Source organism: Nothobranchius furzeri, chromosome 9, assembly GCF_043380555.1.
Source record: "Nothobranchius furzeri strain GRZ-AD chromosome 9, NfurGRZ-RIMD1, whole genome shotgun sequence".
Classification (NCBI taxonomy): domain Eukaryota; kingdom Metazoa; phylum Chordata; class Actinopteri; order Cyprinodontiformes; family Nothobranchiidae; genus Nothobranchius; species Nothobranchius furzeri.
In genome coordinates, this window is record NC_091749.1 from 66941458 (window position 1) to 67058734 (window position 117277).

At 43.8% G+C, this 117277-nt stretch overlaps 3 protein-coding genes, 2 long non-coding RNA genes and 1 other non-coding gene across 9 annotated transcripts in view; 4 read left to right on the forward strand and 2 right to left on the reverse strand.

Annotated features, from left to right (window-relative positions):
* Window positions 1-1307, forward strand: part of LOC139071843 (uncharacterized) — an 8885-nt gene extending 7578 nt beyond the window's left edge. Inside the window, exon 3 of the long non-coding RNA XR_011521655.1 lies at window positions 1-1307. This exon is cut by the window's left edge and continues 924 nt beyond it. This is a non-coding gene — a long non-coding RNA (uncharacterized lncRNA).
* Window positions 1308-5666: 4359 nt separating this feature from the next.
* LOC107381543 (FERM domain-containing protein 5) lies at window positions 5667-98685 on the reverse strand. Of its 2 annotated transcripts, XM_070555108.1 has the most exons (15): window positions 61337-61406; window positions 60589-60728; window positions 35217-35321; window positions 33722-33764; window positions 32626-32704; window positions 23813-23910; window positions 18464-18587; window positions 16724-16811; window positions 16531-16619; window positions 15236-15299; window positions 14892-14983; window positions 14721-14795; window positions 14563-14631; window positions 14356-14462; window positions 5667-8072 (listed from the first exon to the last, which is right to left on the reverse strand). In XM_070555108.1, exons 4-15 carry the CDS (start codon window positions 33726-33728, stop codon window positions 7492-7494), a joined length of 1473 nt encoding a protein of 490 aa, XP_070411209.1. In that variant the 5' UTR covers window positions 33729-33764; window positions 35217-35321; window positions 60589-60728; window positions 61337-61406; the 3' UTR covers window positions 5667-7491. The 2 variants fall into 2 exon arrangements, with proteins under 2 accessions (XP_070411209.1, XP_015808758.2); XM_015953272.3 differs by lacking the exons at window positions 60589-60728; window positions 61337-61406 and adding an exon at window positions 98197-98685.
* LOC129153098 (uncharacterized) lies at window positions 12943-40713 on the forward strand. Its single transcript, XR_008559295.2, has 5 exons — window positions 12943-14481; window positions 26502-26610; window positions 26714-26904; window positions 37443-37589; window positions 38467-40713. It is a non-coding gene; the product is annotated as an uncharacterized lncRNA (long non-coding RNA).
* A 740-nt stretch (window positions 98686-99425) lies between the features above and the next one.
* On the reverse strand, window positions 99426-99497 carry trnah-gug (transfer RNA histidin (anticodon GUG)). Its single transcript has one exon. It is a non-coding gene; the product is annotated as a tRNA-His (tRNA).
* Window positions 99498-99724: 227 nt separating this feature from the next.
* On the forward strand, window positions 99725-108684 carry cry5 (cryptochrome circadian regulator 5). 2 transcript variants are annotated; one of them, XM_054731963.2, is made up of 12 exons: window positions 99725-99852; window positions 100172-100385; window positions 100494-100688; window positions 100765-100883; window positions 101357-101511; window positions 101590-101730; window positions 106646-106813; window positions 106900-107040; window positions 107119-107270; window positions 107345-107565; window positions 107652-107723; window positions 108504-108684. In XM_054731963.2, the coding sequence occupies exons 2-11, from the start codon at window positions 100174-100176 to the stop codon at window positions 107711-107713; spliced, it is 1566 nt and encodes a 521-aa protein (XP_054587938.1). In that variant the 5' UTR covers window positions 99725-99852; window positions 100172-100173; the 3' UTR covers window positions 107714-107723; window positions 108504-108684. The 2 variants fall into 2 exon arrangements, with proteins under 2 accessions (XP_054587938.1, XP_015808759.1); XM_015953273.3 differs by lacking the exon at window positions 108504-108684 and having other exon boundaries at window positions 107652-108180.
* Window positions 108685-112889: 4205 nt separating this feature from the next.
* LOC107381545 (alpha-protein kinase 3) overlaps window positions 112890-117277 on the forward strand; it is a 24221-nt gene continuing 19833 nt past the window's right edge. Inside the window, exons 1-5 of one of the 2 annotated variants that reach the window (XM_015953274.3) lie at window positions 112890-113075; window positions 113269-113288; window positions 113357-113462; window positions 116138-116259; window positions 116541-116658. In XM_015953274.3, coding sequence (XP_015808760.1) covers window positions 113270-113288; window positions 113357-113462; window positions 116138-116259; window positions 116541-116658 — 365 coding nt within the window. In that variant the 5' untranslated portion in view covers window positions 112890-113075; window position 113269. Of the gene's footprint in view, window positions 113076-113268; window positions 113289-113356; window positions 113463-116137; window positions 116260-116540; window positions 116659-117277 lie in introns of those variants that run through there. The other variant, XM_054731962.2, reaches the window with a different exon arrangement.

Here is a 117277-nt window from a genome sequence, read left to right on the forward strand (position 1 = left end):
TGGACATGAACAAAAACAGGAAATATATAAATTGAGATTTATTTAATTAATATAACAAATAAGGGGGAAAGAGTCATTGAAAGGCACATTCTTCTGGAAGCTCCTGATCCTGACGACACCAGCAGAGGAGACCACCTGCAGACACCAGAGACCAGCTGCAGACACCAGAGGACCTAGAACCAAGAGAGCAGCTGTTATCAGTAAATAAATAAACCAGGGCAGTTTTAGTGAGCTGAACACATTACAGAATAATTTTCTCATGGGGCATTTTCATAATTTTATGCAGCAGACTGTAACTTGAGCCCAGAGCTACCGGAGAGCTGCTATCCAGCATGTTTCAGTGGATTTTCCTGCTTTAACAAGTTAGATTAACTGTTAAGCAGCTCAGCTATTTGTTGCTGATTAAAACCAGGTGTGCTGAAGCAGATAAACCTCTAAAACATGCTGAATACTAGCTCTAGAGCCGTGGAGACAAACCCTGCAGCTAATCCAATGCTATGGCTAACGGCTACTTACGTTCAGAGGTGGTTCTGTTGGGTCGGTTCTGGGAGTTACAGGCAACTCACAAGCTCACAACAATAAGGCTCAGGTCCGCTTGTCTCCTCCAAATAGACTTGGTCCCTTTCTTCTCGAGTGTCTGGGTAAGGAGGGGGAGAAACGTCCTCCACTTCTAATAACTGCATAGAGTGAAGGGAGCTAGCATCGTCTAGTTAGCCGTCGTCTTCGTCACTGCCGCGGCTCCGCCCTCTCGGTCCTCCAGGCAACGCCTACTAATGTTGCATTTTTTAAAATTGATACGTGGGTGGAGAAGGACTCTGAGGCTCAATTGACCCGCTCTTTAACTTGCTCCAAACACTGATAGAGTGAGTCTAGGGGACCACAGTCTCTAGGTGATGGAGCCAGTTAGATCTGCTACCTCGTACTCCCACAGATCCTCCTAAGGGACGCAGTTGAACACCTTCTCCGAATCCACAAAACACGTGATTAGTTAGGCGAACTCCCACGCACCCTCCAGGACCCCCCTAAGGGTATAGAGCTGGTGTTCCACGGCCAGGTCAAAAACCACATTGCTCCTCCTGAATCTGAGGTTCGATTATCTGATGGACCCTCCTCCCCAGAACCCCTGAATAGACCTTAGCAGGGAGGCTCAGCTGAAGTTATTTGAAAACCTTTAGGTGCAAGAAAGCAAAGGTAGACGAAACATTTTGATGGTGCAGATACTATTTAGCAGCTGTGTATGTGTAACAGGTTTCTCCATTTCTGCAGGTGTATAACATCAGTGATGGCCTGAAAACGTTTGCCTTCTTGTCGCACGACTGCTCGACACTTGTGGTGGGGAATTGGTTTGGAGAGGTAGCCATCGTTGATCGACGGACTCCAGGGTAGAATCACTGCTGCTTGCATTTTAAACCTATAATTGGATGAATAAGACATTTGTAAGAATACGATTTCCTTTGCAGAAACTCTCATGAGTCCATCCACCCCATTGACCCGAAGACTCTCCGCTGCGTGAGTGTCCATCCTCTGCAGATGCAGTACTTCGCTGTCGCAGAGAGCCGGTACGACTCAGAAATCCACTAGTCTCTCCTGTCAGCTGGACTGTTGTGTTATTAAGTAGATATTTCTGCAGGGTAGTGGGCATTTATGACAGCAGGCGCCTGAAGAAGACCAAAAGCGAGCCAGTGTCCCAGCTGACCGGCCACACTTTAAGCATCACAAGCGCTTATTTCTCACCGTCCACTGGAAACCGGGTCCTCACCACCTGCATGGATAACCACATCAGGTGAAGCAAGCACAGTGGTTTTGATAGTTGTTCTGTTTAGTCAACCCCTGCCTAAGTTTATTTATTTATTTAACAGGATATACGACACATCTTTAGTATCCTCTAATGCTCCTTTGCTGAAGTCCGTCAGGTACGTCCACACGGCCGACTCGTAACACGGCTGCATTTTTGAGCAACACACAACCCGAGTTTTTTTGGCGTTTGCAGACACGACATGCAGACAGGCCGCTGGCTGTCGAAGCTGTCGGCCGTGTGGGACCCCAAACAGGAGGACTGCTTTGTGGTGGGGAGCATGATGAGGCCTCGGAGGGTGCAGGTGTTCCACGAGAGCGGCAAACACCTGCACACCTTCACGGACGAGGAGAACCTGAACACGGTGCTGTCCGTCACCGCCCTCCACCCCACCAGGAACGCCTTGTTGGGTGGAAACGCATCAGGACGTGTGCACGTCTTCAGCTGAACTGAAGACCACGGAGAGAGACTTGTGCAACATTAAATGGGTACCTGAGCTAAATGACGTGTTGGATTATACATCTGTTGTAGAGTGAGGTAGCTTTGGTGACGAGGCATTTTATGTGCCTCAGATTAACATTTATTTCAGACCAGTGTTCACATCTTTTTCTGTCACAGTGTAAAAGCCCACCTTCACGTCAGGATATGATACAACTCATTTAAAAATGTATTTAATTTTACAAAATCAAAGCAGCATCGTCCATCTCAAAGTCCGACAGTTTTCAATTCTGGCGTCTATTTTTTAATCTGAGCGGAAAGTTTTGTTTTGATGTGCAGCGGTACCTTGTTACGTAACCGATGCAAAAGAGAAACATTTCCTTATTGACGTTTTTTTTTTTCTTTTTGTGTTTTGCTGTGTTGCATCATTAAACAACCAAACAATATCTTTGCAAAACAGTTTTAATTAATCAACTTTAAACAAAATTCCTTTTTCCTCCGTATTTTAGGGGCCGCAGCAGCTCAGGAGGTACAGTGGGTTGTCCAGCAATTGGAAGGTTGCAGGCTTGATCCCGGCTCTGCCAGAGAATGCTGCTGTTGTGTTTTTGGGCAAGATGCTTAAAGAGCGAGTAACACCCAAATTAACTTATTTCTTCTGAAAACCTGTATAGATGAGCGTCTTAACCCTCCCACTGTCCTAATGGGTGTGACCCTGCGATGAAAGTTGACCATTAAGCAGGGTTGATGGTTTATCCCTTGAGGTCCACGTGGCAGGGGTGAGGAGTGAGCGCCACCTCACCCCTGCCACGTGGACCTCAAGGGATAAACCATCGATCCTGCTCAATGGTCAGCTTTCCTCGTGGGGTCACCCATAAAGACAGTGGGAGGGTTAATAGTGCAGTGTGTTTGTGTGATCACCAATTTGCCATTATAGTGCAATTTACTTTAAATGTAATATTTCAGCCCAAAACTGTAATATCTCCATCTTCAGGTTAAAACTCTGCTCCACATTGATTTAGAATCAGCCACAGCTGATGGCAGTAGTGCATGCAGGGTGACGTCTGTACCGTACTGGATTTCTGCCGAGTCTCGCTGCACATCCACCTGGCACCTTTCACCTGCTGACAAGAGTGGACTGGGACCAACATCGGCCATGGCATTTATACGGAGCGTTGGCCCTCAGAGTGGGGGGGGGTAGAGTTGCCGCTGTTTGCGGACTCGTCTGTCCCACCGAACGTGAGAGCGGGGGTGCGGCGTGCGCTGGGGTCTTTGGTTGGCCCAAGCTGGGCAAGTGACCCACTGGGACAGTGCCTGAATGCCAGAAAAGCCAGTTTACTCCTGCCTGCTGACATGACACATTGACGCTTAGAGACGCTCGCCTCCTTAACTCATTCACTGTCAATGATGACTAAAGCCGTCATTTGCATGTTCTTACTGTGTGGGCGTCGGACGAGCCCCCGCACCGTGAGAACAAACATCTCAGCTCTAAAGCCGATCTTCATCCGCATACATCACACGTCATGTGATCAGGAAGCAGAACATCCATTTGTTAGGAGATCGTTTTGGGCCGCTGCTGTAAAAAAAAGAAAGGCGCGAACTGGAAAAGCGTCGGCCAATCACAATTCAACAACGGACTATGAAAGAACGGATAACGCTCGAAATGCGCGGATTCTTCCTGATGTAAGAGGTGAGTCTCCGCTTTGTTTTGGTTGTTTTGGCGTTGACATCATCCTAGAGCGCAACGTTCTGTGACTCTTAAAAAAACAGTAAAAGCAGTGAAAAACGCTGGCAGCGAAGGCCTTTACCGATCAGGAAACGGCTGGCAGTGAATGAGTTAAGATAAACGTCCCCCTCTCCTTTTTTCTACTGAACTGGAAATCCTCCTTCCTGCAGTCACTTTCTGTGTCTGCTCTTCTGAACGGCGAGTCTGCCGTTTGTGTATGGTCATGTGCACACGCCATTGTGCATGCGCTAGTTAACAACTGTTTTTTCCGACAGAGAAACTCCCAAGAGCACAAACGAGGGGGTTGAGGGGGGTGCTGCCAAACATTGCCTCAGTGCCGCTCTGTCTGTCTTCCAGGCAGCATCTTTTTCCAGGTATTTTTCTCTAACAGGAAGTCTGGTTGAAATAAGTCTCCACCCATGCCTTGACTCCCACTTTAACTCACCTTGCCTGCTGCTACTGGTCGGAGGGACCGGTGGAGCCTGTGCTTAGAAAGCCTATGTCGGTGTGCCCCAGGGCAGCTGTGGCTACATTGTAGCTCATCACCACCTGTTTGTGTGTGGATGAATGATGCACTGTAGTGCTTTATAGTCCTCTGACTCAAAGGCGCTATACAAGTGCGGGTCATTTATCATTTAGATTTCATTCAATTTTCTCCCACTTCAGTTCTGTTGTCAGCCTTAATGGTTGGAATGTTTTACTTTATTTAAAAATGACTAAATACTTAACCCTTTAAGCGCCAAAGTCGCAGAATTTCGACATGCAGCAATGTTGGATTTAGTAAGCCACAGCAGCAGAAATGAGCCCTCATGCAGTTAATACGTTACACTGCGGGGTGGCAGACACCTGTAACTTCAATCCAAGCAGCATTTGTTGGTGTGTTACTATTGAAACTTTTGAGTATTTAGAACTTGAACCCCGCCCACAATTCGCAGAGTCGCGGAGGCTGTCAGTGAGGGCGAGCAAGCGGAAAAAACACAATGCCGAGAGGAATGTTCAGTGCTGACGAAGCTCTGTCTAGTACTGGCAGATCGGATTCAGAGGAAGAATATTTCCTGTCCGAGGATGATCTGCCGTCTTCTAGCGAGACGGAAAGCGTGGCTTCAGCGCGCAGCATCAGAGAGTCCGTCAGCGACGACACGGTTACACAAGCAGCCCATCCAGCCCTTCTCTTGTCCGATGTTCCGCGTCGGGCAAAGAGACATGGGGGGGGGGGGGGCATCTATCTCAAAATAAACCAAAGAAGGGATGAGTGAAATGTGTTCATGACACTGAAGCACCAAAAACAGTGTTCTTGATTGATACGCAGTAAACACAATAAAATACCAATAAAGTAATAACACATGCATACATGTCTACATAAGAATATGTATCACAAACAACACTAAGAAAAGACAAAAACAAAAAAAATCTGAAAATGTGATGCAATCCAATATGGCTGCCACCTGATGATGTAATAATATGCAAATTATGTGAGTGAATTTGATCCTATCACAAATTTGGCTCATACTGAAGATTTTTCTAATTTACAATATTCCTCTATCTAACCAGATTTAAGCTACAAGCTCTTTAAATAGAGATATAAAAAATTCATATTTTACCGAAAAAACTACGGCGCCTAAAGGGTTAACACCCCCTGCTTGTTTTACATGAATGAAGTCAATATTCCAGTGATTTTATGACACGTTGAAAAGCAAACAGACCGCCAGGTAAAAAGAATAGATTATATTTATTAATACATTATACACCAGTCTTCAATGGTTGCTAGAAGAAGTCTTGCCTGGAGGTAATGATGCAGGACACGTGCTTACAGAGACGCTGTGGTGTGCTGGACCTAGGTAAGGTTGGGACACGTCTAAGACGTGATCCAGAGAGGGAAAGTTTCTTAAAAGTTCAACTTTCATCGCGTCAGTTTGTGTAAAACGAGTTCAGACAACTTAAATAAACTGTATATAAACAAAATAACACACAAGTGAGTCTCCGAATACTAGAAAATGCTGCATGTTGGCCAAAAGAAATACTTTCACATCTCACTCGCATAAGATTTGTTCCAAAGCAAAATTAGAACAAGATGCCCAAATGCTTTATTTAAGAGCAAATGTCTTCAAGAACAAAGCGGAGTTCCTTTCATGCATTTAGTTTGAATCAAACTTTAGTGTCTGCACTTTTCTAGTTAGTGGTGATAATTTAAACTGAAATATTAAACGTATATTTAGCTCTTGGCTAAACTCTTCATGATCAACAAGATGAAACAAAATCTGAGAAATTAAAATAAATGTCTGCCAGATTTAGGAACCACTATCTTTTAATTAAAGGGTGAAAACAATTAGATCTGTGTAAGTTCTTGAATAAAAACATTTAGTTAAATACTTATTTTGTTTTGTAGATTACTTTGTTAGTTATTAATCATCCTTTGCTCTCAGTAATCCCTAATTTTGGATATGTGACACACAGCTTTTACACTCGCTTTCGTCCTGAGCCCTTTTTGGAAACTTGTATTTTTAGGGCGGTAACGACACGCTGAGGGCTGTAAGATCAGAGTAAATAAGGCCGAAGGCTAGAACAGCCTCACGACAACAGAGGGCTCTTTCGTTGGTGATGACGTTGCAGGACGTAAACATTAATTATCTTCAGATCAAAAACGACAAATCCACCAGAATAAAACCTCCATGTGTTGCTTAACAATGGAAACGAGTTAAATCCACGTAACTTTGCAGATAGATGCATACGTTTTAACACAGAAGGGCTAAAAGTTTCACTCAAGAAGGGTCCAAAAAAAACCTGATTTTGTAATTTTACAAACTCCAATAAAGTCAAAATTCCAATTAATGGAAAGGATCTCAGTCTTCAATATCTATTAACATTATTGCACATCAAGATGAACTCACCAACTATTGGAGTACACACACACACACACACACCCACCACACACTCATCATCTTTAGGACAAAAACAATCGCGAACACAGACGCAAAGTTCCCTCTACAACAGAACAGATGGGTCACACGTGCAGGCACCCAGAACGCACTTGTGTCATAAAGCTATTGCTACTACTTTTTACTAGTTGAGCAAACTGCACCTAGTAAACAGTGTGTGTGAAGAGTTGCTTTGGAGCCGACAGTGCGCCTCTGTCTGCAAATCTCTGAAACAGCAGTTGTAATAAATCAGAAATGTTGCTGTTCGGCTGGTTTCTCCCAGAACATTGATCTAAATTCTGTTTGTGTGAAACAAACCCAAACTAGATGTGTTTCCCCTGCGACAGCAATGCTAATGTATGAATACATTTAAAAATAAAGGCATTTATCATCTCTGGCTGAATAGTGAAGTCTATAAGACACGGCTCCATTTTAACCCTGTTTCTGTGTGAAAGAAAGTTACCTCGAGGCGAGCTAAAACAAGATGTGACAAAAGAGTTCGTGACTTGTGACAGGATTTGTTAAATGTTTCCTGGGAGAAGCCGGTTTTATTAACAAGGCAGTCACGTTTCCTCTGCCCCACCTGCTGACCTGTGCCCCGCCTCTGGGTTTAGTCGCTCTCATTTGCTGACGAGAAACCCCCCCATCCATCGTAACTTGCAAGCGAACCACTGCCGCAAGGGGCAGAAATATTCAAAGTGGAACTGCTGGAACTCGGGGGTCTTGCGGATGTCTCTCAAGAAGGCGATGTCCAGGTCCGACTCGGTCAGCATGATGAGCAGCAGCAGCAGGGCGAACAGCAGTCCGATGGTGACCAGAAACAGGCGCAGCACACTTAAGATGAACTTGTTCAGCTCCTCTACATCACTGGATGGTGAAGGCTTGCTCCTGACTTTACGCAGTGCCCTCCTGCTGGGCCCCGACTCTGCCTGCCCCTCCCTCATAGCCCCTGACTCCTTCTCCTCATCAATGCTGCAGGGCGCCCCGTTGAGGTGACGGGCTAAAGGCATCTCCATCCCGTGCTCCGCCACCGGCGTGGGCAGCACGCTGTCTGAAGGGCTGTAGGTCTCGTCGGAGATGACTGCCGACACACTCGCCTCGCTGCCGTCATCCATCTGGCCCCGGGAACTCATAAAGGAGTCGCCATGGGAGACAGAGCGCACAGGCGTGGAGTGGGCACTGTCTCGCAGAGACTCCAAACCTGGAAACACAGATGGGCCATTCGTCTGTCAGAATGATTTTACAGGATACAGACTTCATAAATGCTGTATGCGTGTTACCATAGAAACGCATATTCATAAGGTGTTTTGGCATTTGACAGGTCAGTGGTCCATCAGAGCGCCGTGTAGGGACAACCAGCCATTCTTTCCCACACCCAAGACCAATATACCCAGAGAACACCCACTCTTACCCAGGGAAAGCACCATGCAGCTTCTTTAGCTTTTAAATTATTTACCTGCACAGTTGTCCTTTGGTCGACCAAAGACTGAAGATGGGACAGATAACCTAGAGGGGCTTCTAGAGTCCTGTCTTGACTCAGAACCTGAGTCCAAGTTAGAAGATCCTCCAGGGAAGGCTGGGTAGAGCGGCAGAACCCCCAGAGCTTTGCCCAAGAGCTTGGGTCCCAGGGAAAGTACCTGCACGTTGACATCCCGATAGCAATGGTTGATCATACGCAAGTGGACGCTCACCTTGGTCTTGATCTTGATGAGACACTTCACCATGATTCCACTCGGCTACAAACAAACAAGCTTAATCATAGCACAAATGTGGTGCTTTTAAAGTTTCTGTGCCCCAATCAGCCTCTTCTGTCTTTTATCCTCTTAGAGGTCATTGTCCCATTTCTGTTGGGCTGCTCTTATGCAGTGGGGACGCTGACAGGACAAGTAGGACCAGAGTAAGAGTGAAAGACAGAACAGTGGAACACTGTCCTCTTGTCCTGCACTTCACTTTGTTTCCTCCCTGCTGTCAGCTGTTGCACAGGCAGTGTGACCTCTGACAGCAGGAGCTATTTTCAGGCAGAGATATTATTACCAGGGCAGAAAGAGCAACAATATGAAACACAGGGGGTTTACGTTGCTGTTGCAATATTGGAGTAATACATCACATCTCTGTTCAAGGCAAGAGGAGGGCTAGTTGGACAAAAGACTCTTAATCTGTAGCTGTGAATAGACTTACTAAAAGTTTATTAGTTTGATCAGCTGAGAGTAAACCAACTCTCAGAGGAAGCACTGGAAAAAGGTTAATAGCCAGTTGGAGGAGAGTGGGGACAGTAAGTGCTCTTTATAAACCGCCAGACTTTCTCTTGACAAGAGGAAGCCTGAGGACGGTGTCTGATCGGCACTTATTTGTCTAAACACACACGACCACGAGAGAGACGGGGAAAATTAGTGACACTTATAAGCAGAGGGGTTGATAATATGGAAGGTACTTACTGCAGTCCACTCACAAATGCATTAAAATCTAAGATGTGTTAGAAAAGACTGATCAATAGTGGAACTAATCACATGGAGAACAGTGACCCCAGCACAATGGGAGGGCTAGCTAATGTTGGCAACAACGACAAACATACTTAGCTGTATTTAAACCAGCTTCAAAAAACAAGAACATGATGTCATCCTAAATATTTTTTAAGCTTGGTAAATTAAAGTGATGTTAGATGTGTCAGTATTTAGGGGAAGCTAATGAAGAGCTAGCCTCTAAGTCTGTTCTTGTGAATGTAGCTTAAACCATAGACGGAAATACGTAGACGCACCATTGGTCGCCGGAGAGTGTAACAGCATTGCTACCGTATTGGATGGGTCCCTCACTCTCCAAAACCAGCTGGAATCAATGCCGAGTGAACAACTATGCCTGTTTTTTGTACAGTCTATGGTAACAACAATCAGTGTTGAAAACAAGTTACATGGAACTTTTCTTGCCCATCTGTTGGGATTTTATATTTTAATGAATTTTGTTTGACTATATTTATATTTTAACTGTCATACCATACCATAAGTCTTGTTTTGTGATAAAACTTAATAAAAAGTGGATTATAGTTTGGGGCTAATGCAGACCCATCCAAGATGGTGGCCTGCCACAATGGCAGCTCCAATAGGCACCGTATATGTCTGTGGCTTAAACAACCAGAAAATTTGATGAATACGCAGCAATAATGGATGATAGACAAACAGTAACTATCCAGTGAAACCTTTTAAATAAAAAATGGGGGATAAAATCTTTCAGGGATTTTGGGAGGAATTTGGAAACTCCACTATCAAGGAAATTCTTATGCTAAGCAATTAAACAAAGCTATTACTGTATTACCCCTTCCAGTGGTGGACTTGCCATCAGGAGAAGCAGGACATTTGCTGGTGGCCTGGCTACCAAACTGGTCTGCTCGGCAGATCGCATTACCACCCCACCCTGCTCGGAGATTTCGTGTTGGGGATTGAAGCCGCTAATCCTCGCTCGAATGGAGATGGCAGGAATACTATAGTCTGCGCTGGGTTGGTGTTAAATTCCCCTTCTGAGTTACTGTTCCAGTCTGCCCCAACTCCTTCCAAAATGACGTAAAACGTAAAAACCATTGACATATGAAAAATGTGGACATAGCCCACCCATTGTTCCGTGAGCGGCAGGTTTAAGCCAAAAATAGGAGGTTCCCAACACTGATTTTTTTTTACCGTGTCACATGTCTTGTCACGCCCAGACAATTCAAAAATGGGAAAAGAGGTGGAGCTGAGGATGGGGGTCTTACGTTTGGAACAGGGTTGGAACAAATTAACCAATGTAGCTAATAGCTGAGTCATCTAGTCCAAGAAGCGAAGAAGGGCTCCAGGGTAGCCAATTCGCACGACAGCCTGGCGTCTGTGCGAGGCTGTAGTCATGCCGGTTGCCTGTGGAGATATAATATGGACTGGGACTGTTAAATTACAAGCAGAGCCTCAGTCCACTGCAATTGTAGCTGGGCGCCATGGCCTTTAACATCAGCTCATGCTCCACGGTTGGAGATCAGCGGGACATTAGCTATATGCTAACCCAAAGATAATTGAGTTTTTCAAGGCATTTTTATGTTTATTTATTTGGCATACGCTTTTATCCAAAGCAACTTTCAATTGTTAATCTATAGGGCATGTTGTGATCTGTGGGGGAAACCGGAATGTCCAGAGGGAACCCATGCATGCATGGGGAGAACATGCAACTCCATGCAAAAAGGCTGCAGCTGAGTTTCGAACCTGCAACCTGCTTGCTGCGAGGCAACAGTGATAACAACTGCGTCACCATGCATATAAATATATGTCGAGAAGTAAACATCTCGACAGGAGCGTCTTCTGATTAGGCGTTGATAAAAATCGCCATGCAAGTTTACTGCAGTTAGTTAAAGCAGTAGAAAGACAAACTGGAGTGACCCGATTCCCGTGACACCACACGGCGCACACTGCAGAGGAATGGCATGCATGGGTATCGTCCACGAAGGAAGCCTCTCCTAAAACCCGTGCACAACAAAGCACATCTAGGATTGGCTAGGGCCCATGCTGAAAGAGATGAAGACTACTGGGACTAGACTCTGGAATGACGAGACAAAGATACAAAATGTCGCCAACTTGTTCATTCCATGCCTAAAGGACTTGGTGTTGGCCATAAAAATCACGGTGGTCATACAAAATACTAGATGTAGTAGTTTTTGTTGCAGGGTGTATTCACTTTGGCTTCAACCAGTTTTAGTAAAACAGAAGATTTTGTGATCCAAGTTATATTATTAACCTTGATTTCATGTTACGGAGTTAAACAAGTGATCAGTAAAACCCAGCCTTGTGAAAATTCTGGAAATTTTTCGATAGATAGATAGATAGATAGATAGATAGATAGATAAATAGATAGATAGATAGATAGATAGATAGATAGATAGATAGATAGATAGATAGACAGACAGACAGATAGACAGACAGATAGATAGATAGAGTAGATATAAGTAGATATAGACATGGATAGATAGATATAGACATAGATAGATGGATAGATGATAGATACCGTAAATCCTCTAACACAGGCCCGGGCCTGTATTTGACTCAAGCTCATCAAGCTCCAGGCCTTTTTTGGAAGGAGGACCAGAATTAGAGGCAGGCCTCTATTTCTATTTGAGCAAAATGAACTAATGGTTCGCTGGAGTTTTTGACAATTAAAATTGCGCCCACATTTTCAAAGTTAAACACATTTCTTTTAACAACGGTAGTTTCTGCTTCAGCCCTCTCCCCCCTCCCCCTGCGCAGCGGCCGCAAACTCACTGATGCGCCTGCAGCCTCTTAGAGTTCCTGCTGCTCTAAACATTAAAATAATTATTTCATTTTCTGTTCCTCACTTCTGATTACCTTCAAAGGTGTCTGTTTGTTGCAACCAGCAGGTACAAAAACTAACCCTAACCCTATTTGACTATTTTTCTGTCCTGTCTGTTTATTATCTTCCTGCATCTCCTCTCAATCCTAAAGAGAAACTGCTACCTGGGTTCATATATGTTCACCTTATGAGTTACCTTTGAGCTGCAGTTCTAAAAGATCTACCAACCGCAAAAACAGCGGTGTGCTCGCTGCTTGGCGGCCGCATCAGTGATCAGTGCGTCACCGGAGGACAAGGTGATGCGCCCCGCTCCAAAAGCATCAGGCGCAAATAAAAGACAGAAAACATTAAAGGAAATGAACCGACATGAACGATCGCAAGCATTAAATTAGTTTTTGAGGTGGCGACACCTGATTTGATAATGTTACTGTGGCCGTGCTCAGGATGCAGATCTACCGACCGCAAAAACAGCGGAGTGCTCGCTGCTTGGCGGCCGCATCAGTGATCGGTGGGTCACCGGAGGACAAGGTAATGCGCCCCGCTCCACAGCAGCTAAACACATCAGGCGCAAATAAAAGACAGAAAACATTAAAGGAAATGAACCGACATGAACGATCGTGTGTCAGTACCGACGCTCTGGCACAGCGCGTTGCCCCCCCCGAGCGCAGGAGCTTGTCACCTGCTGACGGCAGGCTGCTGTCTTTTCCGAGGGCTGCATCTTGCCGGTCATTATCACATGACAGCGACTTGTCGATGACAGGCATAAAAAGTCACTATAGTGAAGTCGACTAGTTCATACAACCCCTACTGCTCCCCAGTGTTCTGCAGCGCACGTTCTCTTTGAACTTGATATCAAATTTTCGTCTCCGCACGGTTAAAGTTACCCTCGCGGTCTATCACTGGCAAATCAAAAGTGAGACAATGACACAACCACCCCCCGTACTTGCTTGTTACCACATTCCACCCGGCCACAATAAGAGACCGGCCATTATTCACCTCCGCCGACTCAGACACTGGCCAAAATTGGAGACCCGGCCTTTAATTGAATACCGGCCTGTATTAGAGGATTTACGGTAGATATAGACATAGATAGATACAGTGATCCCTCGTTTATCGCGGTAGATGCGTTCCAGACCTGGCCGCGATAGGTGAAAATCCGCGAAGTAGGGACACCATATTTACAGTGTTTATTTAACAGGAGAGGGAGCGCAGCTGATCCTCATCAGCCTGATCAGCGGGACGGCTTTAAAAGGAGGACGGTTATCCAGATACGACGCCGGCCAACTGCCATTTAAACCCCAGAAGAAGAAGAAGATACGACGCCGGATGATTAACTACTGCCTGACTCGCTTCTCCTACGGATTCCCTCCCGTCTTGGAGACTTCTGGATACTCACCGGTTCGCTGCCTGGATACCAACTCTGCTCTGCCGTCCCGCTCTCCACCGTGCTCACGCTCCCTCTCCGTTACCTCGTCCTCATCCGTCTACCCTGCCACCTGGAGATCTACAGTTCGCTTCTGGATATCACCCCGGCTTAACTCCCCTCCACATTCACCCTGAGCTTCCGTATTTTGCCGCTTCCTGGTTTACCCGGCCTCCGCTGGATCACCAGTGCGCCCTCAGTTCTCCTCATCATTAAAGAAATAAAATTGTTTATCTTTTACCTCGACTCGAGTCTGATTCTGTATGTCTTGGGTTAGACACTTACCCCAAAACATGACAGAAAAATACCGCGAATCGGTGAAAAATACCGCGAATCGGCGAATTTCCCTTGAATAAGGATCCAAAGAAAAAATCTGCGAAGTGGTGAATCCGCAATAAACGAACCGCGAAGTAGCGAGGGATCACTGTATAGAGATATAGATAGCTATATAGATAGATGATAGATAGATAGACAGATATGGAGATAGATATAAGTAGATAGATAGACATATTTAAATTCACACTCACTTCTGAGATGATTACGACCAAATATTTATCACATGACACCCCCACTCCTTCCAAAAACAGATACGCAAATGGCAACTTGATGGTAATAAATATCGGTTGTTAATATCTGCCCAGTTTTACTCATCTGACTGATATATGTTAGAAAAAAATTGACTGATAGTAATATTGATGGCAAAAGTTTATTTTAGATGTAATCATTTTTTATTGTGTTCGTTTACCTTCCATTATGGAGATGTGGACGGCTCGTCGGCGGGTTCTTGGCACACTGGTCAGGCGAGGTCCGTGTGTGATTGATGGACAACTTCTGCTGGGAACCATGCCAGCCCTAGGACAAGAATAAAAAGGTTGTACTCACATGCACACACATACATATGCTCAAATACTGAATCATAAGTGTGACATTCAATTAGTGTAATAATTGTGACCTGTGGATCTCCGGTGGGTCTCTTTTAATTTTGGCACTTTGTTCCATCACTTCTTTTGCAACCTTTCCACTAAAAACACAGAGTAAAAAAAAAGGTGATGATCTGAGATCACCAAGATTTCTGAGACTCGTTCAATAAAAAACCTGCATGGTTGTTACCTGTATCTAAAGCGGCTACCCTTAAAGAAGAGATTACTACTGGACACAGTGCGGACTTGGCTTGATTTCTCCAACCTGTGAGTGGGAAGGGTGTTGATCATAAGCATAAACCTCTGCTAAAATCCGTTTTGTCCGTAATTACATTCATTTGCATGGCAAGTGTGGACTCACTTGTAGAAGGCCTGATTCTCAACTCCACACTTCCATAGATGCTTACAGGCTTCTGGTGTCGGTGCAAAATAAGTCAGGATAATCTTCCTGTCCTGCAGGAGGTTAACGTGACAATAGTTTTAAAGCCACACATGCGAAAAGTCAGAGATTTTCAACAACAGCAAACAGCACAAATACATAAGGCTCTGAATAACAATATAAATGCGTTTATTTTAATTATTCTTGTAAAATTTAGCATTTATTTTTAAAAGCTGAACGTCCAGCAGGAAGTTGTTTTATAAACCAGTGTAGCAGCAATTGTTTACCTTACAGAATGCCACAAATGAATTTAATCAGATTCGTACCTCACTCTGAGTTGCATATATATGGAACGTCTTTGCTTCAAACTTGAGTTTGGTCACCTCCTCCCTGAGGAAGAGATGGAGACATACCAAGACAAATAAGGGAGAGAAATCAAAGAAAGAGTTACAAGAAGGGAATTTAGACAAGGACAGAATAAGTAATTAGTAAAAAGTCATTTTTATGCTTAAAGAGACATTATGGAAGTTTGACAGCCAAAACATGTACAGAAATAATAAATTTCTTCTTCATACGTTCTCCTGCAATGCCCTGGTCCTGTAGAATGAGCCCTGGCATTTTTACTGTGATTGCCTGTTTTTCTGTAAAATCATAGAAAAAGAGAGATGCTCGGGTCGAGCAAGCTGCTTCATGCGCGTTCACGCTCAGGCATAGCCCGTAGCATTTGCTATCTTTAGCAGCAGAGAGAGAGGTAGTGCCACTTTGTCGCTGTTCCTAATGCCTAGTGACAAAGCTAGCTACATTTCTGAGGACCCTTAGCTACTTTCTTCTAGATATTTCCTGCAAATTAGCAACAAAATGGCCATTTTCACTCCAAACCGTTCTTTGAACGTTGTTTTAGCTGTCATCAAGGATATAAATGTTACAGATGCATAAGCCGTTAATGGCGCTTTAGCTCATCTAATAAGACGTCGGACTCGTGCGGAAGATCTGGGTTAGATTCTGGATGTGAACAATATTTATTTAGAGTTTATTTTTTACATTAATGGTATATTTTTTTACAGTAAGATGCCCAAATTTGTATTTGACACTCGCCGAACGGCATTGAATTCACAGATAAAAAAGATTTGGGTTCAACTTTCATTTTGGAACAAATTTTCAAGCAAGGGAAGGGAATGATCTGAGCATGCAGGAGGACTGACCCATCTTAAACCTTTGTCGGCTGTGCTGAAGAGAAAGGTACAGAACCAAATTATTTAATTAATTAGCTGCGTGTTCCCCTGTCCTCTGGGCCGCACACACACACACACACACACACACACACACACGCGCGCGCACACACACACACACACACACACACACACACACACACACACACACACACACACACACACACACACACACACACAGGACTGTCTCAGCTGTTTTCGTTAAGGAGTGTGCACGTACAGCATGCGCGCCTCGTGCACGAGCCTACTATTGAAGCTGCCGTTACGATTTTTGGCCTGAGGGGGCAATCGCGAGCATAAAAATTCAAAACTCCATAAAGTCCCTTTAAGGATTCAAAAAGTTATGATTCCAGAGCTGGATCGAGAATTTCCATCAGAAGATCTGTTCTCACCATGTGAGGAAATGAATCCTCCTGTTTCCTTGCAGTACAGTGAATCCAAAAGGGGTAAAAGCCAGAAAAGCTGGATTCCGGGACACATCCTGACCATAAAAACACAAAATAAAAATCAGTCACCATAAAAAGATCCATTCTCTTCACTGATAAAAGATGCTTTATCATTTCCTCTGTAGCAATTTTGTTTCACCTTGCATGGATGAGGATCCACTCCATATGTCTCCAGAGTCTGGGCTTTCTGGAGGAAGTTGAGCTCTGATGTTTCAGGAGTCTGACCTCTAATGAAACAAATAAACAAATGCACAGTAGTGGTTTTCATCCTGAGAAACTAGTACATAATTATGTCAAGTTGACGTCAACTATGTACCGATTTAGTCAAGATTACAGAGTAGGAAAGGTGTCTTTTATGCTGAGTCATAATTCAAGAAGGAATTGTGCAACAGGGGACGGTGCAGGACTGGTTTTTGCATGACTCATTACATGAAATGGAGCAAGACAAACAACACTAAATCTTTAAAATGACACAATGCAAAATAAATTTAAACCAAAGCTCTGAACGAAGCTGAGGCTTTGTCAGATTAAGACCATATGAAAAGGCTGAGGGCATCCACTGGTGGAATTCTGACATTTTAGTGGAAATCTGAAGATACTTTGGGTCACATTCTTAACAGATTCTCTTACTAGAGATGCTCCAGTTCAAGTTCCAAAGGCCGATACCAATTTCATATCCTTCACTCAAATGCAGATTTGGGTTTGTTTTGATTAATCAGAAAAAATAATGTTATTTGCTGTTTGGAAACGACGCGTTCATGGACTGGGAGGAATGAGTTTAAACGGTGTTTGTATAACAACAAACCCCAACATCCATCCATCCATTTTCAGCCACTTTTCCGGAGTCAGGTCGCGGGAGCAGCAGCCTAAGCTGAAAGGCCCAGAATTCCCTCTCCCCAGCTACTTAGGCCAGCTCTTTGAGGGGAACCCCAAGGCGCTCCCTGGCCAGCTGAGAGAAACAGTCCCTCCAACATGACCTGGGTCTCTCTTGGGTCTCGTCCCAGTTGGACGTGCCTGGAAAACCTCACCAGGGAGGCATCCAGGAGGCATCCTGACCAGATGCCCAAGCCACCTCAACTGGCTCCTCTCGATATGGAGTAGCAGCTCCACTATGAGCTCCTCACGGATGACCGAGCTTCTCACCCTATCTCTAAGGGAGAGCCCAGCCACTCTTCGGAGAAAACTCATTTTGGCCGCTTGTATCCTCGATCTCGTTCTGTCGGTCACTACCCAAAGCTCATGACCATAGGTGAGGGTAGGAACGTAGATCGACCGGTAAATCAAGAGCTTCGCCTTTTGACTCAGCTCTCTCTTCACATCGACAGATCGGTACAACACCCGCATCACTGCAGACGCAGCACCAATCTGCCTATTGATCTCACGCTCCATCTTTCCCTCACTCGCCCTTTCCCGCACAGAGAACGAGAAACAGCCATTTGAAGTAACAAAATACATTTAGACCTAGAAAACGGCGACTGTTGTTTAGCGCTATCTCATTTCGTCCGGCATGGAGGGATTTCGGCAGAAGGGTGTCAGGGAAAATACCTGAGGGGAGGAGTGAGTGTTCCGTGACCATGTTTGCGTTCAAAACCTAGCTTGTTTGCAGATTTGCCATAACAGATTTAAAGTGACATGCTACAATCCACCATCTGACGCTTATGTCACTCCCATTTCTTTGTATTCCCTCAGTGTTGTTCATCTACTGGAAGCTAACGTGTTTTCAGGTACAGCTGCTTCACCATCATTAGCAAAATACCACCAATGTCTCCAAGAGACTCAGCAGCTGCTACAACAGTCTGAGTAAAAGAGGCAAAACTGGCGTTCACGTGTTTGTCAGGAGTACTCTGCTCCAAAAGACTCTGGACAGGCGTCACCTTACATAAGCTCAGTCTTGTGGATCTCTGCAATCCGCCGCTCCAGCTTTTCTGAGTGTTTGGGGAAGAACTGGAACTTAGAGCTGTAACCTTCTGGGTGTTTCCCGGGGTCGTAGTCGCCAATTTCAGCTGGTGAAAGATGGAAAAGGGAACACAAAACAATTGGTGGAGATTTCTATGCTTTTAAGTAGAGTTGTTGCAGGAATGGCTGGGATTTGTTCTTGTTTTAAAGAGACCATACATTAGCCACATTAATACATTTGCTGTAGTCTAGTATAAACAAGTGCCTTGTGAATCATTTTGAGTGGAAAAAAAGCTCTGGCGCTCCTGTTTCAAGAAGTAGAATTTGGGAGGAAGAGTAGGGGGCAGAAAATGACAGGATTTGGAGACTTACTCATAATGTGCAAAGATTTCACTTCTGATTGGCTAACTCTTCTGCTGCCTTCATTCGTTTGCCAATTCTTTCTTGGGTAAGAAATGCAGCATTATTTTATCTCCAGAAACAAAACAAGCCTGAAGGAGTTCTGCCATGTTGTGGAGTTGCTAACGCTAATGATTATCTTTTACTAGCTGACAGTGTTGGTAGTAGTGCGGTACAAAAGTAATTATATCTGACTGTTTTTAACAGCAACCCTAGCTCAGACACCACATCACCTTCCACATTTATGTCATGAGCTCACTGAGTGTCAGACTACCAGATTCATATTGAAGTTGTTTTGGTGAAAGTAACTTAGAGTAATGCAAAAGTAGTGTAATGCCTTACATTTTAAAATCAGTAATATTGTAATGTAATGAATTACTTTAAAATGAGGGTAACAAGTAATAAATAATGCATTACAGTTTTGAAGTAACTTGCCCAACACTGCTAGCTGAGAGGCGCTCTTCGCTTTCCTGGCTGTAAAAACACCACAGCCTTTCCTGCTCGTGAACTAAGATGGGTGAGTCCATGAATGTTAATTTTCACTGTGATGTAGAACTGCATGGCTTTTTCTGGCCCGAGCGTTTCTCCGTCTGTTGGCGGCTAATGCAGGAAATAGGGGTAGAAGACTTTTCACGTTCAGCCTTCATGTTAAACTCGGTGACTGATCATATTTCAAAAAGAAGAAGTATTCTGTTTCTCGTTGGAAAATATCCGTAATAACAAAAGTATTTCACCTTCTCATGAATGCCAGGAAACTATTTTTTCTAAGAGAAATTTCTGATGAAAACCAAGTTGTTCTTTGATGAGCACTCAAGGAAATGGTGCAGGCAGGATTCAAACCAGCAACCCTTTCTCTGTAAGGCAACAATGCTCCAAACTGCGCCACCATGCAGCCCAGCCTGGAGTTACTCACATCTGTTACATGGGTGATGGTGCTCTTCACACAGGAATTATCCGAATGAAAGCTGCTGCAGCCTGTTATCTTCAGACAATCAGTTACAGATGAAACTTTCATCCTCAGCAGCTGCTAAGGGCTGTATTCAGAAATGCATCGAACATCTGCCATAGACGTTTTCAACAAGCATGTTTCTACGTGATTAGGTTTGTAATGATTTAAGTTACATGTTATTTAATAAGTCATAAGGCGTGGGACTCCATAGGAAATATGAAATCAACCTTACGGATCTGTGAGGTTATTTTAACCAGAAGATTGGAACTTTTTATTGCAGGGATTAGATAACAGCTTCGTATTAACTCAGAGACAACAGAAGAGAGAGAGTCAATTTAAAAGTTTAAAGATTTATTACTAAACAAATTAAAACTAGACTAACTTTAACACTAAATGTGTGGTGTAACTAAGGTGGATGAGACGGCGAATGGTGTAGTGTGGAATGTTGCTCAGAACCAGCAAATCCGAAGAAGCGATTAGTTCTGATGGGAAATGAAGGTGATGTCTTCGCGTTAAGCTTTGGTTAGGAGGTCCATAAACACATTCAGTGCCATTTGTCGGTCTACGTATCCTTGTGGAAACCCCCGTCTAGATCAGGAGGTGCAAAGGTCCAGCTTGACCTTCTGGAGCCGGAGCCTGTAGAACAGCCGCGGCAGCCGACCACCAGTCTCTGAGATACTCCCGGGTCACGACAGTTTTGTTGGCATCTAGTGAGACCCAAACCTGGGTCGTGATGGTTCAGCTTTTATTCTGAAAGGAACGTTGCAGCAGTTGGAACAGCAACAGATTTTATCCAGCTTGTCGTTGGTTCTTTGGGCTGAAGAGGAAAGTTACGGATTGGCCACTCCGACAACTTCTCTAGAACGCTTTGAGCTGGCGTTAGAGATGACGTGGGCATAGTTTTATACTTCGGATGTTATGGTTTATGGTCGAATGAAAAGATGACAGATTTACCAAACACCACCAAAACCACGCCTCCATCAGATCTGGCAGATTCTGATTGGATCAGTAAAGCAATGTGTCGTCTCTTAACGCTACGTGAGATCAGTCCTTGTCACAGGCGTCATTTTAACCGGGGACGCCGGGGACATGTCCCCGGCAAAATTCGTGATTGGCAGCTGTGTCCCCCCCACTTTCAAAAAAGCCTGCTGATGAGGATTTTTGTTTTACCAGCTCAGATCTTATACCAGGGGTCGGTAACCTGTTCCCATCAAAGGGCCATTATTACCCATTTCCCACGGTAAAGAAAACACCGCAGCAGCCGCAGCGTTGTGGGCGGGGCCTACCCTCAGACAGCAGAGCGCTGCTCACAACAGGTGACAGCAGCCGGGGGCATCGCACCCGTGGGGGACAACACCCACACTTTTCCAGCTGTTTTGCTCACCTCCACACCAGTCTGGATTCTTTACGTCGCACTCACTCTGTTTGCCTCATCTCCTCCTTCACCTCCCAGCCGATGTCGGGTTTCCAGGAGAGCAGGAGAGGGAGGGACGGAAGAGCTCGACTGAATTCATAATTTTACATCTTGACATTAGCTGTACAACGTCTGAGTTTGATAAATTGAAGAACAACAATTTGCAGAGGTTTATAACTGGCGCGGCGCCAGGTTTTCATTTTTGGATGGGCCACGGTAATTTTGGACGGACCTTAATAAGCAGTGACTTAAGTGAAGCAGGCAGGTCGCGCTAGAAAATTTAGTTTAAAAAGACGTCATAAATGTGTTCCCCCCTCATTTTTATTTCTAAAATATGAAGTAAAAACTCACAATTTAATTTTCATTCATTTGTCATTAATATTTAGTCTACAACCGTGCGTTAAGTGGACCAACTTCCAGTAAAAGCAAAGCATCCAGTCCACCTCTCCAAATGCGTAAAATGTGCATCAGCCGCTAGTTAGGCGTGCCGCGCGCACCATCAGCTACGTCAGCCCAGACAAAACAGAGCAAATAGAGAAAGAATAGAGGATGATTGTGTCTGGATGTGGATGGAGATTACATTTTACAGCAGCCTGATCATCATTTAAATACGTAAACCATCACCTGTATTCTAGTCCACGCTATCAGCATTATTTTAATTGGTGTGTGTGTGTGTGTGTGTGTGTGTGTGTGTGTGTGTGTGTGTGTGTGTGTGTGTGTGTGTGTGTGTGTGTTTTCCACTTCAAACACTGGTCTAACCAACCAGACCAGCGTGTCCAGTAACACATTAATGTTCCAATTAAACTTGATTAACCCCAGAGCCGTGCGCACTGCACTGTACTGACTGTAAATGAGGGGGAAACTATTTAATCGGATCCTTTACTTTTCAACATGGTTTAATGTAAAGTTTCATTCAGTACAAACTTTAGTTACACCAATCTAACGAGACAGAGCCTAGATTTGTATTCTGAACAGTTTAAACATGTTTGAAACGGAGACGTGCATGACGCGTCTAAAATTCGCACCTGCTCCGCTATTACGGAAATTAAACTAACAAGATGAATAACATGAAATTATTTTAGGCACAGACAACATCCCCCACACCTTTGAAAAGCTTGCAACGTGCCTGATCGCTCATGTACGTCTTAATTATCTTTCATTAGACGATAATCAATAAAACGATTTATATAAAATGGATCCATCCAGAAGTTGTAGCCTGTCTCCGCCTTCAATTTTTGGTATTTTTCACCCTGTTGGTGGTTTTACTGAGCAGGTGCCACTTTTGTCCTACGTTTCTTTTTAAAACATGTTTAGACTGTTCAGAATACAAATCCGGGCTCTGTCACGTTTGATTGTTGTAATTAAACTTTGTAGGTGGGGAAGGTCAGAAAGCAGCTCAGAAGCGCCTATGATTATGCACAAGCGTGACGCATCAACCCGGTCTCACAGTAAGACCGGGTTGGAACTGTTCAGGTTTACGCAGACAATCTTTACATTTAGAATTGGCTTACAGATGTAAAATTAATGCAGTAAAATATAAAGCTTTTTATTTAAATATCCATTCATTATTTCACACGCACAGAGAGCCGCATCAGATGGATGGAAGAGCCGCATGCGGTTCCAGAGCCGCCGACCCCTGTGCTAGCCTACTTTATTGTCCCCAGCAATTTTTAAACCCCACTCAAGTGTATGGTTATTGTCCCCAGCAATTCTGAAAACAAACTGACGTCTGACGCCCTTGGTCCTTGTGGAAACATTTAAAGTCATATTACTAATTATATTATATAGGATTATAATAAAGTAATTAATATTTTGATTTCACAGATTGGTCACATCTTATTATTGACTAACACTTTGTTTGATTAGCTTTATTAAAATAGAGTTCTTTGATTTATTGAAAGGAGAGAGTCCATTCTTCATTCTTCTCTTGAGCTGGAAAGAAGCAGGTTAGAAGGAATGCATGAGACCTTGAGGCCACATCTCATGCAGACTAGTCCTGCATCAGAGGAGAGGGGAAAATGACTTTTGGTGAAAACAGTCATTTCATACCGTTACAGGTTTATAAAGTCCCGACACAAAGCAAGAAACACGTCTGCCGAAGCAAAATCGGGACTCTTTTAGTTTCTTTTGGTTTTCTTTTCTCTCACCAAACTGTCATCCCACCTGTAAAATCTGTATACTAACAAGGGCTTGAGTTAACAATCATCATTTGTAAACACACACCATTATTAGCTAAACCCTTCCTGTGTGGCAGCAGATGCTGCAGGGACACAGTGAGAACAGAACTGGGAGACTAAATCCTGGCCGGATAACCAGTTGGCACACACTGACTCTTTCACTCCATCTTTCTGCACCAAAGGGATTAAAATCAGTCTGTTTTTAGGATGAAACTACAGAACATGCTGCCTATTAAAGTTAAAATCTTCATTTTGTAGATGAATTTATTAACCATCAAACATTAAGAGCAGCACTAATCTGCATCATCGAAGCACGCTCAGAAAGTGATTATGGTGTATCAGGATTTAGGAGAAACTAAAGTATTAAAGATAAATATCACCCATGTATCACACCTTGTAATATGTAGGCAGCCAGTAGAGCTGCGTCTGATGTCTTGCACAGAAGGCGGCCGTGGTAAAGGTCCCTCTTAACCTGCAGAAACACGAGATATCTGTAGGGCGGGAAAAAACGGAGACAAAGAAAATGTTTTAGCTTATTAGAAATGTAAGATTTATGGCCAACAAATGCTGTGGATTCCAGCCGTTCATTAAAACGTCTTACGACTCATTGAGGAGAATCTGAGTTGCAGTTAAAAGGATACTTTGCAACGTTTTCCTATTTTTTAATCATTTTTTTGAGCCAGTATGTGCTAAAATGACCCTTTTACAGGGTTAATGAAAGGCCACCCAGCCCCTATCGCTCCCTGTGGCCAGAATCTTCCATTTGCACCTCCAGCCTGGCGAGCCGCTCTGACATAAAAGTTGAGCTGACGTACCTGGTGGTGCAGTTTGGCTCCAGCACGTTTTAGATCATTACCACAGCTGACTTGTTAATTTAGTGGTGAATGACTCCTGTAGACACTAATGAAGGCTGGGAGACGTTTCAGCTGTTAGATTATGGTGTTAAAAAGACAAACTCACACCGAGGAGATGTTCTGGTTCTACAAACAAACTCTAGAGGGTGCTAAAAGCAAACCAAAACTGCCCAGTTCTCCTGTAAGATGCACCTCTGGTGGTGTTTGTGGTCACTGCAAAATTCACTTTGCATTTCTGCACAACAAACTAACACCCCACCCCCCAACTCCCCAGACAAATTAGTCTCCATAAGCAATAACTACTGGTTTAAAGCACACTCGTTCATTTTCTAAACCGCTTTTCCGTGTTGGGGTCTCAGGGAGCTGGTGCCAAACTCGGATGAGAGATGGGGTACACCCTGGATATGTCTCCATTTCATCACAGGGACACTCAGACAAAAAACTACTTGCATCTAGGAACAATTTACAGTCTCAACATAACCTAGCATGCATGTTTTTGGTCTGTGGGAGGAAACGGAGCACCTGGAGAAAATCCACGCATTGATTGGGACATATTATCTAACTTTATGTGGAAAAGCTGCAGCTGGGATTTGAACCTATTACCTTTCTGAGAAGCAACAGTGCCACCATGCAGCCCCTGCTTAAAACAGTTTTATTAAAACTGACAATTATTTGCAGGACATAACGAGCAGGGACGCGAGACAATATCCATACACTAAAATATCACAATATTTAGTGTTGTGATACTAAATATTTAAAAGCAGTATAGCTTACCATCACTAGCAGTGTGTGAAAGCGTCTTTGAGTGTCCTAAACAAGCGCTATATAAGTTTGATGATGATGATCTATTTTATTGAGAATTTATATGTAAATATTAAATGTACTGTAATGTGCTACTACACATCTTTGCCTGCCCTCCCCCTGCCACATTTGGTGTGGAGTGTGGTGCCTCGGTCTTCCTCGGTCTTCCTGCGTGTTTGCAGCTCCCATGTCGGGTGGCTGTCTGATTGATCCCGGTGGCTGCCTGGTGGGATCTTAGTCCCTGGGCTCTGTTGGGTCCCCGGAGTGGCTGGTCGCCCTTGGGTCCCGGGTTGCTGGGTTCCGGGCTTGGTGGTGGGAGGCTGCGGGCGGGCCTGTCGGCTTGCCGCTGTTGCCGGAACTCTGCCGGCTGCTGGTTGTGGCCCCCTGGGGCAATCCTCTGTGCCTCTCGAGGGGGACGGGGGCTTCTTCGGTTACAGTCTCCCTGGGGTCCCTGCGCTCTGGGGCAGCTCCTGGATCTTTGGGACTTGGCGCTCCCTCCATCTCCTACACATCTTTCGGGGGCAGATCTGTGTTCCCTCACACTCTCTACTGGACACTCCTATAGAGAAATCTTACATATACAAGCGCGTGTACACACACAGGTGCTCCCATAAGTATGGACTTGGGCACGTTCAACACATGTCTTAAGGCTGTGGTTGGCACTAAATGCACTGTGAGTTATTATCGTGATTCTTCAGTAAAACAATGTTTATTTTACATATTCTCATCAGGTTGACGCAGTGATGGCTTGCTCCTGTTGAATTGTTGTGTGTCCCTTTTCTGCAGGTCTAGAAGCAGACTCTTGTTCATCATTGATTGTTTATTTTTGTGGAACCTCCCCCCTTCCTTTTGTCTCTTCCTTTCTCTTTCACCTCTGTCTCCGTGTCTGGTCAGAATTACAAAGCATCCAAAAAACAATAACAATAAAGTTTTAAGTGTCAGGCGTGACAATAAAAGCAGAAGCTTTGATGCTCCATCTGAGAGTAAATCTGTAAGGCTTGTCACCAGCATTCAGACACCGATTCTGTTTGCTTCACAGCCAGACAGGACACGGAAAAAAAGAAGAAGTTAATATTAAATGTATTTTTGTTTTTTGCGTGGTGCAATTCAACCTCCGACTGCTAGGTGGCGGCACTTTTCAATGCCCTCATTCTGACAGAACAAGATCTTGTGATAAAACTGAATGTGTCTTGGTAGGATCTGGTCTGAGTTTTCCAATGAAATTCAGTTATAAAAATAGCAAATATTATCTGCCTTTTAGAATTGTGATATACTCGATCGCCTCCCCAGTGCTGATGTATATTGTATCGCCATATTCTTGCCTTTACATACCCCTAGGCTGTGCAGGTGAACTGTCTCCCTGCACTGTGATCCTGTCATGGTCTGAGGTGAGCTCATCCTCTAACCTGCGTCAGCATTCATTCCAGGTGAGCGGTGTCTAAATGGGACCAACTGCCGCAGATCCATCATCAGCCACTGCCGGCTTAAAAGGAGGAGGAAGACCACTAATCAACGCCGGTTGATTACTCCACACGGGTACATCCAGTTGGAAACTCTCCTGCCACTCAGTCTCTAGTAAAACTCTAGTCTAGTTATATATTTGATTTTTCTACTTGACGCTGCTCCTTGTTTTTCCCAGATCCAGCTCGACTACACCCCTTCAGCCAAGCTCCTGGACCTCTCTTCAGCCTGCATCTTCCTTCCGTCAGTCCCGTTCATCATCGCTCATCCACCCCCCTCTGGAACCCTTACCTCAACCCCACTGGACACTTGGATCCTGTCTCCTCAGATCTAACAGACCTCCCTATGAACCATCTCCCCAGCAGCACAGTGAGACCTCCACTCCTCCTCCACCTTCAAACCACCAGACCTCCTACTAATCCGACTCTACTTGCAGGTCCAATTCTGCCCCTCTACCCAGCATCTCCCAGTTTGGGACGTCCTTAGTTGTGCACCGATTAGAACCTTTGTTTAATTTTACATTTGTCTCTTGTGTTGATTCTGCATGTGTTGGGTCAAGCACTTAAACCCCAACATGACAGATCCTCATCGTTTCTAATCTGAAAGTCTGTGCTAACAAAAATCTAGATAATTCAAGTATACAAATTGAGACTTTCAATTTTTAATTTTAAATCAAATGGAAGATCATCATTTCAAATAATGTACATTATATATATATATATATGTGTGTGTATATATATTTATATATGTATATATATATATATATGTGTATGTATATGTATATATATATATATATATATGTGTATATATATGTATATGTATATATATATATGTGTGTGTATATATATGTATATATATATATATATATATATATATATATATATATATGTATATATGTATATATATATATATATATATATATATATATATATATATATATATATATATATATATATATATATAATGTATATATATATAAATATGTGTGTATATATATATATATTTTTTTTTTTTAAGAAAAACATTCCTTGAGCATTTAAATCAGTTCTTCTACTGGCAAGATTTCATCTTACTCTCTTGGGGATCTCCTCTCAGGACCAAAGCAACAACCACCCCTGTTGTAACAAATGCCAATAGAGAGAATATGTACTGTATGTTTCAGTAAAATAAAGAATTCACATGAAGCAACAGTTAGTTACCGTACAAAAAGACAACTAAAAAGTGTAAAAAAAACTCAGGTGTGACATTTAAATTAGCTCTGAATCAAAAAAAAAGACAACCGTGGTAGTTTCCCTGCTGCGTGTTTGGGTTTCCTTGAAAGCCTCCTGAACAGATGGGAGGAGGATGGAGGAGCGCTCCCTTGCCTCCATCGAGGGGAGCTCGATTGCCGTGAAGAGATTAGATTGCATGGCAACCGGTGGAGGGATGTGCTTTATGGGCGATCTGTGCGCTCGGCGGCACGCCAGCTCACATCTCTCACAGCAGTTTGTTCAGCTGTCAAGACGCGGCACACTGCAGCAGCAGTAAGGAGCTGCATGACACACCACAAAGGAAGTCTGCACACATGCCTCCTCTGTTAGGATTTGGACTCTTTTAATGAAATACACTATTTAACACAAACTAATTGATTATTCATATTGTCTCTGTTAACAAGCAGCCTTTTAATTTATTTTTCAATTAACCCAATTATTCAATAAACCCAGACACTTCCTGCTGAGTTATCAGTTGTATACCTTTTGGTTTCACTCTACTTACTTTAACCTACATTGTTTAATTTTTATCCTCAGACATTTGTTTCTTTAACTTTAAAACAACAGAAGTCCTGTTTTAATTGTTAGCTGATGCCATCTTACATTCTTATAACGGAATATTCCAGCATTCTCAATCAGAAGGAGGCAAATCACGCAATCATTAAAACAGGTGAAGCTCCCAAAAATCAGATTATGGAGCAAAAGTTTATTTTTGTCAGTAGTCCAGCTTAGACTGAGAGACTACTTAAAGTCTCAGAAACCCTGTGTAGGTGTTCTGGAGTCGTTAGCTGGTTAGAGGGGAACACTTTGACTCTAGAATATTGAATCTTTTCACAATTCAAATTTTAATTGTCTGAGATTTTGATAGTGAGGTTTTCATCAGCTGTAAGCCATAACCATCACAAATATCCATCCACTCATTTTCACCCACTTATCCATAGTTGGGTCACGGGAGGCAGCAGCCTAAGCAGGAAGACCCAGACTTCCCTCTCCCCACCCCCTTGGGCCAGCTCCTCTGGGGAATCCCGAGGCGATCCCTGGCCAGCCATGAGACATAGTCCCTCTGGCGTGTCCTGAGTCTCCCTTTAGGTCTCCTCCCAGTTGGACGTGCCTGGGAAACCTCACCGGGGAGGCGTCCAGGCGGCGTCCTGACCAGATGCCCGAGCCACCTCAACTGGCTCCTCTCGATGTGGAGAAGCAGTGGATCTACTCCGAACCCCTCTCAGACGACTGGAAAGGCCATACTCCCTTCAGAGAAAACTCATTTCGGCCTCTTGTATCCACAATCTCATTCTTTTGATCACTACGCAAAGTTCATGACCATAAGTGAGGGCAGAACCGTAGATCGACCGGGAAATCGATAGCTTTACCTTCCGGCTCAGCTCTCTCTTCATCACAACAGACCGGAACAACGCCCGCATCACTGCAGATGCAGCACCAATCCGCCTGTAGATCTTGCGCTCCATCTTTCCCTCACACGTGAACAAGACCCTGAGATACTTAAAGGGACATAATGGAAGTTTGACAGCCAAAACATGTATAGAAATAATAAATGTCTTCTTCATACATTCTCCTGCAATGCCCTGGTCCTGTAGAATGAGCCCTGGCATTTTTACTGTGATTGCCTGTTTTTCTGTAAAATCACAGAAAAAGAGAGATGCTCGGGTCGAGCAGGCTGCTTCATGCATGTTCACGCTCAGGCATCGCCCGTAGCATTTGCTATCCGTAGCTTTAGCAGCAGAGAGAGAGGCAGTGCCAACTCAGTGACTTTGTCGCTGTTCCTAACGCCTAGTGATGAACCTAGCTACATTTCTGAGGACCCTTAGCTACTTTCTGTAGATCTTTCTTCTAGATATTTCCTGCAAATTAGCAACAAAATAGCCATTTTTGCTCCGAACCGTTCTTTGGATTGACGTTGTTTCAGCTGTCATCAAGGATATAAGTGTTACTGATAGACTGAACATCACTGGCGCTTTAGCTCACCTAGTAAGGTGTCTGACTATGGAGCTAGGATTGGGAGAATATTCAGCGTAACTTGTTCCAAGTTTTGTAACTTGGAACATGTTTCATCACATGTAACTTTAGATTCGTAACTTGTAACTTTAGTTTTCTAACTTGTAATTCTCAATTTGCACTTGTATTTCAATTCAATTCAAATTCTGTTCAATTCAAAAATACTTTATTAATCCCAGAAGGAAACTGATTTCTTGTTTTGTAACAGGAAATTTTCATTTTGTACATGTATTTTTTATTTTGTAAAATCAAACTTTTATTTTGTACATTTACTACTCATTTTGTAACATCAATCATTCATTCAGAAACATGAAACTTTCGGTTTTTACCTAGCAGACTTCCAAAATAAGAAAATCAATGTACAAGTTTGAAATCAAAACTCTCAAAACACAGATTTCATTCTACAGGTACAAACCTCAAATCTACAGTGTTACAAATAATTTTGTCTCAATTCTACCTTCGGTGGGAGGAACTTGGGTGGAACCAGTGAGAGCACGAGTCTTAGCTACCAATTACGTTTCTCGAATTCCTGTCCAATCACTGGGAGAGGAGGGCAGGGTTCTGTCAGTGCTGTAGAAAGAGAGAGTTACGACACTCTTTGAACTCACCGACTCGCAGTCACGTGGTTCATGGAGCTCTCAGTTCCAAATATCCCACAGCGCCGTAAGTCAGTTTGAATGGCGTATGGTGGGACAAATCACAAAAATTTCATATAATCACATTTCCTCTGGCGATTTGTGGTGTACAAGTTACAAATTCAAAGTTACTTGTCATGAAACATGTTCCAAGTTACAAAACTTGGTACAAGTTACATTGAATATTGTCCAAATCCTAGCTCCATATCTGACTCTCATACAGAAGACCTGGGTTTGACTCTAGTTGTGAACATAATTTGTCATTTTGAGTTTCTTTTTTACATTAATGGTATAATTTTTACAGTAATAAGACGCCCAAATTTTTATTTGAGACTCGCCGAACGGCACTGAATTCACGGATAAAAAAGATGTGGGTTCAACTTTCATTTTGGAACAATTTTTCAAGCAAGGGAAGGGAATGATCTGAGCATGCAGGAGGACTGGCCCATCTTAAACCTTTGTCGGCTGTGCTGAAGAGAAAGGTACAGAACCAAATTATTTAATTAATTAGCTGCTCGTTCTCCTGCCCTCTGTCCTCCAACACACACACACACACACACACACACACTGCACGTTCGGCCGGCTGACGAGAAAGTGCAGCTGCAGAGACAGAGGCACATTATTTTTATTAATTTGCTGTGTTCTTCTGTCCTCTGGGCCACACACACACACACACACACATACACACACACACACACACTGGACTGTCTCAGCTGTTATTTTCATTAAGGAGTGTGCACGTACAGCGTGCACACCTCATGCACGAGCTTACTTTTGAAGCTGCAGTTACGCGTTAGGCGTTAGTGGCGATCGCGAGCATAAAACTTCAAACTTCTTTACAGTCCCTTTAAATTCCTCCACTTGAGGCAGGACCTCGTCCCTGACCCTGAGAAGGCATTCTACCGTTTTCTGACTAAAGACCATGGTCTCGGATTTAGAGGAGCTGATTCTCATCCCAGCTGCTTCACTTGGCTGTGAACTGCTCCAGCGAGAGCCGGAGATCACAAAGGCCTAAAATATCTGGCTTTGCATGGGAAGAGTCTACCTCATAAAGAAGTCACCTTTTAAGTTGAATTACTGACATAAATTAACTTGTAATACATTCCAGATTTTGAGTTTCACCTGCAAACACTATTACTTTAAAGTCATAAATAATATAAGACTAATGAACTAGAGTATATCGATCGACAGGCGGATTGGTTCGGCGTCTGCAGTGATGCGGATGCTGAGCCGATCTGTCGTGGTGAAGAGGGAGCTGAGCCAGAAAGCCAGGCTCTCGATTTACTGGTCGATCTACGTCCCAATCCTCACCTATGGTCATGAGCTTTGGGTAATGACCGAAAGAACGAGATTGCAGATACAAGCGGCCAAAATGAGTTTCCTCCGTAGGGTGGCCGGGCTCAGCCTTAGAGATAGGGTGAGGAGCTCGGACATTCGGGAGGGACTCGGAGTAGAACCGCTGCTCCTCCGGATCGAAAGGAGTCAGTTGAGGTGGTTTGGGCATCTGGTCAGGATGCCTCCTGGACGCCTCCCTGGGGAGGTGTTTCGGGCATGTCCTGCCGGCAGGAGGCCCCCGGGTCGACCCAGGACACGTTGGAGAGGTTACATCTCCAATCTGGTCCAGGAACGCCTTGGGGTCCTGCCGGAGGAGCTGGTGGAGGTGGCCGGGGAGAGGACGGTCTGGAGCTCCCTAGTTGGGATGCTGCCCCCGCGACCCGGACCCGGATAAGCGGAGGAAGACGACGACGACAACTAGAGTATAAACCTCAAAAACTTAATTTTAACCTAAAAATATTTTAAATATACTTGTATGTATTTTTGTCAATCCAGCGTAATTTCCTATTTTGTTTAGCCGACAGCATTTTTTATAAAGTCATGAAAATTACCTCTTCAGGAGTCTAATATGATTTCACCAATTTTTGGCAACAGCGTTCCCAGTTTTCCAAGCTTTTTTCTAAAGTGTTCCCAAGCCAGAGAGTAAAATATAATACAGTCCCTCCAAAACTGAGTAGCTTCTCTGAGTTGGAAAAGCCCCGGTGCAGGGCAGCCAGGAAGCATCCGAATCAGATCCCTGAAACACCTCAGTGGAGTTCTGTCAGTGTGGAGGAGCAGCGGCTCCACTTTGAGCGATAAATGAACTTTTTCACCATGTTGTAATTTTTCCAGTTTCACCCCCAATATCTAAATCCTACCTGGTGATTTCCTCTTTCAGAGAAACGGGGTCTGGTGGATAAAACTTGACGCGTAAACACATGGTGAATGGAGGCTGAGCTGAAAGAAGAGGAGATAAAGCAAAATGAAGTTTTATCTGACCTACAGAGCTGTGGACAAACAATGTGTCCCCTAATCAATTCCTAAATGCTTAAGATCAGCAAACTGATATCAGCATCAGACAAAGACGACTTACGTGGCAATCATTTAAAATTGTTGGTGGGTTCTCAAAACATGAGACCCAACAGGTGTTGATAAAAAAAAGATGGATGCAACAGCTTCCTAAAGTGCGTGGCCACATGGCCAAGACAGCATCACAGGTCAGAAATCTCAAACTCTCGAGATCAAACGTGACGTTGGAGGATACAAAGATGGCGGACAAGGAGGATGAATTGGCGATAGGTTGTGGACTACTCCTGATTGGCTACACATCACATTTAATAGGCTGCATGGCTGTTTGTCCTTGGGGCATACCACAAAAGCTGCGGTATTTGGCCAAAACAGTGCAACGTGTTGAATTTCCTCCATTTGTGATCCCTGGTGCATCCTTCCAAACCGACCAAAGCACTCTCCACACACCACAGGCAGGACTGTCTGAGCAGTTACAATAGTCATGGCATCTTTAATTAGGGAAAGAGAAGAATCGAGTCGTAAGATTGCATAATTATTTAGCCACGTGTGAACAAGGCATCAGTACATGCAGGAGGTAATTACTTTCTCCCACTGAGCACGGCTGATTGGAACGGATTTCTCCCGTTGAAACAAGAATTCATCTGAAAACTGGATTTCGTTTGCTGATCTGAAACATTCATCAAGAGTCTTCAACTCCAGTCCTGGAGGGGCGCTATCCAGCTTGTTTTAGTGGTTATCCTGCTCCAACACACCTGTTCAGCAGCTCATCAAGCTCAGCAGATGCTTGTTAATTACCTGCTGATTAAAATCAGGTGTGCGGGGAAACAAAAAGTCATGCTGGATAGCAGATCTCCAGGATGAAGTTGAAGACCCTACGGCTCTCTCTCCCTCCACCCCTCCAGTAAGGTAAACCAAAAGAAAAAGACAATTAAATAAAATACTCACACTTCATTTGTTTGGCGATTGACTTTGAAAACTCCAACCAGTGCTGCAAAGAAGAGAAAGAGAAGTGAGGTTTTTCTTCTCCTGCTGAGCAGTCGTTCATCAGCCTGCTCAGCAGCAGGTGAGGACGATCATTTGTCATTTAGAGCTGGAAGCCACAGTAATAATGCTCTCATCTCATCACTTTCTGTTTATTTACTCCTCCAACACAACCGCAATGCAGAGAGGAGGAGATGTAAAGACGGGTTTTTCAGAAAATAATCAGATTTTAATTTTTAAGTTTTGGTGCTGAGCACACTGAGTCCATAATCACAACAGTTTCTCAGCTTCTAGTGTTGTGGAGAAGGTGGAGAAGAATCCTGATCTTGGAAAAACATCTTGTTATGCAGTAAGACCACAGATGGAGCTGGAGTTTTGAGTAGGGTCTTGCTGCTGCGGCTCAGTGAGGGTCGTCGTTATGCAACTCCGCATCTGCGGGAGAACATGCAAACTCCATGCAGAAAGATCCCAGGCCGGGAAGCGAACCCAGGACCGTCTTGCTGCAAGGCAACAGCTCTAACCACCGTGCAGCCCACAGTCCATTTTTTTAAGCAAAAAATTACTCTCTCTCTTCTCCGTGAGTTTTGCGGCTGTTGCCAGTTAGGGATCAGCTGCACTGTAAAAAGTTACTTCGTCCCTCTTTCAGTTTTTTTTGAAACAAGAAAAACTGGCAACCTCGCAGCAGGCTGAGAATGAAATCTGTTTCAGTACCACCTTCCTTCCAACATGGCTGAGACTGTTTTTGTGATTATTTTATTGTGAAATTCTGACAAATTGCACCTCCAAGGTCAGTGTGAGTCTTTATGATGTGTGTCTACATGGTCCTTACACAATGTCCTTTGACCTCGGAGCTCATTTCCCAAAGGCCCAATGGGAATGGAGCTCTTGTTTTGGAAGGACCAGACAATCGGAGCTGGTGCTGAGTTATGGTGGCAAAGTTGTGTGTGTGTGTGTGTGTGTGTGTGTGTGTGTGTGTGTGTGTGTGTGTGTGTGTGTGTGTGTGTGTGTGTGTGTGTGTGTGTGTGTGTGTGTGTGTGTGTGTGTGTGTGTGTGTGTGTGTGTGTGTGTGTGTGTGTGTGTTGGGGGGCAGCTTCTTCTAGGATGATGGAGCTGCAGCGGTACTCCCAGCTGAGTCTGAATAAAACTCTGTACTCAATTGTCCCCACGGGGCAATTTGTTTTGTAGCCAGCGAGAACAAACGCAGACAGAAATAAAAGAAAAACATTCATAAAACATGCGGAGGACTTTCCAGATGCTCTAAAGCCTAGTCCACGTTTCTGAACCATACAGGGATGAACCCGGACTCCTGCCCTCTGCAAGTCACACATTTCAAAACAAATTTCAGAAGAGGTTGCAGGTAAATAGAGAGGGATGATTTTTCTTCCCTCTGTTGAAGGGAATTGTTTTGAAATTACAATTTATTTACCTAAATCATGTTTTAGTGAAAAAAAAAACGTACTCTTTGCTTGTCTGGATCGACATATCTGATGCCAAAATAGTCTTTCTCCAGCAGGTTGAGGTGGTGGCAGATCAGGTCAAACAGGTACTGTCCTTTGGCATCTCGCTGAAAGACAGAACACATCTAAATAATGCACTTCCTGTTTAGAAAAAAGAAAAAACACCTGTTAGGATGGTTTATCCCATCACATCATCAAATGTTTGCACTGAAAAAACATTTCATCGGCCAGCTGATCAAGCAATCATATCTAAAGTCTGAGCATAAAAAAAGACACAAAAAAAGATTCAAGATCTCAGAATCATTTCAGCGTTGCTTCATGAGAGGTGATGTCTAAGAAGTCCACTGGAAAGCGCTTTAATATTTCACTACCCTCATGGGAGATATATGAGTGCCATCAAATATTCATATCATGGGTGCACTCGTCCGTACACGCTTGGAGAAATTCCTGCTACAGAGAAAGGCCCGGAAAAGCAGGACAGGAGGAAAAGGGGACGGGCTGAAAGGAAGAGAAGGCACAGAACGCAGTTCTGATTCTTCTAGAAAAGGAAAACGATGAGTGATTATCGTATTTGTTTCTTACGAGCCTGGATGTGTTTACCTTTAAGAAAACTGAAAAAGCACGTGAAGTTGCTTCTTCATGCAGAAAATGAGAAGATTGCTATCAGAACAACTCTGACGTGAAACCTGAGTTTAAGGCAGGTTTGGAGGTGTTTTTGTTTCAATAATGCAAAAAATATATATATTTAACAACATTTTTGTAAATCTAATAAATCATCCAACTTCAACAGTAAACAAATAATGGAGTATTTCTGTTCCACAGTAATTTTACTTTTCAAAGAAGTTTTTCTTAAAGCAAAAGTTTTGTTTATTCAAACCAAATCAAACGTTTTACTTTGAAAACCTTTTCTTGTATATTTAATTAAAAAAAAACATTTTTTGATTTCATCATGAAGCAAACTTGCCTTCATGTAAAGTAGTTTTTAATTCTCCTTTAGTAACAGCTTAACATGCTTTATTATTATTAATGCTTAACCACTGAGGGAACGGATGTGTTTTATTTATGTGCACCCATAGGATCCATCCCCAGGCTCTGCAAGGGCAAAGAACACTGTGTAATGTTCCACTGTCCTTTTGGAGAGACACTGTGTTCTCACAGGTGACACAAAAACTGCCCAGTCAGAGGAAGTCAAATGCAGATATGTGAGAACAGGAGAGGGAAGAGGATCACAAAACCCAACAAGAGGGAGGAAGGAGGAGCAATTGTTGTGTTGCATTAAAGCAAGGCTTCAAAATAAAAAGGAGAAGAGAGGAGCATCTCCACCGGAGACGTGTTCAAACATGAATCTTTTCACTCAAATCAGATCTGAGAACAAAGATCCTTGACACTTGAGCTTCTGCCCCGTGTGATGCAAACAACATCCTGCACTCTTCAGCATTTGTGGGCAAAGAAAAACTACAGAATATCCCCAAACCCCAAAATCTCAGACCATTAGAATATTGTAAAAAGGTTCAATATTCTAGACTCTAATCAGCTGGTGAGTCCAAAACACCTGCAAAGGGTTCCTGAGCCTTTAGATGGTCTCTCGGTCTAAGTTCAATACTGAGCTTTTGCACCATAATCAAAATGTTCCAGTGTCACCAGTGTTTGATCTGATTGGGAGTCTCTATATTTAAGGCAATATGGTTGAATTTTCCCATTTGAAACACAGAATTTCTGATTTTCCATCACGACTGGAATGCACCACATCACAAAAGAACAGCACTAATCCTATTTTAAAACCTTTTATTGTTTTCAGTTTAACGTTATTTAGGGATTTCTGTGTTTTTGATATTTACAAGCCTACAGGGGCAGTTCTAGGGGGTTCAGGGGTTAGCCTGTACCATCCTGACAGTAAGCTTGGACGCCCCCCCCCCCCCCAAGTTGTGAGATGTGGAACCAAAGCATGTGAATGCATTTATCTGAAACTGAAATATTTCCAGGGCAGCTGTGGCTACATCGTAGCTCCACCAGGGTGTGAATGGGTGAATGACTGATTGTGTTGTAAAGTGCCTTGGGGGGGTTCCAGGACTCTAGAAGGTGCTGTATCAAATACAGACCTTTTACCGTTTGCATAACTCAGGTTTTTGCTAAATAGCTGTTGCATCAAAAGTAATTACAACGAAATAGTTGTTTTGAGACGCGTTAATGGGATGTCGGTTAACTCAAAGCATGTTTTTGAACTGTAGGAGGAAGTCTGAGCATCCTGAAAGAGCTCACGCCTGCATGATGAAAGCATTGTAATGCCACGCAGAAAGGCCATAACCGGGATTCAAACCTGCAACCTTCTCGCTGTGAGGCAACAGCACAACCAGTTGCGCCACCATGCAGCCCAGGTAAGACAAATTAGTCATAATCTTTTTCACATCAAGCCATGCACTGACCAGACCTTACCCAGAATGCACTGGGCTGACCCTCCACACCTCTTTCACTGACTCTCTCAGCTTCTTATCCTCTGACTCACCAGAACAGTGCTGCTGACTCGCTCCGCAGCATTAATACACACACACACACACACACACACACACACACACACACACACACACACACACACACACACACACACACACACACACACACACACACACACACACACACACACACACACACACACACACACACACACAGGATTCCTATAAAACACATCGAAAAGCCCAAATGACTTTTTTTTCCTGTTAGAAAATCCTGCAGAACATCTGTGTGACATCAGCAGGGGCTCACACCTCCCTCACTAATTGCAGTGTTAATGTGTAAACTCACGGAGTAGAGTTCCCTAACCCCTGCCTGTGTGTATGTATATATGTGTGTGTGTTTTGTCTGTGCACGTAGCAGAAGTTATTACTGATCCATATCCATGCTGGGAGTTCTGGAACAACAACAAAGAATCAGGGTGATTTATCTCAGTTTTAGTAAATAAACAGAGAGGACTGGGATGGATGTGGAACACCATTCACCAGGAGGATCTAACTCCTGGAGACGGATTTCCTTACCCAGTAAAGCCAAACTGAAGCTAAACAATCGAGTCAATCAGGAAGCCGTTCCACTTTTCTGTCCTTCGTTAGAATAAGTGCAGCTTGTTCCTGGTAATTTACCCGAGCGTGCATCGCAGTCGGTAACAACACGATCGAAGCGCGTTTTCTTCCTCCACTTAATGCGATGGGACAAAGCAGTGGGGCATCATTTAAATGTGATGTTGTCTTGCATACCAACCAGACTGGGTGAACTTCAGCGAACTGACTGGGCACCACTGGGACACGAAGGCAGGCTCAGAGGCAGGAGTCCTATTGATCTGGAGGTAACTGTTCTTCAACATCCTAATAAGAGCCAAACTTCAAAATACTGATTAAGGAGCGTAAATACACCACATATCAGCTGTTTTCTTATCCCTACATTTAAACGATTAGATCTGTTTTATAAAATTAGATTTAAGGGAAATTGCTTTTATCAAAAGCAACGAGAAGGGAAAATGAAGAAACCTTTTATTGAGACAAATGGCCTTGAAGTTTCAGACAGACAGGGCAGTGGGACTCATTTCTTTTCCAGCATGGACGCCGTTCACTGGCAGCAAATTATTCTCAGTGCAAAGTTTTGAAAAAGGTCAACAACGTCAAAGTCAAACCTGAATTACTGAGCTGACTTTTATTCAGTGAAAGTAAACATCTCACTGTCATCAGAATGAAGAAAATCACAGTTAATAAAAAGCTTAAATTCAGTTTGCAGGTCTGGGTGAAGATAAGCACAACTGGTTTTGCCCGGGAAGTTCATGGACACAAAATGTAACTTCAATAAAAATGATCAGCTTTATGATAAATAACTGGCCAGCAGGCCCCTTATCTCTCTGTGTCACAGTTTGGAGGGATGTTAGAACCCAAAATGCAGAACCCAGGATGACACGAGGCAGGGATGAAGGTTAAGTAAATAATACTTTATTTAAAGGTGAGCCAAAAACCAAAAAGTAAATCCAAAGCTGGGAGCCAAAATCCAAAAATCAGATCAAGAACTGGAAATCCAAAAACACAGGTTATACACAGAGAGACGTGACTGACAGAACTACAAACACACTGACAGCAACAATGGACCGACACAAGACAGAGGCAAGACAGGCTTATATAACCAGGGAGAACAATTAAGGACACAGGAAGCAGGTGTGTGGAGTGAGGGCTGGAGGGAAGGCAGGTGACACAAATGATCTAAATGGGGGAAACAGAACCAATAGAGGGCAGATAAACCTAAACATAAAACTAAACCTAAGACTGAGGGAAGAACTCACACAAACGCACACACACACACACACACACACACACACACACACACACACACACACACACACACACACACACACACACACACACACACACACTGACACACATACAATGAACTGGGGCAGGACACACACACACACACACACACACACACACACACACACACACACTAAGCTGGGGAACAAGAGGCTGGAGCTACAACTGGAGGGGTAGAGGATAACTAAATGAACACAGGAGACACATAAATGAGATGCAGACAAAGGACACATGAGGGCGCTATGAAACACAAAAGGAGAACCTGGAGTAGGAACTGGAGGGGTTGGGGAACAAAGGGACGCAGAACATGACACTCTGTGTGAAGTGGTTAATAACAGCCTGCACCCACGAGACCACTCCTCCATTAGACGCCAGTTTGGCCCAGTTAAAGGTGTGGAACATCTGATTATAATCGGTCACGCTTCGTTTTTCATCCAGGCTGAACATGAGTCTTCTACACCTGTCTCTGCGTTAGCCTCTGATAGAAAATAGAATGTAGAAAGCTAGGATTTGAAAATCCTCACATTGTGATGTTATATTGTGAATGTGCGTTTATGGACTCGCTCATCTTGGCTCACGCCCGCTCACAGGAAGGATTTTAAAATAATTTTTTTGCAGCGAGGAGAGAGAGAGAGGAGAGTATCATGGTGATAGTGACTATGCAACATAGCTGAATCCGTTCGGTTTGCCATTCAGAAGTTAGGTGTGTGCAAATCATTAGTAATAATAATACGTAATCCGGCCGTTTCCAGCACACCTCTGCACCAGCAAACTTTTGCATCTCAGAACTATGTTATGTGGTAGAAAGTCAATGTTTTAACATAGGTGACCAGCAGAGGCCACTGTATTTTAAAGAGCACTTTATGGTAGCACATAAAAAGAAGACTACAGGTGGTGTTGAAAATAAAGTTTTTGAGCAGCAACTCAAACAAAAAGAATGGTTTGCTGTGTGATACTTCACTAACCCATGCAGAACAACACATGGTGTCAGGAGAGGGATTAGTGAAAGTGAAGGCTGACAGAGATACCAGTCAATAGTTCCTATCAAGATGGAAAGTTTGAAGCCACCAGAAGGACTGAAGCTGGTGGGAAACGTCGACAGCAACTGGAAGTATTTCAAGTAGCAATTTGAGCTGTACAGGTCCTTCTAAAAAAAATTTGCATATTGTGATAAAGTTCATTATTGTCTGTAATGTACTGATAAACATTATAGTTTTATCTATATTATTTCCATTACACACAACTGAAGTAGTTCAAGCCTTTTATTGTTTCTAATATTGATTATTTTGGCATACAGCTCATGAAAACCCAAAATTCCTATCTCAAAAAATTAGCATATCATGAAAAGGTTCTCTAAACGAGCTATTAACGTAATCATCTGAATCAACTAATTAACTCTAAACACCTGCAAAAGATTTCTGAGGCTTTTAAAACCTCCCAGCCTGGTTCATTACTCAAAACCGCAATCATGGGTAAGACTGCCGACCTGACTGCTGTCCAGAAGGCCATCATTGACACCCTCAAGCAAGAAGGTAAGACACAGAAAGAAATTTCTGAACGAATAGGCTGTTCCCAGAGTGCTGTATCAAGGCACCTCAGTGGGAAGTTTGTGGGAAGGAAAAAGTGTGGCGGAGAATGCTGCACAACGAGAAGAGGTGACCGGACCCTGAGGAAGATTGTGGAGATGGGACGATTCCAGGCCTTGGGGGACCTGCGAAAGCAGTGGACTGAGTCTGGAGTAGAAACATCCAGAGCCACCGTGTACAGGCGTCTGCAGGAAATGGGCTACAGGTGCCGCATTCCCCAGGTCATGCCACTTTGAAGCAGAAACAGCGGCAGAAGCGCCTGACCTGGGATACAGAGAAGCAGCAATGGACTGTTGCTCAGTGGTCCAAAGTACTTTTTTCGGATGAAAGCAAATTTTGCATTTCATTCAGAAATCAAGGTGCCAGAGTCTGGAGGAAGACTGGGCAGAGGGAAATGCCAAAATGCCTGAAGTCCAGTGTCAAGTACCCACAGTCAGTGATGGTCTGGGGTGCCATGCCAGCTGCTGGTGTTGGTCCACTGTGTTTTATCAAGGGCAGGGTCAATGCAGCTAGCTATCAGGAGATTTTGGAGCACTTCATGCTTCCATCTGCTGAAAAGCTTTATGGAGATGAAGATTTTATTTTTCAGCACGGCCTGGCACCTGCTCACAGTGCCAAAACCACTGGTAAATGGTTTACTGACCATGGTATTACTGTGCTCAATTGGCCTGCCAATTCTCCTGACCTGACCCCGTAGAGAATCTGTGGGATATTGTGAAGAGAAAGTTGAGAGACACAAGACCCAACACTCCTGCAATGGACTGGCTCTCTGTCCAGGGTGTACCCCGCCTACTTGCCCGTTGACTGCTGGAGATGGGCACCAGCTCCCCCCGCGACCCTGTGTGGACAAAGCAGGTTCAGAAGATGGATGGATGGAAGACCCAACACTCTGGATGAGCTTAAGGCCGCTATGGAAGCATCCTGGGCCTCCATAACACTTCTGCAGTGCCACAGGCCGATTGCCTCCATGCCACGCCGCATTGAAGCAGTCATTTCTGCAAAAGGATTCCCGACCAAGGATTGCGTGCATAACTGAACGTAATTATTTGAAGGTTGACTTTTTTGTATTAAAACACTTTTCTTTTGTTGGTTGGATGAAATATGCTAATTTTTTTAGATGGGAATTGTGGGTTTTCATGAGCTGTATGCCAAAATCATCAATATTAGAAACAATAAAAGGCTTGAACTACTTCAGTTGTGTGTAATGAATCTAATATATATGAAAGTCTAATGTTTGTGAGTACATTACAGACAATGATTAACTTGATCACAATATGCTAATATGAGAAGGACCTGTACATGGCTGCCATGGGGCTGGACTCCAAACCAGATGCAAGAAAGATTGCATTGCTACTCACTGTAGCTGGTCCTCAAGCCATTGAAGTCTTCGACACCGTTGAATTTGAAGAAGCAGCTGACAGAACCAAGTATGACAAGATGATTGAAAAGTTTGATGGACACTGCTCGCCACAGAGCAACACTGTACGAAAGGTACGTCTTCCGCTCTCGGATGCAGCAACAAGAAGAGACTTTTGATTGCTTTGCGACTGATTTGAAGCTGAAAGCACAGTCGTGATTTTGGAGAGTTAAAAAGATTCTGTGGTTCGTGACCAAATTGTGCATGGAATCCATGATAAACGAACTGGAGAACGACCACTCAGAGATGCCAGACTAACTCTGGAGGAAGCAGAGAGACTGTGTCATGCCAGTGAGCCAGCTCTGCAGCATGCAAACACCTTTAATGAAACAAGTGTCACAGCATTACATGACAGTGCTAAAGTAGCTGTGGTAAAGAAAATGCGAATAAATGTGCCACAAAAGATCAGCAAAGATGAAATGTACACCTTCAAGCGGTGTGGTGGCAGACATCAACCTCGACATTGTCCTGCTTGTGGCAAAATATGCTTAAAATGTAACAGGAAAAATCATTTTGCCACACAATGTCTCTCTATAGCCAAACCAAAATCGGCGAGACTAGTTGAAAAGACTGATTTAAGTGAAACCCGGCCACCCTACGGAGGAAACTCATTTTGGCCGCTTGTATCCGCGATCTCGTTCTTTCGGTCATTACCCAAAGCTCGTGACCATAGGTGAGGATTGGGACGTAGATTGACCGGTAAATCGAGAGCCTGGCTTTCTGGCTCAGCTCCCTCTTCACCACGACAGATCGGCTCAGCGTCCGCATCACTGCAGACGCCGAACCAATCCGCCTGTCGATCTCCTGATCACTCGTGAACAAGACACTCCTCCACTTGAGGTAGGACCTCTCCCCCGACCCGGAGTTGGCAAGCCACCCTTTTCCGGATTGATACAGGTGCGCAAGTAAATCTAATCAGCATGACAGAGATGAAAGGAATGAAGAAGAAGCCCAAAAGAATCCAGAAAAAAGTACTTTTAAAAGACTATAATGGAAAGGACATTGAAAGCAATGGTCAGTGCAGACTTAAAGTAACAGTTTGTTTGTTGTTGTTCCAGAAGGATGTGAATCACTGCTAGGTGGCGCTACATCGAAGTGCTTAAATCTGGTGAAGAGTGTTTCACATCAACTGTGAAGAAGCAGCAAGTCTGCACCCAGGGACTGTTGACTCCATTGTGCAGCATTATGAAGATGTGTTCAAAGGCCTGCCATACACACACAGCATCCAGCAGAAAGAAGGTGCAAAGCCAGTGATCCATGCACCACAGAGAGTCCCAGCTCCACTGAAAGACCGTTTAAAAAAGGAATTGGACAGGATGTCACAATTAAAGGTCATCACAAAGGTGGAGGAACCAAGTGGGTGAACTCAATGGTGTGTATAGACAAAAGGAATAAAAATGAAGAACTGAGAGTATGTATGGACCCTGGCGATTTGAACCAAAGCATGAAACGTGAGGACTACCAGATACCAAAGCGTGAAGAGATTGTAAGTGAAATGGCTGGAGCCAAATATTTCTCAAAGTTTGATGCAGCACAAGGATTCTGGCAAATAAAGGTGGATGAGAAAAGTTCAAAACGTTGTACTTTTAACACACCTTTTGGCCAATACAGATTTCTCAGGATGCCATTTGGCATCATTTCAGCATCTGAGATTTTTCATCGTGCCATAGATGGACTAGAAGGTGTTCATTGTTATGCTGATGATGTTGCCATCTGGGGTTCCACCCCACAAGAACATAGCCAAAGACTGAAAATTGTGCTGCAACGGGTGAGGGAACTTGAATAAGGCTCAGTCATGCCATATGCCATTTTGGTGTAAGAGAAATGACATTTCTAGGAGACAAACTGTCTGCTAAAGGAATTGAGCCAGATGAAAGAGAATTGACACCACCAGAGCATCATCAGCTTTTTTTATGACTTGTAAGGCATTGATTTACGCTAGAGAACACTGCAAATGTACTGAATAAATGATTAAACTACATCTTTGAAAGGGTTGGAACTTTGATCCTATTGCAGCTGACAGGTCGGGCCCAGACAGCCATGCATCTAACAATCACATCTACGGTCAGATTCACTAATTAACCTAACATGAACGTTACTGGACTGTGACAGGAAGCCGGATCAGCTGCTGAAACACCCCACACAGCAAACTCTAAACAGATTAGACTTCCGCTGAGATCCAAACCTTCTGGCTGTGAGGCAAAAACACTATTGCCGTTTTGGAAGTTGGAGCGTAAGTGAATTTAGGAGATGAAATAACAGCAGATGGAGGTGGTTTAATAGCGGAGGGTCAAATTTGGTGCAAAACTAAAGACTGATCCAGAGGGGTGGAGGAAAATAGATCAGACTAACGGGCGTTCCTGCATCTCCGCAGGTCACGAACACACGAGAGGAAAATAAGGAGAAGACAGACTCGATAAAAACACAAATTACATCAATGATGCTAAAGAAGATCACCTACTGTGCTCTAAACTCCAAGGTGTTCAGATTTCATCAGCAATAACTGAAATAAAGTCAAAGGATGAGAAGCAGGTGCCGAGTCCAGCTCCGTCCTTCTGGCTGGCAGCTTGATGAAGCTTCATAAGACACGAAATTCCTAATGAAAGGTTTTGACATGAAGATGACCTGTCTCAAGCATGGCAACCCCGTCCAGTTTTGCTGATTTTAAACGTTTCTGTCAAGAAGTGTAAGAGAAAAATTTAAACGAACGTTTTGGTTAAGAATGAATATTTAAAATTATTTATTTATTCAGGACCGAAGAGGAGTGGGAGTAAATAAGTTATCTTAATCCCACACCTTTCTAAGCAGTTTTTGTTTTTCTGTATATTGAAACTATAAAAAGGACGTATATACATATGTACATGGAACATACACACACACACACACACACATACTGTGGGCATACTGTGGTACTAGTTTTTGGCACTGTTGCCTTGCAGCAAGAAGGTTGCAGGTTCCAAACTCGGCTGCGGCCTTTCTGCGTGGAGTTGCGTGTTCTCCCCATGCATGCGTGGGTTTCCTCCGGGTACTCTGGTTTCCCCCCACAGATCACAACATGCCCTATAGGTTATAAATTGTTCGTCGCTTTGGACAAAAGCGTCTGCCAAATCAATAAACATAAACATACAGATGACTGCTTTAAACCTCCACCAGTGCCAGAGTGGACATTCTGACAACTTACTTCTGCATCGGGGGCCAAACACCGCTGTGAAACCATGCGTCCTGTCTACAAAGACACACGCAATGGCCAGCACAGGGTGTGTTTTAGACGACTGATGTTTTGTAACAGATGTGGTATCCCAGCGGTTAGAGTTCCTACCTGGCATGCTGCTGCACTGGTTTTACTCCTGGTCTGAGCAGTAACTTTCCTTTTTATTTTTAGTAACACTTGTCAGTATGATGTTTTGAACCCTTTAGCAGTAAACTGTTTAAAATATACGGACTAATCTGTTTTTGTTGTTGTTTGTCTTTCTTTGTTTATTCAGCCAGAGTGAGTCCATGTGAGGTGAGCAGAGTAAATCAACTAAAATGCTGCTTGGAAACGACCAACGTTTTGCAGAAAATAATAAATGTAACTAAAATATAAAAAACATGAAATCTGCGTCGGATGGCTAAATAAATTACTGCCGACTCCAGGAGTGGAACAGACACCAGGACAAGGTTAAACAAGATGAAAGGCCTTAACCACTGGACCACCAAGGCCAACACAACAGCAGGCTTGCCTAAGACGCTGGTGTAGGCGCGTTTTATCGGAGCGGCTGCGGTCAAAGTTTCACTGAAACAAACCGTTTCATTTTCTGATATAAATTCAGGCTGACAAAAATCACTCATATTTACGGTAATATTTTAACATACATTGTGCCCACCTTTGCTCTCAAAGGTTTAAAATGGCACGATGGGACCTTTAAGATTTTAACTTTTTATCTGAAGTTTGTAATTTAGCTGTCTGGGATCAGTGGGATCTCAAAAATATGTGTGTGTTCATGCTGTGTGTGTGTGTGAATGTGAGTGTGTGTAGCGCACACGTGTGTGCGTGTGTAGCAAGCAGTGGTGATATTAGCCACTGTGACTCCTGGGTTAATGAGAGTACTGTGGGCCCGTCAGAGGGAGAGGAGTGAATTAAACAAGCAGGAGCCCGTCGGTGCTTCGTGGAGGCCGCAGCGGTGTTGCATCGCAGCTGTAATAAAAGTGATAAACGGCGAGTTGGAAATAACCTAGACTGAGGCCAAATGATGGCCGTGGTCCTTGGTGGCGGCGGCACGCCATGCTTCCATTCTTCTCGGGCTTTGCGTTGGATTAATTATTGAGAGGGTTTCCATATCAGCTTGGGAAATGCCGCATCAATAAGTGATGGTGTCATTTTAAGCTGGAGGATGGAAATTGCAACAACTGAGCAAATAGTCCAGCTGTGTTTCTGTGCCGCGGTCGAACACAGAACATCTGTGCACCCTCTGATTCTGTAAATTGTTGCTGGTTTGAATGCTAATTTGAAATAACAATGAAATATCTCAGAGCTGGATCTTTGCACTGATTTAAACCGTTCTTAAGGCCTTGAGGCTGCGTGGTGCTGAGCCTGTAAAAGGCTTACTCTAATCGTATGACGCGGTACGTGTGGTTTCTACTATACGAATGGTAATGGTGAAGAAAGACGATGGTGGATCGTTGTTTGAAGAAAGAACGCTTATTTGGTAAAAGATTTACTCCAAACAGGCCATAATAATGTCAATCCAATGGCGTTAATTATTTAATTGTAAAATGATCACTGGATTTACATCACAAAGAAAGTGGTGCTGATGAATCATCTCAATGACAAAATCCCAAAGGATGATTGAATTTAAAAAAGGCAGAAAAAACAAATAAATCTCACTCTATCATAACAAGGCATGGAAATTCATCTCTTCTGCCTTTCATCAGTCCTCCAGATTGCATTATGGGCCGGGATTTGCTTGCACAATAGTTATTTTTTTTTGTTTATTTGTTTTCATTTACATATTGATTCCTACATAATGCACATCAAGATGAAACTTATTGAAATAGCTCAGGATGCATGACGTTTTATCTCCCAATATAAGCTCAACGCTATTTTAATGAGTAAATTGCAGCTCTGAGGGCGTGTTTGGACTCAGCTGTCCGATATGTGGCATTTAAGCCACACGTAGACCAAAAGCAGAAGAAAAGTAGAAGTATGTCATCAAGTCTGTTGATATGTTAGTTGTTTTTACCAGTTTTATACAAGAAACAGCAAACTCATCCATTCTGACATTGTTCCACTTCATGATAAATGCAGTACGGCTCTGTTCCCATCTGCTCAGGGATGTTTTCCAGTTCCTCTGATGCTGAAAGGAAAAACAGCAACTGTCTTAAAAATATGTTTGGCATCAGCTAGCTGTCATTTTATCGGCCTGAAAGTGGTCTAAAGGGACTCAGTAATGTTTAAATTGTGCTCACAATCCGAGCTGGTATTGTTTAAGCAAAGAAGGGAAGGAAACAACATGAGCAACCAACTCCCACAGGAGAGTTAGCTCCACTGCTTGACAATCACTGATTTATTTAATCCATCTAATCTAAAACTGACTGAAGATGACCAAAGTTATGGCTTTTATGTCCAGATCAGAACTATGTGAACATAACAAACACAAATATTTGTTTCCGAGGCTGTTGCATCTGCAGAAATGGGTTTGCTGCAGGTTTCCAAACTTCTACTGAAGCGGGAAAACTAAAATGAAACTAAGCAGCAATTATTTTCATCACCAGGTGCTTAAGAACAGAACAAATGAAGCATTCATTCATGCACCATGGCAGACATGAGACGTAAATACCCAGGGGGCTGTTTTACCAGGAATTACTCTGCATCTTCAACCCCGTCGTTGCCGTTCATTTAGCAGGGTAGCTAGCACTGCTAATAGAAAGATGTGATTACATGGATGGTTGATCACTTTGCTTTAAAAAAAAAAGGTTAAACATTAAAGCTGATGGAGGTTTTCAGTCAGTTAAGTCACAGTGGGGAGTGTTAAAGCACACAGAAAACTACTCTGTGAGGTAATGGATCTTGTTGATGGTCCACATGTGCCCTTAGTTCATTATCTGCTAGCTAGTAGCTACTCAGTAAGCTAGTGTGCCCCTTTGCATCCCAGAATGCAATGCAGACATGGCTGTAAGGCTTTTGGCGGGAGACAGCCATTAGAAACCATTCTTTGAGCCTCTGTATATCATATGCCCTAAAAAGGAAGGGCTGGTTTGCCCCGCCCATTCAGCCAGGACACAAATATTAAATGAGCTGTGAGCTGATTGGCTGGTTTACCCCAATGCCTCTGACACTGCCTGAGGGAACTCTGTATACAGGCTGCCAGACGACTTCGGAGTCGTAGAGAACGTTCATGTTTTTGAGAGCAGGCTTAAGACTCACCTTTTACCATAGCTTTTAATTCATATCTGTTTTAGCTGCACTGCTTGTTTAGTTTTTATTTTATTGTCTATAATTTAGTTTTATTAGCCATTTATGTCTTAGTGTTTTACTATCTTTTAATCACTTTTTTACTTATTTTACTATCCATATTAGCTCCTATTATTTTTTATGCTACTTATTTGTTTGTGACAGTGTTTTCCTCTGTAGGGCCCTCTGCCTCGGGGGGTTGTGGTCGACTCTGGCGGCCTGGGCTTACCTCGGGGAGTGTTTAGGCGGTGGTGGGGTTTTTCGCCCTACCTCCCTGGGAGCCCTGGGCTGGTGCCTTGGCTGCTGCCATCGACTGACTACCACAGAGGCAGATGGCTCACCTGATGGCGTGTCATTCATTACCTAACCCATCTGAAGTCGGCCTAGCTCAGATAGGTAACTTACTTATAATGCTTAATTTTTTAAAAGTTTTTTGTGTGTGTGCATGGGTGTATTTGTTGCTCATGTGTGCGTGTGTGTGTGTGTGGTGGTGGTGGTGGTGGTGGGGGGGGGGGGGGGGGTGCAGGTGCAACTGTCACAATAATTTTTATATTTTTGGGGAAATGATGGGATTATGGGGTGGTTTTAACCTGTAAAGCACTTTGAGCTTATTTTTTGTGTATGAAAAGTGCTATAAAATAAAGTTTGATTGATTGATTGATTGATGTTTACTGTTTTTGGGTAACTCAATAGGCAAGCTATGGCTCTATCTGGTTTTTATTCAAAGTCTGCAGCATTACATGAATTCTCAGACATTCTTCTCTGTTTTTTTTCTCTTGTCTAACAAGAAGATTAGCACTCGATCAGGCTAGCTTTAGAGGTAGTTCAGGTTAGCATTAGCAGTAGCTCGAGGTAGAGTTGTGCTTTGGTTAGCATTACTGGCACCAATGTTTCCATATTTCTGACGCTGAAGTGGGTTAAAGGGGGCGTGTCTAAGCTTATGATGTGTTAAACCGACTTTTCTCAGACTGAACCGTTTCTCCTTGGCCTTTGCAACCTTAATGGTTTACATATGAAAGTAGCTCAGAGATGGCACAGACACCCCAAGCTGCCTTTGGTTAGGGTTAGGGTTAGAAGTAGTTGAACAAAGGTCCGTCATCACCATCATCATCATTATCATCATCATCATCATCATCATCATCAAATGTGGTTTTGGAGTCTTGGATATCTTTATCTTCTTCTCATGTCAGTTCTCTTGTTGGCTCTTCCTTCTTCCATCTCAGGAACGTTGCTAAGCTGAGTCCCATTCTGTCTCGCTCTGAACTTGAGACAGTTCTCCACACCTTCATCTCCTCACGCTTAGACTACTGTAACTCTCTTTTCACGTGTCTGAGCAGAACCTCCCTGAACCGTCTGCAGGTGGTTCAGAACGCCTGTGCTCGGCTTCTGACCAAGTCCTCCAAACACACCCACATCACCCCGCTTCTCCTCCAGCTTCACTGGCTGCCAGTCAACTTCAGGGTTCATTTCAAGATCCTGGTTCTGGTCTATAGGGCCTTACATGGACAAACACCATCTTACATTGGTGATCTTCTTAGTCCCTACACCCCCAGCAAGTCCCTGAGGTCCAGTGATCAAAGCCTACTGGTTGTGCAGCACCAGGCTAAAGACCAAAGGTGACAGATCATTTGCTGCTGTGGCCCCCAGACTCTGGAACTCTCTCCCCCTGAGCCTGAGATCAGTGGACTCAGTGGTCTCCTTTAAAAAGCAGCTGAAGACTCACTTGTTCAAGCTGGTTTTGTATGATCTTCTTCACCACACTCTCTTTATTCTGCTCTCCCCACCTATTCCACCTTCCTCAGGATCCACTGATTTCCCTCTTTCCTGTTCACTCTCTCTTTCTTAACATTTTTTCTTTTAAATCGCATGCTTATTCTTGCTCATTTTAAATATATTTTTAAACATTTTCTAAATGCTTTTTTATATTTTTACAATTTTTTATATTTTTTGTTTTTGTGAAGCGCCTCGTGATTTTTATCTTGAGAGGCGCTATAGAAATGATTTCTTCTTCTTCTTCTTCTTCTTCTTCTTCTTCTTCTTCTTCTTCTTCTTCTTCTTCTTCTTCTTCTTCTTCTTCTTCTTCTTCTTCTTCTTCTTCTTCTTCTTCTTCTTCTTCTTCTTCTTCTTCTTCTTCTTCTTCTTCTTCTTCTTCTTCTTAACCTCCTGTGACTCAAATTTGTGTTTGGTGTGATTTTTACAGATAAGGGTCTTGCAGAGAAGGAACCCAGTGTTCTCATATGTGGGTGCAGGGTCTCAGGAGGTTAAATCTCAGCTTTCTTTTAGAAAACTCTCTGCCACTGCTCCTTACACCTTGTCTGTATGCCACAGACAGCTCTGAGGGCAGAAAAGCTCAGGGTTATTTTTTTCTTGAAAGAGAAAGTGAGAGAGCGATACCATGGCCCAGACCGACCAGTCAGCAGGTCAAATGTGTCAGTGATCATTGCCTCTGATAGAAAGAGGCGCCCTGCATCTGCTGTGCTTGCATCCAGACAAGGATTCAGAAGGGCACCGGCACGCAGCATCCCCGATGCCGCCCTGGAACGTTCATACGGTTTACCGTTATCCTCTTTCATCTCAGGATCCGGATGTTGCAGAGGCAGGCCGACGCTTCCTCTTACAGTGAATCACTGGTGCATCCTTCACACTGACGCTTTTTCATTATCTCTCCCCACAACACCTGAAAGCACACTTGTGTCTTGAATGAATTGGTTTATTTCCTTGGGGGACCGGCAGCGTGCCTTCCTAACAGGCCACCAGGATGATTTCGAGAACAGAAATTTTAGCAAGAAAAAAGCTCCTGCGTGAGCGGATCGGTGCATCCTAGATAAGCACCCCCTTCCCAAATTAACAACAACAACAAAAAAAAAAAAAAAAAATATATATATATATATATATATATATATATATATATATAATCTCAATTGACCTTTATATCCAGAGTAAAAATCCATCTAAAGAAACACTTCTGATGAAACACCTTCAGAGCTGTCTGAAGCGTCGCCCTCATGGCCGCCGCTGTGGGTGGAAGTGTTGACAAAAGCTCAGAGAGGGATGAATTTTTAACATCTGCTAAAAATTCATATTTTCTTTGGAAATGCCATTAACTTGTCTGTACTGTAAAGGGCTATGTATATGCTACGGTGTGTTTGTTATAATATTTAATGCATCTGCAGTAACTCTAATTCTCACAGGATTTAAAAGACGTGTGGGGAAAAGGCCTAAAGGAAAACAAGCAGTGCACCTCTCTAGATCAAGTATCTCTGGTCTTGATGTGTCATTTTTATTGATTATACTTGTTACTGTAGCACCTTTTAGTCCAGAAACGCTGGATTATCAAAGATTTACTTCCCATGTTGTTGAGTAGATGTGCAGGCAGCCAGCTCCTGTTTCTTTCCTCCTTTTGTCCTTTCTAGTCTTCTTTTGCATTTTTCCTGAAACTGAAAACCTGTTCAGAGTAAACTGAGGCACGGTAGTAAAATTACTCTTAGATAATTATGTCAGATTAGGCCTAATTTACAGGTACAACTTTAGCTTTTATCAATCCAAATGCTTAAAGAGTTGCATTTTTATTTATTTTGACTTACAAGGCTGAAAGTTTGTCAAATGAAGAGAAAGTTAAGATATTTTGCTGCATTTGAGGCGACTGTTTGACTCATCTGAAACAACTGTTGCTGTTGCATGACCTTCTCTGTCCTCTACCTGCTGCTCAGGTGATCAAGTTGTCTGCAAGTAGAAGAAATAGGGATCTTTTATACAGCACCTCTTAGACAAAAATCATGAGGCGCTTCACAAGAACAAAAATTCACTTTCCACTTGGTGATGCGGCTCACGGATGGAACGCACTTCACAACTTGCAGCGTTTATGGTTCATGCGGCTCGTCTCTGCGGTGAGCCAATATTCTCCCAAACTGTAGGGGGCAGCATGGAACTCTACGGCATGCATCCAACACTACACCATAGTAGAAGTAAAAATTACTGTTTACAACATGGCATTCCAGCATTTTTAACAGCGTTCTCGTCTTTTCCGACAGTGCGAGCTATTTCTCTCCAAGAATTATTAACAACATGTTGATCACGGTGATCTCTGAGAACTGAATCATACAAATGTCTGTATTTACGAACCTCTGCCATACTAGTTCTTGCCGGTCCGCCATGTTTTTCCGCGCCCTACTGTCCGCGTGGTTAGAAAATTTCCTAGGTGCGCGGTGCGGAAAACTTTGGGCCGTGCAGAGGCGCGGTGGAGGTGCGTGGTTGTTAAAGTGATGCAAAATGACGCAACTTTTCCGCGCGGAGCCGTGCGAACCTCGCGGACGCGTCAAGCATAAAACAACCTTTACGCGAGCAAGACGTGCTGCTGCAGTAACGTGCTGCTGACGGCTCTGGTAGAAAGGAGGGGTTAGAAATAAATTCACTCACTTCCAATCCTGATAAAAGCACACGGAGAAAAATAAATCTGTTATGGAGAAACAAAAACAGTCACTCAGCTGATTGTGCTCTGAATTGCTGCTGCTGCAGTTTATCTTGTTACAAGCAAACTGCCAGATTCCTCAGAGATTCTGTTTAAACAGTCAAAGGACTGAAGTTGATGCCATCTCGTCTTTTTGTGTCAAAAAGTGAGAATCAGAGGTGAAAGGTTTGAAAAGACAACAACATTTTTTTACACAAATGAACAGAAGAATCGGTCTCTTTTGGCATTAACTCAGGGAAAAAGTATTTTATTTTGGAGGTATAATTTAAATATTTATTTTTTTTACAAGATAAAATCAACCAGAGATAAAATCTACTCTCGTTTCCAGCCTCCGAGCTGTAGCACGTGTGACCGATCACATTTTAGTCCCCAAAACAAATGCAGGTATTTGCCCAGAGTGCACCATCATCCACTTCCTGTTACCACACACACACAATTTTGCACAGTCGCATCAGCAGCGGCGCCTTCATCTCTAACCTTTCTCTTCTGCTGAAGTCGTCCTCCAGCTCTGTCACAATAAATCTCCGGAGATGACGAGTTTCTGCAAACTTACTTCATAAAACTCCCTGAAAGTCTCGTCGCATCGCGTCACGTTATTCAGACTGCTGGAAGAAATCAAGGGAAGCGATTTGAGAAGCGCTGGAAATTTTTGACCAAACTATGGCTGAACTTCCATTTTTCAGATTTATCGTCATCAAACCCCTGGAGCCATAATTACATCTGTTATACTGCTCGAACCTACACTGTAAAATCTGATTAGCTACACTTACTTGATAAAAGCATGTAAACTGATTGAACCTAAAACAGTAAGTAGTTAGTTATGTGCTGGAGCTACAATTACTTGCAGAGTAAAATGTTACGTTAACTAAGACAAACTAGTACTTAATACTTAGAAATTTGCCTACTGAGCTAGTATTTATTTTTTATATATAATTAAGCAGTAGTAAACTGTAAGCACATTTGAAGTATGTTTGAGTAGTAGATTGTTGTAGTTATAGTAACTTACATTTAAGAGCTTTTTACATTGTATGCATTAGTGACTCCAACAGATAATTGTCTGGGTCAGGTTGATCTGGTGGGCTCTGGTTTGGATGATTTAAGCCGTTCACTAAGCAGGATATGTCTGCCACCTCTGTCAGTGTGCCCCAGAGCAGCTGTGGTTACATTGTAGCTCATCACCAGCAACGTGTGAATGGATGAATATACAGGTCCTTCTCAAAAAATGTGCATATTGTGATAAAGTTCATTATTGTCTGTAATGTACTGATAAACATTAGACTTTCATATTTATTAGATTCATTACACACAACTGAAGTAGTTCAAGCCTTTTATTGTTTCTAATATTGATGATTTTGGCATACAGCTCATGAAAACCCAAAATTACTATCTCAAAATATTAGCATATTTCATCTGACCAATAAAAGAAAAGTGTTTTTAATACAAAAAAAGTCAACCTTCAAATAATTATGTTCAGTTATGCTCTCAATACTTGGTCGGGAATCCTTTTGCTGAAATGACTGCTTCATTGCGGCGTGGCATGGAGGCAATCAGCCTGTGGTACTGCTGAGGTGTTATGGAGGCCCAGGATGCTTCGATAGCGGCGTTAAGCTCATCCAGAGTGTTGGGTCTTGCGTCTCTCAACTTTCTCTTCACAATATCCCACAGATTCTCTATGGGGGTCAGGTCAGGAGAGTTGGCAGGCCAATTGGGCACAGTAATACCATGGTCAGTAAACCATTTACCAGTGGTTTTGGCACTGTGAGCAGGTGCCAGGTCATGCTGAAAAATGAAATCTTCATCTCCATAAAGCATTTCAGCAGATGGAAGCATGAAGTGCTCTAAAATCTCCTGATAGCTAGCTGCATTGACCCTGCCCTTGATAAAACACAGTGGACCAACACCAGCAGCTGGCATGGCACCCCAGACCATCACTGACTGTGGGTACTTGACACTGGACTTCAGGCATTTTGGCATTTCCCTCTGCCCAGTCTTCCTCCAGACTCTGGCACCTTGATTTCCAAATGTTATGCAAATTTTTCTTTCATCTGAAAAAAGTACTTTGGACCACTGAGCAACAGTCCATTGCTGCTTCTCTGTATCCCAGGTCAGGCGCTTCTGCCACTGTTTCTGCTTCAAAAGTGGCTTGACCTGGGGAATGCGGCACCTGTAGCCCATTTCCTGCAGACGCCTGTACACGGTGGCTCCGGATGTTTCTACTCCAGACTCAGTCCACTGCTTTCGCAGGTCCCCCAAGGTCTGGAATCGGTCCTTCTCCACAGTCTTCCTCAGGGTCCGGTCACCTCTTCTCGTTGTGCAGCGTTTTCTGCCACACTTTTTCCTTCCCACAGATTTCCCACTGAGGTGCCTTGATACAGCACTCTGGGAACAGCCTATTCGTTCAGAAATTTCTTTCTGTGTCTTGCCCTCTTGCTTGAGGGTGTCAATGATGGCCTTCTGGACAGCAGTCAGGCCGGCAGTCTTACCCATAATTGCGGTTTTGAGTAATGAACCAGGCTGGGAGGTTTTAAAAGCCTCAGGAATCTTTTGCAGGTGTTTAGAGTTAATTAGTTGATTCAGATGATTAGGTTAATAGCTCATTTAGAGAACCTTTTCATGATATGCTATTTTTTTAGATAGGAATTTTGGGTTTTCAAAACTGTATGTCCAAAATCATCAATATTAGAAACAATAAAAGGCTTGAACTACTTCAGTTGAGTGGAATGAATCTAATATATATGAAAGTCTAATGTTTGTCAGTACATTACAGAAAATAATGAACTTCATCACAATATGCTAATTTTTTTTGAAGGACCTGTATACACTGTAGTGTAAAGCGCTTTGGAGGCCTCTGAGTCTGAAAGACACCTTGCAAGTGTGGGTCATTTATCATTTATTATATTCGTGCCCATTTTTGACCCGATCCTCCCTTTCTGATAATGTTAAGGCCGCACCCCATAACTGTAATTGCTCTAAAAAGAACTTTATCAGATATTCCTGCCATGTTTGATGTGTTAAAATCGCTTCATGAATCGGGGATATCAGTAGTGATGTCGGGTCACCTTGGTCCGATTTTTGTGGACAAGCAAGCGAGCCGCCTGTTGAGTCAGGAAGGGAGGTGACGGGTGCACACTCCTCTTCCACCAAAGTCACATTTGATTCAACTGGATCTCCTGCCTGACCGAGGACTGTTGGTGTGTGAAATTGGCTAGTGTGGCAGCACACCACACACTGTAGGACCAAAACTTTGGTTTTGAAACTTGTTTGACAATTAAAAACTCCTGCCTAGTGATCTGAGACTAGGCTGAATTCTTGTTTCAAGGAAAGATTCCCTAGCCAGCTGCAAACAGTCTCTCCCCATTATGCTCCTCTGACTGGATCCCAAGGTGTTCCCAGGCCACCCTAGAGATATAACACCCCCAGTGCATCTTAGGTAGGCTGCTGGGTCTCCTCTAAGAAGGGCAAGCTTGAAGCTCCTTCCCCATAGGTGTCCAGTCATCATACATGTTTGAAACACCTCAGCTCCTCTTGATGGGAGGAGCAGCATCTAAGTCCCTTTTTGTTGTCTCTTGACGCCATCTCTAAAGCTGAACCTGTGGAGGAAACTCATCTTCACCATCCAACCATTTTCCTCTGCTTGAACTGGTTTGAGTCGCGGGGTAAGCGCCCTAGGAAGAGGGGCTCAGATTTCCCTCTTCCTCTGGAGGAATCCTAAGGTGTTCCCAGGCCAGCTGAGAAAAATAGTCCTTCCAGCGTGCCCTGGGTCTTCCTTTAGGCCTCCTCCTGGTGGGCTGACCGTCGGTGAGGGTTGGAGTGTAGATCTACTGTTAAGGTCAAGAGCTTTGCTTTCTGCCTTGGTTCCTACTTTGCCACAGCAGAGCTGGTCCTTCCAAATCTTTGAGCAAGCTCCATCGTACCCCTGCTTGTGCACAAGATTCCTTGATCCTTAAACTTCTCCCCTAGGACCATAAGATCTGTGGCTGTGAACCTTCTCAGCAAGACCTGAAGGTCGTAGTTCGATGATCAAGAGGACCACAAATTCGCCACTCTGCCTCACAGCTGAGCCTAGATATCCCATAATAGTTATCAACAGTTTTTACTCAGAGCTCTGTATAAATGTAGCACTAGACAGAACTCGCTGGAGGGGAGGAGACAGTAAAGCATGACCTCTCCCTGTGAGCTGCTGAAGGCAGGAAGGCAGACGACCTGAGTGGATGTGAACACCAGCTTCAAAATGCATGGCTGGCCGGCAGCGTGCACAGTGACGGTGTCCTGCAAACATCGGGGTTGGAAAGAGAGCCAGAGGAGGAATTCTGCTGAATCGCCAAAATGCAACTGAACTGCAGTCCAGCTGTGTGCCAAAGAGAACACATTCAGAAACATTCAGTTCCTTTTCAGCTGACTCAGGACGCTGCAAATGCAATTCACAGAAAGCTGCTTCTGGAAGTTCTGGAAGAATGTTCTCTGCAGAAAAGCTCAGGAAACAGTCAGTCAGGCAAATAAAAGGTTCTGTTTTATTCCTTTTTAATTACAAAACACAACAAAGAAAATGCTGACGTTTTCAAAAGTGGAGCGAATTCTTTTACTTCCAGGAATTCTGTAAGCAAATAAGCATCCAGACGAGTCGGTATTCTGACAGCGAGTCGATCCAGTCACAAATTTAATGGGACTTCTTGAGTAACAGCACTAATACTGTTTGAAATGTCATCGCGCTATTGTTGAGACTCCCGTGCATTTCTCCATTTTAATGTAAGGCAAAAAAAAAATTCAACGAAAGAGGGAGAATCTGCGACTGTGGCAGAAAAAAGGTAGAAGCACGATAAAGGTAAAACTGATGTACGTAATGAAACTGGAGTTGGAGTTCTGTAAATACGAGGTACCCGTGCACTCAAAGACAAAACGACACACACAGAGAGAGAGTCCGGGGATTAAAATAAGACTGAATGAAAATAATATAATGAGCTCAAGCAGAGGAAGAGTCTGGAAGTGAGACAGAAACGGGCTAAGTGGTCTAGAAATAAATAAAAATCCAAGAAAGTGAATGTTTAAAGTCAGAGGATCTATTCTTATATAATAATGTGTGTGAGCAGCATCTGTTCCATTACTGCACATAGAGTCCCTAACAACTCTGCTGCAGCAGAGACAATTAGCTGCTGAGACTCACCGGGTCCCTGAGGACGCACACGAGTCCTCCTTGCTCTTGTCACGCACCCCTTAGATTAACAACACACCCCAGAAACGGGTCACGCTGTTTGTGTCCAGCTAGACCGGCAGCCCGCATGGTTCACGGTGAAATTAGCACGTCTGAAGCAAAAAGGTGCATCTCAACGCTGATGCAGCTGAGATCGTCCGTCCAGCTTAGGCGGGGTGAAAACAAACTTAATATTTCATTTAAAGATATAAATACACACCAGGAGAAGCTGTCTCACCTCACAGTGCTGCCCCCTCTGAACCCATGAGCCAGATTTCTCATGTATGACATCAGGAGTAGTGAGAATGAGGGAGACTTCAAATTACTGAGAATATCCTCCGAAAAACAAAGATTTCTAGTTTAACTGGACCGAAAGAGCGTGACTGGGTTTATGCATTTTAGGGCGGAGCTGCATGTGTCAGGTGAAACTTGAGATGGCCACACATCATCTGCCTTTGCAGTGATTACCAACTATTGCACATGATTGGCTCATCATTTAATTACTTTTTAATTGGATCTAAATTTATTTGTGTAATTTAATAATGCTGTCACACTGATTTAGCTGTTCTTGCTCCTGGAAAGCACACTGGATTACCTCTGAAACATCCCTCACAAATAAAGCTGCCTTGCCATTACAGATATGGTTTCATTATTACTCAACATCAGACGATCTTAGAGATGCAAAAAGACATCAATCATGAATGCTTTAGCATATAATAATATTATAGCAACAGCCTTAAAGGAGACAAACCATTGCCCCCGTGACCCGACTCCGGATAAGCAGATGAAAATGGATGGATGAATGGATGGATGAATGACCGGACAGTTAACAAAATGCTTTTTCTGTCTTATCTATGGGGAATCTGGCCATTTATGAGTTGAGTATCCCTTTGCAACACATTCTCACACCCAAAGCGTCGAAAACTGACGATGGGTGACCTAGCGTGTGTTTGACACACATTGGGAGGCGAAGCGCTGTGCCAGGGTGTCGGTTTCCAACTGCCGTGGGAAAACGAAGATTTCACCAAATTCACTTGGTAGCCCATTGTCAGTTTTTGACTCTTTGGGTATGAGAATGTGATTCCCTTTAAGACGACTGTTGTTGGGATTTCAGCCGCTTTGGTAAGTGACGCAGGGATGAGGTCATCCGATAGAAACCGATTTGTCGGTTTATCCCTACAGCATCATAATGATAGCATATAATTCATGACATAATCAGAAAAAAGGGTTGAAAGTATTTTTTTATCACCTTAAAGAGCAAGTTACCCCCTACCAGAGTCTAACTCCACTTCCACTTCATGTTTGAAAAATGCAACAAATGCTGTTGCCTGGCAGACCGAGAAGGCGGAGCTGCTATCAAATACATACACACAGGCTCACAACAGCATTGTGACATCATAATGTACCAGTTTACATCATAGCATACCTCTTAGCCAATAGTGGTGGCAGATTTAAATTTAAATACAGTGCAGAGTTTTTACCTGACAACGGCACAACACTGCGTTTTAGGCTGAATATTTAAATTTTAACTAAGATGCACTGAAGTGCCAAATTATTGACGACACGTGTCTGCAGCACGATTAGACACTCGTTTATTTAGTTTATCAGCAAAAAAAGTTTATTTGGGGGTGACTTGCTCTTTAATATGTCCTAAGTTACATGCAGTAATGAGCCAAAAGTCTTTCTGCAGACAACTGTTTAGACGAGAGACCTCTCATCTGTAACGCAGGGTTTCTGCACCAGCGGGTGTGGTTTATGAGGCTGAGCAGGAAGAGCTTTTCACCACTGCAATCCTCACATTGTTGAACTCAGAGATGTTCTGCAGATCCAGAAGTTGATGAGATGTTCTCAAAAATTCTGTCTGCGTTTGTGGATGTTGGTGTCTGGTGTGCAGAATCCTAGAGAGGCTATCATGAAGCTCGGCTCACCGTGTCGATGGACACACCTTTCTGTGCTTTTATCCTGCGTGGTCCAACTCGTCTCTCATAGATGGATCGAGTCACACAGAGATGATTAGAGCAGTGACTCTGGGGTCCGAGACTCAGGGCAAAACTCACTGTTCAGCTTTGCCTTTTCAGTTCATCGCTGATGAGGAGAAAAAAAATGAAAATGGACAAGCTCAGTAAATGATTTAAGAGATTTTCATCAACTTGGAGCTTCTGTGGCCTGAGAGTGAAAGGACACTGCAGCAATTTCCATAAATTCAACTCAAACTAAATTAGTTAAAGGCGATAAGTTTTTCTCAAATAGGACACGCCTCCTCCTTCATGCCCTTGGACGAGAATAATGATGCTGATGAGTCACAACACAGCAGATTTTTGTAACATGATAAAAAAAGATCTTTAGTTTATCCCCACAAGAATTAATTAAGAATGCATCTAAAATATCGAGGTGGAGAAAGGAGGTCAGGCGATTCTGCGAAGTCAGAGCTGACTAATTAATGAGTGACAACAAATGAGGCATCACCTGTCATGGTTTTGGGGATGAGTCTAACCCAAGACATGCAGAATCACAACTCCATACACAGAATGAAGGTAAGTAAAGCAGAATTTATTATTTAGGGGAACTTAGGGCACGCTGAGAATTCCAGCGGATCAGGGGGAGAATACGGGAACCAGGGTCTGAGGGAGAGCAAACCAGAGGTGAGTCCAGGAGATAAACAGTCTAGGCAGGAATACTGAGAGGGGACTTACGGGAGTTGATTTGGTTTGGGGAATGAGGGGAGGTAGAGAGCCGGGGATGATCCAGAAGGGAGATCTCCTGAGCTGGAGAGGGGGCGCAGGGTTTGAGAGTGAGAGCGGGTCGGTCGGGAGGAGGATGGTGTGAGCGGGACGGTCTGGGAGGAGGATGATGAACGTGGCTGAATGCGGAGTCCAGGAGTCCAATGGAGTTCGAGTGAGTGAGTCCAGATGAGCGGAGAGCCTGAGGTGGGTGAGTCCAAAAATACAAAGATTACACAAGGTCCAAAAACGTACAAGAGCCAAAAATACACTGAGATTAATCACGAGAAACCAAGAGAGCTAAAGCGAGGGCTGGGCACTACCAAGTCGTAATAATCATCCGGCGTCGAGCTGTGTTCACCATCTTCAGTAGTAGACCAGCTGAATCAGCTGATGCGATGCAGCTGCCGCTCCCTCTCCTGTGAACATACTCAGAGATAGTTTTTGAGAGTGAGTACTCACCCCGGCTCACGACAGTACCCCCCCCCCCCCCCCCCCCCCCCAACGGACGCCTTCAGGCATCCTAGCAGAAGCTGCTTTGAAGTCCCGGATCAAGGACGGATCCTCTATGAAGGACCGAGGGACCCAGGACCTCTCCTCAGGACCATAGCCTTCCCAGTCGACCAGGTACTGGATGCCCCTACCACGGGGACGAGAATCCAGGATCCGGTTGACCTTGTAGACCTACCCACCCTTGGAAAAGCGAGCTGGAGGAGGAGCAGGAGTAGGACAGAGGGGACTGGTGACCAAGGGCTTGATGAGGGACACATGAAAGACAGGGTGAATGCGGAGGGAGCGAGGTAGGTCCAGCTGAACTGTGGAGGTAGTGGGAACTGCCAGGATCTTGAACGGACCCAGGAACCTCGGCGTGAATTTCCGGGAGGTGGCCTTCAGAGGAATTCCCTTCGATGTCAGCCAAACATTCTGCCCAGGAGTGTAGGCTGGAGCCGGTCCCCGCCGGCGATCTGCCAACTGCTTATTACGGACGGCCGTGCGATCCAGTGCTGCCCTGGTTGTGGACCAGGCGCGCCTGGCACTGCGGAGGAACTGGGGAACCGAGGAGGTGACTGATGTCTGCAGAGGGAAGAGGGAAGGTTGGTAACCGATTGAGGGCTCAAAGAGAGACTGACCTGTGGCTGTGGAGATGTGACTGTTGTGGGAGTATTCCACCCAGGCGAGGTGGGAGCTCCAGGAAGAGGGATGAGCAGAGCAGACGCATCGTAGCAGGGCATTGCAGCAATTTCCATAAATTCAACTTAAACTAAATGTGAATGTGATTAAGGCGTCTTTGTTCCAAGATGTCCTAGCTGCAAGAATGCGAAAGTCCAGTGCCATATCTGCCACTGATTTCTTTCCCTGGGACAGGGTCCAAAGTTTCTTCCTAATGTCTGCCACTGATTTCTTTCCCTGGGATAGGGTCCAAAGTTTCTTCCTAATGTCTGCCAGTGACTCAACAGATCCAAAGGTTAGCTTAAAATCCGACAGAAAATCGTCATAGGAACCAGTTAAAAACATATCACTGTGGCTTTTAGCTTCAGCCCATTTAAGAGGTTTTCCTCTCAGGAGACCAACCACATAAGAAATCTTTACCTTGTCAGAGGAAAAGGCTCCAGGCGAACGCTCGAAAGCAAGTCGACATTGAAGTAGGAAACTGTAGCAGTCGTCAAACTCACCACTAAAGGTAATAGATGGTGGAGATGCTGCAAGACGGAAGTGGGTGACTTCTGCAGGACCAGCGACTTCCGGATCGGGGGAAATAGGCGCTGCTGGAGCTGAAAACAAAGGTTCTGCTGCGGAGGGTGGCTGTTGGTGTTGGGACAACCCGTCATGTAGATGCCGAACCAGGGCCTCCAGTTGTTGGTGTCGAAGGTTCGCTGCGGAAAGTTGTTCCATGATTTATGGTAAAGCTTGTTTCTGCTGGGTGAGCCTATGGGTGAGACCTGTGAGGGTAGGATCTGCGGGGTTAGCGGTTTGGCCGGATGATTCTGTCAGGTTTTGGGGATGAATCTAACCCAAGACATGCAGAATCTCAACTCCATAATGAAGGTAAGTAAAACAGAATTTATTATTTAAGGGGAACTTAGTGCACGCTGAGAATTCCAGCGGATCAGGGGGAGAATACGGGAACCAGGGTCTGAGGGAGAGCAAACCAGAGGTGAGTCCAGGAGATAAACAGTCTAGGCAGGAATACTGAGAGGGGACTTACGGGTAGGGATGGGTACCGAATTCGGTACTTTTTAAGGTACCGACCGAATTCCATTGTACCGACCGAGCAACGATTCACGTCATTTCAAACGGTGCCTCGTTTCGGTACCCGTCCTTTATAACGAGAACTTGCCTAGACAGCTGCGCATGCGCAAGAGCGTTATGTCGTCGGTCGCTGTCCCAGCGACAACGATCTAAGTGAGACATCCTCATCTTTATCTGCTCCGGTAGGTAAATAACATTTTTAAGATAACGTTAGCTTGATATGTTAGCTTCCGTTTCGCTAATGGTGCGTTCGCTTTCTCCTCGGAACTCCGAATTTCCGACTAGAAGAACATGAACGCGCTCTAAAGTTTGGCTTCTCTTTACTAAATGCGACGGGTGATTGGGTGAAGATGAAATCAGCGACAACGATCTAAGTGTGAGGCATCATCGTTTTAATCTGCTCCAGCAGTTAAATAAACTGTTTAAGATAACATTAGCTTGATATGTTAGCTTCGATTGCCACCGTTATCAGCTAATGGTGCGTTCGCTTTCTCCTCGGAAATTCTAACTTCCCAGTAGGAAAAATCAAATGAAAAAGGACGGTAAAAGGAATGAAGATACACAGTAAATTTAGTTCACAGAAAAGATGTTTGCTTCAGTTTAATTATCAGCTTATAAAACTACAAGGACGATGCTAAAATACAAACAGTTGAATGTTATTTATCGTGATATTTATCAAATATGGTTATATATTGAGAAAAATACATATTTAATTATAAAAGAGAATTAAAATAATAAACACTCAAAAGTATCGAAAATTGGTACCGTTAAGTACCGGTATCGATTCGCAGGTACCGGGAATTAGTACCGGATCGATTCAAATGTCAAAGGTACCCATCCCTACTTACGGTAGATGATTTGGTTTGGGGAATGAGGGGAGGTAGAGAGCCGGGGATGATCCAGAATGGAGATCTACGGGACTGGAGAGGGGGCGCAGGGTTTGAGAGTGAGACCGGGTCGGTCGGGAGGAGGATGCTGAACGTGGCTGAATGCGGAGTCCAGGAGTCCTATGGAGTTCAAGTGAGTAAGTCCAGATGAGTGGAGAGCCTGAGGTGGGTGAGTCCAAAAATACAAAGATTACACAAGGTCCAAAAACGTACAAGAGCCAAAAATACACTGAGATTAATCACGAGAAACCAAGAGAGCTAGAGCGAGGGCTGGGCACTACCAAGTCGTAGTAATCATCCGGCGTTGAGCTGTGTTCACCATCTCCTTTAGTAGTAGACCCGCTGAATCAGCTGATGCGATGCAGCTGGCGCTCCCTCAACCCTTTTGTCAACTATTGTCTCTAAAGCAGTGATTTTCAGGCTTGATCCTCAAGGGCCACCGTACCTGTATGCTTTCTCTGTTTCTTTGCACCAACACACTTGGTTTGGATCAATAGATGCATGACTATCAGGCTTAATAGCCTGTTGAAGAGGTGATTCAATAATTGAATCAGGTGCGTTGAAGCAGGAGACAGGAACATGCAGGATCAGGTAGGCCTGTTCTTGTGGTAATATTGGATTTTCTGAATCCCTCAGAAAAATAGGGGAGAAATGAAAACCCCATTTATCATTTTGTGTAAGACGCTGTTTTTTTTTTCTCTTATTGAGAAAATAGTAACATAAACAAGCTGTTAACCATTGGTGGCACTTTCTGCATCAAAAGTATAATTACAACGTAAAATATTAAACTTCTTCCTGGGTTCCTCTTATGTTGCCCACAAACACATCTGTCTGGACTCCATCTCACATCCTGCTCCTTCACACGATCTCTGAGATCAGAGGTCCTGACATAAATGTAGAACGGCTCAGTCTCTCACATCCACGTTGGAACAAATCAGCCTCAGGCTAGCTGGAGTTTTCCTGTTACTAAGTTTATCTTTATTCCAGTCACACCTGATCTCTGATCTCCGTCTCTAGCTCTCCCCCAAAGTCAGAGTGACGAGAGTCAGTCAGGCAGCAAGGTCAAGCTGACCTCAGCTGAAACAGGAAGTGCACTCGGCCCTCTGGAACACGTGTTTGAAGCCACGGCGTCGTCCACAACCTCATCCTCTGCACATATCACACCTGTATGTAATTTTGCTTTAACATGACCGTCTATCACGCACGTCCTCAGGGACCAGGCTGACTGAAAACTGGGCTAACAGAAACGCTTAACCCCATTTCACCAGTGGGAAGCGTTTGCAGAACTAACCTTCCCCAAGGCTAAAGGCAAATTGGGTTAAAGATTCTCCGAAGCACTGAGCTACGCCACAAGACTCAGTCATCTGACACGGATGGAACGTCTTCAAAGTCACACATCCTATTTAATTCATTTAATGGTTGTTTTGTGGTGTAAAGATAAAAGTTTGTCTCTGGGAAGGTTAGCTTTTACTACCTGAGGGTTTTGAGTATCAGCTGAAGGATTTTGGAGTTATCTGCATGAGTTTACCCATTTCCCTGTTAACAAATTCACATTTAGAACAATAATTATGTCGTATGTATTTAATAGCAGGTGTCTTCAGTTGGATCTGTTTTTGTTGATCATTTTGGTAACACTTTAGTTTAGGGAACACAAATTAGCCATTAATTAGCTGTCACTTAATGTGCATATTAGTGGACTACAGAGTCTGAATTAGTCATTATTAAGCTATTATTAGGTGCTTATTGCCAGTGCTGTAATTCTAACATTAGCAGGCCATAAATTAAGAGTTTTATCAAAATAAGCCATTCATAATGGTCTGTTAACTGAAAGTAAATGTTTTGTTGCTGATTAGCGCACATTCTAATTAGCTCAAATCAATATGTGGCCAAGGTCTTTTATGCACTCTGCTCATCTGAACTGCTTCACCTCTGTCAAGACGAAGACGAAGAACTATTTTGATGAACACATAATCAACAACTTTATTACCAATAATAGTGTGAGCCCATTGTTCAATCAATCGGTGAAATGACAATGTTTATTACTTGATATTATCCTGTGATCAGTAGTATTTTACAAGTTTTTATGATCTTGGACATTTGCACTAGACACTGATGACACGTAATGCTAAAGCCACACGACATATTTCCTTTTTTCTGATCCAATCAGAACCTTCGTTTCTGGCACGAGGCGTGGTTGTCTGTGGTGTTTGTATAAACCCTCTTTTGCATGTCAAATTCTGATTCACCAGTAAACCAAAATATGACAATTATAAAAACTATCCCACGCCACCTTTCGTTAGTTCAAAGCGTTCCATAGGGGTCTCAGACAGGCCATCCGGACTTCCTCTTCAGCCAAAAAGAACCTTGACAAGCTGGATAAAATCTGTTGCACGTCACACCTGACCACAACGGCTCCTTCAGAATAAAAGCTGAACCTCATGACCCCTTCAGGGTCTCGGAGACGCCAGTGATAACCTGTCGTGACCTGGAAGCATTCCAAGACTACTTTGGTTGGCACCACTGCTTTTCTACCGGCTTCGGTACCAAGGAGGGTCCAAGAGGACCTCGACATTCTGGATCTAAACGGAGGCTTCCTCTGGGGTACGTAGACCGACGGCGTTTCATGTGTGTTATAAATCTCCTACTAAAGTTTAGAGTGAAACATTCACTCCCACTCAGAACTAAATGCTTCTCCGGATCCGCTGGTTCTGAATAACACTCCACACACACACCATCATTCATCTCACGTCTCACTCCTTACACCTTAGTCCATCAGTACACAGTAGGGGTTGTACGAAATAGTCGACTAGTCGACTAGTCGACTTCACGGCTCTGTAGTGACTTTTTATGCCTGTCATCAACTAGTCGCTGTCACGTGATAATGACTGACAAGATGCAGTCCTCGGAAAAGACAGCAGGTGATGAGCCCCTGCGCGTCTGGATCGAGGCGGAGGCGACGCGCTGTGCGGTACTGACACCGGCGGTAAAACGGACATTTAACCAAACTGTGACCCTTTCCCTCTTGCAATTTAACCTTCCCCTCACCCCCATCCTAATCTTAACCAGTTTGTGCATGCAAAGCTCTGATCAATGACGTGCGCTCCAGACATTGCGTCCTGAGCACCGCCAAATCAGGTGTCACCACCTCAAAAACAAATTAAACACGCGATCGTTCATGTCGGCTCATTTCCTTTCATGTTTTCTGTCTGTTATTTGTGCCTGATGCATTTCGCTGCTGCGGAGCGAGGCGCATCACCTGTTGTCCTCCGGTGACGCACCCCCAAGATTCCACTATCTCCACTCCGCTCCGCTCCGGCATGAACTCCGCAGCAAAAACGGTCCCGTTGTAGTCGGCCGGCGAGCAGCGGCACTCCGCTGTTTTTGCGGTCGGTAGATCTTTTAGAACTGCAGTTCAAAGGTAACACATGAGGTGATTATATATGAACCCAGGTAGCAGTTTCTCTTTAGGATTGAGAGGAGATGCAGGAAGATGATAAACAGGGAGGACAGAAAAATAGTCAAATAAAACAAGTTAGTTTTTGTACCTGGTGGTTGCAACAAACAGACACCATTGAAGGTAATCAGAAGTGAGGAACAGAAAATGAAATAATTATTTTAATGTTTAGAGCAGCAGGAAAGGCTGCAGGTGCATCAGTGAGTTTGCGGCTGCTGCGCAGGGGGAGGGGGGAGAGGGCTGAAGCAGGGGGAGGGGGGAGAGGGCTGAAGCAGGGGGAGGGGGGAGAGGGCTGAAGCAGGGGGAGGGGGGAGAGGACTGAAGCAGCATGCAGAAACTACCGTTGTTAAAAGAAATGTGTTAACTTAGAAAATGTGGGCGAAATTTTAATTGTCAAAAACTCCAGCGAACCTACCGACCGACCCCCCACCCCCCCCACCCCCCCGCCGCCGCCGCTTCCGGCGTATGACGTCATCAACGACTAGTCGAAGTCGACTCGACTTTCATTACTTGACTGTCGACTTTAAAAAAAATAAAGTCGTGCAGGCCCTAGTACACAGAGTGTTTAAGTTAGTCTTGTTTAAATTGTGTAGAAATAAATTTCTTAACTATTTTAAACCTGACTCTCTCTCATTCCTTGGAGTTAATACGAAGTGTTGCTTAATCCCCGCAATAAAAGGTTCTGATCTTCTGGTTAAAATAGTCAAAGATCCATCAGATTGATATTTCATATTTCTATGGAATCTCACATTTTATGGTTCATAAGTAAGACGTAAACGACTCATCCTTTACACTCCTCATTTATGGCCTGTTAATGTTAGAATTACGGCATTAGTAATAAGCTGTTAATAAGTGCTGAATAATGACTAGTTCAGACTTAGTAGTCCACTAATATGCATGTTAATTGGCAGCTAATTAATGGTTTGTTTGTGTTCCCTAAACTAAAGTTTTGCCGTAGTTTTTTTTTTACTCAAATGAGTAAAACTGGTGTTTGTCAGGTCCTGTTAAGTGACTGGATCAGTCAAATTCCCTTACATGTATTTGCAGTCAAAAGCTTTCAGTGAGATGTTTCGTGTGTTTGTAGTAAAATCACATCTGCAGTAAATCCACCTGACCCATTTCCTGAGCAGGCTTTCGTGTTTGTGCCATCGAAGGGCTTTTATGAGGTGTGAAGAGGAGGCACCCTCCTCTTCTTCATTCTTTAGTCTTTGATGCATCTAGCCTTCATCTTGAACTGGACCAGCGGGCTTTTTAAACGATGATTCCTTTGCAAGCCTGGACGTGGTCTGAAGTTCTGAGGGAATCAGAGGGACACAACTGGACTTACATTTAGTTTAAAAACGATTGCTTCTCATTTTTCTGAAACACTAAATCTTGGTCCGGCTTGTTTCTGTTCTGTCTTTATGAAGCCTGTCATTCTACATCACAGGGGAGAATTGGTATTCATGGCTCCGCCCATTTTAGTTTTCAACATGGAAGGCTGTGTTGCTTTAGCAGCCAGGGGAGAGCAGAGCGCGTCTCAGGTAGTAAAAGCTAACCGTTAGCATTAGCAACTCCACAACATGATGGAAATCCTTTAGACTTGTGTTGTTTGTGGAGATGAATCATCAACGTTGAATTTTTTACCCAGGTAAGAGGAGTAGATGGAGGCAGTGGAAGAGTTGAGTTGCTGTTAGCCAATCAGTGCTTATACTAGGGGTGGGAATTGATGAGTTTTTATTAATATCAATGGCATTGTCGATTCAGTCTATGGATCCAATTCCTTATCAATTCCAGAGTAGTTTAATTGGTGGCTAAAAACTAATTGCATATGACCTCCTGCATTATAACTGCCGGTTTATTGATGATAAATAATCAATTGTACCAGTATCGGTTGGAAATAATGTTCTCCTTTCTGCTCCCTGTGAAGGCAGAGTCATTTTCTTGCTGTAGCTTTTGCAGAATGGGAAAAATCTCTCCACAGGTCAGACTTTAGTCGCTGGAGTCTGCTAGTGTGGAGGTGCATGAGGTAAATGATGCTAACATGATAGGAAATGTCAGGTGATTAGTTACCTGCAGTATTAACAGGAAAGGACGTGTGAACGTCCCTGCTGCTGCTGCTGCGTTGAAATTCACTAGTCTGGAGCGGGTCAAAACACATTAGCTTTTGTATATTTGTGGCGTTTCCTCCCCTTTGATAGAATATCTACTTTGCAAGTATTGCAAGTTGCCCTGTTGTGTCATAAAATATAACTAACAACGAGAACGACAACACAGCAGATTTGTTAAATTAACTAATTCCGGTAAATACAGAGTTAGTGTGTGTGTGTGTGTGTGCGTGCGTGCGTGCGTGTGTGTGTGTGTGTGTGTGCCTGCTCTGTCTTCTCGATCCCCAGTGAGTCGTGGAGGATGGCTGCTTATACTGAGCCAGGATTCTCTGGAGGTTTCTTCCTGTTAAAAGGGAGTTTTCCTCTCCACTGTCGCTGCATGCTTGCTTAGTATGAGGATTGCTGTATAGTCACTGACACTAGTCAGTGACTTGATGCAATTTGCTGGGTTCCTTATATAGGAAACATTATTTCTGATTGGCTTAATGAACTGTGAATTGGAATGTTTATTATGTGAAGTGCCTTGAGACGACTCTTGTCGTGATTTGGCGCTTTATAAATAAACTTGAATTGAATTGAATTGAAGATCCTGGTTCTGGTCTATAGGGCCTTACATGGACAAGCACCATCAGACATTGATGATCTTCTCAGTCCCTACACCCCCAGCTGGTCCCTGAGGTCCAGTGACCAAAGCCTACTGGTTGTGCAGCACCAGGCTAAAGACCAAAAGTGACAGTTCATCAACTGCCGTGGCCCCCAGATTCTGGAACCCTCTCCCCTTGAACCTGAGATCAGTGGACTCAGTGGTCTCCTTTAAAAGCAGCTGAAGACTCACCTGTTCAGGCTTTGGTGTGACCTTCACCACCCTCTCCTTATTCTGCCTTTCCCAGGATCCACTGATTACCTCTTTCTTATACATTTTCTATTTAACTTTTCTTACATACTTTTAATCACAATTTTGTTTACTTCTGCCAATTTAGTCATTTTTTTAGCATTTTAAAATGATTGAACTTTTTTCGTTTTTCATTTTGTGACGTGCCTCATGGCGATTTATATAAAAGATTGTTTCTTCTTCTTATTGAGTGAGACTTTCAAATTCGATCAAGTTCCATCCGTTCATCCATTTTTTTCATCCATTCATTCGTTCATCCGTTTGTTAATCCACTTTCCACGGCTTGTACAAGGTTGGATGGCTCAGATACCAGATCCAGAAAGCAAATCCAGAAATCCCTCTCTCTATCAACACTCTCCAGCACTTCCTGGAGGATTCTGAAGCATTCCTGGGACCATACTGGATGTATAATCCTTCCAGAGAGTGCTGGGTGTGCCTTTGGGGTACCTAACAGCAGTGTGTGAATGTGCATGATTAAGGTAAAGCGCTTATATATCAAAATAGGGGTGGGCGATATAGCCTAAAATCTATATTGCGATATAATTTGAAAAATGTGCGATAACGGTATATATTGTAATATACGACTTTCTTTTGTATACATGTCAAAAACGACTGTTTCTAAACATACTCACATACCAGATACAACAAGTCCGTCGTAGTTGCATAGTGTGTTATTCCTTGGAGTTCTTGCTATACTTGCTCGCGGACTTTCTCGTACAGTTTTGGCATCTCTGTTTAGGTGAAGTGTTTGCGGCTCGGTACCTCGTAACATGGATCGAGTGTCTTAATCATGTCCCGAAAGTTGCTTTTCTCCACTGTAAGAAATGGCACCGTGTCCATACACGGGTACATGGCAATGGCATTTGTAATATCAATCCACCGTTGATTATTTCTCTCATACTGAGTGCATTTAGCAAATGCTTGTAAAATATCCGTCTGCTGGTGTGTAAGACCACCTTTTTTCTTACCGCTCGACTGACTGGGCGTTTGTTGAGGACGCAGTTTTTGGCTTTCTTCGTATTCCACAACGTGCTTCGTTTTGAGGTGGTAAAACAAATTAGATGTATTCCCTCTATTCGCTAATACTTTCTTCCGGCATACTTTGCAGATTATATTGTTCTGCTCTACATCCGACTCCTTAAAGCCAAACCAAGTCCAAATGACAGATGTTGCACCGGTCTTCATTACGAGAACCTCCTCCACCACAGGCTCCATGCTTTCAGCCTCAACAGACGCCGCTTGATGACGTCATCAACATGCGCTACCGCGATAGGCCGATATTGTCAAAATCTCTACCATTGGCCAAATTAATATCATTTCTACCGTATACCATTTATACCGCCCACCCTTATATCAAATCCATTATTATTATTGTTATTAACCATGGGGGTGTATTGAGGAGGTATCCTAATCAGATGCCTGAACAACCTTGGCTGACTCCTTCATTTGTTTTGGCAAACGATGAAATGAAAGTGTTTGTGCAGTGAGTTTCTAGGCAAGAATAAAAACACATAAGAAACCGTTTCTATAGTTTTACATTTAAGAAACATCAAATGTGTTGGCTCGTGAGATATTCTCAGAGGAAGAGAGCAGCTTGACATGCTGTAGCGTGTGTGTGTGTGTGTGTGTGTGTGTGTGTGTGTGTGTGTGTGTGTGTGTGTGTGTGTGTGTGTGTGTGTGTGTGTGTGTGTGTGTGTGTGTGTGTGTGTGTGTGTGTGTGTGTGTGTGTGTGTGTGTGTGTGTGTGTGTGTGTGTGTTGAATTTGTGGAGTCACTGTTAGTCCCGCTGCAGAGCTTGGCCAAACACCAGCCTGACGACAGCAGCCAGAGAAATGTGATGTAATAATGTTGTTGCCATGGAGACGCACAGCTCCCTGGCATCTCCAAAAACACTCAAGGGCGGTGGAAAGTCACGGGCTGGGTGGGACAAAGGAGACATAGAAGGCTGCTCCAGAATGCCTTCAGCCATGTAAAACATCATGAGGTTCATTAAGGGAAAAGATCCATTAAAACCAACCCATGGTGCTTTTAATCAGCGAGGCGTTTCATTTAAATCCTTGTGTTGAGAATTACTGGGAGAATTAATCCAATCAAACAGCTGCTTGGAAATCAGAGAAAGTATGCCTGAATGAAGGAAACTAGCATTTCACATCGTCTCTACTAACTTTTAATTCCATCTGAGTGTGAGAATATTTCCGAGTCCAATCTAGGAAAAGTTCTAAATAGATTCAGAGAAATAAAACGAGTGTTTGTGGTTTGCATCCCAGCATCCTGGGATTGTTTAACCCTCCCACTGTCTTTATGGGTGACCCCGCAAGGAAAGTTGACCATTGAGCAGGGTTGATGGTTTATCCCTTGAGGTCCATGTGACAGGGGTGAGGTGGTGCTCACTCCTCACCCCTGTCACATGGACCTCAAGGGATAAACCATCAACCCTGCTCAATGGTCAACTTTCCTTGCGGGGTCACCCATAAAGACAGTGGGAGGGTTAAGTGGTGACTTGATGTAAAACTCACAAACGCGTTGACTTTTGAGAGGATAGAAACATATTTGAACCCATTAGGATGGACCCGTTAATACAGAAGAAGGTTTAACTCTTCCAACACCTTGCTCTCTGTTGCTGGGATCCAATCGGACAAAGTAAATGTTCTGCAGCTACATATTTCATGTGACTGCTGCAGAGATGGATGGACACAGTGTCTGGAACATATTCATCATCTAAAGTGCAGCTATTGAAAAGCTTTTCTGTGCTGGGAGGATATAAAGAAGCTAATCAGTTTAATTACTGGTTCTTATAAAACTCACGTTGGTGCAAAAGCTGCTGCTGAGAACAGAAAATCAAATAATCTAGTTGAGCAAATTTGATTTCATTTGATGCATTGTTGTTATTTGACAACTAAAATAGTTTTTCCAGTTTCTTAATGAGACTTAATTTGATGGGCATCAAAAGAACAAAGAAATAATCATAGATGCTATTTTTATCTCCCAAATAAATGTGTTTATTTGACAAAACAACCCAAATGAATCCATTAAAAGACATAAAACGACTTCTTGCTTTTCATAAGTCATCTAAGGTCAATACAAAACATGTTTATGAAATGTTTTGCTCTAAATTCCTCTCACATAAAGATACTTCAGCAATTTTATCCTTCACAGTTTCAGAATGAGTCGTTTCAGAGTTCTGTCTCTTTAAGAAAAAAGCTGGCCACGCCCACCTGCCCCCCACTCAGGCTGCTATAAGCTGAGAAGCTCTGAATGAGTTTACCCATTTCCCTGTTAACACATTCAAATTTAGAACAATAATTGTGGCGTATGTATTTTGTAGCAGGTGTCATCAGTTAGATTTGTTTTTGGTTGATGGTTTTTTACTTAAATGAGTAAAACTGGTGTTTGTCAGGTCGTGTTAAGTGACTGGATCAGTAAAATTTCCTTACACGTATTTGCAGTCAAAAGCTTTCAGTGAGATTTTTCTGTGTGTTTGTAGTAAAATCACAACATCTGCAGTAAATCCACCTGACCTTCACAGTTTCAGAATAAGTCGTTTCAAGGTTCTATCTCTTTAAGAAAACAGCTATCCACGCCCACCCACCCCCCACTCAGGCTGCTGTAAGCTCAGAAGCTCCGATATCGAGGAGGGACTCTGAATAGAGTTCCTCTAAAAGCAGCTGTTCTCCTGCACATTAGATGTGGTTCTATTCTCATTTCCCCAGCTGTGATGTCACAAACGGGGACTTTTTGAAACAGCTTGTTTTAGACAGACAATCCCTAAAACCAAACACTGACAGAAAACAGATGGATGGGTGTCTTATGTTTGGAGTGGTTATAGAGGCAGTAGAGACTCATAGAAGCACAAAAGAATGTAAAAGGTGAGTTTTGTATTATTTTTCAGCTTTAAACATGAAATTATGGGATTACAGCGGGCTAGGAAACATTAAAATCCTTTCTGCATCACTCTTAAACCTTACAACTCTCAGAAAAATGAAAGAGAAAGCTACTACAATGCATGCAGACTGGCTCTGCTCTGCTTTCTCTCTCTCTCTCTCTCTCTCTCTCTCTCTCTCTCACGCACACACACACACACACTGAGGGCAGCCCTGCGTAACAGCACAGCAGCTCTCTCTGAGACGTCATGAGATTACGAAGCAGTCTTATAGCCACTCTGCTCACTGATCACAGCGCTTTACTCTTCCAGTAGAAACTAAGCTTTGCAACGACACAAAGAGAATATTTGAGTGATGATGAGAAGCAGTCGAAAGAACGAGGAGCAGAGTAGAGCAGATGATTGACTTGTTGTACATTAAAGGAGCACAAAAAGAAAAAGGGGAGAAACCATTTAAAAGAAAACAGCACTCATCCCAGAAGCTTTTGTTTTTGTATGCGAGTGAGACGGTAATGACTCCAGTTACCCCGTTAGAGACGGGATGAGCGAGTGTTTAGTATTCCACGCACACGCGGCTGCTCCACTATAGCAAGAGTTTAAAAATAGACCTCAGCAGACTTGTGGACCGACGAGCTTCGCTAAAAAGAGGAAAGGTGCAGTCGCAGATGAAGAGGAGGGTCCAGACAGGGCCGGATAGCGTAACAATGGTCTTCTGATGGACATGAACACAAAGCTGCAGTGATATGAAGTAGTTTGTATTTAACACATTTTAAACATAAACAAGTATCCTTTGTCAAACAAATCCTAATCTGTTTTATTAAATAATTTTTTTAGTGCGTGGAAGTGAACGGTGTCTTTATGTGAACTTTTGCAGAACACAACTTAATGTTGTTCATCTGCCTTTGCAGAACCTTGTGAGATCTCACATACTTTGTTAATTGTTTGTGGGAAAGAAGTTTCAGCTATTAAAACATCAGATTCTAGCTCAATATCTGCTAAACCGTGTCTTCTGAGGTCAGTCTTGAATGGGACTGATTTCAAATGTTGTAGCTTTAGTGTTCATGCAATAATAGATTTGATATGATTGGACCACTAGTGGTTCCAGGGGTGGTTCCGGGAGCATAGAGAGTCCAGATCTCCTCCAATTTCATTCAGCTCATGGGTCCCCAGAAGAACGAGTAGATAAATGTAAGTCAACAGCCCTGAATCACACATATGTTGTACTTTAATTTAAATAAAAAGTAATGTGTGTTACGACCACGCCTGTGACACACATGACATCACAACAGAATCTCCTCTTCCCTAGCATAGCTGCTACTTACCTCATAGCAAGATTTATGGTGGTTCTTTCTTCCTGAACGATGGATTTGAAGCTCGATAAACTTATAGCAATTTTCCTCTGCTGCTCTCCGTGTCTCGTTCAATTACGATCATTTGCAGTCCAGGCCGTATTTTCGCATAAAACCAAAAATAACGTTCCCGCCGTTCGAAAAGAAGCACTTTCTTGGCATTCAAATGTGTCTTTAAATTCACGGACCTCGTACGTGAAACCCATATGTGGCAAGGTAGCTCATAACAAATGGGATTAGAAAATAGCTTTTATAGCCCCATTGCCTTGCATTCATTTTTTGTTCTTCCAGTGGCCCATGGTCTGGAAGTAGATGGGCGTGACTTTAATTCCCTATTGGCCCCTGCTAAAGTCTGATGTGCACTTGTTGTGTCACTCATGCCCTTTGATCATCAGATTATGGGTGTATGCGGTTCTACATTCAAGCACTAGGGGCACTAATGCACCAAATGGGAATTTCCAGCATGAAATGTTGTGATGGTTGACTAATAACTTGCCCCTTGATGACCCCAAACTCAGAAAAATCGTAGATCCAGCACTGCATAGGACAAGGGGACAAATTCACTCACTCACTCGCTCGCTCATTCATTCACTTTCTCCAGCAGTCAGTGAGCGATAGGCGGGGGACACCATGAACAGATCGCCAATCCAACACACACACACACACACACACACACACACACACACACACACACACACACACACACACACACACACACACACACACACACACACACACACACACACACACGCGCGCGCACACACACACACCTGGGAGCAATTTAGAGTCTCCAATCAACCTAACATGAATGTTTTAGCTGGTGGGAGGAAACCAGAGAGCCTGGAAAACCCACTCATGCATGGGGAGAACATGCTAATTCTACAGAAATGGTGCATCTAGGTTTTAAACCTGCAACCTGTTGTGCTGTGAAGCAACTGTAGCGTCACGAATGGCCTCTAATTTGTGACAAAGGTCACATTTTCCCAGCTGGGTCAATCTGGGTCGACTGTAACTTTGCCCCACAGATTAAACAAGCGAGGAGCCGTGATGTCTGCTGAAAATCATCTTTATCTGCTGCTGTTCCGTCCCAGGCTGAAGGACACTTCAAGTCCAATAATAATTTTAAATAATAACTGCAATAAACTCTTTGACTTTATTACTGTTTATTATAATCATCAACAGTAATCATCATGGTTCATTATAAATGCATTCACTTAATGGAATGGCTTATTATTCTTTGGTTAACAATAAATGTTTATAATCAAGGCATGTGTTCAGTAAACCGGAAGGTCATCCTCCATTTTATCCATCCAATGCAGAGGGCTTATCCAGGGTAAAAGTTAAACTGCCATCACATGTCATTTACTCATGACCAAGCTTTCTGAGGCTGAGAGTGGGCGTGTTCTGTGGTTTTGTTAAAACTAAATCTTCCGCAGCTGTAACTTCAGTTCTTGAACCAACCACCATCCTGAGGATAAGGGTCGGCCGCCCTGAAGCCTCTACCTGCTGTTCTGTCACACCGATAGAATAGCTTAAAATAAACGCACCTGTAACAGGCTGACTCCAAACTCCTTCAGAGTTATTGATTTTGAGACGCAAATAGTTTCTTCAGTCGTGTGACCCACGGAGACATCCCAGGACTGATTTGGTCGCATTGAGGTCCTTCTACCAGCCTCGTGCCCGGAGGAAATCATCTCCACCTGACATCTCGGATCCAGAAGGGGGTCTCCTGAAACGGGGTGAGGTAGACACTTTCGACAGATGACGTCTGATGCTGTTTCCATAGGCGGAGATCCCAGGGGAGACGAGGGGGACGTGCCCCCCCCCCCACACACACACACACACACACACACACACAAAGTTGTCCCCCCCACAAAAGTTATTGTAAACACATAAATGCTATCAGTAAACCTGTATTTTCTTCTAAAACCACAACGTAAAAGTTAGTCTGCAAATACAAAACAATGTGTTTTTAATTGTTGAGAAATTATAGGTGTGTCCGACCCCCCCCCCCCCACCCCCCCACCCCCCACCCCAATTCCTCAAGTTGGCTCACAGCTTCACAGCAGCCCGCAGGATCACAGGAGGCGGGAATCAAAAAGCCAGCGGTTTCCAGCAGTAAGTCATTTATCACAAGCTTGTTCTACAAACTTAAATATGTATGTCAGATGTGGTCCTAAATGTCAAACATAGACACCGATTATCTTTAGATTTTGATCACCGGTCGGAGATCCCTTTATGACAGACCACCACCACCACAGTAAAAAAAAGTTGCCACTTCATGTTCCCTGGTCATTCCAGGATTATTCCACTATTATTATTCCATTCACTAAGGTGATCCAAAGTTCCTTTTTCCGGACACGCACGCTTTCACGGTCTGCCCCTGGAATCTGCGGAGCATTTATAGATCGATGAAAATATCCGTGTTTCATCCTATTTAGCAGATGAATATGGTAGAATCAAAACTAACTGGTCCGATGTATGGAAAACCACAGCGTTTAACCGCTCTTATCCCGTCTTCCCCAGGCTCTGCAGCTGTTTACAATATGTCAAAGTGCAGGTGCACCGTGCAGCTTAGGGATGAGCTGGTTGCAGCAAATGTGTGGTGGAGGCACGTTGCTCAAAGCTCTCAGTGTAAAACATAGAGCCAAAGATCCCGTTGGCCACAAAGACCCAAAAACACTATGAAAACTGAGAAAAGTGAGAGATCGATTAAACTGAAAGATAAAGTATAGAGTATGTATATGTTTAGTGTATTTGTAAAGTAAACGTTTTTAATTTTATTATTAAAATGAAGCAAATATTTCAAGAATATATTTTTAGATTTTGTGTATCTTTTCATTCAGTAGGACTTAGATAAAGTTATTAAATATTACAGAGTTATTCTCTAATAGCCTACAAACATTTGTATGATTTATTAAAGAGATTTCATTCATTTTGATACTTGACTTGTGAAAGCTGATTTGAAGGTTGTTATTTTTTCTTGACGTATTTAGAAGGAAATTTTCAAATATATTAAAATCAATATGGAACTATTTGGATTTTAGTAGCTTTCATGTTATGTGATTTAATAAAATTTTAATTTGACATTTTATGTTCTCTCTCTTTGTTGTGAAAAAGTTAGATATGTTTTAGTACTTAAAATTAATGCTTTGCATCCGTCCACACGTGTAGCTGTTGGTCAGCTAATAGCCGTGTCATTTCAGGACATGTTGCTTCAACTATTAACGATCTACTTTTAAATCTTTATTCTGAATTACTTATTCCGTTTTAGGCCACAGTCTTGTTATTGAAATGAAAACAAAAAGAAAGGATGCTTATGGAGATGTACAAAATTGGCAAGATATTGTTGTTGATCAATATCCTCCAGCTCCGTTCTAATGACAACATCCCATCTGTGTGTGTGTGTTGCTGTCCAACTGTCAGCAGACCAGGTCAGTTGAAATGGCAGAGAAATGAAAAACAGCAGACATCATGTCGTTTTTTAATGCTCCAGAATGTCAAGTAAGTAGAAACTTGCATTTTGATAAAGACATCTATAAGAAAGAAATGAAATTGTTTCTAATGGTTTCTTGAGGCAAAGTCCAGTCACTTGAGCACAGGCAGCCCGAGCCTGTCAGACACAGGCGAAGAGTCTCACGTCAGTCTCTTATAAGGGCATACAGTGTTGTATGTAGAGAGCATTTTTTTCATGCCCCCCCCAAAAATGACTCTCTGAAGTTTAACTGTTTATTGTCCCCCCCCCCCCAAAATTGAAATGGGATTCCCGCCCTTGGCTGTTTCTCTAAGGTCCTGTCCACACGTAGCCGGGGATCTGCCAAAACGTAGATATTTTTCTACCTTTTGGCCTGTCATCCACACGAAAACGGATCTTTTTAAAAACTCCGGCCAAAGTGAAGATCTGCGTTTTCTCCGTTTTGGGTGTCTGCGTGTGGACAGACAAAACCGGAGTTTTAAGGTCCGCAACGTCACTTTCCACAACAAAAAAATGCCGACATCACGTGTGCGACCTGTGTTTACACTAGCCGACAGCATGGATGCCCTCAGAGCTGCGCTCGCTTTATCAATTGTCCAAGCGCTTTTTGCTTGTTTGTTTTTGCAAGCGGAATTACTGCTCCTTGCGGAAGACCACAGAGGAAGGACGAGGTTAAGAACGGGGGAAGTACTGCCACCTACAGGTCTGGCATGTCCTTAACAACGTATGTATCCGGGTACGTGTGGACAGAGTTTTTTTTTAAAAACGAGGTGGTGTGGATGCAAGTTTTTGGAGGGGCGGATATTCGTTTTTTAAAAAACCCCGGCTACGTGTGGACTAGGCCTAAGTAACAACCGAGTTAGCTGCAAAACAAGCATTCACCCAGAACGAGTTCCTCTCTCTGAAAGAAACCTTCTGAGAATCCATTCACGCATCCAAGCTCTCATTTCATTTTAGCTTTCCATCCAGTCACAGGTAAAGCTTTTGATACCAAGTTTAATATCAAAGCTGGTAAGTTGTCATTTAAAGTGTCATCCATGAATTGTCATTTCAAATTGTCAAGTTTAAAATTGTTAGTAATAAATTCTTAACTTTTAAACTCTGCCTCTTCTTTGAAATGAAACACAGAATGGTATAAATATTATGGGTTATTGAATAAGCAAAGATTCCTAACTTCTGATTGAAAAAATAAACTTTTGCTATTAAATTTAATTATCTTAAATTAAATATTAATCTTTGGATTAAATATAGACCAAGCAGGTTGGTGTATGGACTTCTATCGATATATATATATGTCCTGAATATTTATACATGATATAAGCTTCATATGCTAATATGCTTGATCATTCTCAGGATCTAACAAAGCTGATAGCAAACAGCGTTATATCCTAGTATGTAGATTATCCATTCTACATAATCATTCAACCAACTGCTCCACCGTGCAGCTCCAGGAAGGAAAACACGATACAGTAATGTCCTTTATTACATTGAAATCTTCATTTAAATAATAAATAATGTAAAGGAGAAGACTCAGTCCAAACAGGAAGACAAATAAATGATCCCCCTTCAGAATAAAGATCACTGAGACACGAGTTTTTGGTTGTTTGACCAACACCAGAGGAGCAAATCCATGCAGACTTTTGCAGAGCCCACATCCTGGAAGCTGCCCGGTACGCCGTCTGTGTGGACTCAGCAAGACGAGCACACCTTCATCACACATAACAGCACAAGCAGCCGCGGCGTCCCGAGGGACGGCAAACAAGACAACTACAGCACAAACAGGCACACCACAGACCGCAGCACACAGACGGGAAAAGCACTCCTAATTATTACACGGTAAACCAGCTACATGTGCTGGATCACAAACTCATTAGAGCACGTGTGTTGGGCATCTAGTCAGTCACGTTCCTGTGTTTGAAGCTCACGTCCCACAGAAAACCACGCTGAAACATATTTGTGCAAAAATGCATGAAATAAAAATGTTTGAATGAAAGATTTGATGTAATTTCTAACATTTCAAGGCTTCTGCAGACCCTCAAACGTTCAGCATTCAGTCTCTGTGCTGCATAGTAATTAGCAGGCTCTGCATGCTTCCCAGGTAAGAGTCCTGGAGTTTTTACCGTCATATTTATGCTGTGAAATCACCACTCCACAAAGCCCAGAATAATACCTCCATCCGGAAGGATTTTGCACAGATGCAGACTCACGAGAGTAGCTTATACACACGCGCACACACACGCACACACACTCATAGAATACTGCTGTCTGTTTCTGCAGAGCCAGCAGGCACCCAAGTTTCAGAGTGCTGTCGTACCTCGGTGGACACACGACACCGGCTACGTTTTTGGTCTCCTCTCTCGTTAATGCAGGAATTCAGGCAAACTTCAAAATGGGATGAGCTTTTCCTGGAGCACTGGCAGAGGAAAGGCAAAGCGACAACACACACAAGGACATTCAGGAGCACTGCTGTGAGCATCATTAGTGCGATGATTAAACAGCAACGAGGAGGAAATACTTTGAGTAGGAATCACAACAACCAAACACAGGTACACTCTGCATCCACTCCTCCTTTACAGTCCCATCCATGATGCCACCACTTGCTTTTCCCCATCAGGCTTTTGACATAAAAGAGGAGAATTTGAGACGAGACGAGACTCGAGCAAGAATTAGAGACTGCACTCCGGTATCTCTAAGCCTCGTAGATCTCCCTGCTGTGAAGACTCTAGTTGTGAGAAGATAATAATAATAATAATAATAATAATAATAATAATACATTTTATTTAAAAGCGCCTTTCAGAACACCCAAGGTCACTTTAGAGAAAACACGTGATAAAATACAATAAAACAATAATAAAACCCAAACAAGAAAAAACAAAGAGAGAAACAGTTCAATAAAATCAGAGGTTGTAGGCAGATTTAAACATATGTGTTTTGAGTTTTGATTGGAAAAGGGTAAAACTGTCGATGTTCCTGATGTCTGGGGGAAGTGAGTTCCAGAGACAGGGAGCAGAGCGGCTGAAAGCTCTGCTCCCCATGGTAGCGAGACGGGCAGAAGGAACCGCAAGATGGATGGAAGAAGAAGATCTGAGTAAACGGGATGGGGTGTGAATACTTATAAGGTCTGAGATATATGGAGGAGAGAGGTTGTGGATTGCTTTGAAGGTGTGGAGGAGAATTTTGAAGATGGACCTGAATTTAACTGGGAGCCAGTGAAGCTGCTGGAGAACCGGGGTGATGTGGTGAAAGGAAGGGGTTCTGGTGATTATACGGGCTGCTGAATTCTGGACCAGTTGCAGTTTATGAAGGAGTTTATTTGGGAGACCATAAAGAAGTGAATTGCAATAATCGATACGGGAGGTGACGAGGCTGTGGACGAGAATGGCGGCAGTGTGAGGGGTCAGTGAGGGACGGAGACGGTTTATGGAACGTAGATGGAAGTATGCTGACCAAATTATGTTATTAATGTGAGCTTGAAAAGAAAGTGAGCTGTCAAGAAAGATCTCTCTGCCTGTCTCATTCCACCAAGGCACGCGCGTTTAGCTAATCTTCAGAGCCATGGTGTGGATGCTAGGAAGACACGGCATGCGGTACCTCCACCCTAGCCCTGTCAGTCCTGACAGACTGACACAAAGAGAAGCAGAAAGATGGAGGCTGAGGAGTCTCGTCCACTTTTGAACCATCTCTAGCCACCGTGCTTGATCCCGAAGCTGAACCTGCTGCTCCACACGCCGTGGAGTTGTTTGGTTTAGACGGGTACAGTCTGGCTGCTTCTCGGATCCCCACATTAAAATTGAATCTGCAAAATATGATGAGGAAATTACTTAATGGGGTTTCCTCTACGAAGTAAATGCAAAAAAAGCCAAAACAGGGAATTTAGAGCATGGCACATAATGCAGAAATTCTCCTTTTTCATTTTAGCATGTCTAGTTAAACTGGAGAAACTAGCGAGTTGCGGTAAGAAGGTTGCAGGTTTGATGCCTGGTTGTGGTTTTTCTGCATGTACATGTTTTTATATACCAGTGCACCTTTTCTCTGACCTAAAAGTTTCCCACATCGCAGCTGAGCTTCAGATGGCAGGCTGAGTCTTATTTCCTGACATCTCTCCTCTGACTGGATAACAGTAACGCGGCTCTACCACTGTTTGCTCTGCAAACGTTGATGTTTTATCTCCACAAATAACACGTTTGAAGGAGTTCTGCTGAAGGTGCTAACGCTAACGGTTAGCTTATACTAGCCAAAACGATCTCTGCTGTTCCCTGGACGCTAAAACAACAACAGCCTTCCCCGTCGTGAGTCTAGATGGGTGAGTCCATGAAGGTTAAGTGACAGTGTGACGTAGATCTGTCAGGATTTTCTGATCCTAGAGTTTCACCGTCTGTTTTCTATCAGAAGCTAATGCAGGAGATAGGTGTAGGAGACTATTATCATGCTCAGCCTGCATGAAAAACTCACTGTTATAATCAGAAATAATCATTAAAAATGGTTTCTCAGTGAACCACACCTTTAACTATTTTTCATAAAATAACTAGTTTTATTGCAGCATCATGCTTTGAGTTAATATGTTGAGTTCAACATTTGTCATGATTTTTTTTGTCTTAAAGCATAACAGATTCTCAGCATTTATCACCCAAGTGTGTGTGTGTGTGTGTGTGTGTGTGTGTGTGTGTGTGTGTGTGTGTGTGTGTACATGGATGACACCATTTTATATGCATGAAATCGTGTCATCGCTAGTACCCCTTTCACTACTCATCATTGTCATCTGTACTCACTCGTTAACAGGCCAGCACTCCATTCCTGCAGGATGTTGCATATGTGTCAGTTCAAATAAAAAACAATCATCGGTAGAACTCGCCACATCTTCACTCATTACTCATCACTTCCAACAACCAGCGCAATTTTCGTTCCAGTAACTTAATCTCTGGTTATTCCCAAAACTCGCACCTCCTTTGGCCGCTCCTCATTCCAGTTTGCTGCTTCCAGCGACTGGAATGAGCTGCAGAAATCATTAAATCTCACTACCTACATTCCATTATCTACCTTCAATACTTCATTGTGATCAATAGTTCCTGATGAAAGTGCTTCTGAGTCCTTAAAGACCGTTTTAAGTCTGTTTGGATTTCTTGTACGTATTTTATATGAGAACAGTCCTTTGTCTAACTGTTTTATCTCATCTGTTTATTTTTTGTTTTTTGTTTTTGGTGTAAAGCTAACTATGTGACTGTTGCTGCTGCCTCTTGGCCAGATCATTGTTTTAAATGAGAACGAGTTCTCAATCGACTCATCTGGTTAAATAAAAATAAACAAAGTTACAGTTTCATCGTACGGATGAGCTTCTAGAGTTTAAATTACGAAAACAGGAGGCTGATCTGTCGTCACTTAAACTTCTAACTAAGATCTTTATTTTCCTGTGGGTGAAGCTACTTAATAAACCTAAAAACTCCACTATGGCTCATTTATGAAGGAAGTTTATTTGATCAAAACTGTTTCTCAATTATTTTCATCTCTGTTTATTAAGGAATCTAATAAATTGATGAATGCATTAATTTAAAACAATTGTAATATTAATGTGATGCCTAAAATTTACAATCCTAGCATACACATGCAGACTTAGCTGTAGTCTCAGTCTCTTCTTCCTGCTTATAGCATCCTTTCGTCAATGTCATGTATTCTGTGTCTTCATCTGTCCATATCAGATTCCCTCAGAAAAGAAAGCTCATTAATTTGCTGAGTTTTACTGAAGCTGAGCAACGAGATGGACAGACGCGGGGACAGGAAGAGGAGAAATGAAGGAGAGAAGGAACAAAGAGAGGATTTTGAAGATTTGGGGGAGCAATGGCATGAAAGATAAAAGAGAAATCAAGCTAAAGAGAGAGAACCGAGACTGAATCTTCTGTGTTAGCTATTCTCACTAACTCTGGTCGGTCAGTTTATCAGGTTTCTTTGACGACAATTAAAAAAAGATTTTCATGATGAAAAGTTAAAACATACTGATACTTCCTACTGAATCTCTAATGGAGTCCTGATGATTTAAAAGCTGCAATATTATGAAGTTTGCTGCAGAATCCTTTTGGCCTCCGACCCAACCAGAAGCTAACACCCCACTGGGTTGTGATTGTTGGAGAAAAATGCAAGAGAAGATGAAATTCTTCTGTTGTAATCAGAGTAAACTTGTATCTATGAACCGAAGAAGAAGAAGAAGAAGAATATGAACCTTAGAAGAAGAAGAAGAAGAAGAAGAAGAAGGAGAAGAAGAAGAAGAAGAATATGAACCGAAGAAGAAGAAGAAGGAGAAGAAGAAGAAGAAGAAGAAATCATTTCTATAGCACCTCTCAAGATAAAAATCACGAGGCGCTTCACAAAAACAAAAAGTTAATGTATAAAAATAATTTAGAAAATGGTTAAAAATATATTTAAAATGAGCAAAAATAGACAATTGTGATTAAAAATGTTAAGAAAGAGAGAGAGTGAACAGGAAAGAGGGAAATCAGTGGATCCTGAGGAAGGTGGAAGAGCAGAATAAAGAGAGAGAGGTGAAGAAGGTCATACAAAAGCCTGAACAAATGAGTCTTCAGCTGCTTTTTAAAGGAGACCACTGAGTCCACTGATCTCAGGCTCAGGGGGAGAGAGGTCCAGAGTCTGGGGGCCACAGCAGCAAATGATCTGTCACCTTTGGTCTTTAGCCTGGTGCTGCACAACCAGACTGGGTCGGTCAGGTTTAGGCATCGTTGGACGATCAAGTAGACAGGCAGGTGAACCCAAAACATCTTCAATAACGAGAACCAGGAACTCACAGCAGCTAAAACCACTAGCTAACAACAGGAGGGTCAGACAAATGATGCATGAACCAGGGGAACTTTTACACGGATGTGGTTTTAAAGTGGGATGGGAAACATGCGTGAATGATGATGACTGTAAAGCTTAAACAGAACCAGGGACAGAAGGGTTACAGGCTCCAGAGGTGGGGGGGCTGTGCGACAGTGAGGGAACATGCTTTCCATTTGTGTGACTAGATGCCTCCTGGTGAGATGTTCCGGGTACGTCCAATCATGAGGAGACCTATAGGATGGCCCAGGACACGCTGGAGGGACCATGGTTCTGGTCTGGTCTGGGAACACCTTGGGATTGCCCACAGAGGGGCTGGCCCAAGTGGCTGGGGAGAGGGAAGTCTGGGTCTGGTGCCCACGTGACCCGACTCCGGATAAGCGAAGGGGAAGGATGGAAGGATATAATTGCTGGTTACTAACACAAAGCCTTGAGATCCCAGCCATTGTGGATTTAGATATAATTCATGCTGACTCGGCTCTGTTTAAAGCCCATCCTTCTGCACTTTTGTTCCAGATGACTGGTTAGAGGTCTACTGGTCTTCCACTAAAGACCAGTTGGCAGACTGTTCCCTTGCGGACGCGTAGGAGCTTGTGAGTGTGGGAATCAGATTCTGTGTGTTAGACTTTCATCCAGTTAGCTGCTTTAGCGTTACACTCCAGGCGCTACGTGCAGCACCATGAGCGTGTCACCAGAGCGAGGCTAATTAACGTTTCCTCTGAGAGGGCATCATTGAGCCCATTTAGTCTGCAGCATCCCAGTCCAGGCTGGAGCACTCAGACGCTGTTCAACTCGGACTGGGAGCCTTTTCTTAGATGCTGTGATGCTAAATACGAAATCCAAATCACAAGCTGGCTCCAGTGGCCCGTCAGATAAATAAATACTGAAAATAAATATGTGTTATTTTCATAGTGTTCCTTTTTTTCTTCTTGAAAAGTTTTATAGCCTCAGCTGATTATCAAGCGTTAAAACTGAAATTAGCCTCATCACAAGAATCAGTTGCAGCCGTTTGTAATGTTAGAGGTCAGTATCCAAGGAGGTCGACAGGAATCCTGAGGAAGGGTAAATCCAATATAAGAGCAAACACTACGAATAACATTTATCATAAGAACACTAGAGGTAACACGAGTGGCTGGTTACTACCAAAACTGAGGCAATCTTCCGGCGTCGAAGTGTGTCCACCATCCACCTTAAATAGGAAGGCACCCCGCTGATTGCTGATCAGGAACAGCTGGGCCACTCCCTCTCCTGGCAAGAGACTCACAGATGGTTAAGAGAACAGGAGTACTCACCCCGGCTCATGACACCGTTAATGCATCTACTGTAGGTACGGCTCCACTGAGCCATGGAAAAAAAATCTCTCTTTTTTTTTTTTTGCAGCCAAGTAGTTTTCCCTATTTTGGTCCGAAAACAAAAACAGATTCAGTAGACGGAAGAAGCCACCTTACATCACTTAAAACAATAGCTTCACCTTTACTGACCCTCAGACAGATAAACCATTTCAGTGTTTTTATACTGTAACACAGATCCTTGCACGCCATGAGTGCACGCCAAGAGAGAAGCATTATGGGAGCAGAGAGGCTACTTTAGAGACGAGAGCAACCCATTTCAATAATGCATTCGCATCTGCAAATGAGACCAGCTCCATCCAAGTTCTGTGTTCGGCTTCATAGAGGAGAGGCCTTAATTTTATTAGTGAGAAATGAATAACCGCGTCGGTGCCAGGTGACTAAGCCACTCACTCACCGAGATGAAACGCGTCTGTTTGCATGACTGAGATTCTATCAGTCGGTATGTTCTCAGTCTCTGACAGGGGCGCCTCCAGAAAAATTTCATAGGGGTGGCCAGATGGGGCCGAATACATTTTTGGGGTGGCACACCAAGCTGGTCCTTATGATGACTCTGGGAGAGTTTAACCTGTGGCGATGTATTGCATTGCTCCTTTATTTATTTTTATAAAATAATAAAATAAAATAATAAGTATCCAAAACATTTAATTTAAATTTTACAAACACAAACATTTCAGAGAGAGGTCCTACCTCAAGTGGAGGAGTTTAAGTATCTCGGGGTCTTGTTCACGAGTGAGGGTACGAGGGATCGGGAGATCGACAGGCGGATTGGGTCGGCGTCTGCAGTGATGCGGGCGCTGAGCGGATCTGTCGTGGTGAAGAGGGAGCTGAGCCAGAAAGCCAGGCTCTCGATTTACCGGTCGATCTACGTCCCAATCCTCACCTATGGTCATGAGCTTTGGGTAATGACTGAAAGAACGAGATCGCGGATACAAGCGGCCGGAATGAGTTTCCTCTGTAGGGTGGCCGGGCTCAGCCTTAGAGATAGGGTGAGGAGCTCGGACATTCGGGAGGGACTCGGAGTAGAACCGCTGCTCCTCCGGATCGAAAGGAGTCAGTTGAGGTGGTTTGGGCATCTGGTCAGGATGCCTCCTGGACGCCTCCCTGGGGAGGTGTTTCGGGCATGTCCTGCCGGCAGGAGGCCCCCAGGTCGACCCAGGACACGTTGGAGAGGTTACATCTCCAATCTGGTCCGGGAACGCCTTGGGGTCCTGCCGGAGGAGCTGGTGGAGGTGGCCGGGGAGAGGACGGTCTGGAGCTCCCTAGTTGGGATGCTGCCCCCGCGACCCGGACCCGGATAAGCGGAGGAAGACGACGACGACGAACGTTTCAGAAAAATACATTTCAGTTATTTCTACTGTTATCTCAATTTGTATTAAAAAAATTATTTTTAAGGATAAGTCACCTTTGTAGCTGTGTTCACAAAAAACTACGGAGATAAAAACTTCAAAATGGTTAGCAGCAGAAACATGTATTTATTTCAAAAATTCTGATTATTTCTTTACTCATTAATTGCATTATTTTTTATTTTGTTTTACAATCATGTGTTGAATAAACAAGATAAATACATGGTTTGACTGAACATTAATATGATTTATTAACACTGGCTTTTCCTGGGGGGCCAGCAATTTTCTAGAGGTGGCCATGGCCACCCCTGGCCACCCCTTGGGGGTGCCCTTGGTCTCTGATCAGCATCTTTTGGTCCACGATGTGAATATAAATGATAGGAAAGCTTTACAGAACATCCTCTGGCTTTCAGGTGATGTTTGATCAGATAAAAAAGTGATTCGATGCACTTCAGAATACCAAAATTCTGTGTTTAGCCAGCACGCATCCTCTACTGGTAAAAGCTGCATTAATGCATAAAAGCCTCTTAAAATCTAACTAAATCTAAGTTTTGTGGTGAAAAACAACATAAATCTAATTCAGCGTGAATAAAAAGATCCTATAACTGCGAGTCTTTAACAACGTTAACCTGGAGACAACCAATAAAACATGAATCCATATTTCTATTCAGTGAATTAATATTTAATGTAAAATAAACCTAAATGTGCATTTAGGTAACTCATCAAGACAAACACGAGGATCCATCACAGTTCTGCGTTTAGTATATGAAGCCAACTTGAAACAGCATGAATTCATGCAGTTTATACCGTTAAACACTGACCAACACTGATGAAGCTTTAAACGAGTCGTGTGCTGCACCGAGAAACCGTCCTGTTATTGATCACATGACTGTGAATCAGTAAATGGTTCAAGTCGACTTTGATTTGTTCTTTTTTTTTTTCTTTTTTTCAGAGAAGCATCCTAAAACCAAGCAGCTCCATGTAGTGACTGTCTCAGTAACGCAGCGAAAGGTTGGTGTCATGCAAGGTGGAGGTGAGGCCCCGCCTAAAGCAAAGGGCTTAGACCCTGGGAGGCTGATCTGATTGGCTGAAGCAGGGCAGGTGTTGACCGAGAAGCTGATGAAATCAAAGGAAAACATCACAAACAAATAACAAAATAAACCCAAATGTGTGACGTAACTTAAACATCCAACATGAAGGTTACAAAGAGTGCTCTGAAATCAGACGACTGACCTGCTGACATGACCTTTGCAGGTAGCTCATTTCAGAAACGCCGCGCTCTCACAGCAACAGCTCTGTTCGCTCAGCTTTGAGCCTCATTTCAGGCACAAATATCATTTCTCAGCAGGCGTGTGTAAAACCAGAAGGTCAGTTGTGAATTCATCAGGAAAAGCTTCAGCTCAGAGATCTAACACAAGGCAGAGCAGCAAAGCTAAAGGGAACACTTTATGACTGATTCTCTGGTTCATGACAGCCTGGCAAGCCATCCTTTATATGTTTATGTTTATTTATTTGGCAGACGCTTTTATCCAAAGCGACTTACAATTTATAACCTATAGGGCATGTTGTGATCTGTTGGGGAAACCGGAGTACCCGGAGGAAACCCACGCATGCATGGGGAGAACACACAACTCCACGCAGAAAGGCCGCAGCCGAGTTTCGAACCTGCAACCTTCGTGCTGCGAGCAAGCCCCCACAATGCGGGTCAAAAATTGAAGTAAATGCGGAAATGAAATAAAATGCAGTACCACCCTCATCCACTAGGGGCTGGTGTCAGAAGCGAGCAAATCCTCACTGGCTCCCATGTTAAAATTACCAATTTCACAGCAGAAATAAACATATTTACAGCCTGGTACCAAAACATGTTTTTGGTTTAAATGATCTAGTTTACACTCATGACAACTCTGAGGGGGGTGATTTTTTTCTCACTCTTCTGTTTAAGTGTATTAAAAGCCTAAAATTCTGTATAATTAATGAGCATCAGACCCACGTGACCACAGAGCTAGCTCCGTGGAAAGGCCTCAGTAGAGCCTCGGTCTGGCCTGGAAACTGTTCGGTCGTTTTCAGTCTCTCAACTTAGGCCATTAGTTGTAGCTTGTGTGTATTCTTTTTGGATATTATTTGTGCAATTGTTGGACAAAATGACTTGATGTGGCATTAATTGCCCTAATAGAGCGTCCAAGGAGTCTCCACTTCATTTTTTTTGGTAAGTAAAATTATATTTATGTATTTTAGGTCACTGCCGAGCTGAGCTTAGATTTTAACATGTACTGTTTAACCATGAAATTTAAATGTAATAGGGTAAAGCCCAGTGCATTTAACATAATGCTGCACTTTAGAAAATGGGTTGAAATATAACATGTTGGTGGAGCTGGGTTCCCACTATCGGCTTGTGGAGCTCTCGGGAGAGCGATGTTTTCCTCCCGTTTCTCCCCTCCCCGCAGCTCGGCGCATCTCTGTCTGATTGCGGCTTCTGACTGCTGCGCAGGCTGCCGGCTTGTGGAGCTCTGGGATGGAAACCTTTCCACCCGGTTCTCCCCAGCGGCAGCTCTGCGCATCTCAGATCGCAGTGGCGCTTGTCTGCTGTGTGGCTGCCGGCTTGTGGAGCTCTCGGAGACCTCTGTGTTCCACCCGGTTTTACCCAGCGGTCAGCCCGGCGTATCTCTGACTCAGAAGCTCTGGTGTTGTGCACAGTTAACTCCGGTTGTAGCTAGGTTGCTACCTCCGTTAGCTTAGCTCCCACCTCCGCGTTAGCTTTGGGTTAGCTTCAGGTTAGCTTGTAGCTAGTTCGACCGGGTGTCGTCAGTTGATCCCAGCCTTACAGCCCCACCCTCAGCTCCACCTCTCTTCCCTTTTGTGGAATTGTCTGGGCTTGACGGAACCTGTGACACGGTCAAAATGGCGGTGGTGGCCACCTCCCATTTCCCCTCAACAACGTGTTATTGGAGTCTATGGAAACCCATTGTCCATATATGTATATGTTGATTGTTGCAAGGCAACAGTGCTAACAACTGCGCCACCATGCAGCCCGTGTGAACGTTTGGTGTGACCTCGGCCCACTGACGGCTCGACTTTTGAATCAAAATTAAAACCCTTCATGTATTCATTAGCCTTTACATAAATGTATGCTGCACATTCTGCCCTGTAACCTTTTAACTATGCCTTTTATATGTTTGGTAAATCTGACATAAAAACATTTCTTTGTTTGACTCACGGTGTTTGCTGCTCTTGCTTTTCTGTAAAGCACTTTGAATTGCCTCTGTGTTTGAAATGTACACACCAAGCTGCTTGCCTTGGCTCAGTCGTGGGGCGATATCTCTGGTTGTCTCTCAAACTGTCTCTCCATGCTGTTGGATGACAAACAAACAACGTGACGTACCGACCACTACGGACGAGTATCAGTCAGGAAGATGCTAATACATCCTTTTTCTAAATTAAGGACTTAAGTACCTCTGTCTGCTCTTGACTCAAAGAAAAACCCATCAAAATAATCCAAAGTTGATGCCAAAGTCGTTTTCAACAAGCTGACACCACCTTGGTTTCTCTCAGTCGCAGTAACATCCCGCCCATCCATGATAGAGCGCTGTGATTGGACAGCTATGGATGCCAGTCAATGAGGCAGTCCACCATGTATCGTGGAAGAAGACAAAAATAATCGTTTTTCTAAAATAATGCGTAGTTACTCACAGGCAGAGAGGCACTTGAGGGGCGGGACTAGGCAGCTAAAAAATAACCAATCAGAAAAAAGACGGAAATGCCGACTGTACCGCGCAATGCTGTAGTTAAAAAAGATGTCTGCCATGGCGCAAACATCTTTTTTTTCCCAGAAGAAAGGCTTTTAGTACTTGTTGTGGTTTCAAAGACATTCAAGTCATTTAGAACAGAGGGAAGAACCGCAGCAAACTCCGCCGCTGTCTCCGTTGTTTAGGAGAAACTGAGCGTCGCTGTGCATGATTTCTGTGACGCTGTAGTTTTTTAGCTGTAGTCAAAAATGGCGTCTGGCGACAGCGCAAACATCTTTCTTTGGAAGGCTTTTAGCGCTTCTACTTGTTGTTTTAAAGACGTGTCCAAGTCATTTAGACCAGAGGAAAGAGCGAACTCCGCTTCAGTCGCCATGTTGATGCCAAACTCGGCGTTGCGGTGTGTGACGTACGCTACCCAGCGCTGATTGGATCGGTTAGAATTAGCACGGGGCGGGGTTATTTGAACAGGAGAGTTTCCAGACCCTTTCTCTGTGCAGAATTAAACAGAGGAGGACTCTGGCAGGCCAGGCTACCACATCCCACCAAATTTGTAATAAAAAATAAAATTATAATAATTAAAAAAACAGCAGAGTTTAGTTTTTCACCTTTGCCTGACTCCTTGTCATCCAACTCTCGTCATCACATGGAGGTATTTTTTCCTATAGGGAGGTCAGAACGACCGCCATTCCCAGATGAATCCTTTTCCGTGTTAACTGCAGGTTGAGTTGTAGGCTAATTGAGCTAAATGGAGAGTGCCACCGAGCCCGTTGAGGCCCCTTCTTTCTGGGCCACATCCCTCAGGGCTTCAGGAAAAGACCAGAACCATCCGCTCCCATTTTTAATGTGCGCACAATGTTGTCACTGAAATGTCCTCAGAGAAGGTGAAAACTTGAGGCAGACCCTGAATGTCATGTTGGATAGTTCAGATGCCTGCAAGTAACTAAGGCATGATTTGATTGGTTTCCTCTGCTTCATAAATAAACTCTCATGTAAAATAACAGCTTGTTTCATTAATTCTTGCCTTTTGAGTGCTTTCAGTTTCATTAAAGAGGAGGATCAGCATCCGTCTAGGACCAAAAACATAACAGGTGTGGTGTCTGGGCTGAACCCACTTCATCAGCAAATTATACTCAAGGTACAGGTAACAGGAAGGAATGAGGAGGGGCCTTTTCTTGGGTTGTCCAGGTAAAGCCGGGCGTACACTCTACTCACAAAGATTGTCAAGAAAGCGTGTTTGTCGTGTTCGTGTCAAATTAAACTGATCACAAAACACAGATTTACTTTCTTTATTTCGTTTTCCTCATCCAACCCCCATAAATCCCTGTGTGTCCTCCTGCAGCACTCCCGAAGGACAACAAGCAAAACAAGACAAAAAAGTCTGACGTGTTGAGTAAAAACTGCTATTTTTAGCATATTTTTAGGGCCGACGTGTTGCTACCAGACGTACAGTGTGAGCAGTCAGGTCGCATCCGAGAACTGGGTCGTACAGTGTGAGCGCATGACTCGTGAGATCTGCCCTGCGAGGAAGTCGTACAGTTTGAGCTGAAGCTGAACGCTACGAGTGGAAAAGTCGCACAGTGGCCGCCCGGCTTAAAAGAAAGCCCAGACATCCCACTTCCCAGTGACATGCAGGTGCCTCTGGGAGATTCTCAAGCATTCCCAGGCCAGAGAGGACATCTAATGTCTCCAGCAAGTTCTGCGTCTTGCTAGCAGGCCCTGTCCTCGGTCATGCCAGGAAAACGTCCAACCGGATGGTGATCAAGGGGGACATGTGGAGGAGCAGTGGCTCCCCTCCAAGTTTCCTCTGGAGCTCCTCACCATATCTCCTCAAGTCTGAGCCTGGCCACTCAACAGAAGAAGTTCATTTAGCCAGGAAACAATTAAACACGGTTAAAAAAAGAACAATCATCTGCCCTACCACTTGTTTGCTGACGTTATTATCATCAGGACAAAAAGATCTAAAATTGTTCTTTTCCCATAAACTGTCAGATGTGGGATAATTTGCCTTTGCCATCATTTCCTAGAGGTTTGCAGGTGTTGATGGCCTTAAAGTGCTGTCAGCTCGAATTCGGCGGCCGGCGGTGGAATCCCTTCAGGTAGCGAGCATCAAAGGCAGCTCCGGCGGTAATCAGCAGTCGCACAAAAGACGCTCATCCACTTGTTTTCCTAAGAAGCATTAATCACAACCTTTAACGTCCAACGCTTCTCTTCTCACAAACAGATGTGTGCTGAATGTCTCTGGTCCTCTCGAAGTTTCATTCATGTCAATATGAGGATTAGCTTCAGAGACCATTCTGGATGCAACAAACCTACTGCACCAAAACGGACCCCCATAAATGATCCTATCTACACCAAACAAACAGCCTGAGGAACAACAACAAGTGGGATTCTGTCCTTTACTGCTACTGTTTCTGCAAGAAATACAACCAGGACGAACTAGTTTAGCTAAAAAAAGAGCAGAGAATTCAATCATTCTGCTTCAAAAGGTCGCACCTACGTCACGGTGAGCAGCAGCTGAAGCAACGTCCGTCAGTCAAACCTCCAGCAACCGTATAAATTCTTTGTTAGGTCTGAAAATATAATTTTGTCGAGTTTTAATCAAAAATTTGAATTTTACGTTGCTCTAAATGAAATGTGCATGCAAGATACCTTGTGTCAGTTGTTTGTGCAAAATATTTAGTATTTTTATTTATATATTTAGTCCACACTTAACGTTTAGATTTCAATTTATTTAGACCTATTAAACTTTTAGACTTAGATTCAACATTTAGATTTAACATTTAGACTTTTAGACCAAGAATTAAAATTTTGATTTAACTTGTAGACATTTAGATTTTAACGTCACATTTAGAATTATTAAACTTTTAGACTTAGATTCAATATTTAGATTTAACTTTTTTCTTTTAGACCGGAAAAGGGTGGCTTGCCAACTCTGGGTCGGGGGAGAGGTCCTACCTCAAGTGGAGGAGTTTAAGTATCTCGGGGTCTTGTTCACGAGTGAGGGTAGGAGGGATCGGGAGATCGACAGGCGGATTGGTTCGGCGTCTGCAGTGATGCGGGCGCTGAGCCGATCTGTCGTGGTGAAGAGGGAGCTGAGCCAGAAAGCCAGGCTCTCGATTTACCGGTCGATCTACGTCCCAATCCTCACCTATGGTCATGAGCTTTGGGTAATGACCGAAAGAACGAGATCGCGGATACAAGCGGCCGAAATGAGTTTCCTCCGTAGGGTGGCCGGGCTCAGCCTTAGAGATAGGGTGAGGAGCTCGGACATTCGGGAGGGACTCGGAGTAGAACCGCTGCTCCTCCGGATCGAAAGGAGTCAGTTGAGGTGGTTTGGGCATCTGGTCAGGACGCCTCCTGGACGCCTCCCTGGGGAGGTGTTTCGGGCATGTCCTGCCGGCAGGAGGCCCCCAGGTCGACCCAGGACACGTTGGAGAGGTTACATCTCCAATCTGGTCCGGGAACGCCTTGGGGTCCTGCCGGAGGAGCTGGTGGAGAAGGCCGGGGAGAGGACGGTCTGGAGCTCCCTAGTTGGGATGCTGCCCCTGCGATCCGGACCCGGATAAGCAGAGGAAGACGATGACGATGACTTTTAGACCAAGATTTAAAATTTAGATTTAACTTGTAGACTAAGATATAACATTTCAAATGTGATTTAACATTTGGATTCAGATTTTACTTTTAGATTTAGATTTAATATTTAGATGAGCTAAAATTCTGTGAATTTAAACACCTGATCATTTTTAGGCAATTTCCAATTTAAAAGTGATGAAGGTTGCCAAATAGTGTCAGGATCTGGGGTGAGTCAGCACCATTCTGTTCAGTATGCCTCAAGTCTCTGCAGGTGGGCGGTTCCGGAGAGCGGTCAGCTGCAGGCTGTTCCTAATCAAGCGGTCCAGCGTTTATAAGGAGATGAGAGATCACTTCACTTCGCAGGATGATTACTCACTTTGGGTAGCTCTCGCCAACTTGAGATAACGATAGCCATAGTCCTTGTTTTTGTGCCCACTTTAGTAATCGCTGTTGAATTTACTCCGCCTTGTCCTCGCCAGGAACTCTCGCCTCAGACCACCTCTGCTATAACCTGGACATCACCTTCGAGTCAGATCTCCCTCCACGCCTGGACCGACCCGCTCTCCCACTGCTCACCCCCATTGGATTTCGGATAACCACAGATGCTGCTCACCCCAGTCCTGCCTGCCCTCCCAAGCTCCAGGATTTCTGCCCACAGGAAGAACCACAGAGACTGAGTCCTAGTTCTGTTTCTCTGCCCAACCCCTCACCAGTGTTTACCTCTACAGACCCAGTCCCGGAGCTGTGCTCAGCGTCACCGTCACGTCTGGCGGTTCACCCTCAGTTGACCTTTCAATAAATATTTGTTTTCTCCTTACCTACGTCTCCTCGTTTGATTCTGCATGTCTTGGGTCAGGTAACTCTCCAGTCATGACAAATGGAGGAAGAACAAGCTAATTATCAAAAAATGGTCCACTATATAATTTGCTCAATTTGCATTTGGTGCCTTATATTCTACACAGAAAAGGGTTAGCCATTCCTGTTTGTCAACCATGTAGAGCAAATCTTTGTTATTTCTAAGCATAACAAATGATATTAGGAATCAGTTAACATAAATATTAACATTTGTTAAAGTGCCAAATGAATAAAAAATACAAATCTTTGCATTTTCTTTTGTGGCGGCATCATTAAGTGTTAAAATAAAACAGTTATTTGCGTTTTTCCATACTGTCTCAGGTAATTGAGCTGTATGTCACCACAACTGGCAAGAAGACATCCTCTCCAAATCTACATCTGAACCAGAGATTTGTGTCAAAAATGAGCCCCAAAGGTGAAGCTGTTGCATCTGTGAGGCGAGTTAGACACCTGCTGTTAGACAACATCCAAGTATCTGTGGCTGCACTCCAGAATCTTCCTGCCTCATCCCCATCCAGAAATCCCAACTAATCCATCCACTGTTCCAGACCCGATTATCCGGACTCGTGCATCCAAAGCTGCAGAAATGACAACAGTTTACACTCTGATGAATTTTTAACGATGCTCTCCTGTGTGGCATTCGCTACCCGACGCACGCGCCACATGCGGTCATGATGGCATGTCCTCACGGGTAGAATTCCACATCTGCAGCAGCATTGGCATTACAAAACAAGCGTTCACGTCGTGGGGCTGACTGGAATTATTAATGTGTGTTTACATCAACCTGCAGGCGCGGGGACTGTCATTTCACCTGACAACAACCCCGTCCTCCACGACAAGGTGATGTGAGCAAATGTTTGTTCCCCACTGACCTGAATCGTGCAGGTGTACTCCGAGTCGTCCAGTAGTCTCACGGTGCAGTTGTATTCCCTGTCCAGACTCCTGATGCTGCTGCTCATCAGTCGGCTCAGCATCTTCTCGATCGTCTGCAAACGGGACCAGAGAGGGGGGGCACGCGGCTCATAGATTCAGGCTGACCTTCTGTCACGTTAACGGCGTCCGCGCTCTTTGCTCCAGCACCTGGTCAGCGGCAGCGACTGCGCCGAGAGGCGGCGGTGGTGCATCGTTTAATCAGTGGTCCCGCGCTTCTCCTCTCAGTGACGCTGCTGCTGATGCTGATGCTGATGATGCTCTCGGGTCCGGTTCAACTGTCACCCCTCACCACTCCTTCTCACTACGTCCCCCAGCCTCTGCCATGCCCCCTTTGGGTGCTGCTAAAGCTGAATGATGATGAGTGTGAGCAGTGACGGAGATAAACGACAGGAGGCGGAATACCGACAGGCTGCTGCTGCACGTCGTGACGGAACAGTATAGTCACATTTGCAGTCAGGCATAAAAACGCAGCGGCAGGGTTCGTGTTCATTATCGAATGGATCATCATAAAGTTTTAAATCAAGCTCAAAGTCATAAAACGTACAGTTTTTTTATTGCATCTTGCTGAAATGAATCACATTTTTAAAGCAAATCTAATAGATTCGTGACAATTTAAAAAACTGTTTATTTTTTTCTGACTGAAACGCTTCCATAAACAAAAACAAAAGGCAGCAGCTCATGCCTGCAGTTTACTGTTTGTGTAATTTCTAATCTGTGTTTATTTCAGATTTACTAAACAAAATAATCTGATAAAATCAGTTTACTGCTTTGCTCACAGGCTCCTGAGATAAAATTGTATTTTATTAACACAAAATCTGTGGTCTTGGACAGCATCTCCCTCTAGTGGTGCCATGTGGTAAAATCCCCTAATGACAACGAAATTAGGATTTCCACCTTAAATAACATTTTTATTGTATTTTTTAAAATGATTGCACACAATAGTGACATGCATGTAACCAACCCGGTGTTGGACATGTTTTTGGTGAACCTGAAACTGGTTTAAATTCTGCAGAAAACCCAAAACAAAGGATGAAACCACTTGCGTGTTTTGACTTTTCCTCGCCTATTTTTGTATATATGTCGATGTTTTTGACATAAAATCTCAAAATAAGAGTTTTAAAAGTTTAACTGTAAAAGAACACCCATCTGCCGTGACATTGTTCCACAATGCCGTGACCCGGATTCGAACCGGGGTTGCTGCGGCCACAACGCAGAGTACTAACCACTATACGATCACGGCGAGCTACGATGAGCGGATGGGAACCTGCACACAATTTGTCTGGGTGTTAAGTGGGATGTGAAAACAGTTTTCACTGGCAGTCTTGTTTTTATTTGATAGGTGAGAAGTTTATATTTTTTATTCTAGTCACCACGATGAAGAATTAATGAAGCATTTAGAAATCCGCGTTTAAAAGTTAATAAAAAAAAAAACAGGATACAACTTCCGGGTTTTACTAGCTCCCCGCTGATTGGTTGGTTTGCTGCATACGTGTAGTGGTTCCTCCGTTTTGTAACAACAAACGTGCCTGTTACAAAACTTACCTTATTCAACAACGGAGCAAAGCGGAACCAGACGCGTCAAAAACCGGCTGAAGGTAACGATTAGTTTCTAAAAGTAGATTTCTTTCTTATTTTTCATAAACGTCGAGGCTCATTGACGCTTTTAGGTTGCTGGTTCCGTTTCTGCGGCCGTTAATATTCATTTGAGCCAAGGCTCTGGACTTTCTGCAGACATTTCTAGCTGGTTTTTGTTGTTATTCACAACTATGAATTAAGAACGAGTATGAAGGTCATTGTAATTGTATTTTGCAACTGTTTATTTATTGATCTTCGGTGTAAAAAAGGCTGCTTTTATCGTTTTGAAATAATTGAATTTTCACCTGTATATCCACATGTTATTTGTATGTTCCACAGAAATGGCTCACATCTGCATCCACTGGTTCCGGAAGGGACTCAGGCTACATGACAACCCGGCCCTGGTTGCTGCTCTGAGAGACAGTAAGGAGCTGTATCCTGTATTCATCCTGGACCCTTACCTGCACAACAGTCACGTGGGCATCAACCGCTGGAGGTTCCTCATTGGAGCACTCGAAGACCTGGACCGCAGCCTGAGGAGACTCAACTCCAGGTAGAGCCACACAGGAAGCCACATTCAGGAAATCAGCTGAATTTTAAAGTTTAACGATTGCATTTAAAAAAAAGGTGTCAAATCTCATGATGCGTTTGACTCCTTCAGGCTGTTTGTTCTGAAGGGGAAGCCAGAAGATGTGTTCCCAAAGTTGTTCACCAAGTGGAAGGTAACAAAGCTGACCTATGAGTACGACACGGAGCCGTACAGTCTGAGGCGGGACAAAGCTGTGGCAGCGCTGGCCAGAGAACACAGAGTCAGTGTCATCTACCAGATCTCCCACACTCTGTATGATATCGACCGGTAAGCCACCCAGAGCTTGTTTATATGCAGGTTTTCCTTACTTCCTGTTTTTAACTTGGCTGCTTCTCTTCTCCAGGATAATAGAAGAAAACGGCGGGAAGCCTCCTCTGACTTATAACCGTTTACGAGAACTGGCTCGAAAACTGGGTCCACCTAAAAAGCCGATCCCTGCTCCGACCCTTGAAGACATGAAAGGTTCATCACCAGTGGAGCCTTAAAGAGCAAGTCACCCCTTACAAGAAGCGTACTTCACTCCCACTTCATGTTTGAAAAATGCAACAAATGCTGTTGCCTAGCAGACCGAGAGGGTGGAGCCACTAACAAATACACACACTCACGACATTGTGACATCATAATGTACCAGTTTACATCATAGCATACCTCTTAGCCAATAGCGATGGCAGGTTTAAATTCAAATGCAGTGACAAGTTTTTACCTGACAACGGCACAACACTGACAATTTCAGGCAGAAAATTTAAAATTTAACTAAAATGCACTAAAGTGCAAACCTATTGACTACACGTGTCTGCAGCACGATTAGACACGCATTTATGTAGTTTATCAGGAAAAAAAGGTTGATTTGGGGGTGACTTGCTCTTTAACTCTGTTATTTAGTGGCTGTATCATAATTATCACATGTTCGATTAAACATGTTTCCTCTGGTGAAGATGTTACGACACCATGCTCGGAGAAAGACCAGAAGAAATACGGGATTCCTACGCTGGAGGAACTCAGTCTGGACACCACATCTCTCGGTGAGGAGCTCTTTCCAGGAGGAGAACAGGAGGCTTTAAGGAGACTAGATGAGCACATGAAAAGAACGGTACACAGCTCCCACACATCTGCCTTTTGTCATTTACTTGCAAGATTCCTAAAACTTCTGTGTTCCTTCATATTTCAGGGTTGGGTGTGCAGCTTTGAGAAGCCACTGACGTCTCCGAACTCTCTGAGTCCCAGCACCACCGTCCTCAGCCCATACGTCACCTTCGGCTGCCTGTCAGCCAGAACCTTCTGGTGGAGACTCGCAGACGTGTATCAAGGGGTGGGTGGTGCATCTTTGTGTCCGTCTAGAGCAGGGGTTGCAACCATCACAGTCCAAAGGGTTGTTTTCCCCTCAGTCCACCAGAAATAAAAAAATGTTTAGAGTCGCAACCTTTACATGGTGCTTTGAAAATAAACTATCATTTCTGAGAAATCGGTAAATCGAGAGCTTCGCCTTCTGACTCAGCTCTCTCTTCACCACGACAGACCGGTACAACGCCCGCATCACTGCAGATCAAATCAATCAATCAATCAAAGACACTTTATTAATTCCAGAGGGAAATTTGATGCAGCACTAATCCGCTTATCGATCTCACGCTCTAGTTTTCCCTCACTCGTGAACAAGACCCCGAGATATTTTAACTCCTCCACTTGGGGCCGGACCTCATCCCTGACCCGGAGAAGGCATTCTACCCTTTTCCAACTCAAGACCATGGTCTCAGATTTAGAGGAGCTGATTCTCATCCCAGCTGCTTCACACTCAGCAGCGAACCGCTCCAGCGAAAGCTGAAGATCACGTTCTGATGAAGCCAACAGGACCACATCATCTGCAAAAAGCAGAGACCTGATCCTCAGGCCACCAAAACGGATGCCCTCCACTCCTTAGCTGTGCCTAGAAATCCTGTCCATGAAAGTTATGAACAGAATCGGTGACAAAGGGAAGCCTTGGCGGAGTCCAACTCTCACTGGGAACGAGCCCGACTTACTGCCGGCAATGTGGACCACGCTCTGACACCGGTCATACAGGGACCTAACAGCCCGTATCAGAGGGTCTGGTACCCCATACTCCCGCAGTACCCCCCACAGGGCCTGCCAAGGGACGCGGTGAAACGCCTTCTCCAAATCCACAAAACAGATGTAGATCGGTTGGGCGAACTCCCACACACCCTCCAGGATCCCCCTAAGGGTATAGAGCTGGTCCAGTGTTCCACGGCCAGGACGAAAACCACATTGCTCCTCCTGAATCTGAGGTTCAACAATCCGACGGACCCTCCTCTCCAGAACCCCTGAATAGACCTTACCAGGAAGGCTCAGGAGTGTGATCCCCCTGTAGTTGGAACACACCCTGCAGTCCCCCTTTTTAAATAAGGGGACCACCACCCCGGTCTGCCAGTCCAGTGGGATGCCACCGATGTCCACGCAACATTGCAGAGCCGCGTCAGCCAACACAGCCCTACAACATCCAGAGCCTTAAGGAACTCCGGGCGGATCTCATCCACCCCTGGAGCCTTGCCACGGAGGAGCTTTTGAACCACCTCAGTGACCTCAGCACCAGAGATTTGAGAGGCCAACCCAAAGTCCCCAGACTCTGCTTCCTCATTGGAAGACATGTCGGTGGGATTGAGGAGGTCTTCGAAGTATTCTGCTCACCGATCCACAACGTCCTGAGTAGAGGTCAGCAGCACACCGTCCCCACTATAGATAGTGTTGGTAGCGCACTGCTCCCCCCCCCCCCCCCCCCGAGGCTCCAGATGGGGGACCAGAATCTCCTCGAAGCCATACGAAAGTCTTGCTCCACGGTCTCACCGAACTCCTCCCATGCCCGGGTTTTTGTCTTGGCGAACACCCGAGCCGCGTTCCGCTTGGACTGCCGGTACCCGTCAGCTGCTTCTGGAGTCCCACAGGCCAAAAAGACCTGATAGGACTCTTTCTTCAGCTTGACATCATCCCTAACCGCCAGTGTCCACCAGCGGGTTCGGGGTTTGCCACCACGACAGGCACCGACGATCCTGCGACCACAGCTCCGGTCGGCCGCCTCGACAATGGAGGCATGGAACAGGGTCCATTCAGACTCAATGTCCCCCGCCTCCCCCGGAACATTTTGGAAGTTCTGTCGGAGGTGGGAATTGAAGCTCCATCTGACAGGATACTCTGCCAGACGTTCCCAGCAAACCCTCGCGATACGTTTGGACCTGCCTGGTCTAACCGGCCCGAGTGTCCAAGGCATGCGGCCGCAGGTCAGACGAAACAACAACGAAGTCCATCGTGCTGCGGCCTAAGGTATCCTGGTGCCAAGAGCACATATGGACACCTTTAGGTCTGAACATGGTGTTCATTATGGACAATCCATGACTGGCACAGAAGTCCAATAACAAAGCACCACTCGAATTCAGATCGGGGGGCCGTTCCTCCCAACCACACCTCTCCAGGTCTCACTGTCGTTGCCCATGTGAGCGTTAAAGTCCCCCAGCAGAACGAGGGAGTCACCAGAAGGAGTGCTTTCCAGCACCCCCTCCAAGGTCTCCAAAAAAGGTGGGTAGTCTGAACTGTAGATTGGTTCATAAGCACAGACCACAGTCAGAACCCGTCCCCCCACACGTAGGCGGAGAGAGGCTACCCTCTCATTCACTGAGGTAAACCCCAACGTACAGGCACCAAGATGGGGGGGCAACTAGTATGCCCACCCCTGCTCGGCGCCTCTCAGTGGGAGCAACTCCAGAGTGGTAGAAAGTCCAACCCCTCTCAAGGAAACTGGTTCCAGAGCCAGAGCCATGTGTTGAGGTGAGTCCAACTATATCTAGTCAGAACCTCTCAACTTCACACACCAACTCAGGCTCCTTCCCCACCAGAGAGGTGACATTCCATGTGTCAAGAGCTAGCTTTTGTAGCCGAGGATCAGACCGCCGAGGTCTCCGCCCTCGACTACCACCCGTCACACACTGCACCCGGCCCCTTTGGCCCCTCCCACGAGTGGTGAGCCCATGGGAAGGGGGACGCACATTTCCTCTTCGGCCTGTGCCCGGCCGGGCTCCATGGGTGAAAGCTCGGCCACCAGGCGCTCGCCAACGTGTACCACCTCCAGGCCTGGCTCCAGAGGGGGGCCCCGGTGACCCACGTCCGGGTGAGGGAACACGGTTTCCATTTATATAATTCATCATAAGAGGTCTTTGGCTGCTCTTTGTCTGATCCCTCACCTAGGACCTGTTTGCCATGGGTGACCCTACCAGAGGCAGAAAGCCTCAGACAACTTAGCTCCTAGGATCATTGAGACACTCAAACCCCTCCACCACAGTAAGGTGGCAGCCCAGGGATAGGATAAAGAAAACATAAGCAATAAAAAAATAGCATCAATTAAAACATATGAAGTCATCAATAAAGTTAGGCTGCTTTAGGCAAGGCGGCTTTATTCGTAAAGCACTTTTGACACACAGAAGTAATTCATTGTGCTTTCCAGGAGTAAGAGCAGCAAGAACATAACACATTAAAATCAAGAGGACAACATAAAAAGCAACATTTTTGAATCAAATTTAAATTAAAAAATAAAATTAGATGTAAGAATGAGATAAAAAGACAAAGTTAAAGGTTGAGCAGTTACAGTGCAGAAGGTGCAGCATGAGAACAGTCATTCACAGGCTGATGAATACATGAAAGTTTTCAATTTTGATTTAAGTTACTAGAGTTGGAGCACATCTGAGGTCCTGAGGAAGCTGATTCCATCTGTGAGCAGCATAGTAGCTAAAAGCAGCTTCACCCTGTTGGGTTCTGACCCAGTTCTACCAGCTGACTGCTTCCTAAGGATCTCAGAGCCCTGCTGGGCGTCTATACCTGAAGAAGATCCCACATGTATTCTGGCCATGAGTGATTTATAAACTAGTAGAAGCACTTTGAAATGGATTCTGTAGTTTACTGGTAACCAGTGTAGAGATCTAAGAACAGGAGTGATGTGCTCGGTTCTCTTGGTTCCTGTTAAGACTCTAGCAGCAGCGTTCTGATTACGCTGCAGTTGCTTCACAGCTTTTTTGGGAAGAACAGTGAAAAGACCGTTGCAATAGTCCAGCCTGCTGGAGATGAACGTGTGAATGAGTTTCTCTGTCTGGTCTGGACATGAGACCTCTGAGTCATGTGTTTTGGTTTCAGTTCTATAAACAGACGCTAGGGGGTGCTAAAAGCAAGCCAAAACTACCTAGTTTCCCTTTTAAAAACAGGACCTAGTTTTTTTTATATACGTGGTTCCAGAGCCGCAGGCTGCAGACCCCGGAGCTCAGGTTGTAACAACAGAGGTGATGCTACAGGATTGATTATAATAATAATAATAATACATTTTATTTCAAAGCGCCTTTCAGGACACCCAAGGTCACTTTACAGAAAACACGTGATAAAATACAATAAAACAATAATAAAACCCAAACCAGAAAACACAAAGAGAGAAACAGTTCAATAAAATCAGAGGTTGTAGGCAGATTTAAACATATGTGTTTTGAGTTTTGTTTTGAAAAGGGTAAAACTGTCAATGTTCCTGATGTCTGGGGGAAGTGAGTTCCAGAGACAGGGAGCAGAGCGGCTGAAAGCTCTGCTCCCCATGGTAGCGAGACGGGCAGAAGGAACCGCAAGATGGATGGAAGAAGAAGATCTGAGTGAACGGGATGGGGTGTGAATACTTATAAGGTCTGAGATATATGGAGGAGAGAGGTTGTGGATAGCTTTGAAGGTCTGGAGGAGAATTTTGAAGATGGACCTGAATTTAACTGGGAGCCAGTGAAGCTGCTGGAGAACCGGGGTGATGTGGTGGAAGGAAGGGGTTCTGGTGATAATACGGGCTGCTGAATTCTGGACCATTTGAAGTTTATGAAGGAGTTTGTTGGGGAGACCATAAAGAAGTGAATTGCAATAATCGATACGGGAGGTGACGAGGCTGTGGACGAGAATGGCGGCAGTGTGAGGGGTCAGTGAGGGGCGGAGACGGTTTATGGAACCTAGATGGAAGTATGCTGACCGAATTATGTTATTAATGTGAGCTTGAAAAGAAAGTGAGCTGTCAAGAATGACACCCAGACTCTTGACGTGAGGGGAGGGGGAGACTATGGCGTTGTCAATTGTTAAAGAAAAGCTGTCAGATGTAGAGAGGGTGGATTTAGTGCCAACTAGAAGAATTAAGTATAATTAACCCTCTCATCCTATCTGTGTGATTTGTCTAGAAGAAGCACTCCGACCCTCCTGTCTCCCTTCACGGTCAGTTACTCTGGAGAGAGTTCTTCTACACGGCCAGTGTGGGAATTCCCAATTTTAACAAGATGGAGGGCAACCCTGTGTGCACACAGGTGGACTGGGACACAAATCCGGAATATTTGGCAGCATGGAGAGAGGTGCTGAGCTTGAAATCCTTTTCTCCTCTTAATAATCCCCCCTGATGGTGCGTATTTCCTTGCTAATGTTTCTTTTTTCCTTCAAGGCTCGGACCGGATTTCCCTTCATTGATGCCATCATGACCCAGCTCAGAACAGAGGGCTGGATGCACCACCTGGCCAGGCACGCTGTTGCTTGTTTCCTCACCAGGGGAGACCTGTGGATCAGCTGGGAAGAAGGCCAGAAGGTGTGTGACGCTAGCTTGCGTGCTTCAGTACAGATGCAGTCCTGGCAGGTTGGTTCAGGTTGTTTCCTCCTCCTGAAGGTGTTTGAGGCGCTCCTGCTGGATGGAGACTGGGCTCTGAACGCTGGGAACTGGCAGTGGCTGTCAGCGAGCACCTTCTTCCACCAGTTCTTCAGGGTCTACTCTCCGGTCGCCTTCGGCAAAAAGACGGACAAAAATGGAGACTACATCAAGTAAAATCCCAGCCCGGTTCAACCCAGAGTAAAAAAAAACATTTCATATGTAATAATTTACTGTTTTCATGCAGAAAATACCTCCCTGTATTAAAGAAGTTCCCAGCTGAGTACATCTATGAGCCTTGGAAAGCTCCACGCTGTGTCCAGCAGGCAGCAGGATGCATTGTGGGTAAAGACTACCCACGCCCACTTGTGAAGCATGAAGAGGTCAGCAAGAGAAACATCCAGAGGATGAAGCGAGCGTATGCACAGAGGTCTTCCAACGTCCCTGAGTCACCCGCCAAAAAGCAAGGTGCAGCTTAGAGTATTTTACAGATTTCATCATCGCTGTTGTGAGTCATGTGTTCAGCTTTTTCTTCTTCTTTGGTTTTATTTTAGGTGTAAAGCGCAAGAATCCGTCTGTTCTTGAGATGCTGCAGAAGAAGATTAGAAAAGAGTGATGACACACAAGTTAGTGCAAAACGCCGAAGTTAATTACTGTCATCGGCGAATGTTACGGTTTTAATCCAAGTTCTGTTCAGTCGTTGTTTCATGTAGATTATTATCAGTTTTTATTTGTTTTTATTTGTTTTAAACACGCGAAAGGGAGCTGGGATCAGTGGCTTAAACGGGTCGAATACGTCTGGGTTTTATGTTTGCGTTTATGATTGCAGACTAAAGTAGGTCAATAATGATGTCCTATCCTAAAGTTTTCAAAGGAAATTGAAATCATCATCAGGCCCCAGTTTGATCCCACTTATTTATTTATTTAATAAAAATGAGTTTTATCACTTAGACTGCTAAACCAGACATTCATAGATGAAACGTTGGGGTTAATGTTAAGAAAGTAGCACAGATTTGTTTCTCCTTAGCCTGTTTCCACTCAGGCTTTTGTATTTAATAAAATCAGTTATGCAAAACCCTGAAAGACGATCCTTTATGTCCTTAAACACACGTGCTTTAAGTGTCGAGTTATTTTAGCTTCCACTAGAGGTCGCTGTAGCTCTGGTCTCTGCTGCTCTGGAGTTTTCGGTTTAAAGTAAATCAAACATATTTACAAAAGTCCAGTTTAGAATTGTTTTCGTACAAAACTAAACATTAATTTATTTAAAAAATTCAAATTATTCAATATTTTTGATCACAAACTTGTATTTTTAGCTTATTTCTCCCCCACAGAAGGCCGTTTCAGCTGTGTGTGTGTGTGTGTGTGTGTGTGTGTGTGTGTGTGTGTGTGTGTGTGTGTGTGTGTAGGGGAGGTCACACAGCTGTTCATGTTGGTCAAGTGTTCTCCCATTTCTGCTTCCTCGGAGCTGACACTGGTGTGAATATCAAGAGGATGATGTCACATCATTCTCATCATCGGCGGGCAGACGGCTGTACGGAGCTTGAACTCGGTCTCCCGGGAGATCAAACATCAAAACAACCTGCTGCCTCAAATGCACGCAGGAGTGCAATAATCTCATTCCAGTTATTATTATTTGACATATTTAGAGTCACCAGTGAACACTTTCTGGATATAATGCAGAGTTTTCTGATCCCGTAGAGGTGACCTGCTGGACGTGTCTCTGCTGTGTGTCAACACCTCACAACTCAGACCATCTTGGATCAGCACGAGATCGCGTCCGAGTTAGGACGGTGTGTTCTCATGCAGCGGGGGTTTCATGTAGACGAGCTTTATCGTGGCAGTGCGTTTAAACTTTCACATAAAAACAACTGATTCCTCCCTTAGTGTGATCTAATGATCAAGCTACTGATGCACAAACTAACTTATAAATATCTAACCTGCTCGATAAGTGCTGTTTTCTCTCTCTCTCTCTCTCTCTCTCTCTCTCTCTCTCTCTCTCTCTCTCTCTCTCTCTCTCTCATGACATGAGAATCCAGGGTGAGAGCTGGGTCAAAGGTCACACCAAGATTCCTAACAGAAGGTTTGGTGTGAGAAGCAAGCTGACCAAGAGAGTCTCTGACTTTGGGAACCAGCTTGTCTGGGGCACAGATGAGGATCTCAGTCTTATCTTCATTCAGCTGAAGAAAGCTCCCAGCCATCCAGGTTTTGATAGAGTCTAAGCAGGTGTGTAACAGCTGCAGCTTAGACATCTCATGGGGCTTAAAGGAGATGTACAGTTGGACGTCATCTGCATAAAGATGGTAGGAGATTCCTTTGAAGGAGCTCAGGATGTGCTGAAGAGGAAGCAGATAGAGGACTAAGCTACACCAGAAAATGATACATAAATGCAGCATGAAGCAAGGCTAAAGTTGTATTCTGACTAGCAGATTTATTACAACAGGAGTCTTGCTGACGAGACTTTGGTCCAGTTTTAGATTTTCCTCGAGTCTTCCTAGAAAAAACGGATCAGCGAGATGTTTTCTTGTGGTTCTACACTTTTGCCTCTCTAACTTTAAATAAACTAACATAAAATAACATCATGGATGTCCAAATGAAGTCATGTGACTGAGTTTCTCATCTTTATTTTGCAGCCTGAAAGGATTTAAGTTCTCTGCACACTCACACACACATACACACAGACGTAGCTTATACACATGCACACACATAGCGTGCACACACACACACACACAGATAGCTTGCACATAAGCACGCACACTTGTAGCGTGCATGCGCGCACACACACACAGCTTACATGCACACAGACGTAGCTCATGCACGCACGTAAGCACACACAATGCTTGCATGCACACAAACACACGTATAGCATGCATGCATGCATGTGCACAAAAGCACTCCACACACACACACACACACACAGCTTACATGCACACAGACGTAGTTCATGCACGCACGTAAGCACACACAATGCTTGCATGCACACAAACACACGTATAGCATGCATGCATGCATGTGCACAAAAGCACTCCACACACACACACACAGCTTACATGCACACAGACGTAGCTCATGCACGCACGTAAGCACACACAATGCTTGCATGCACACAAACACACGTATAGCATGCATGCATGCATGTGCACAAAAGCACTCCACACACACACACACACAGAGAGAGCACATACACACATGCACAAAAGCACTCCACACACACACACACAGCGAGCACATATGCACATGCACACAAGCACTCCACACATGCACACACACAGTAGGAGACAGCAGTAGCTCAGGAGGTAGAGCGGGTTATCCAGTAATTGAAAGGTTGCAGGCTCGATCCCAGGTCCGAATGCTGCTGTTGTTTCCTTGGGCAAGACACTTACCTTGTCTGCTGGTGGTCGGAGGGACCCATGGCACCTGTGTTTGGCAGGCCTCACCTCTGCCAGTGCGCCCCAGGGCAGCTGCGGCTACATCGTAGCTCATCATCATTAGCGTGTGCATGGGTGAATGACTGATTGTGTTGTGACGCGCCTCGGGGGGTTGTAGAACCTTAAGAAGATGCTATACAAACACAGGCCAGCTACCATTTACACACACACACACACACACACACACACACATGGTATGGCTCTTTAGATCATCTCACATAGACAACCCCTCTTAAATATGCATATTTAATTAAATGATGACTCATAGTCTGCTTTAATGCTGCGACAGCTTCGCACCAAAAGTCAGGACATTTATGTTTGCTGATGATTATTTGGGGTAAAATGATGCTTCTTGGTAATAAAATTTGCATCCGTGGAAAGTCGATCAGTCACTCCTGACGACCGCTGATGTTTGCAGAACCAGAAATGGATGCTTCTTTGTTTCTGGTTGTAAAGGTGACTCATTGGGTTTTATAGCCATTTACTGTAGGATTGTTGAAATGTTCGTTCAAAGAGATAAACAAAAGTGTAGTTTTTCTTTGAAACCTTAATTTACATTTAATCCTTTAACCTGCAGATCAGCCACCAAGTTCAGCTACTTTTAGTTCCCTTTGACTCAAAGTAAAGAAAAACTTTTCAGACATCTAATGCATGTGAATGCTTGTACTGAATTGTATTATTTAATGGCAAAATCATTCTTATTATTTAAATAACTTATCACACATTGAAATAAATGTCTTATTGCCACAAGTTATTTAAAACCTGTAAAAAGATCAAAAATAAAATATGATTGTTTTTCATTAAAGTGTGAGTCTCGGTGGTTAAAATGATTTTCTAGCGCGCCTCTCTGGAGGGGAAGTGGAAGGTGTGGGAGTTACAGCAGGGTGGTGTGTGGAGGGAACAAATGCTTTTAAATAGCAGAAAGGAGTGTGAAACACGACGAGCCTAATCGGACGGATATCTTTGAACCCGATAGGCACAGCCGTCTTCTGAAGCTGTAACTCGTGGCTGTCTGAGTGCCAGACGATCATCTGCAGAAGCTTGTTTACTACCGAGGATGGAAGTAAATAAAGAAAACATCCTTCTGATAAAAACCTTCAACCCAATCATTCAAGTTAGTTTCATCCACATTTAATAAAAATAAAACATTATCGGTGTTTACAGATCTATTAACACAAGCTGCTAGTCAGTGGTGTGCGTGTCTGTGTACAAGAATGTGTGTGTGTGTGTGTGTGTGTGTGTGTGTGTGTGTGTGTGTGTGTGTGTGTGCAAGAATGTGTGTGTGCGTACAAGAATGTGTGTGTGTGTGTGTGTGTACAAGAATGTGTAGCTCAGTTTAAAGCAGCTTCTGCAGAAGCTCTCTGGGGTCATGACCTCTGACCTTTATCTGTTTGTTCCAAACAGTATAAAATTCTGTCAGAAACAGAGAAGTCTCCAGGGGGCAAATGTAAACTGTTAGAATCAGAGTTGTACTGGACTGGCACCAGCTGTGTGTGTGTGTGTGTGTGTGTGTGTGTGTGTGTGTGCGTGTGTGTGTGTGTGCGTGTGTGTGTGTGTGTGCGTGCGTGCGTGCATGTGTGTGTGTGTACAAGAATGTGTGTATATGTGTGTAAAAGAATGTGTGTGTGTGTGTGTGTATGTGTGCATGTGTGTGTGTGCGTGTACAAGAATGTGTAGCTCAGTTTAAAGCAGCTTCTGCAGAAGCGCTCTGAGGTCATGACCTCTGACCTTTATCATGTCTTTATCTTTTTGTTCCAAACAGAATAAAATTCTGTCAGAAACAGTATAAAAGAGTGTGTGTGTGTGCGTGTGTGTGTGTGTGCGCGCACGCGTGTGTGTGTGTGCGTGCGTGTGTGTGTGTGTGTGCGTGTGTGTGTGTGTGTGTGTGTGTGTGTGCATGCCTGTATGGAGATAAAAGCACATAGCTGTTTGGCAGCCGGTGACATCGGTCTATATAAGGCTGTTCTATTCCCACCGTGTTTCCTCTGGAGACCCAAAGGCGATTGTCAGCAACGGGACAATGCATGCCTCAGAGCACAGTGGCTTCCCTCCTTTATCATTTACATTTATTCTAAATTTGTTTGAAACCTTGAAGATACAAACTGTATAAATCTGCTTCTTTGTTTATTTTTGGTGCTCCAACAACCAGAAAGACAGTTTGTGGAGGTGACTGGTTAAAAATCCTAATTTAATCAGAGATTATTTAAAAGCTCATGGGATCGTTTCTTTGTTCAGACTCAAAAAGTCTGAAAAGAGCTAAACGTTTGATTCCAGATTCACCAGCAGATAAAACATATTTAGCATGCTTTAAAAATGTCTCCTCTTATTTATGAAAACAGCTCTTCTCTTTTCTTTTTGCAGCATAATCTTTGATCTTTATTTTTTTTAAGTAAGTACGTTTTTGGAAAGCGTGATCAGCTCTTGTTCCTTTTCTGCAAGCCGACTTAAAATAGCGCCGAAGCCCACACATGCTCATGTCTGATGGGGAATCTCAGCGTCTTGAGTCAGTGCTGTGGGGGAATCTGTCTGAGGAGGGAATGACTCGTCTGAACGGTGAGTTAAAAGTACGATATGCAGATATGCTCAGCGTAAACACACAGCTACTTAACTAAAACATCTCGTGTGTATATATGTGTTTTAATTGTCAAACTGCGGGAATGTTTCAGTTGTGTTTACTTAAAAAAAATCATTTCACTTTTGAGAATCCATCAGTTTCTGTTCACTTTTTGTTTTCTGGTCATTTTAGAATGTCAGCGAAGCTCAAAGGTAAGAGAATTAACTCCCTAAACTTTCATCTGAGAGCTTTTTCTGGACAACATTCCTTTTTTCATGAGAAATGGGTTCACGAAGAAATGGAAGGTCCAGCAACGGGAATGATGGGAGTGGGATCGGCCGGTCCGGTAGCTGCAGCTACATCTCCAACGTGAGACCAGAGAACAGGTAAAACTCGAAAGTCGGGCCAACTTCCTGCCTACAATACAGTCAGATTAAAAAGTGCTCCTAATCTGTGACTAACACCTGTTTGACTTTGAGTGAGTGTTGTGGTCGCCCTGGTCTCAGATCAGCTGCAGCTCACAAACAGCTTTTCCAGGACCAAAAATAAGTGTCATGAAGCAAGTTCTGTCCTTAAGTGTATTTCCTTTTAACAGCTGATTAACTCTCATGTGAAAACGAGTTCACATCAGGGCACAGCTCAGTTTGGTCTCCGAGAACTTATTTCTGTCAGCCTTACATCACGGTGCAGCTGCTTGTGCGCTTTGCTGTCCAAACCTCCGGTGTATCATCAAAATATGAAACAAATTAGCATTCTGTACCTCGTTTTGGCCGCCAGGACGACGCTCAGCTGTTTTCTCCAGCAGACAAAACGTTACCTTTGCTGCTTCTGGATCAATACTTGATAACATTTTGCTGCAGAAGCGGCTAGTTTCATTATGAATCATTGTTCTGTACTGTGTGTCACGATGCAAGTCTGGAGGAGGTTTGGACACCCAGAATGACATGAGGCAGGAGTGGATGTAAATGAAAACATTCCTTTATTAGTAAGGAGAACAAAAAATTCCAAAAGGGGCAGGAAGCCAAAAACCTATGTCCTGAAACCCTGGAGAACGAAGGCTCACTTAGAGCACGAAACCTAGATACCTAGTGACGAGGAACAGAACAACGCTGACACAGAACAATGGACCGACAAAACACTGAGGCACAGACAGGGTTTTAAACACTGGAGAGGATGAGAGGGAGATGAGCTGCAGGTGTGTGGGGAGAGAGAGGCCAGGTGAACTCAATTACTAATCAGGGAGGAAACTAACATGACCTAAGAATAACACCTAAAGACAAGAGCAGGAAACATAACTAATAATCTAAGGGGGAAGAAAAAAAACCTCAAACACCGGTGGGAAAAACACACTAAAGAGACTAATAACATGAAAAGCTGTAGCTAAAGGAAAATGACCTAAGAGAAAAACCTAAAGACCAGAAGGGCAGCAAACATAACTAATATTCTAAGGGGGGAGCTGAAACTAAAGGAAAAACACTACAGAAAGAAAAACTACAGGGGCATGACTAAAGGGGGCCACGGGAGCACAGGGCCTGGGAGGGGGATACCTGAGGAGGGAAACCTAGAGGGCTGAAGATCTGGGGAAAAATGGAGAACACCAGAAGGCACATGAGGAAGACGCAGACAAGGACACATGAGGGCGCTAGGAGACACAAAAGGAGAACCTAGAGAGGGATGGAGAACAACAAGAGACACATGGGGGGGGGTGGAGTACATCCCAGCTGTCAATGGGAAAGACACGGGGGAAACCCCGGAATATGTCTCACCTAGAATCACCAGCTAATGCACAGTTTTGGAGTGTGAGGGGAAATCAGCACAAGGAGAACGTGCATTCTCCAAAAAAAGATGCTTGTTGTTCAGCAGAGCATTCGAGCTACATGCATACAAGCAAAAAGTCCCTAATGTCTTTACAATGCATAAAGTTACACAATATAAAAGTTCACTTCTTCTCAAAAGGGGTCATATTATGCTAACCTTGCCTTTAGCATCTTTTTGTGCTGCCATGTGGGTCTCTACTGCCTCTATAAACGCTCCAAACGGGACTAGAACCAACAATCCGTTTTCTATCAGTGTTTGGTTTCGGGAGTGAACCCCCAAAAGCCCGGGGATCTCGTTTCTCAACACTTCTTTTAGTAGACTCCCAACTGTTCCCCAATAGCGTAGCCTCCATTGTTGCTAATGTTGCTAATGCTACTCTAAAATGCACTCATCACTAGTGCATCATGTCACTTCCTGGGTGTATTTTCATTGGTCGATTGCAGACTGGAGTCATGGGGTTTCTGACTCTGCTTGAAGACTTTTGGAGGCTGAATTTGGTCGCGAGAGTGCTCAATAGCTGTCGCTGAACCGGTCACGCTGGATGACCACAGACCTGCGAATCACCCTCACGTGTTCTGTCATGATTCTGCTCATGAAAAGAGGTTAGTGTAGGATGGCCGATAAATGCACAGCGTGTGACCCGGATCTAAAACCAGTTGTTTAAAAAAAAGTCATGTCCCAAAAAGGGTAAAGTAGAATAGAACCACCTTTCACCTGTCGACGCTAGAGTAGCAGCAGCTTTACTCCAAGCCCCTTACAGAAACCAGAGCGTCTCAGCCAATAGCAGCCTGAGCGGAGGATGGGTGGGCGTGGCCTGCAATAGCTTGTTTTCTTAATGTGAACCTAGCCCTGAAACAGCTCATTCTGGAAGGTACTGAAACTGTCTAGAATAAAACTTCACAAATTACTTCTTGCGAGAGGGATTTTAAGAACTTCACAAACGAGTTTTAGAGAGATTCATAATCTGCCCTGTCAAAGTTGGTGTTTTACATTATTTTAACTGACAAATCCTCAAAAACAATGCAGCACATCAATTTCAAAGTTTCATTAAAAAAACTTGTAGCTTTTTGGGTAAACGATGGTGAAGTCACAGCTGTGACTTTAGAGTTTGGGTTTTGCAGAAATGTCAGAAAGGGTTATGGCACCTTTAAAACTTTGGAAATTGATGCAACAGTCCAGCCATTATTTAGGTTAACGTGACATTTTTATACATGTGATAATTACAGCCCTTTTTCCTCCTCAGGAGCACGCTCTGCAGCGTGATGGCACTGCTAACAGCAGAAACTCAGCCCTGCTTTGAGACCACACTGAAGTCAAAGGCTGTGTCCGAAAACTGCACCGTGAAGTTCTCCTGCGTGGTTACAGGTAAACGCCGACTCAGGTGTTCCTGCTGTAAGCAAACGCAGAATAGCTGCAAGAGCACATGCATGAGCACTTTAACTTCCTCGCTCCAAAACAGGAAAGAAATGTTTACTTTCTGAGTTTTGTATTTGTTTGAGGCTAAATTGGATCACGTGAAAATAACATGAACATAAATATAGTGATTAAAATGTTCTATATCAAGTGGTTGACCTGCAGTCAAAGAGTTAAAACACATTTATTCATTTACATCATTCTGTTTTTTTTTAAACGTCTCTTGTTGACAGGATACCCCGCCCCTCAAGTAACGTGGTATAAGGATGACGAACAGCTGGACAGACTCTGTGGGCTGCCTAAATATGAAATATTCTGTAAAGGACAAAATCATTCCCTGCATATATACAAGTACACATGTTTGAGATACCTTTAAAGCATCATCATGTCTTCATGTCTCTATAGAAATACAGCAGAAGTCGTGTTGAATCTGGGTAGAAATTCTGATGATCAGCTTTTAGAAAAGAAAATGATGTTTATCAGGCTGTTTTCAACAGTAATCCAGTAGAAAATGTAGTTGTGTATATGATATTGTATATTAGCCTTGTTCCCATTTCTTTCTTTATTTCTTTCTTTCTTTATTTATTTCTAACTTTCTTTCTTTCATTCTAACTTTCTTTCTTTCTTTCTAACTTTCCTTCTTTCTAACTTTCTTTCATTCTAACTTTCTTTCTTTCTTTCTTTCTTTCTAACTTTCTTTCTTTCATTCTAACTTTCTTTCTTTCTTTCTTTCTAACTTTCTTTCTTTCTTTCTAACTTTCCTTCTTTCTAACTTTCTTTCATTCTAACTTTCTTTCTTTCTTTCTTTCTAACTTTCTTTCTTTCTTTCTAACTTTCCTTCTTTCTTACTTTCTTTCATTCTAACTTTCTTTCTTTCTTTCTTTCTAACTTTCTTTCTTTCTTTCTAACTTTCCTTCTTTCTAACTTTCTTTCATTCTAACTTTCTTTCTTTCCTTCTTTCTTTCTTTCT

What these genes read in the sequence shown, in the direction of transcription:
- LOC107381543 (XM_015953272.3), bottom strand. Translation starts at nt 98,298, where the DNA reads ATGCTGAGCCGACTGATGAGCAGCAGCATCAGGAGTCTGGACAGGGAA. An exon ending in GAGAATCAGGCCTTCTACAA is followed by an intron (nt 14,796 to 14,891) that starts GTGAGTCCACAC and finishes TCCCACTCACAG; the next exon opens with GTTGGAGAAATCAAGCCAAG. An exon ending in GACCCACCGGAGATCCACAG is followed by an intron (nt 14,463 to 14,562) that starts GTCACAATTATT and finishes TTCTTGTCCTAG; the next exon opens with GGCTGGCATGGTTCCCAGCA.
- cry5 (XM_054731963.2), top strand. Translation starts at nt 100,174, where the DNA reads ATGGCTCACATCTGCATCCACTGGTTCCGGAAGGGACTCAGGCTACAT. An exon ending in ATTTGGCAGCATGGAGAGAG is followed by an intron (nt 106,814 to 106,899) that starts GTGCTGAGCTTG and finishes TTTTCCTTCAAG; the next exon opens with GCTCGGACCGGATTTCCCTT. An exon ending in GCTGGGAAGAAGGCCAGAAG is followed by an intron (nt 107,041 to 107,118) that starts GTGTGTGACGCT and finishes CTCCTCCTGAAG; the next exon opens with GTGTTTGAGGCGCTCCTGCT.